Source organism: Chiloscyllium plagiosum, unplaced genomic scaffold (assembly GCF_037043375.1).
Source record: "Chiloscyllium plagiosum isolate Xiang-an unplaced genomic scaffold, Cpla_swu_hap1 HiC_scaffold_10, whole genome shotgun sequence".
In the NCBI taxonomy this organism is placed as follows: domain Eukaryota; kingdom Metazoa; phylum Chordata; class Chondrichthyes; order Orectolobiformes; family Hemiscylliidae; genus Chiloscyllium; species Chiloscyllium plagiosum.
The window spans coordinates 49,283,081-49,427,259 of NW_028270148.1; the positions used below are offsets into that span (position 1 = coordinate 49,283,081).

Genomic DNA, 144,179 nt, shown 5'->3' on the forward strand with positions numbered 1-144,179 from the left:
GACCTTCCTCCAGCACAGATATAATCACTGCTCTTTGTGCTGTAAGAACAGACCTTATTAAAGTTGCTTTTGAAAGGTGGTTGCTATCACATGGTCTGTACAGATCATTTTATTCACTATCAAATATTATTCCTTAAAGTGTGAAACCCACGCTATATTGTTCTTTCAGTGATTAAGTTGTTGATTTCTACATATTTATCTATCTTCAGGATATAGCAAGACATTGAGTCAACCTTAGGTTCGATCCTTGAAAACACAGACCAGGTTATCTGACCTGTGGGACTACCTTGTCAGAGCACACTATCCATTTTAAAAGCAGAGGCCAATTCAAAGACTTTGTCATGAATAAAGCTTGTATTTTAAAAGTTATGAAAAGGATATTCTTTTGTTGGGTATGATTCCCTCCAATACTTCCTTCATCTTTAGGAATCTTGAAGATTCATTCACCATCCTTTGGAACAAACCCAAAGCATAGCAAGCTGTTCGGAATTAATCCTGATTTCTCTTCAGTGTTCCGCAAGGTGAAAAGTTTCATGGGAATCCTTCCATTAGCTTGCAATGAAGTGACGCTCCAATTTTCTTTACCAATCCCACAAATCTGGATTCCACATTTCAAGCTCAAGCTACCTGTCATTCCTACACATTGGCTTAAAACATCAGACACCACCCTAGGTTTCCAAGGGCATGTTATTTTTGTTTCAAACTGCAACCAAGATGATTAATTCCAGAACTGCAATCGCAATAAAATGAAGTGCTTATCAGTTAGAAAATTAAGGTAGTTTTCTTCCTTTAATTTACAGCAAGATAAATCATGTATCCTCTTACAAACTTTGTCTTATTCTGAATGACAATTCCCAATTGGCAGCTGTGTCATGGACAATAAATTTTAACATTTATAGTGAATGTCTGATATTGTTGATAGACCTTTGAAATGATAAAAGTTATGTAAGACTTAAAGCTTACACATTCTCTTTGCTGTTTTCGAAATATTAACCAGTCTTGTCTGCTGGCTGTGTGCTAACTCATTTCACAGATTAACTCAAAGCAGAGAATCTCAAAAAAAGCTCCACCCTTCCAATCTTTCCTTAATTCTAGGAAAATGCATTAATGGCACATGATTTGCTAGAATAATCGCAGCTATCATGTGTCCAGTTCCTGAGCAAAGTAACATCTGCCATTTTTATGACTCACACCATCTTACTCTGACTTTATCCAGGAAACACAAATTACCTTTTGAGCTGTACTTGTCTTAAACCTGTGAAGTTTTCCAGCCTCTATATGTTTACTAATTAACCCCTCTTTCTCCCTCTAAACTGGCATTTCAACTTCTAAAATAAAAAGATTTCACTTTTAAAACATATGAATATGATATTAGGAATATAGTAATACAGGGGATCAAGTAGCTGGAGCCTGATTTGAAATGCAGTGATGTCAACAATATAGGCTCAGTTCCCACATTGATTGAGCTCACAGTAAAGGACTGTCCTTCTCAAACTTTCCCTTATCTGAGGTGTAGTGACCCTCAGATCAAACCAGCACCAGTTATTTCTCTCTAATGAGAGAGCAGCCTATGATCTAGTAGGGGTATGGTTACATATCAATATTTTTGTGGTAGTATCTTCTAGATGATTTGTCTTCAATCGATCTTGCCTGAGATTTATGACTTTAATGATTTTTCTTGAGCATTCAATCCCTGTACCTACCTGGTGGTCCTAGTGATTGATAAGGTAGGTTAAATTTCATGACGAGTCTTAGCAGCTGTCTCAAAAAGGGGCTGAGTAAGAATGAACAATCCTTAGTCTTTATTGAGCCTCAGAACTATCTGTACAAATAAAGATGTGTCTTCATTCCCCCTCCCCCCAAGTTTGAGTAACTATCTAGTTTTATCTTCAGGCAGTTGAAGTATGTATTCTAAATAAACAAAGATGACAGAATCCAAAAGAAAAAAAAGATGGCCAATGCTAATAGTATAACTTAGTTTAGCAAAGCTTACTTCTTCATAGTCAGTTCAAATGTATATAAATTTATGCATAAAGTAAACGGTCACTAGCTGTGTTTCATATGAAGAAGTGTACATGGTAAAACATGTTTTTGTGTCCGAATGCATAAAATATAACAACAAAAACTCTTAAGACAGTTGCAATTTTTATTATGCTAAAAAAGCTTTGTATAGTGAAGTGCTGTCTTTAATATGCATATATTTTTCTGCTTTTTGAATCTAATTATCATTTTAACAGCACCATTATGAAATTTGCATACAAGCAATTTAGCAGCAAAGGTCTTCGAATGTTTCTGACAGAACAGCATTCCTGGTGATCCCCAGGATTGGTTTGAGGAGAATTTTGAATCCATTCAGCATATGTTCTCTGCAGTTTTCTCTGCTCTAATTCTTCCACGCTTCTCGACAGCTCCAGATGGTGTGCTGCCTCCAAGGCTCTCATCTGCCACTTCGACCAGTCTTCAGGTTGCCTGGTCTACACCAGCTCGTAACAATGCTCCAGGCTTGCCCATTTACCAGCTTCAGACAAGGCTGCTACATTCCTTTGGTGAAATTTCAGAGTACATAGTGTGAAGACTGTTTTAACTATCAATTTTATTTAAACAATTGGAGTTACATTTTTGCTGTTTGACATTAAAACGAGGTTTGTTTTGTTTTCTACAAATTACATTAAATCTACAAGTTTGCAACAGGAGCAGGCCATTTAGCCCCTTTGAACCTGCTCCACCAGTCAATAAAACCATGGCTGATCTGATTACTCAGCATTCCTACCAAATTCCAATAACCTTTCATCCCCTTGCTTTACACAAATCTGAGAAAAAAATCTTCATCTGTGAGGACAATGCGTTTTTTAAAATATTGACCTCTTATTTCCTCTTGTCCCACAGAAGAAACTTTCTTTTCCTCATGGACACAGTCAAGACTTCTCAGCATCTCATATGTTCCAATCAAGTCATAGAGTCATACAGCACAGAAAAAGAATCTTCCATCCAACCAGTCCACATCAAACATAATCCCAAACTAAACTCGTCCCACTTGCCTGCTCCTATCCCATGCCCTCCACCCTTTCCTATTCATGTACTTATCCAGATGACTATTAAATATTGCAATTGTATCCACATCTACCACTTCTTCAAGAAGTTCATTCCACATGCAAACCACCGTCAGTGTAAGAAGGTTGTCCATCAGCTCTCTTTAAAATCTCTCTCCTCTCACCTTAAAAAGGTGCTCGCTAATCTTGAAATCCCACACCCTAGTGAAAAGACAAATATAATTAACTCTGTCGATAGCCCTCATTATTTGATAAACGTCTATAAGGTCACCTCTCAACCTCCTACACTTCAATGGCCTCTTGTTCTTCGAAACTCTAGTGGATATCTGCCCAGCCTGAACAACTTGTCTTCATAATATAACCTACTCATTTCAGACATTAATCTAGTTAACCTTTGCTGAACTGCTTCCAATGCATTTGCAAACTTCCTTAAATAAGAAGACCTCTATATAGTACTCCAAATGTGGTCTCACTAATGTCCTTTAAAAATGAGGGATAACTTCACTACTTTGATATTCAGTACCAGTTGGAATAAACAATAAGCTTCCATCAGCTTTCCTAATTACTTGCTGTACCTGCATAATATTATTTTTCAATCCAGCAACCCAGATCCCTCTGTACCTTTGAGTTTTATAATCTCTCACCACTTAGATAACATACCTTTTTAATCTTCTTGCCAAAATGAACAATTCATGTCTTGATAATATGATATATTATTTACCAAATCTTTTCCCTCTCATTTAACAGGAGAAAGTGAGGACTGCAGATGCTGGAGATCAGAGCTGAAAATGTGTTGCTGGAAAAGCACAGAGGAAGAGAGCTTCGTCAAGGAAGGCATCCTTGCAAGAGGATTCGCAGTAGGTTAAAATCTTCTGAAGAAGGGCTCATGCCCGAAACGTCGATTCTCCTGCTCCTTGGATGCTGCCTGACCTGCTGCGCTTTTCTAGCAACACATTTTCACCTCTCATTTAACAAATTTATATCTGCTTGTAGCCTCCTTTTATCCTCTTGACACTTTACTTTCCTACCTATCTTTGTGTCATCTGCAGGTTTAACAAGGATTCATTCAATTCTTTCACATGAACTATAAAAAGTTGAGGTCTCAGCACTGATCCCCGTGGCATATCACTTGTTATATCTTGCCAGCCAGAAAAATGATCTGATCATGACTACTATCTGTTTTCTGTTAAATATAAGAGATCACCTAATAATGAACAGATTGAGAAGAATTCCTTACCAAAGTTTGTGTGTCTTTGTAATTCTTTTTGATAACAGACGGTATAAGCAGAGTCTTTGAATATTTTTAAGACAGAGGCAAGTAGATTATTGTTAAACAAGGGGGAGAAAGATTATTGGAGCTGGATAGAAATGTAGAATAATCAGATTAGCCATGATGTTCTTGAATGATGGATAAAACTAGAGGGGTCTACTGGTCTACTTGTACTCTTATTTGCCTGCTTGTATATTTGTGAGTTATGTGGAATATTACTCACCACTCAGTTACATAAGATAGCTGAGTGCCAAATTAGGGATCTGAAAATGCTGGTCTGGCATAAATGGCTGGATGGCTGGTGAGTGATGGATGAATGAGCATGGATTCAATTCCCACAATGGCTGAGGTTACCATGAAGGACACTCCTCCTCAAGCTCTCCCTTCACCTTAGGTATGGTGGCCCTCAAGTTAAACCACCTCCAATCATCTGTCTCTAAAGATAGAGCAACCCTATGCTATGTTGGGACTATGGCAACTTCTTGCCTTTTAGTTATCAGCATTAATAGTGCTTATTCCAATCTTTATATATTGTAATTGAGAACTAATATGTGAATAGAAGTTCGTGATAAAGCAAAAAGAAATTGCAGTCTCTGCCAATGACATTAGCACTGTTGCTAAGAGGAGATTGAGACTGGGACAAATGGATCAGGAGCAGTTCTTGACTGAACTGACTGAGCAGTAGGTAATGGCAAGGGAAAACTGGATGGTAATGAATAGATAACAATAAAACTGAGAAATTGATCAATGAAATTGGGAAATCGATGGCATTGAAAGCAGGGAATAAATGGTGATGAAATGGGATAAATTAGGAAATGGGTGACAGTTAGAGGTATATCTCCAAATCCCAGATTGGGTGTAATTGGAGCAATGCTTTAGAAATGTGACACTACCCAAGACAGATAACTCATTTTATTGGTGCTATATCCATTAGCTTAAATGTCCACTCCCTCTGTTGTTTGTGTCTTGTGGTTTCAGAGGACATTGCTTAAGAATACACTGCAGAAAATTGTCAAGGCTTCTTTAGACGCTAATTCCAAATCTGCAACTTCTAGAAAATCAAAGGTACATGGAGTGCTTCAAGATCCCCTTCAGCTCCCACCACAATATGACTTAAATAGCAAATGGTGATATCTTCATTATCATTTGATTAAAATTCGACAACTGCCTACCTAGCTGCCTTTTGTTGGTAAATAACTTCACCGCATGCAATGCAGCAGTTCAAGAAGGTAACTCACCTCTACCTTCTTAAAAGAAACTAACTATGGGAAATATATTCAGGCTGCGTCAGTGACACACACAGTCAAAGATGGACTTTAAAAAACAAACGTAAGGAGGAAATGGATGCCACTGAAAGGAAAGTATGTACTGGCAGAGTCAGAGAATGAAGCACAAATCTTTCAATTTGTATTGGATAATGATCTCTCTGAACTGATTGGGCTAAATGCAGTTTCTTGTAAACTGAAGTGGAGAGTTTGGATATAAGATGGTGACTTTCTTGCTAACTTACAACTAACGATGCTATAATTTCTCTTGTGGATCAAAAATCCTAAATGGAAAATATCGTAGTACTTTAATTGTATAAAATGTATCACTTTTAATTTAATGATTAAAAATATGATTAAAGAGTGACCTAGTTTTAATCGGCCTGTTCTGATTGTTTAGCTTTAAACGATGTGTTTTATATCTGATTATGTCTAATTATATAGATTGTTTCATAGTGCACTGCTTTGTGCTCTTTATTGGTGCATACTGAATAGCACATTTTAAAGTATGAAATTGGTGAAAAAATGTAGACATGTAATATGAGATCAATTTTAGAAGGCATAATATTATCTAATTTCATAATTGGAAATAAATGTCAGATTTAAAAAAAACCTGTTTCATATTTACTTTGAAAAAAGGTAAATCATTATTGCAAATATGCACATTTTCTGCACATAAGGAATAGATAAATTATAAATCAATATATCCATTCATTTCAGCTTATTGCTCAATCCACCAACAGCCTTTAGCTATTTAGCAACTGGTCTTCATCTATATGCAGCCCATGAGTTCAGACTGGTTACTTCCAATGGACATGGTCATACCATCAGAGACAGGACACAGATGGCTACCTCAGAAGATAGTAAGTGTGCACTGTAGCGATATAAGCTAAACATTGAATAACTTAGTACCTGAAGATGACAACACGTCAATAATAGTGAGGTAGATCTGCTTGTGAAATACTCTGGAAATTGTATTAATATGTTAAAATGTGATTTTCTTTTAAATCATTGAAGATGCTTTTAGATACATTTTTAAGATCAAAGTGTGTGCATAATATTGAAAATAGAACCATGAACAACCATTGAACAGATCTGGTATACTTAAGCTTTTACCCTATTTTAGTGTCAATTACTTTTCATGTTTAACCCAATTATAACAATTACTTATTTATATTACTCTTGAAGCACAAACCTCAATTGTACATTTCTTCAGATAGCAGAAAACAATATTCTAATCCATTGGCAACTATCTATGTATAAGTATTGATGTCTTAGTACTTACATGTGGATCATCCAAGAAGAGAGTTGCTGCTGTATCCTGCACCACTCTCCCCACTTCCCACCCCCACTGTCCCCACAGTCATCTCTCCCCAACTCTTAAATATTTTTCTCTTGTCTTCCACAGAAGCCTTGTGAGGAAGCAAAACTGTCCAGTGAGAATAGGGGTTGAACTTGAGTTTCCTGTAGTCTAATTAATCACTTTTAGTATAGTCCCTGCAGGTCTGCCCAATATCACAGCACATCTTAAAAAACATATTAAAATAACAACTTGTCTTTCAGGGCTTCACTGTTATTAATTTTTAAGAGCAGAGTTGAAACACAATAATAAAAAGTGTAGCTCATATTAACTGCTGTTTCCCCTGATTGATTTGTCATTAAATAATATTTCTGCACTAAAAATCAATTATCTCTTTCACGTATTTATCCTTCAGAGATTTTTAAAAGCAGTATCCATTCGGAGAACATAATACTGGAACTCATTGCGTTCAGGGGGCAACATGAGTGGAACATTACATGGTGTCTGTTGATGAACATGGAGCTTACAGTTATGTTAGAAACAAACTCAATCAGATCAGAACTCAATGACTTTCTCCAATAAATCATGGGAATTTTGAGACTTGGAACTTTCTAATCTTGATCCCTGGTCTTGGCTGAGCTATCTAATCCCAATTGGATCATAATGGGAGGTAGTACAATTGGGTTAAATGCCCATGAGTTAGAAAAAGAATCAACTGGAGTTACTGGTCCTGATAACTATCAAGTGACCCCCGCGAGAAGTGCATAGGTAAGATGAGGATAAGATGAGTTGGGCTGTAGTGTCTCCATAGTGGAAGAGGTTGCCAGCCATTATTGTTAAGATTTACAGATAGATTCAGTACTAAAATGTAACTAGTAATTAAGGAATCATATTGAGCAACAACCTAAGGAAAGAGAAGGAGTGAAAATCATGGTGGAACAAAAAACATAGAACACATCTTGCCTTAGGGTTGTATTCGTTATGTATCTCAATATTTTACCTCATGGATCCCTCCTCCACTGTTATCACTCATATTACGGTATATTTCCCATTTGATGGCAGCTTCCCTTCACTTTATCGAAAGTTCACAAATCTGAATCTATTAAAGGAATATTAGAAAGAAACTTTACCATAACGAATATGGTTAAGCTATGTCAAGTTATTGGCCAACATCCACATGTGTATATTTCGTTTGATGTTATTAGATAGCAATCAAGAATGGGAACCATGATTGATTCTTTTTCCTTTCCTTGACCATAGGTATTGAACACAGCTTTAATGTCTCCACATTAAGCAGCTGATCACTCTGGCCTCCTTAAGTGCAGTTGTGTAGTTACACTGGCTATTATTAAATGAAGAATTTTTTGCACTGGGGTGCATTCGTGAAAAAAATAAGCCGAGGTTCGTAGCACTATTTTGTACCAAAATGTTAATACTACAATGACTGATATTTCTTGCTGTGATCAAAAAGGATGATTGTTGTTGAATCAAATTAAACATTTTACTGATTTTCACCTCAGCTTGGATTAACAAACTCATAGATCGGTAATAAATCAATCAAACTAAGAGGTTGACTTTGTGTAATGTAAAGAGAAAGGGACAACTTGTGCTTTCAGAACATTGGAATATAAGAATAGGGGCAACAGTAGGCTATATGGCTCATTGATCCAGTTCCATCAGTTGACAAGATCATGGCTGACCATCAACCTTTACTCCACTTTCTCGTCTGTTCAGTGTAGCCCTTAATTCCCTGAGAAGCTGAAACCCTGGCTAATCTCAGTCATACATATGTTAAATAATGACACCTCCACAAATCTAGAGAATCTGAAAGATTTGTGACCCTTGAGTGAAGAAATTTCTCCTCATCTCAGTCCTAATGTTTGGCCTCTTCTTCTGAGACTATGCTCCTATGCTCTAGGTTTCCAAGATGGGAAAAATACTCTGAGTCAAAAAATGTGGAATTCCTAATGAAGGGCTTATGCCCGAAACATCGACTGTCCTGTTCCAGGGATGCTGCCTGACCTGCTGTGCTTTTCCATTGTGACACTTTTCAACTCTGATCTCTGGCATATGCAGTCCTCACTTTCTCCTAGTGGAAAAAAAAAGACTCACACTGTCTACCCAATTAATCCCCTTCGGAATCTTATACACTTCAATTAAATAATTTCCCATACTTTTAAACACCAGGGAGTTTAGGCCAATTATCTCAGGCTCCTAAGACAACTCTGTCATCCCAGATTTTCAAACTCTGCTACAGAGCATTGAAAATGCAAATGCAAAGCATTATTCCATTAATGCACATAGTATGGCAGGTATAGTCTCACTAAGGACCTGTACAATTATAGCTCGAATTCCTTGTTCTTATACTCCAATCTACTTGCATTAAAGTTTAGTCTGTCATTTATCTTCCTCATTGTTTGTTTTACCTACTTGCTAACTTTGTATTCCTTGTACAAGTCTACACAAGCCTCTATAAATGTCATCATTTACATGTTTCATGACTTTCAAAAAATATTCTGTTTTCTACTCTTAAAGATTTTGGGCTACTTTATATTAATAAGTTTGAACATTTAATGATTGAATTCAGTGGAAAAGTAAATATGTTTAACTAGTCAAATTTAGTTCCTTAAGTTACCTTTAATATTCCACTTTAATTTTAATATTACATTTTGGTTTAATTTAGCATTATTCATAATCTAACAGTTCCCTTTCATGGGATCTTATCTGTAGAGAAAACAACGCTATAACTGGGAACAGCTCCTTACAGCTATATTGTCAGAGCCCCCAACATGGCGCCAGTTAAAGTTTGTAGAGCAGCAAGTAGAGTTGTAACATAAAATGATTTTCAAATAATTACACGTTAGTTACTCAATGTAAAACTTCTCATTGCCAAATCGGTGATCTTTCAATATAACTGTATCATTCACTTGAAACCTGCTTACACTCACCTTTAAAAATCTGAGGGGAAGAGTTTCAGTATCAATTATTCTTAGCAATATTGTGAACTATATGGAATGCATTTACCATTTTAAAATTAACAAAAAATGTCTTTGACTTGGTAAACTTGCATAAAGTTTTTAATAACAACATCAACATCCCTAAGGTCCAGACAAGTGTATAAAACATTAATTAAAATGAATCAGCAAGAGTCTCCTGTCTGAACTAGGATATAATTCTAGGATTACATTTATATGTGTAGGGGGTTGATTAGCTCATTACAGGTTCTGACTGAGGTTATCATGAAGGTCCTGCCTTCTCAATGTTGTCCCTTGTCTGAGGTATAGTGACCCTCAGGTTAAGTTCACCACCAGCTGCCTCTCTCTCTCTCTCTCTCTCACACACACACAAATATGAGAGAGCAAGACAATGGTAACTTCACCTTTACCTATTTATATGTCTATATATTTGGTTACCTGTATTTTTTTGTAATTTATTTATGAATAATGAGACTAAGACCTGAAGCAACAGTATTGTGCTTTCTTCACTCACTTTTGTTTCCTGTTCTTGACATCAAGATTAGTTGGCACTTGCAACTTGCAATTACTTGGGTTCAAAGTTTCTTCTGCACCTGTCTCTGACTTAAGCTGTTAAATCCAAAAGGACAATCAACAATGCTGTCTGGTTACTAAATAAAAACTGAAAGAACTGTGGGTGCTAAAAATTGGAACCAAAACAGAAGTTGCTGAGAAAGCTCAGCAGGTCTGGCAGCATCTGTGCAGGGAAATCAAAGTTAACGTTTCAGGTCCAGTGACCCTTCCTCAGAATACTTTTTTGTTCCAGTTCTGAGGAAGGGTCATCAGACCCAAAATGTCAATTTTGATTTCTCTTCACAGATGCTGCCAGACCTGCTAAGCTTTTCCAGCAACTTATGTTTATGTTTCTGCCTGGTTAATAAGTGGGAGCGCTTTTAAGACCATAAGACATAGGAGCGGACGTAAGGCCATTCGGCCCATCGAGTCCACTCCGCCATTCAATCATGGCTGATGGGCATTTCAACTCCACTTATCCGCATTCTCCCCATAGTCCTTAATTCCTTGTGACATCAAGAATTTATCAATTTCTGCCTTGAAGACATTTAGCGTCCCAGCCTCCACTGCACTCTGTGGCAATGAATTCCACAGGCCCACCACTCTCTGGCTGAAGAAATGTCTCCGCATTTCTGTTCTGAATTCACCCCCTCTAATTCTAAGGCTGTGTCCACGGGTCCTAGTCTCCTCGCCTAACGGAAACAATTTCCTAGCGTCCACCCTTTCCAAGCCATGTATTATCTTGTAAGTTTCTATTAGATCGCCCCTTAATCTTCTAAACTCCAATGAATACAATCCCAGGATCCTCAGCCATTCCTCATATGTTAGACCTACCATTCCAGGGATCATCGGTGTGAATCTCCGCTGGACACGCTCCAGTGCCAGTATGTCCTTCCTGAGGTGTGGGGACCAAAACTGGACACAGTACTTCAAATGGGGCCTAACCAGAGCTTTATAAAGTCTCAGTAGCACAACGGTGCTTTTATATTCCAACCCTCTTGAGATAATTGACAACATTGCATTCGCTTTCTTAATCATGGACTCAACCTGCATGTTTACCTTTAGAGAATCCTCAACTAGCACTCCCAGATCCCTCTATACTTTGGCTTTACGAATTTTCTCACCGTTTAGAAAGTAATCCATGCTTCTATTCTTTTTTCCAAAGTGCAAGACCTCACATTTGCTCACATTGAATTCCATCAACCATTCCATGGACCACTCCTCCAAACTGTCTAGATCCTTCTGCAGCCTCCCCACTTCCTCAGTACTTCCTGCCTGTCCACCTAACTTTGTATCATCAGCAAACTTTGCTAGAATGCCCCCAGTCCCTTCATCCAGATCATGAATATATAATGTGAACAGCTGCGGCCCCAACACTGAACCCTGCAGGACACTGCTTGTCACTGGCTGCCATTCCAGAAAAGAACCTTTTATCCCAACTCTCTGCCTTCTGTCAGACAGCCAATCCGCAATCCATACCAGTAGCTCACCTCGAACACCATGGGCCCTCACCTTGCTCAGCAGCCTCCCGTGTGGCACCTTATCAAAGGCCTTTTGGAAGTCTAGGTAGACCACATCCACTGGGTTTATCCGGTCTAACCTACTTGTCACCTCTTCAAAGAACTCCAACAGGTTTGTCAGGCACGACCTCCCCTTACTAAATCCATGTTGACTTGTTCTAATCTGAGTCTGCTCTTCCAAGAATTTAGAAACCTCATCCTTAATGATAGATTCTAGAATTTTACCAACAACCGAGGTTAGGCTAATTGGCCTATAATTTTCCATCTTTTGCCTTGATCCTTTCTTGAACAAGGGGGTTACAACAGCGATCTTCCAATCATCTGGGACTTTCCCTGACTCCAGTGACTTTTGAAAGATCTCAACCAATGCCTCCGCTATTTCCTCAGCCACCTCCCTCAGAACTCTAGGATGTAACCCATCAGGGCCAGAAGATTTATCAATTTTAAGACCTTTTAGCTTTTCTAGCACTTTCTCTTTTGTAATGGCAACCATACTCAACTCAGCCCCCTGACTCCCTTTAATTGTTGGGATATTACTCATGTCTTCCACTGTGAAGACTGACGCAAAGTACTTATTAAGTTCTCCTGCTATTTCCTTATCTCCCATCACTAGGCTTCCAGCATCAGTTTTGCCTCTAAGTCAGAAGATTGTGTGTTCAAGTTCTACACAAGGAACCTGAGAAAAAAATCTGAACAAAGCTCCACTGCAGTACCAAAAGTATTGTGGTGTTGGAAGAATGAGAGTTTAAACCAGCCACTTTCTGCCCTCTTACATGGACATAAAGCTTCCTTGGAATTATTTTTCACAGGAATTCTCCCTGGTGTATTGGCCAACAGTTGTACCACATAAAAATGGTCTACTCACTATCAATTGACAATTTGTAGCCTCCACTTCTACATTATAATAGTGATTATATTGGCAGTAAAGTATGATCATGCAGGATATGAAGTGCGCTACATAAATGCAAGCTTTTTTATTGTTTTGGCTCACCACTCACGAATGAAAGTAGGAGACTTTGTGGTGGAGTTGCAGTACTTCCACCTCTGGGACAGAAATTCCAGGTTTAATTCCCCTCTCTGGAATCAATGGCCACAGAAGATGTGTCATAATGTGGCCAAATAAGTTAATTGGTGACCTGTAAATTCTTCAGTTTTGCTTACAGACGTTACTAATATTGAGATGGCTCCCTTGTCAGTCAGAATTGTGGTAGCTGCAGCACAACAGTTGTTAATATTAAAAGACTCAGGGCATGGGTTCTTACCATGAACAAGTGTCTGAGGGGCTGCCACATCTATGTCAGTGTTAATTGCAGAACTTGCTCACCTGCACAGGTCCCATTTTAGTCTTTCTTGAAATTGGTGCTGCAAAGATGGCGCCTTTAAGGTCAATTTTACTGTACTATCTGAAATTAGACTCAGTGGTTGCTTCACTCAGTGTTGCATGAATGCATTTCTCAAAGATTGCTGTAACAGCATAACCAAATAACATGTTTTAATGTATTGTTGCTGAAATTGATTTTAAAAATATAGTTTTACTCCTCACATTTCAGCAGAAGCTGCCAAAAGGATTGCTGGAGATGAGCTCATGCTGTTTATAGCACTGACCTCTGTAATTAGAGAGCAGTGACAGCCAACAGGGAGTATTTTTGGCTGGTTGTCTCAGGTCTGGCACCTTGAGTTATGGACAAAGGTGCAGGGAAGCTTTGTGGATGCATATCAACTAATTGATCAGCTGATCTTATGAGCAGCAACAACTGAGAGGCTGATCACCGCCAATATGGCGGTTAATTGGGTTTCTGCTGTGAAGTCTTCATTCTGATTTCCCCTCCCTGCAGAGTACAAAATTATTTGCAATTCTTGACTTTTCCCATGTAAATTCATGTGACTTGGCTCGACTTTGCCTTTGGATGTCTTTTTTTCCAAAGTTCTTCAATAATGTAATGAAAATGATAAATGTGTTTCGTGTCCTGATTCTGAAAATTGTACAAAATAGAATGTGATACAAGTCCTTGGTATTTTCTGACAAGACAGAATCTAAACAGATACAGGATTAGCAGTCATCAGCAATTGCTCAAAGGTAATGTCTCAGTTGGATTTGCAGAACTGCAATCAGGCAAAAATGTGAAAACTAATCTCTGGGTCTTTCCCAAAATGGTCAAAGGACTGATGTTGTGGCCCACTCACTGCTCATTCCCAGCAATGTCACAAAATGGATTTCTTTTCTTCACAGTAACAATAGTTCAACACCCATGACAAAGAATTATATTTATGATTAAACTACTGAACTTTACCATTTTTAAAATAGGCTCCAGATTCCCCTTCGCAGATGAAATCTTGTCTGCCCAGCAATTTCAAAATAATACAAAAAGAACAGATATTCCAGAATTCTTTAAAACTAGCGCAACAATTTAATAACTTTGCATCAATTGAAAGAAGACAGTTGTTAATGGACACTGTGAATTCAAAATATTTCATCCTCTGGTTATATTTAAACAGGATTGGTTTTATAATTATAAGATTTATTAGCTTAGAAATGACTGTGATATCAGCATGTGTTAACACCTCTGTTAAATTACTGTGAATACAATGACTTTTGTTGAAATATGATTGCTCAGGTTTTGATAGCTCATCCAAGTAATCATTTTTCACAGGTCAAGCCAGATGTTGAATGTTGGCAAGCTATTTTACCATAGGGACATTATAGCTGAATCCAATTCCATTCTGGGTCAACAAAGCTATGCATATACATTCGAGCAGGAATCGCGAGATAGAATCATGGAATGGTTACAACACAGCTGGAAACTATTTGAACCATTGTGTCCCTGCCATATCTCTGCAAGAGCAACTCATCCTATCTCATTTCCCCCATATTTTGCCTGTATCCCTGCAAAAATATTTCTCTTCAGATAATTATTCAATTCTCTTTTGAAAGTTTCAAACAAATCTGGCTCCCCCACACTCTCAGGCAGTGCATTCCAGATACTAACTACTCACTGCAGAAAAAAACATTTTCTGTTGTTTCTTTTGTCAACCAACTTTAATTAGTCCCTCCACCAATGACAGAAATTTTTGCTGTTTGTTCCCACGCTGGTATATCTCAATTTCTCTCAGACTTTCTTGTGGGGCTCTTTACCTCTAAATGCCACAAATTCTATTTTATCCACATTTTTGGCCGTGCACAAGGTTATAAGTTCATTAACTCTATTTTTTTGAACTTGTGCTGATTTAATTTTCTCACAACATATTAATTTTAACTATTTCCTCATTTTCAAATCCCTACATAGCTTCACTCCATCCTACCTTGTAACATTCTTCAGCCCATAGCCTCTGTTCTTCAATTTTCAGTATACTATATAACCTTTCCTCTATTTCATTGCTGGTGGAAGACCTTTTGCCACCATGCTACTGCACTTGTGAAGTAATTTCAAAACACTCCGTAACTTCAAAAACACTTCAAAGCTTAGGCCTTTGACAGTTCTGTCTGTCAAATTCTCTTTGTTTGTTCTTTTTCTCGTTCTATGTTCGACATTCATCCTGTAAATTACTTGATGATGCTTTATTGTGTGAAAGGCCTGACATAATTTAATATATTTTAATGAGCATCAGTAGCGAATTATGACTATATTAATGATCCTTCTTTATTTACAAAAGAAAACAATGAGCCCCTTAACCAAAAGAACTGTTGAAAAATTTGTTAATTTAGCTGTGGTCATGTTGATTTGGATCAAACTCTTCAGATTAGATTAGATTAGATTAGATTACAGTGTGGAAACAGGCCCTTTGGCCCAACAAGTCCACACCGACCCGCCGAAGCGCAACCCACCCAAAACCCTACATTTACCCCTTATCTAACACTATGGGCAATTTAGCATGGCCAATTCACCTGACCTGCACATCTTTGGACTGTGGGAGGAAACCGGAGCACCCGGAGGAAACCCACACAGACACGGGGAGAATGTGCAAACTCCACACAGTCAGTCGCCTGAGGCGGGAATTGAACCCGGGTCTCAGGCGCTGTGAGGCAGCAGTGCTAACCACTGTGCCACCGTGCCGCCCACCAAAGAAGGCTACCTCAGCATACAATGAGACCTTGATCAGATGGGCCAATGGGCTGAGGAGTGGCTGATGGAGTTTAATCTAGATAAATGTGAGGTGTTACATTGTAATAGGGCAAATCAGGGCAGGACTTATACACTTAATGGTAAGGTCCTGGCAAGTGTTGCTGAACAAAGAGACCTTGGAGTGCAGGTTCATTGTTCCTTGAAGGTGGAGTTGCAGATAGACAGGGTAGTGAAAAAGGCATTTAGTATACTGGTCTTTATTGGTCAGGGCATTGAGTATAGGAATTGGGAGGTCATGTTGTTGCTGCATAAAGGGCATTGGTTAGGCCACATTTGGAATGCTGCATCCAATTCTAGTTTCCTTGCTATAGGAAAGACGTTGTGAAATTTTCAAAGATTCCAAAAGATTTACAAGGATGTTGCCAGAGTTTGAGGGTTTGAGCTATAGGGAAGCGCTGAATAGGCTGGGACTATTTTCCATGGAGCGTCAAACACTGAGAGGTGACCTTATAGAAATTTATGAAATCATGAGGGGCATGGATCAGGTAAATAGTCAAGGACTTTTTGCAGTGTAGGGAAGTCCAAAACTAGAGTGCATAAGTTTAAGGTGAGAGGCAAAAAGATTTAAAAGGGACCTAAAGATTTCATGTAGTGGGTGGTGTTTGTATGGAATGAACTGCCAGAGTAAGTGGTGGAGACTGGTACAATTGCAATATTTGAAAGGCATCTGAATGGTAATATGAATAGGAAGGATTCAGAGGGATTTGGGCCAAGTGCTGGCAAATGGGACTAGATTAATTTCGGATATCTAGTCGGCACGAACGAGTTGGACCAAATGATCTGTTTCCATGCTGTACATCTCCATGACTCAAAAACCAAGGCCCACTTTGTGTATGAACCATATTTCCTAGCCTCTCCAACTGTTGCACTCTGCCATTGTGCTATTCTGAACTGTGTTGCTTGTCAATGTTTGAGTTCCAGTCCTCAAAAAGACTGAAGTCCCTTAGATGTTAACCTTAAATGTGGCATGTGCTAAGTGTTAAAATTGACCCTAATCATGTGGTAGGATTGCCCCCAAATATAATTCAGATAGAAGAAAGCTTTGCAATATGTAACAGAATATAACTGGAGGAGTTAAAAAGAAAGCTGCTGGAAAAATTGAAGTATGTTTTGTGATTTAAAACAAATATAAACTACTTTATAGAGTGACTTGATTTGATTATTATAATAGTAAATAGTAAAAGTAATAGTAAAAGACACATTAAAAGTAATACTGTCCTGTCAGAGAGAAATGATACACTATAATCAAGTGAGGCATTCAAGAACGAATACCACAGAACAATGGGGTGGCTCAAGGAAAAAATAACAGACATGATCAAGCCAAACATAATTAAAAATGAAGAAATAATTGTGGACATTGGAAGAAAGATTTGCATAGGCCAATAGGAATTAGGCAAAGTAAACAACTGTTATGTCCTATCACACTCTGGCGGGTATAATCTGTTGGAAGTCAAGCCCCACTATTCTGCAATTGTCACAAATGTGGAATATGATCATTATATTGGGTGGCATGACGGTTCAGTGATTAACACTGATGCCTTACAGCATCATGGACCTGATTTTGATTCCCGCCTTGAGCGACTGGCTGTGTGAGTTTGCACATTCTCTCTGTATCTGTGTGGTTTCCTCCCACAATCCAAAAATGTGCAGATTAGATGGACTGGTCATGCTAAATTGCCCATAGTGTCCAGGCTAGGTGGATTAGCCATGGGAAATGCAGTGTTACAGGGATGCGGTGTGAAGTTCTTCAGCGGGTTGATGTGGGCCGAATGGCCTATTCCACAATAGGGATTCTCTGATTCTATTCTCCGATGGCCAATACCTGACATCTGACCATGATTTAAGAAAGAAGAAACTCATACCAGTTTTTAACAATGATCCAAAAAGCAAAAACATATTTACGATAATAAACCTATCTTCTAATATTGGGCAAAATCAGTTGTCAATTCTTAATTTCTACACCAAGATTCTACACCGCTCTCCCCTTGCACACACATATTCATTCACACATAGGCTGGGCAAGGCAAATGGGAAACTTTTTTTAATGATTAGTGTGGGTGCAAAGTGTAGGAAAATAGGGACAAAATTTGTGGATCAGGTTCCAATCCAAAAGGCAAAATAAGAATGTTTTCTCATAGTATTTATTTTGTTTGTTGGCAATGATATCAATGTTGACCATGGTAATACTCAACTTGGTAGCTGGTCAGATGGATCTATGCATTGGGTTGAAATTAAAAAAAACTTTTTCAAAGTCTTTGAGTGCTATTTCTTTTCCAATTAAAATGTGAGAAAGGGAACACGTTCATTTGCTGGCAGGCTTGAAGTTTGGAGTCCCAGCTGCTTTCTTCCCTCTCAGTTCTCTGATAAACTGCTAATATAAACCAACCCAAATCCTCAGCACTTAGTTTGCTTGAGTTGTGGATAAAAAGGACTAATAATCTAAACTTCCATTTTCCAATTTGTACTTCCAAATAAAGTATGTATAGTCCTTATCCTATAAACATCAGGAGAGTCGTTGGCACCATTTAGTCCAGAATTGGTGAGATTTTGGAGGAAGCTGTCATTTGGAGTGGAATTTATTTCCTTCAGATTTCCATCTTTTTCTATCACTATTCAAAATACTTTATTAAGTCTTGTGCATTCATTCATTCATTCATTGGCCATCCCTCACAGATGAGGATGACTCTCTTCCACTTTTAGGATGAATGCGTACAGTCTGATGCAGCTTACGCAGGCTCTGTTACACTTGGGCAGAAGGTGGTCTCAGGAAGGTGTGGGTGGGGCATCGGTGTAGCAGCACGCTCCTTCTGGAAAAATCTGGATTCCACTTTTTCCTGATGACAAGTCTCAAGGTGCTTGACACCTTCCTGGATGCTCTTCCTCCACTTTGGACGGTCTTGGATCAGTGATTCCCAGGTGTCTGTGGGACACCGCACTTTACCAGTAAGGCCTTGAGAGGATCACTGAAGTGCTTCCTCTGTCCACCTGGGGGTTCGCCTGCCATTTTAAAGCTGGGAATAGAACAGCTTGGGGAGTTACGCTATGGTTATGCAGACGGTGCCCAGCCCATCATGGCTGATCAAGGGTGGTCAGTGTATTGATGCTGGGGATGTTGGTCTGGTTGAGGATGCTGGTGTTGGTGTCTCTTCATTCCTAGCAGATTTTCAGAATCTTGCGCAGGTACTTTGAGGTGTCTGCTATATATATTCCATGTCCTATAGCCATATAGGAGAGCTGGACACACCATGGCTTGGTGTCGGATGTTGTTGTCCTTGAACACCCTTTACCTCAGGCAGCCGAAGGCTGCACTAGCACTCCGGAGGCAGTACTGGATCTCTTCATCAACAGCTACTTTGGTTGATAGGACACTCCTGACGTATTGGAAGTGGTATACCTTCTCTAAGGCCTCCTCGTGGACATTGATGATCGAGGGTTTGCTCCACAATGCCAGGTCAGGTTGGTAGAGAACCTTCGTCTTGTGGAAGTTCAGGATGGGACCTATGCTCTTCATAAGAGTGCTGACAATGGCCTAGATTACATCCTTGGAGATTGTCCATGCATAGCATTATCTGCATACTGCAGCTCAATGACACTGTTTGGGGTAGCTTTGGTTTTGGCTTGAAGGCAGTGGTGATTAAATAATTTCCTGTTGGTTCTATAAGCTAACTTAAGAGCCAGCAAGAAATTATTCAACCTCTGCCACCTTCAAGTCTTCTGTAGTGATGCACTTTTGAATAAACAGTAACAGATTTTATTGAACCTGCTAAAATTGGGCTCCAGTTCCATGTCATCTGATGTTACTATGATATAGCCTCTTTTGCCTAAGCTTAGCAATTATATCCAGAATAATGTGCAATTTCCTTTGCTCTACATCTCCCCCCACGTACTTTTACAGTATTGAAAACAACAAATGCTGGAGATCACAGCTGGTCAGACAAAATCCATGAAGAGAGAGCAAGCTAACATTTCGATTCTAGATGACTCTTCATCATAGCTGAAGTGAGGTGTGAAGGGGGCAGCATTTATGCGATAGTTTGGGAGTTTACAGTATCTCATTTTATCTTCAACATTAAATCATGCATACGTAAAAGTTTGAATTCACTCCTACCTCCCACCATGTCACTTGAGCTTGAAGAACTAAACTCCAAAAGGAACCTCAGTTCTGTAGCAGCCTCCTGGCAGCTAAAGCACAGATAGATAGCTAACTTGGCCAAACAGCAAGGGATGCTGGGTACATTGGGCAAGGGAAACTTTGAAATCACAAAACCCACACACCAGACACAATGCAAACACAGTAGCCAGGTGCTAATGACATTAGAATAATGCAAAAAGGCAAAAGTTATATTAGATAGACACCCTGAACAACTTATCCACCAACAAATGAGGGTGCAGGCAGAAAGGCACCGCAGCCTGCTACACAAAGAAATAAAGAGTAGCTGACCATCTCAATGATTGACAATGTTTCAAACTATTAAGCATGTCTCCCTGATTGGCCAAGCTTTAGAAATTTCTGGAAAACCATCCAAAAAGGTATAAAATAGTATTCGTTTGCAGACTACTCTCTTGTTAAATCTTCTGGATGCCTCCTGAGGAGATCAGCATGGCAAGAGGCAGAGACCAGCTGACCATCCAGAGACAGTGAGGAAGAGAAAAAGTAGTTTCATAGTCCCACAGAGATAGACAGAGAGATTGGCTCTGCAAATATACAAGAGACTTGGGAAGCATTGTAAATTTAAGAGGCTAAATAGGAAGAGAGATAATATTGTTTAGTGTAAAAGCTATTGTTTCCTAAGAAAGTTGGGACTGTTTTGTATTGGTACAAGCTCATGTTTGTAGTAATTGGATTGGTTTGATATGTGGGACATTTGGCCAAATTCATTCATAACATTTTGGACTGAGTTGTCCAACTTGTTTAAGGAGGAACTAGACATCAGTTCTCTTAGAGAAACATAGGGCATTTGTGCTCTTAAGTCAAGTATTTTCTTTGACACACAAACACATTGAAGACAGCTTCTGACAGCTGCTGAATAGACTGAAAAGACTCACTAGTGTTTTTACAATTTGTTGATGGTGCTGCTTTCAGATGCTAATGATACAGATCACCAGTTGCTGGCCATTGAATATGAAAATGATCCACTTTGGACTTATTCTTTCTGTCTGGATGACTTCTTACTAGCTACTTGAAGTAGTTTACTTCTTGGTGGGCCTTTGGTAATGATTGAAGTTTTTCTCTGAACATGTCCCGCTTGTGTCGATCTTTTCACTGCAAGATTTCAATGATCTGTTGTACACAATTAGTTACTGCCTGTGTGGTACTATACACTTTGACTGAAGCTCCAGTGTTCTTAAATTTGTTGTGAAGATCTGAAACCTTTTTATTATATGGCTGTACATCTCCATAAGTCATACTATCATAAATTCTGCAATCCCCTAACTTCATCGGTACTCCCTGTGCTTTCATTAGTGGTTGAATGAGTACAAGGTTCTGTTCTTGCTTGCTAACAAGGGACAAGATTTTTGGAAGGAACGTCATCTAACTGGGACTGTAATTGACAGTTCTGACTCTCCTTAGCAGTTTCTACACAATAATTAGACAACTTCACTTATTCCTTATCTTCTTCAAGAAAGGATTGACTCATCTTAAATGAAACTGCTTTTTTTTTAGAATTTAGAATCCCTACAGACCCTTCATCCCAACAGGTCCACACCAACCCTCTGAAGAATCTCCCACCCAAACCCATTACTCTATCTCTACCCCTGACTAATGCAGCTAGCCGACCCATCCCTGAACACTATGGGCAATTTAGCATGGCCAATAAACCTAACCTGCACATCTTTGGATTGTGGGAGGAAACTAGAGTACCCTGAGGAAACCTATGCTGACACGGGGAGAATGTGCAAACTCCACACAGACAGTTGCCCAAGGCTGGAATTGAACCTGGGTCCCTGTGAGACAGCAATGCTAACCACTGAGCCACCATGCCTTGCAGCAATATTCTGAGGAAGTGCGGTTGCTGAATTAAAAGCATTGTAAAGTCCAAGGTTTTGGATGAGAGTAAATGAATGACCTGTGTCCTGACTCATTCTCTGTGTCAATACTCTGAAAAAGCAAGCCACAGTTCAGAATCCCCTTTGGTGACTGACCACTGCCTCCTTTGGCCACTTCTTTTCCCACAGTAGCCAGTTTCTGCTTTGAAAGAAATGGAGGGACTGGCCCACCCTTTTGTAATGCTAGGACTGAAGTGTCTTTGGTGTCTGCTAATTCAAAGAATTGAGAGCTACTTTGGTAGGTCTGCTGTATCAAAGGTCATAATGATTAGAAAGCTAGTACAAAGTCTCTGTAATCTCTTTTCCATGTAGCAAAGTATATATCTGGCCTCTTACACTGATGCTTGAATTTCCCATGCTCCAAAGCGTGAAGGAAGGAAGTCTGAGGACCACATTCGTAACATGGCTTAGCATCCAAAAGATCCAATATATCCACCCCGAATCCAATTTGACATGAGTTTTTTCTATCAGTTACCATAATATCTGCTTACCAGAACTAATATTACAGGTCTATTAGTTCACCCAAGAAGAATATGTCTGTTCATTTCGATCCTCATGATCCATATTTATATGCCTCCACACACCAAAGTGGTCTATCTTTGAACTTTTGACTTGATTAAAATGTTCCTTTGGTGAGGCTATTGTATCTGGTCCTGTGCTGGCTCAGCTTTCCTGCACAGTTTGTGACATTTCCCCCAGTCATGGAAGATAATGTGAAATCAGCACACTATTTTATGGAGAGGGACCTGGAGGTCCTGGTGGTTGGGATGGTGCAGAGCAGGACTGTGCTCCTCCCCCAGGACTGGCGGAGGAAGACACAACACCAGACCGTACCGGACTGGCCTGAGGTTACCGTCCATGTCAGTATACTCTCAACCCTTTAGAAGCTACAGGAAATTCAATCACCTTCTCCACTTTACCAGGGTCAGTGCCAACATTTTCTCCCTGCTACCTCATACTTGCTCTGTCTCTGGTAGTGAACCTCCTTCCCACCAACGCTCATGCTTTACCATTATCTTCCCTCACTTGCCTTTACCCACTGCAAATCGTACACTTTGCATCGCCTCTGCAGCTCCTTTTCACTCACTCAGGGCATCTCACTATTTCCCGCACTTAACATCTGTGAAATCCACTTTCATCTCATTCAATCCTTCCCTTTCTCTCAAAACAGGAGCAAATAGCCTCAATAAGACAGAAAGAGCCAAGACATGTGGTGGCGTGCCTGACACAGCTTCTCATCCATTACAAGAGGAGGAACCTGATCCTAACTACCCCAAGTGTTTGACTAATAATGTCCAAGCCTGACAGACTGATAGCAGAAGATGCTCTTGACTTGCTGTGTCAAGGTCCTCTGACTCATGGCTGTCTCCCTTGACTTAAATGAGGACTGCTCCCCTTAGACTTTCAGACATGCGTGTCAGCTTGCAATTGTAGACAACAAGCTCATGATGCAGCTTGGAGATTGATGTAGCACTGTGCCATACAGCAATATATCCATTCCCTTTACTGATGACTAATGACCAAGATGACAAGCTGCCTGATTTTGGATCCGTGCTAAACTGCAAGGCAATATATAGATCCTACGAACCTTTGAAGAGCAGCTGAGGGGGCAAGTGCTGAAATGCAAGGCAAAGACGTTGTGAGCATTGATATAGTGCAAAGTGAGTAAGTGAGAAGAGAGCAAGCGAGGATCCCTGAGGTGCATCCCAGTCCAGTCCATGAGCTGGTGCCTGTCCTGCACACAAAGTGTTCTTGCAAGAGCTTAAGAATGAAATGAACTGGAGTGTATCGTTTATGTGCAGAAGCAAGTTGTACATGAATTGGAGATGTGTAGTGATGAATAGTGATGGTTTGGAGATGTCGGTTTTGGACTGGAGTGTACAAAGTTAAAAATCACACAACACCAGATTATAGTGTAACAGGTTTAATTGGAAGCACTGGCTTTCAGAGCGCTACTCCACAACTATCTGATGAAGGAGCAGCGCTCCAAAAGCTAGTGCTTCCAATTAAACCCATTGGACTACAACCTGGTGTTGTGTGATTTTTAATGATGAACAGTGAGGATGGCATGTTGTAAATGCCAACATCCTAGGAGGTGGGGTCTGAATGGCTGCTGCTCTTGCAGGTTATCCTGAGATGTTGGCGCTGGGTGTTCAAGATGGAGGCCTTAAGGAAAAAATGGTGAGCTGGGGTCGTCAGGTATCTGCTCAGAATTTCATGTTGGGAGTTCCCGGTGACTAGTTTCTATCCTGTTGAGGGAAGAACAGGTGCCTACATGTTAAAGATGCAAGGTGGATCGTAACGAGGATGATAAAGAGCAATCGCCTCCATTAATCTATATGCCTCTTGTCACTCACTTGTGAGGATCTGGCATTGATACCCAGGACTTGGTTGGAAAATGCGACTAGTCAGTCTCATGGTGAGAAAGTTCTCGCTCGAAACCTCATGTAATTCTCCCAATTTCCCACCTTGGGGTGGCATGGTCACTCAGTGATTAGCACTGCTGCCTCACAGTGCCAGGGACCCAGGTTTGATTCCAGCCTCGGGTGACTGTCTGTATGGAGTTTACATTCTCCCCGTGTCTGTGTGGGTTTCCTCCAGGTGCTCTGGTTTCCTTCCACAGTCCAAAGATGTGCAGGTCAGGTGAATTTGCCATGCTAAGTTGCCCATAGTGTTAGGTGCATTAGGCAGAGGGAAATAGGTCTGGGTGGGTTACTCTTTGGAGGGTTGGTGCGAACCTGTCAGGCCGAAGGGCCTGTTTCCACACTGTAGGGAATCTAATCTAATCTAAAAAAAGGCCAACATTGTTCAGAGCCCAGGAAGATTCTGCCCAATGTCTCCCTCCTCTTGCTAACAAATGTTTGTACTTTGAAATCCCAATTAATCTCAAGGGTGAGTGCCTGATGTTAATAATGCAAATGCCTCTCAGTAATGTTTGATTATATTCAAATCATCTCATTCTGAAGATTTGGATCAGAATCAGCACAGTGACAAATAAAGGGGATAATTCCTGCCCTCTGGTAATTTTCAACAGTGATGCAATGACTCCATTCTCTGAAATACACATACTCCACATATCAAATGCATAATAGAGCATGTAATGACAGGATCTCAAACAATAATTATACTTATGTTCTCTTAGATTCCACCTGCTTTCCTGAAAGAGCAAAGTGAATCTAATGGTCAATGAGGTGTTCCACTTGCCAAGCACCTATCTCACTATGTTGCATCACAGTACTGGTGAACATAATTAGAGAGAAGATCAGTGAAATAGAGGCAGATATTAGGTTAAGACACAAAAAATAATCTAGACCTATATTTGGGTTCAGACTGCAGAAGCAGTGTGTGCCCTGACCAGGAGGGTCAAGGATCAATAGAAATTGGTTACTGGCATACAGATGGCAGTCTGTCCCTGCAGGTTTCATTAGAACATATGACACATCTCAGTGATAGCCTCCCTGCTGAGCCTAAGGCTACGCATGCTGTTCGTCATGGCCAGACAGCTGACCCAATTGCAGCAGACCCACTGTATGGGGTAGTACTTGCTGTGAGTTGCATTCCCAGACTATTCTGTTCTCCGACTGTTACACCATTCAATATCTGTCATTAACTGAAGTACTCTTCCTCTCAAACAGCAAACTTCTGACACAAAATGGTGATTCTTCAAAATCTTCTATTCAGTAAGCTTATGTATGCCAGGCCTGACGTTTCAATCTCAAAATGTTCATTTTTTCTGTTATCCTCCGCAGCTGCTTCATTTCTAATGATTGGTATTTAACAAGGCCTTAACAAGCAGAAATAGGCTTTATTCTGACACTTCACTAATATTCCTGAAGACATTTTGGAATCGGAGGAATCTTCAAAGAAATGCTAAGTGTGACAAATAGTCAATTAGTACCTTCTGTCAGCATGACACTTTTTCAACTCACCTCCACTTTTTCCACAAATATTATTGAAGAGAGGATAATGTGGTTCTAAACGGTCAACGATGATAATGCTAGCTTATTTTTTTTAAAATAAACAATGGATTACTTCAACTTGTTAATATACTTCAGTATAATTATCAGTTCATTATCACTTGAAATGACAAAGTGTTATGCTTTGTCTGTATTTATACCACTAATTGCGATTTTCTGCTAAAATGGTTACTGCTTTATCATTTAACTAAGTGTGTTAATTATGTTATACATTTTTGTTCTGCTGAGATACTGAGTTAATTTCCAGTACAGTTTATATTCTAAAACACTTTTATTAATCATAGAAGCACAAATATTTTTGTTAAAAATTAGAAATGAGCAATTTGGCAATGTGCACCTAGATACGATAGCACTGCACTTGCAGTGTTCCAGCTCCCTCTACCTTCTGGCAAAGTGACAAATGCTAGTGTCTGTATTCATGAAGATGTGGCTTGTAATAATACTAAAATTATTACAGCTGTTTCCATAATTTTGTAGGTAATAGTTTCAGCAGATTAAATGACATTTAATGATTAATTGCACAAAATAAATGGGGAAAGATCAAGAAAACTAAGATTGTAGGCAGTGTTTCAAATATATAGCAAATAGATCAGTCAATAAACAATAAGAGTTTAAAAAATAAATAAATAAGAAGAGGAATTTAATATTTTTGACACAAGCCTTTTTCTCTACCCAAAATAATTAAGTATCTCTTTCAGCTACAAACCTGCTGACTGTGCATTTCGGATCGTTTCGGATAATAATAATTAACATAACTTCGGATTGTACATTTGGAAATGAAAACTTGGTAATCTGTGATAGCTGCAAGTTGCAAATATCATCACCCATACCTCCAGAATTATAATGTGGGAATTTACAAATTTCAAAACCAAATCCCCTTCTGAAATTAAATGGGTGCAACAGAAGTCATTCTACTTTTAAATACAATAGTTCAGAATCAAATAAGGTACTATTTAAATCAGATGACCTCCAATTCAACAGAAGTACAAGTATTTCACACCCAGTTTAAAAAAAACATACCAATTCAGTTCTGACAGAGGTCCATAAATTACTTATAACAGCATTTGAAAGATCACGAAGTAGTTGTGAGTAATCACAATGAGGTCTAATTACTGGGGCAATTAGCTGTGTAACTTCAGTGATTGATTGGAGCTTAAGTCGATCTTGAGGATCTTATTGAAGATGGCCAGGAAGCAATCTTTCAAAAGCTAGCAACCTGGTCTGGAACTGTACGTGAGCACCATGATGGTGATTGAAACCTAGAAGACAGACATTTTTTTTACCTTACCGTGCACAAGCTTGAGTTCCTTTCAAGCATTTTGTTTTAAATTCTATATGAAAGGACTGCTGTTAAAAAAGTTAATCTTTATGCTTCCATTGATTTTCATTTAGTAAAGAATGTGGTCATCAAAATGCTTAAATCTTCATAGAAAGCATGTTAAGTAAACAGCTTTCTTTTCAATTAGATTTGATCATAATTTAAAGTGATATGCAACTAATGTAAATATATTATTTTAAAAGGTAATGTCAATAAATGATAGCTTGAAAATATAATTAATAGTCCCCAGTCTTTCTTCTAAAAGAAACCACGAGGTAGATTTTTGCCTTTGTCACCTGGGCTTTAAGCATCACCAAGAAGGGTGCGGAAGAGAAAACTTGGCGGGAAGATCCACAGAACACTAACAGAATGTCAAGATCTTCCTTCCAGTCATTTTGGGGAAGGGAAACAAGACATGTCCTGCTACCAACATGCAAATATCTACACCACATTTTCTTTCTATACTCAATCCTAATGCTCAGATGGTAAAGAGAGAAAGTACCCTCTATGAAAGTTCTAACTTGCAACAAAAAAATGTCATGGGAAGAGATTGCATTTACTGAGGTCAATCAAAGATACCACAGTAGATGTAAGTTTAGTTGTCATAGAGTCATAGAATCATATAGCACAGAAACAGACCCATCGGTCCAACCAGTCCATGTCACCAAAAATCCCAAACTAAATTCATCCCACTTGTCTGCACTTGGCCTATATCTCTCCAAACATTTCTTATTTATGCACTTATCCAAATGCATTTTACATGTTGTAGTCACCACGTTTCAAATTTTCTAGCTGAATTTCTTTACAGGTTGTGAATCTTGAAGTAGTTAAAATATTATATATAGCCTTTTGAATCATTCACAGAATCTGTTTGAATAGCCTGAATTGACCACTAAATATATTTATGTATTTCAAAACAGCAGGTCTGAAGTTTCCAAAGACATCTATTTTAATGTTTTACACCAAAAATGTAAATATATTATTGAGAACTTTTAAAAAACAATTCCTAAAGAAAACAATTAGAAAGCGTTCATTATGGACCACGAGACTGTTTAACATCTTAAAATAGAAATGATTGGTTAATAATTTTGGTGTAGAAGGTCAGGGCAATTTTCTAATAAGTTATGATTATTTTTGCAATGGATGAAAGCAAAAATACTGTAAAACCTGGAAATCTGAAACAAAATGAAAAGTGCTGGAGTAACTCAGCATGTCTGGCAGCATCTATGAAGAAAGAAACAGGGTTAGTGTTTCGAGTCCAGTATAACTTCCCTTTAGAATTCCAGTTTGAATCTTAGCTCTTTAACTCTCTCCATGTTTGAGATGGTTTCAGTTATTTCCAAGTAATTGAGACTCAAATCTATTGGATTAGCAAAAATGTTAGTTATTTGAAGATTACATTTAAAATCATTGTCTAGATTGATAACCCCCCTATCCTTTGTGGCTGTTATTCATGGGGCAATGCAAGTACTTGTTTTCCGTATTCTAATTAATATTTATGTATGATGATCTTGCGATAAAGATTGCATATAGCGTAACTTGTTACATGTTTTTCAAATCCTATGTACTGGCCGAAGGGCCTGTTCTGCGCTGTACTGTTCTATGTTCTATGTAATCTGTTAAACAAATCATTATAAAATATGTCTCATTTTCATGTTTTATTAGTTAGTTTAAAACTGTGATGAAGAATTGTGGTATGTTCTGCCATTCAATTAGATCATGGTTGAACTGCATCTTGGAAAGGATTTGTAGCTCTTCCTGAGGCCAGCATTGGAGTTGTGGCATGGGAACCAAAATATAGCTTCATAGGTCAACACACCACTTTGCATGCTCCATCCTACTTCCAGCCATTTTTGTGGGAGTCGGATTGGTGGATGGTGAAGCACAGTGTTGACTCATTGAAAAACAATTACATTCAATTCAAGGAGGCAGTCTGGAATGTAACCAGTTCAATTTAACCTCCAAATTCCCACAGGTGGCAGGGGCTAATTTAGATGCCTGAAGGCAAAGTGTCATCAATAGTTGGGAGTGAGGGCAGGGCAAGTCTAAAGGCCTTCTCTGTCTGCCTGGGTGCAGGATCAGCTGCAGAATGCTCTGTAGAGGAGCTTTTGCTTCTCTCATGGTGATGCCTTGGTTCTAACAGCCATTATATTTCGGTTTTAAGAAGTTGCAATGAGTGTGCCTCAGTTTTTAAGAGTCTTCTTTCTTGCTTGCCTTCAAGCTGGAAGGCCTTTGATTAGGCTTTGGCACACCCATGTAGTATCCCTATGTCTCCTGTCTCCTTGTCAGTTAAGGGCGGGTCATGTAAAATTAACAATAAATGACTGCCCACCCAGGGTCATATTTGTCGCCCAGAAACATCTCCATCTCCACTGTGAAGAAAACGTTTCTGCCCATTTATTCACTGTAGTTCCAAAACACCTCTTCCTAACAAAAATCTATCAATCTTCGTCTTCAACTTTTCAACTGATCAAATATCAACAGCTTTTTGTAGGCAAGAGTTCCAGTTTTCCCTTATGTTTGTGTGAAGGAATTATGCTGACGTTATTCTTGAATGGTCTAGCTCTAATTTTAATTTAAAATGATGGCCCTTTGTTCTGAGCTCCACACTTGAGAGCTTCTGAAGGAAGGAAAGTTTTCTTTTTTCTTGTTTAATGCATTCTGACTTAATATGCCTGCTTGTCTTACCAATTTAATTACACAACATTAAAATCCCTACTTGTTTTTGAACATCATTGTACAAACTCAGACCAATCTGTAAGCCTGACATTTTAATCAAACACACATCCAAAACAACTAATCATCTTTACAATCAAATAAGCTTCCCTGCTGCCTTTAGTTACCTGGGAATTCAGATTTCAGTTTCTATTCTGAAATTCTCAGCGGTGTCTTCATTGCTGTCATATATCTGATTGGAAGCTGTGGCAAACCTGTTTTGTATTCATTCAGAATCCACATTTATCAAGAAAAAATAAAGTTATAGTTTATATGCTAGTAAATAGAAAAAAAATGGTTTCCTATAGCATTAACACTGGAATTTGGATGTTAAAGACAAATAGTGAATTCTATAAACTTTAGCAATCTCCTGTTTGTTTTTACAAATTCCAATGCAGTTGTAATATTAATTACTTTACAACAAGCTCTGCTTTATGTATTTGTTTTCTATTTCTTGTTTCTCAGAAACTTTACAACAAATATCACTTCTTGAACTTTGTCAATCTGTCAAGTGCTTCCTATGGGTAATAAGAGATGAGGGCATAAAAAAATCATCCATTGTGGGTTGGGATTGCTTTTCCTGCCTTAGCCTCAAATACCACCAAAGCACAAGAGAATGTTGAATTCAGACAGAGATGATAAATGAAATAAAAAGATATCTGTTATTAGACTACTGCCATGTCATGAGTTCACCTGTAAAAAGAAGAATCCTGGAAATTCGAAATTAAGTATTAAGTGCTGAAATAAAGCATCACTTTCTGTTTTTTTTTAGCAAGGCTTGAATATTTTTCAGCTTTGCAGTAATTAATTCATCTGGGATTACATAATAATAAAAAAAAAGGTATTTAGTAAAATATGTTTGTAACTTTTTTATTGCTGTTCTATTATTTTAGGGAATGATAAATCAAGTCCTATTGATTTCTTTTTTGATATTTCAGTAAGGGGACTTTTTCAATGTTAACTGCATTCACCATGTTATCTTTTCCATTGATTTTGCAGCTAGTGGAGCATTTTTGATGTATAGTGATTTTTTAAATTGAACTAAATGGTTGGTTTTTGCTTTTACAATTCCATTAATACTTTATGACCATCGTGTAATGCTATTTCATACCTGAATTCTTACTTCTTGAGTTGTAATAGCTTCTACTTTGAGCATGATTTTTGCATGGAAAAGTCTACAATACGATTTCTCATTCAAAGATATGTTAATTCACAATAAAATTATTACTATCCATGAAATGATTCTTGAATGATAAATATTTTCAATGTACCAGTTTTCCTAGAATGCTCAAAAGAGATTGTACTCTTTTAATTTTAAGTTATTTATAAGTAAGAGTTTTGCAGCCCAAATAGATTTGAAAGTGGTATGCCAACAGTCAAAATTGATCAAATTGTTTAAAAAGGATTTACATAATCAAGCTGCTAACTCTGTGTCACCAAGTTGATCAGTTTTCTCTTTAAACTGTGAGTGTGGTATACTCCCAGTATGCTTTGGGAATAATTTTGGCTCATCCCAGTTCTTTCCCTAAAGACCACTGAAGCACGGAGCATGGGCCAAGAGGATTTATAAATCTCCAGTCCTTAATGCTGTGCCTATCTTTCCCAATGGAGTTTAGCTTTGCACTTAGACAGGATTTGTTTAGTTTTATACCATCATTATCTTTACATTAGTGTGGGGAAGCTTACCTCATTTCCAGTTGTCAATGGGCTATGCTTGTAACAAGTAGAATCTGAGGATCTTACAATTCTCTAGTTTCAGGAATCCTTTGTGAAGTAATTGCTTGCTTTGGCCAAAGCAGTGCTTTATTCTTGAGGGACTCTGTGCTATAAACTTTGAGTTAAATGCTCCCACTGCAACTAGAATGTGGGTGAGTGTTTAGATTCTAGCTAGTTAGAGACTCCTTTGGAATTCCCCATTAACTGGAGCTGGGAAATGGTAGATTTCCCCAGTTAGTGTAGTCAGAGATGAAACTGTTGATTGACATACTGATATTCAGACTCTTGGTTAGAAATGTATCCAGTTTTCTGCTGTGTATTCTAAGGGGTAGTCAAGCTGTCCTCAAAATCTGAACCTTTCTGCTTTATTGATTGTTTAAAGGTTCATTTAAGTCAAATGGCCCATAGCAGCTTTTTTTTCCAGTTTATGGAAAGCATTTAGATAGTTTCTTTATCTGAGCAAATACATCAGTAAGTGATAAATGAACAAACATAAAGAGCCTTTGGAGGAAAAAGGCCCAAGAAGTTCAATGATTACATTGGCATACAAATTTTACTCACAGAAATGAAATTTCATCATGGGTTTCTTCTTTACATTTGTTTAAGAACAAATTTTTTAAAAAGTGTGCTTGGATCACAATTGGCATGATTTGTATTGGTATTTCTTCTTCTTATAAAATATTGCTATTAAAACTACATTTAATTAAAGAATATTGAATGTAATAAATAAGCAAGTTTATGTTAATGTCAGAAAAATAAATGGGAATCCTCCAATTAATTCTATGTAGGAGCAAACTATCCTCTCAAAGCATTTTTTTTTGGTCATTCAATCATTGATAAATAGGAACTGCAAACAAATTACAGAGTGCTGTGCAATAGACCATTCATATCAGGGTAGTATTTATTTCAAATGTTCAAGCAGAAGAAGGGTCATTGTGCTATTTCCCCCTTGATGTAGCCTTTATGAAGCGTATTTTCTATGCGTCAGACAGGCGAGACATACATACAATGATATTTTAGGTTCCTAAACCTCATACACACTAATAGACCATATCATTGCATCTACGTGGTAACATCCTTCATTTTTTACAACACCAGTCACCGTAGAAAACTCAGGTCAGTTAAAAAAAAAAATCAGAGTCCTGTAAATGATAACGTTTCATATTTATTTTCTTTTTTTTACCAAGTCTAATACAAATAATGAACAGATGTCTCAAAATCCCCTTGTTAAAAGAACATTTTCAAATTTGACCAGGTATCACTCTGGCACAAATGTCATAAACTACAATATGTAGAAATAGAGCTCTGTAATAATTACTGAGTGGATAGATGGCAATTTATAGATTGCAACATCTACTTTATAAGTATATTGAATGTCTTGAAATTATGGCAGTTACTGATCACTGATTGAGCTGGGCTTGTGTTATTGCACCATGTTCTTGCTTGTACCTTGAGAGCAGTAAAGCATCAATAAAATAAAAAGTACTGCATTTTAAATGAAATTTCAATTGAAAAACTTAACAGCCCTTCAAATTGCAGAATTTAACACAGACCAGTAAAGCTTAAATAACACATTTCTCAGCAGACCATGGTTTGCACTCAAGGTGACTTGATTGTCTCATGTGGTAAAATTATTTACAATTATGGAATTTCTCATGAGAGTTGCATCAAATTTTCTGTTCCATAACACCTATGCAGACATACGGTGGAATCTTTCAGTATTCATGAAGGCACTTGAACCTTTCTGATAATTGAATCAGTAACAGTGTTGAGTGGAGCAAGCATAAAAACCTGTTAACCTAAAGGTCAGATGTGTGCAATGTTTATTTATCAGTGAGCAAGGGGCTAAATCGGCAGCCCCTGTCACAATCCCAGCAAAATCATCTGTAATATTAACACAGAGTCGATGAATTCCAAAACCAGGATTAGCATGATAAACACAGAAGTGCTAAGAAATGTTGGCATTCCTTCTTGGCAGTTTGAACTTGAACAATGAGGTGTATTCTATATTAACCCAATAAGTAGAATATTGAGTGATGAAATGTCTCAAGGTTGCCCACTATTCAACACAATAAAATCTGGAAATAATGATCAAATGCTATGATATATATTTTGAATTTCATAATCTCATCCCTGTGACAGAATGCACTTTGTTATTATTAATATTTTTGCTCCTTAGTTGCACCTCTTTTCCACCCACCACCTCCTTTATATATCACATCTCCCTTCAGTCAGAGACGCGGTCGAAGCTGTCAGCTTCTCTGTGTCTGTTGCCACATGTTACTATGCATTTGGTCAATAGGAGGTATGAATTAAGGTGGACAGTTATGCCTCCTCCTCAGGTTTGAATGCCCTCCTGTCACAAGGTGATTCACCTACTGGCCCAACCAAAGTAATCTGCATATATGTAATATTAACTGTTTTAGAAATGAATGTCATCTTCAAAACTATATTTTGCTGGCTGGTGTACATTAACCCTTTACCAAATATTCATTGAATTGCCAAATTTAATTATGATTTCTTTGCATAGAGAAAGCTAAAGGTTATGATTATGATTAGTATTGTTGGAATAAACTGGGGACAATGCAAATCCTGTAAAAAATTAATTGTATAAATTATTAATCAGTGATACATTCCATGAAATCATGCTGTGCAATATTAACACATAACTGCATTGTGTTTGTCCAAATTTACTCTCTCCATTGTTTTAATTAAGGGGAAAAAAAGTGTTTAAAACCGTATTACTGCTTAAATTCATGCTAGCATAGCATCACGCAATTTCACATAATATTTGTTTCTTTTCTTCTCTCTCCACAGCAGATTCTGTGTGTCAGATTATGCAGACAGAGAAAATAAATGTCAAGCAATTAAATGTAGAAGGCAAAATAGGGGTTCAAACAATTTGATGTTATATAACACCTTAGGGAAGGCAGATCAGACAGAGCAACAATTCAACCACCTTGTAGACCAGAACAGCACAAATTCGCTGTAATTGAGCCATATAACCAAACTTTGTCTTAGTTGTGTAATGTGACATGCATTGCATTGAGAGGACATGAATCCAGTGTGGTTATGTTATCCTTATGAATTTTATTTAAATAAACTCATAACTATAGAATGACAAGTTGTTTGGCAGTTCTGGTCATTTCCCTAATGGCAAAGCAGACAAAGCACCCAATCCCTGATCTACATTGAGTTAACAAATTTTGGTTAGTCAAGATTCTATCTGCTACAGTTGGTCTTTGCTGTCTGATGATAGTCTTTTTTAAAAAATTTCTAATACCTATCCAGTTGTCACTGTTTGAAAGGTTAGGAATGGTGATATCACACCAATAAACAATTTCATTTCGGTCCATATTTCAGGATTAGCCGCTCATGCGAGGAACAAAGGTGACTTAGGTTTTTACGAATTGATTGGCTTTGCTACTCCTCCTGAAAGTGCAGGTGAAATTGTTGCTTATAGGGACCTGCGTTTAATCCAATATTTATTATCAGCATAGCAAAACCAAGTCTGATTTAGGAAGAAGAACACTGTGTGGCTAATGCTTGTGCATATATTTTGGCAAATCTAGAACAGTTCACCAAACCCAAAGATGCAGCTATATATCTGAAGGACCTGCGGATTCGTTTTGTGGATTTAGTTTGGTCAGAGCCTGCTTTGGAGAAAGTGAGGACTGCAGATGCTGGAGATCAGAGTCAAGAGTGGAGTGCTGGGAAAGCGCAGCAGGTCAGGCAATATCCAAGGAGCAGGAGAATTGATGTTTTGGGCATAAGCCCTATATCAGGAAAATGCCCTACATCAGAACCTGTGTTCCAAACTACAATAAAGGGAACAATTATTATAGCAACAGAAATTATTGGAGAAAACTCAGGAGGTCTGGCTGCATTTGTGGAGAGAAAGCAGAATTAATATGTTGAGACTGTGACCCTTTTTCAGATCTTTTTGTTTCTGCATCCGCAGTACTTTGTTTTATCATCTAAGATCATTCTTTAGATTCCTGGATATACCAGTGGAGAAAGTATTTGAGTTTGTTAATACACAATATCATCGAATTATATGAAATAAGTCTACATCTAGTCTTTCCAAGACACAGATGTCACGCCAATACTATCAGGAGAACCTGCAAACATTTATTAGCAATTACTTGAGAGACAATGATTTACTCACCGGCTTAATCACCAGTTATAGAGCCGGTCATGTATTGGCTCTCTTTATAGAAGATTGGAATATAGGAATGTAGAGGAATAGCCAAACATATAATGAAATTCAGCCTTTTGTTTTGCTTTCAAAATAGTCTTGTATCATTTTGTCTTCTTTTGAACTTCCAGAACAAAGTGGATCCACCTCTTCTGCTGAATATCAGATCTCAAAACCTGTTATTGGTATGGGAACAGTGTAATGGTTACATTACTCAGTACCAAATTTATTAGGATGGTTTCAGGCTGGCCACATTACCAAGCTGCATTACAGCTATTCTCTGAACTATCTACATGCATACTCTGTGCATGTTTTCCAAGTGGAAAGTTGTACAACAGCAGGGACATAAATTTAAGGTGAAGGGTGGAAGGTATAGGGGAGATGTCAGGGGTGGGTTCTTTACCCAGAGAGTGGTGGGGGCATGGAATGCGCTGCCTGTGGGAGTGGTAGAGTCAGAATCTTTGGTGACATTTAAGCGGCAATTGGATAGGTACATGGATGGGTGCTTAAGCTAGGACAAATGTTCGGCACAACATCGTGGGCCGAAGGGCCTGTTCTGTGCTGTATTGTTCTATGTTCTATGTTCTATGATGTTCTCTGTCACCAGAGTCGCACCTGGTTCAAAGAATTCAGAGAGCTCCTGAGAATATTTCTGATCCAGAACTTTATTCAGGCACTCCAATTTCTGTGCTTATATCATGGAATCCCTCAGCCTTTCCCAATGGTATTATTGATAGCATATTAATGGAGATGAAAGTTAAGCAGGCACTCCAATTTCTGTGCTTATTTCATGGAATCCCTCAGCCTTTCCCAATGGTATTATTGATAGCATATTAATGGAGATGAAAGTTAAGGGGACAGAAGAGATTTTTACCTTCATAATTGAAATTTTGGACAGCCACTGAGATATGTCGATAATTCTGTGAGCCTAAACCCTTGGATTGCATATAAAAATAGGATTCTGGATCAATGGTGCTGGAAGAGCACAGCAGTTCAGGCAGCATCGAGGAGCTTCAGCAAAATCGACGTTTCAGGCAAAAGCCCTTCATCAGAAATAAAGGCAGAGAGCCTGAAGCGTGGAGAGATAAGCTAGGGGAGGGTGGGGGTGGGGAGAGAGTAGCATAGAGTACAATGGGTGAGTGGGGGAGGAGATGAAGGTGATAGGTCAGGGAGGAGAGGGTGGAGTGGATAGGTGGAAAAGGAGCTAGGCAGATCGGACAAGTCCGGACAAGTCAAGGGGACTGGAAGTTTGAAACTAGGATGAGGTGGGGGAAGGGGAAATGAGGAAGCTGTTGAAGTCCACATTGATGCCCTGGGGTTGTAAGCACTGTCAGTGGTGGAACAAATAGCAATGCTTGCAATGAAGGACCACAGGCCTTCAAGACCAGCTGCAGTGCAGCCACCACGAATCCAGGTTCTGAGTCCAAATTCAGTTGACGTAGTTAATTCAAATTTATTTCAGCACATTTATTTTAACCACAGGAAGAGTTGCGCACAGCTTGCTTATGTCTTTTGGTTTAAAATTTTTAGATGTTTATTTGAGGAAAATGGTATGAAGAAATGCTAAATATTTTACAATTAAGTATCCATTTATGTCGAATTATTATTTACTGAGGCAAATATCCACAGTAAACGATGCTAATTATTTCAGATAACATGAATGTGCTGTGTATTCAGAGCAGATTTTGCTGACACTGTTCATCAGGAACAAACTTCACGCAGAGGAGGGTTGGACACAGAACGTAAAGTCTCAACATAGTCTTAGTTTTTATAGGGATTTTCTGAGAGGCAGAAGTGAACTTGTTTCTTCATCATGCACAGATTAGAGAAAGCATTTGTAATAAAGTGGGCTGTCATGTTAAATCATAAGATGTGTGAGCAAAAGTAGGCCCCATTGAGTCCGCTCCACCATTCACTGCGATCATGGCCGAACTGACAACTCTCAGATTCCATAACTCTCCTTTCCTGTCTTATTGCCACAACCCCTGATTCTCTTACTGATAACAAATGTACTTCTCCTAGCCTTGAGAATACTGAACAGCCCAGTCTCCAGTGCCTTCCATGGTAAAGAATTCCACAGATTGATGACCCTCTGGGAGGAAAAATATCTCCTAATCTTTGCCTTAAATGGGTGACCCTTATTCTGCGATTACCCCCTCTAGTCCAAGATCAACCCACAACTACTCCACATCTACCCTGTCAAGTCCCCTAGGAGTCTTATATGATTTCATAAGATCTCCTTTCATTTTTTTTAAACTCCACTGAGTGCAGACCCAACCCATTCAACCTGTCCTCGAAAGAAAATCTCCCCATATCCAGAATCAGCCTAGTGAAACTTCTCTGCACTGGCTCAAAGGCATTATATCTTTTCTCCAATAAAGGCATTCAAGATACGTACAGTGTCTTTTCAAACATCTTTTTCAATTTCAAATACATCACACCTCCTGGTTCCCCTTTATCTATCCTGCTTTGTTACCTCCTCAAATGCTGTAATGAATTTGTCAGGTATGATTTACCCTTTATGAAACCAATGCTGAATATCTGCAGGATAGATGGTCAGTTAGAGTCAGTTTTGGTGATAAGTTCCACTTCCTCTAATCTGGAATGTTCAGATGGGATTGTAACCTTGTGGCTGCCAATCACCATCAGTTATCAAATCAATTCAGTTACCAAAACCAAAAGGTACAATCTTATAGGGGTCCAAGCAATGTGTGCTAAGGCAAGATGTGGGGCAGAATCGGGCAACAAGTGTGGCAATGCCTATTTCAATGGTGAGAGCAATTTGGGTGGCACAGTGGCTTATACTGCTGCCTCACAGCGCCAGGGTTCTGGGTTCGATTCCAGTACTCCGGTGGCTGTCTGCATGGAGTTTGCACAATCCCCCCTCGTATCTGCCTGAATACCCTCCAAGTGCTCAGTTTCCTCCCACAGTCCAAAGATGTGCAGGCTAGGTAGATTGGCCATGCTAAATTGCCCATAGTGTCAGGTTATGTAAATTGGGTGGATTGGCCATGGGAAGTATGGGGTGGTTCTGGGTGGGATGTTCTTTGGAGGGTTGGTGTGCACTTGGTGAACTGAATGGTTTGCTTCCACATTGTAGAGATTCTATGATTTCCAATTACACAATCATTTATGCTTTGCATATGTCATGCCAAGATTCTCACTAGGCAGCAGTGAGATGTCAATTGATGGAGATTGTTGTTTATTAAGTGCCTTTTTAATGCCACAACTCACTTCATTAATATTCAGCTTCCCATCTTACCACACTGGCTATACAATCTAAAAGGTGGGAAAACTTGACATGTGATCGAGTGCAAGCACTTGGTGGATATAGCTCTCCACTTTCTCCAAATGACTTTTGTGCTGCAAACTGAGCAGCAACATCTCGGGGTATGCTCAATGGACACTGGTCACATGCACCTCACATCCACAAACATTGACATCCAACATATGCCAGTCTCTAACGACCACCATGGTACATCTCTGGTCCATTTACAGGAATCTTCTGCACTTCACTACTGCACATCAGGCTATATTGGCAACTATTATTGTAAAGCTGCAGCAGAGACACCGTGTGCTCAGGAACATGCACCCAGCTCATTGACTGGACCAGGCTGGATCTCTGGGCTCCTTGCTGGCTATCATAGCACTCAATCATTCTGAAGGTGCTCACAGCATTCTTGCATTGCATTGGCTTGCCTTGCCTTTTTGCACTTTGACACCTTAGCCAGCGATGCATATCATATTATTCTCTTTTGTCTTGCCAGTTAGTGCAGACACAAAGCCATGAAGCATGTCAGACTTGTCAGTAAACCTCTTTAGTTCAAGTGGGATAGCTTTCACTTGAGTTCCTGGCACTATAAGTGGTCAGGGTCTGATTGCAATTCAGGCCCTCTTTGCAGGAAAGGAGCAGAGCCAGATGATGGGCAGCGCAGCACCAGGCATGACTCTTTCTAATTCTCATAGGCTGTTTATCATCTGGTGTGGGTGACACAGCAATTACTTTTGCTGTTGATGGCAAGGTCTTCTCAGCGAGTGAGTAGGCAATGCAGAGGGCACGAAAGATTCATAGTATTGGGGTCTGGGGTTGGTGAATGCAAACGAAGAAGATATTGCTGGTAGTAGTAAGAATAGTAGATCATGAGTCATGTTTGGAGGTGAGTGCAGTAGCAGAGATGGAATGAGTATGATACATTGGAGAAAAGATGGTGGCACTTACGCTTGTGGAGTGGAGAAGGGTATTGACCTTCTTTCTTCAATCCTGGGCAGTCAGCTATATGACTGAGACTGCTTTAACTTGGATAGACATTTCAGACCAGGTTGCATGGTCTAGTTTCCAATCCTCCAGTGCAGGTCCTGCAGGAAAAGGAAGTAATGGCTGTAGATTATCTCATTCAGCATGACCTCTGGTACCTCACTGACAGAGTGAGCCATCGGTGTCTCCCTGTTCGCTATGTACAGGATAAAGGTCAGCAACCATGTGTAGCAGCTCCAGACTGACAGGGATTATCTGGGTGCACAGCAGCCTTTAATAGATGGTGCAAGGTCAATAGACGCCAGTGAACTTTGGGATATCCACTGAATGGCGTGTTGTTCCACAAATAGCGTGTGGCATTTGGATTTGAGAGATGCCAAAGGACAGGGTAAGTAATTAGTGGGGCCAGTTTGGTAAGACAGGGTGAGAAAACTCTCGAAGCCTTGCGATGAAAGCCCAACAGAACTCAGACTTTGTCAAAATAAAAATTAAGATTTAGCCCAGAGGTACAGCTATAACTATCAGAGGCTTCCAAAAATTCATAATGTTTTCCCTAGTTATGAAGATCAGACAGAAAATGATCCCTTGATTATTAAATGACCCACAGAAAGACATCCTACTAATCTCAGTCTTGACAGGAACGGTGTTTATTTCTTCTGTCTCATGGTGCAGAGGGAGAGAGGATATCTGCCCTACAATGTGTCGGATCAAGTTTTGATAGAATGTCGAGTTGTACCTGTAATTCCCATGCCAGAGTAAGAGAGCAACCTCAGCTGTGAATGCAACAGTGAATTGTGAAGTAGAGGCTAGCTATTTCTTTACAGGGATTGAGGGAAAAAGAAACTTGAGTTGAATTACTCAAAACTTTGTTATAACTTTTATTATTTTCGTTTTGTTCTGCATCTTTGCAGGCAAGGCCAACATTTGATGCCCACCTTTAATTGCCTTTGGAAAAGCAGTGAGCCATGTTCTTGTATTGCCACATTTCAGACAGTGCTGGTATTTCGGCAGTGCTGTCAGGAAGGAGGTTTCAGGATTTTCACCCACAGGCATTCTGAAAAGCAATGAGTTAGCCCCAAGTCAGAATGGTGAGTGGCTTGGAGGGACACCTGCAAGTGGTGGTGTTCCCATGCACAGGTTTGGAAAGTGCTGTCATTTTTTACAGGGCACACATTGCTGCCACCGTGTGCCAGTGATGAAGGGAGTGAATGCTTATGGTGGTGGATGGTCTGCCATTTTAATGGGCTGCTTTGTCCTGTATGATGCTGAGATTTTTTTTGTTGGAGCTGCATTCATTCAGGCAAATGGGAAATATTCCATCATACTGTTGATTTCTGCCTTGAATATGTGTGGACTGCTTGGGAGGATGAGATGTAATTTACTTTCACAGAACTTGCAGCCTCTAACCAACTCGTAAAGCCACAATATTCAAACGACAGATGAAATGGTTTTTTAAAAAAATAACTTGTCGAGCAAAATTTAACAGCACATGTTCTTTCTGTTCAATGTTAATCCCCATGATGTTGATGATGGGGCTTTAGTGATAGTATGCCACTGCATATCAAGGGGAGAGGATTAAATTCACTGTTGTTGGAGGTGATTATTGTGTGGCTTTTGTGTGTCATTGATGTTATTTGCTTCATACCCTTCCTGTTATTTCTATTGTTTAAATACAGAATGTGCCAATAACAGATGTCTGAAAGATTTTGGACAAGATATTGGTTATGAACACCTAGATAATTGTACTGGAGTCTGGAGGTTTAGTTGAGTGAATATGCAATTGTTATTCTGGAAAGCCCTTGGATAAGAAGAAAAATGGGCACACTTAATATTGCCTTAATGAGAGGACTCCACTTTTTTTTCATCAAGCTTGCAAGTTAAGGTAGTCTCTAGTAGATTCTAACCTACAGAAAAGGAATAATCAGTAAGTTACTTCACTTAGTCATAATAGCATGACAGTAGAAATAGAGCCTGATTGCCTTATCTCTGATAGTATATTTGCTTTGGTCAGGAAAAACAATTAAAGAAAATCAATTCACAGAAAACAATGGAAATACAGAGCAGATCCATCAGCATCAGTAAAGAGAAAAGCGAGATTAACATTTTGTGTGTTGACCTTCATCAGAACTGCAAACAGATATGCATCTGATGCTTATTTACACATTTCAGCTTTAGTTTCAGATTTCCAATTAAGTATTCCAATCCCATTCTCCTACTTTATTCCCATTCTCCTCAATATTCCTCCTTTGCAATCAAATATTTCATTTCTCGTTTAAAGGAATTTAGGAGTGTGACATCAAGAATGATCTCTGACAGCGAAGTCCACATTTCAATCATTATACCTCTCCCTCCAATCTCCCTTTTGTGCGTGATGATCAAATTTTTGTATACCCTTCCATTGACTAGTTAAAATAATCTATCATGATTTAACCTGCTATATCCTATTCCCTACTACATCCTCCTTCTGTAAGCCTTTCCTTCCCTTTGATACTGTCTTGTATATTATTTACTCTATGTTTTTATCTCTTTACTTATGTCCACCACTGTTGGTCTCTTAAACTATTTTCAGTCTTTTCTTGTATGTCTCTGCCTGTCTCTTTTTTTCCCCTCCAACCTATAAATTATTTTGGTACTATTGACATGTCAGTAAATACAGTGAAGAATTACATAATTTTATGTTGTTGCTGGTAAACTGCTCATGATGCAATGAAACTTCAAAAGCTGTTAAGTCTTATTGCAGCATGACAGTGCAAAGCTGCCTGTTATGTAGCAGACAGTTTGCTACAAGGAACATCAGACACAAACAAAGTGGCCAGTTGTGAGCAAGGTAAGAATCTACTTATTTCCCTTTATCACTGGTCTCACCATCTGTGCCTATACAAAATGGGTGCTCAGTTCAGCTCAGATATTCCAAAATATTATAGATACTAGCTATAGTATGTTAAAGTCCAGAGTAAGAGTGTGCAAGTTATTATGCTCATCATCTGGACCAGGATGCACTTGATATCCTAAATCAGGCCACTGCTGTGGAGAAACAAGTACTTGATACACTGAAGCTGTCATATAATCAGCTGATGGTGTCCCGCATTATGCTAATATTAAAAAATGAAGGCTGATGGCCCTATTTCAGAGCATAAGTGTATTAAATGCTGATATATTGCTGTCACACTGTATAATTCCTGGGATCCTGAATATCATTTTAAATGTAAACTCTGGGTGGAATCTTACAGGAAGCTGATTGACGTCAACCATGATGAGATATCTGACAGAGTCAGACAAGATGCCTCGCAAGGTTTATCTCAATAAAACAAGCAACTTGAACCATCTTTTATGGTTTACCCAAGTGGCATTGCAAGATTGTTGCCAGGCAGTGGTCAGTTGCCATTTGATGGTGATTATTGCTTGTTAAAGACATTGTCAATGGCATAACTCTTACCAAACCTGCATAACAAGCTCACCATTGGGAAAATCCAACATAGAAAGCAACTACGATAACTCAGCTTGTTGCTTGCTCTGGACAATCTCTATGTTGCCTGCAACCAAACTGCAGTTCCAGGCATGATCCAAGGGCACCTTTCACCCACAGATATTGGCATGTGGCATCTGACAACTCCTCATGACTATCTTGGCACCTTTCCAGTGCACTGCCAGTATGCTCTAGAAGTACAGATGTGCACTGTAGGTGCAGCAGCCACCAGCATTAAAAGGATGCAACTTGGATACTGTGCACACAAGAGCAGGCACCCAGCTCATGGACTGGATCAGGCGACATCTTAGGGCTTGCACTCTTAGTGCCTACTAGCATGCCTGCAACATGCATGCCTTCCCTTACTTTACCAATTAGCTCTGTTACACAGTAGGCAGCTTGCCTTGCTGCTCATCTGTCTTCAGAGTAGAGGGTGCACATGTGCAGCACCATGCTACTTCAAGTTCACACCCGAACCAAGTGTCTGCAGTTTCTTTTAAAACCACACAGCATGTGTAGCAAACAAACAGGCACATCTCAAAGTCTTAGGGGAGTAATCCTTACTGAAGTCCATGGAGACACCTGCCAGTCAGAGGGTGTTTCAGTGGATACTCACATCCCTTACACTAATTACCCCAAGTCAGTGAATGGTCAGGGGACAGGAAGGTGTGACTACGAGTGAGGCAGATAGAGGGATCCAGGAGGTGGTGGTGAAGGAGTCCCAGCCCTTAACCCTGCCTAACAAGTTTGAGATTCTTGCTCCCTGCATGGATAAGAGTGGGGGTGCAGGGAGGATGAGCAAGCTGACCATGGCACTGTGTTACAGCGAGCCATTCAAGAGGCGGTAGAAAAGACAAATGTAGTTGTAATTGGGGATAGCATAGTCTGGCAAATAGACACTGTTCTCTGTAGCCAGGATTGAGAGTCTCAAAGGCTGTGTTGCCTGCCTAGTGCCTGGGTTCAGGAAATCTCATCTGGGTTGCAGAGGAACTTGGAGTGGAAGGGGAAAGATCCCAGTTGTCATGGTCCACGTAGGTTACAATGACATAGATAAGAAGTTTTGCTCAGGGACTATGAGCAGCTAGGGCGGAAAATATAAAGCAGAACCAGAAAGGTAATGATCTCTGGATTACTAACTGAGCCACAAGTAAATTGGCATAGGGTCAACAAGATTAGAGATAAACAAGTGTCTCAAAGATTGTTGTGGGAGAAACAGGCTTGAATTCGTGGGGAACAGGCAGCAGTTCTGTGGATGGAGGGAACTGTTCCAATGGGGCAGGTTGCACTTGAATCAGGCTAGGTTCAGAGTCCTGGTGAATCACAAAACTAGGGCTGTGGATAGGGCTTTCAACTAAAGAGTGTGTGTATGGGTGGGGAGTCCAGGGTTCAGTTGCCTGGAAAATTATGGAAAAAGCCAGAGGGAGGAGGGCTCAGCAGAAGTTATGAAAGTTTTCAGATTAAATAATAGGACAGAGAGGATGGAAAAGGCTTGGAATCTAACTTCAGGAACAGTAAATGAGGAGACAACAATGAGAAGAGGCCAGTCCCTGCAGGATTAGAGGTATTGTACTTAAATGCACACAATATATGAAACAAGGTAAATGAGCTCATAGCACAGATTGAAACTGGTAGGTACGATGCCACAGAGATGTGCCTGCAAGTTGATGAGGGCTGGGAACTAAACTTCCAAGGATACAGGTCTATACAAAGGACAGGTATGTGGGCAGAGACAATAGAGCTGCCTTATTAGTAAGAAATGAAATTAAATCAATAGCAAAAAGTGATGTATAGTTGTAAGGCATAGAATCTGTGTGGATAGAGTTAAGAAACTTCAAAGGACAAATGACCCCAGTGGGAGTTATGTACAGGCCTCCTAACAATAATCAGGATGTCGGGAAGAATATCAATCAAGAGATAGAAAAGACATGTAGGAAAGGCACTATTCCAATAATCATGGGGAACTTCAAAAAACATGTGGACTGGGACAGTTAGGTTGGTCACGGATCTGAAGAAAAGGAATTCTTGGAATGGATATGAGATGAGCAGCTTGTGGTAGAGCCCACTAAAAATTCTGGATTTGGTGATGTGTAATGAGGCAGACTTGATAAGGGAGTTTATGGTGAAGGAAACCTGCAGTTTGAGAGGGGGAAGCTGGAATCAGATGTAACAATATTACAAGTGGGATGTAAAGCAGGGTAAAGAGCTATGGCTGGTAGGCAGGATAGTGGAGTAGAGACAGGATAAGATCAGCCATAATCATGTTAAATTATGGAGTGGTCTCAAAGGGCTGAATTGCCTACTCCCACTCTTAATTCTTATGTTCCTATGTTTGTACAAAGACATGAGGGAGGAGCTGGCCAGAGCTGATTGGGAGGGGAGCTGGACAGAGAAGACAGTCGAGCAGCAATGACAGGAGTTTCTGGGGGTAATTCAGGAGGCACAGCAGAAATTCATCCTAAAGAATAAGAAACATAGTAAGGGAGGACAAGGCAACCATGGCTGACAGGGGAAGGCAAGGACAGCGTAAAATCAAAAGAAAAAGCATACAATGTGTTGAAGATTAGTGGGAAGCTAGAGGATTGGGAAGTCTTTAAAAACCAGCAGAGGAAACTTAAAAAAACAATAAGGGGGTGGAGGGGAGAAGATGAAATATGAGAGTAAACTAGTTAGTTACACAAAAGAAGATTGCAAGAGTTGTTTCCAAATGGCCATTGACATGGTGCCTCACAGGAGACTCCTAAATAATACTCAAGCCCATGGCATTCAGGGCGTGGTACTGACATGGAGAGAGGATTGGCTGACTGTCAGAAGGCAGGAAGTAGGCATTAAGGGATTTTTCAGGATGGCAGCCAGTGGCTAGTGGAGTTCTGCAAGGGCCCATGTTGAGACCACAACTATTCACATTATACATTACCAATGTGGATGAAGAAACTGACAGCATTGTTGCTAAGGAGACAGTGAGGTCTGCTGATACTGGAGATCAGAGTTGAGAGTGTGTTGCTGGAAAAGCACAGCAGTTCAGGTAGCATCAGGAATGATGAAGGGCTCTGGTCCGAAACATCAATTTTCTTGCTCCTCGGATGCTGCCTGACCTGCTGTGCTTTTCCAGCAACACGCTCTCAGCATTATTGCTAAGTTTGAAGATGATGCAAAGGTAAGTGGAGGGGTAGGTAGTGTTGAGGAAGCGGGGAGGCTGCAGAAAGACTTGGACAGGCTCAAGAGTGGACAAAGAAGTGGCAGTAGGAATATAATGTGGGAAAGTGTTAGATTGTGTACTTTGGTAGGATTATTTTCTAAATGGGAAAAGGCTTCAAAATCTGAAGCACAAAGGGACTTGGGATTCCTAGTTCAGGATTGTCTTAATGCTAGCACACAGTTTCAGTTAATGTTTAGGAAGGCAAATGCAGTGTTACCATTCATTGCAAGAGGACTAGAATATAAGAGCAGGGATGTACTGCTGAGGCTAAGGGTCTAGTCAGACCACATTCGAAATATTATGACCAGTTTAGGGCCCTGTATCTAAGTGAGGGTGCCAGGAGGAGGTTTACAAGGGCGAAGGGAGAAGACAGGTGATTGGGGTTGAGAAACATATTAACCATAATTGATTAACTTAAAGGCCTTATTCTGCTCCTTTGTTCTGTGCATTTATGGTCTTATGGTCTTGGCGCAGTAAATCAAGGGCAGCTACTGATACCAGTCCAGGTGATTGACCACTCAGGCAACCAATCAGTATTTTATTGGTCAAAGGGCCATGCCTCCACAGTCTGGAGACCAGGTCATAGTCAGTGGTTTGGCTCCTTAGCAACCAGTAGTCAGGTAGATGTATAAGCACCCGCTAGAGGTTTGGGCAGGTCTTGACCAGGGCTAACTGATTGTAGTGGTCACATGAGTGGTCCATGATCAATCCATTAGGTCCATCCACAGAAAATAAGAGGAAGAGGAAGTTATGTGCAGGGGGTGGGTTTGTGCAGCCACAGCTGTGAAACTGAGCGTCAGCAGGTTACTTTTTAACACTAGGGCCTTCAGGCTCTGGGACAGGGAGGAGTACAATTGTGAAGGGGGTGTCAGCAGGATATGTAAGGGGGGAATTACAGTAAAGCATGGCTGGGATGAGCGTCAGGATATCAGCCACTGTCAGGAGCACCTTGGCTTCTATTGGGGGGAAGCATGGCAAGCAGTGAATGACCACACCTAGTGTGGTCACTTCATAGGCCAGGGGCTGAGTGGGAAAGGTAGACAGGTGTTGGCACATATACACAGATTAGATAGGGACTAGGCGAAGGGTTTAGCTAGTGGAGTTTATGGTATGGGCTCCTAGCAAGGGGATGTGGATGTTTGTGAGGTCTCTGGTTTACTCAGTTCTCCAGTGAATAGGATACTTCTCCGCTGGACCACCTCATCCACCAGCACCAACAAGTCCCTTTGAAAGAATAACGGTGCCATCTTCCCCTTGTTCGTTATATTCCAAATATGTCTGTTAGTAAGCAGGTTAGCTTTGGAATTTCAGTGGTCTGCCAGGTGCTGGCACAAATACAAGGAATACTGGCCTTTTGGTGGCTATCTACTGTTGTTTAGGGAACAGTACATGGTGAGATGATGTGGAAATCGGATATGAGATGTGGCTTAGGGTGTAGTAGGTAATTAATGCGGTGAGTTTGATAAGATATGGCAAGAAAATCCATTAGACTTCCTGGTAAAATCCTCTGTAAGGAACCCAATACAACACGGACTGAGTCAAAAAAAAACATGGGACTTGTTTCTGACACTCTGTGGCGTGGTGATTTGCAGAAACATCTTTGGAGCCCAGTTGTACATTTTTGAAATTTTTCTGCTGTTGTCACATAATTTCAATTTCTTTAAAATTTTACAGTCTTGAAACTTTGCTTTTTCCCTCTCATAATTTAACAAAGATTTATTTATTTATAAGGACCAGTTATTTGAACTGATTAATTTCATTGCTAAAATAGAGTTGAGAGAAATTGCCGCTGAATGCACCGAACATTTGTACGGTCATATTCTGCAATGCAATTTCAGGGCCATCAGGTTTCAAATTATATTGGCCAAATATCACGATCTGATTTAATGGAATTGCATTCCCAGTGGAAAGCTGAGTCTGCTGGAGTTCATTTTATAAATCACGGGCATGGTCCCCACAACGTTCTGTAAATTATGTTAAAATCACACTCTGAAAAAAAATTTGTCATGACATTTTATCTGCTAATTTAATTGATGTGTTATTTGCAGTATGACATCTCTATTCAAGTAACTGATAAAGGAATTTCATATGATATAGTAAGCAAAAATATTCGACATCACTAATACACTGTAATATTAAACATTTTTAATTTTTTGTCATTCTCTTCTGGATGTGAGCATTGCTGGATGGCCAGCATTTATTGACTGACCCTAGCTGCTCTTGAGAAGGTGGTGCTACTGAACTGCCTCCTTGAATCACTGCAGACCTTGTAGGTATATCCAGAATGCTGTTAGGGAGGGAACTCCAGTAATTAGCCCACCAACAGTAAAGAAACAGTAATGTATTTCCAAGTCAAGACAGTGAGGGGAACTTCCTGAAACTGGTGTTCCTATGTATTTGTTGTCTCTCTCCTTCAGATCAAAGTGGTTATGGGTTTGGAAGGTGCTGAAAAATGTGTTGCTGGAAAAGCGCAGCAGGTCAGGCAGCATCCAAAGAGCAGGAGAATCGACGTTTCGGGCATAAACCCTTCTTCATGCCCGAAACATTGATTCTCCTGCTCCTTGGATGCTGCCTGACCTGCTGCGCTTTTCCAGCAACACATCTTTCAGCTCTGATCTCCAGCATCTGCAGTCCTCACTTTCTCCCAGTTTGGAAGGTGCTGTCTAGAATCTTTGGTGTATTTCTGCTGTGCATCTTGTAAATATACACTGCTACTGCAGAGCATTGGTGATTGAGGTGTTTGTGAATGTGATATCAATGAAGAAGTCTGCTTTGCTTAGATGGTGTCAAGTTTCTTGAGTGTTGTTGGAGCTGCACTCAACCAGGCATGTGGGGAGTGTTCTATTATACTCCTAACGTTTGCCTAGTAGATGGTAGATAGATTCTGGGGAGTCAGGAGATGAGTTACTCGGTATGTACTCCTGGTTTCTGACCTGCTCTTGTAGCCACTGTTTTCATATGGTGAGTCCAGTTGAGTTTTAGGTCAATGGTAACTCTTAAGGACATTTCTGTTGCGGGATTCAGTGCTGATCAAGCTATTGAATGTCAAGGGACATTGGTTAGATTGTTTCTTATTGAAGATTGTCATTGTTTGGCTTTTTTGTGGCCTTCATATTATTTGCCACTTGTCAGCCCTCGATATTGTCTAGATCATTTTGCATTGGAATATGGACTGCTTCAATGTCTGAGGAGTGTAATCATTAGCAAACATCCTCACTTTTAATCTTATGATGGAGAGAAAGATATTGATGAAGCAGCTGAAGATGGTTGTGCCTAGAACACTACCCTGAGGAAGCAGAGCCATCCTCAACCTGAGATGACTGATCTCCAACAACTACAACCATCCTAGTTTGTGTCAGGTATGACCATTGACCAGTCTTGTAGGGGTTCCTTGATACCACACTTATTTTGAAATTACAACTTGCATTTATGTAATGCCTTCAATGTATAAAATGTTGCATAATTCTTTAAAGCAACATAATCAGACATAATTGGATGCTGATATTGTACAAATCAGGAGATACTGGCTGGCATGGTCAAAAACATGATCAAGTAGGGCTTTTGTCAAGGAGAGAAGAGTTGGGAAGCAGAAGGATTCAGGGAGGGATTCATGGCAGAATTTCATATAAGGGATCACAGCTAGTTTTGGGTCCAATAGTTGAACCAAGAAAGTGAAGCTATACAAAACTGCCAGACTCTGAGGAATGGAAAGTTTGTGGCAGAATATGGGCAGTTGGTGAGGTCGTGAGGGCCAGGGCCATGAATGGCTTTAAGCATGACAAGGATAATCTTAATTCAGATGAAATGTAGGGGTTTGCCCTCCCATATTCCCTAACCTAAGCTCAATTGCAGGGTCTCTGAAAGGCTGCAGTGTCTTTTTCCGCACAGTCCCAACTAATCACAGAGGTGTGTCAGCTCTAAATTCACCTGCGAGACAAGCCAAAAGAAATAACAAAATGTGTAGAATCTCCTCGAAGGCCTGCATATGAGAGCAATTACTGAAAACTCCCAGGGTGCTTTATTTGCCCTTTGCATGATCAGTCTTGAGAATGGGCTGGCTTCTAGCATGACACATCTTTAGACTTGTGCAAAGAATTATGGAACTTCAGCTGCACTGGACATAATTTTCCCTTAAAATCCAACTATCTTTTGGATGGTTTATGCCATTTTGGGCCCATTACGCCATTAATCTACAAAACCAAGCAGAAATCCTGTCACAAAATCTCCAGACATGCCAATTTGATTTTAACTTTTATTTTATTTTAATGACAGCTTTCTCTACAAAACATTGTCAGCCGTGATTGACTTGTATGTAAACTTGAATCAAGGAAATGTACATATTCAAACAGCAGATGCTTCTTTATAATTTGACTTGTACTAGTGCCAGATTTAGGGGTATACGATTCCCCTGAGGATATCACTGAATACATTTACATATTTAATTAATACATTTGAAAATTATACACAATATCATCCTAAAATGTACTGCACTATATTTATCAGTAATATATTTAAATTGTAATGAAGATTTCAGTATTGTCTAATTCTTTCTTGGATTGAGGGAAGCAGTTAAAACCTTTCAAAGGGAAAATTGATTTTTCCGCTTAATGTTAAATACATTTAAATGTGACACTGATCAAAACAATGTATTCAGAGGGTCAAGCCATGAGGAAATTGAATGACTTATTTGAGTTTCTATAAAATTGGCCATTAGTACTGAAGTAAACAAAGATTTGAGATTGTATTTGTTTCTTTCTTATATTGCATAAGTTAATACATTCATATAGAATTCTGATGTGTACTATCTTCATTCGGTTTTGACAATTTCAAACAATCTTGCTGATGACTATTTATTCAGGGGATTTTGACCATCCTGATCAAAATAGTATCCAGTGGAATTTTTTAATCAGTATAAAAAATATGTTTTTATACACAATTATAACCTATTATTTAAATCGACAGTAATGAATCAAAAACGTTATATCCCAGTTCAAATTCCCTTAAAAAGGCAATAGTCTGTGCTTCAGGCAGTCTTTCTGACACACCATTCAAGGTTACACCTAGGAATTACCTCTTACCTTCTTTCCTTACTCCCTTTACAGCAATTTGAAATTGATGTAACTTCATTAGTGAATTTTCCTCCTGAGAAATAGACTCAGAATTTCATAGCCTGTCTGCTTCCATTGCTGTAACTTCAGCAGAGTTGGAATACAGGTCTCTTTTATGTATAATCAAGTTTGCTGTGATATATTAGGAAAATCAACAGCAAGGAATTGGGAGCTTCACGTGGAAATTATCAGCCAAAGGTTTTCATTTTAGCCTGGAAGGAATTTTGTGAAGGCTGGGCATGGATTTAATGTAAACTGCACTTACTAGTCCATACAGCAATTTAACATTCCCTCCCAATTGGGTTTGGGTTGGAGGAGTTCAAGGGACAATAAAAAAATCCAAGGGACAATCTGCCAGCTGCCCACATGCCTGTGCCTCCCTCTGGCAGTATTATACCAGTGGTGTGGTCAAAGTCAGACAGCCTGCTCACAACCAGGCCAATTTAAGCTTTAAGCTTGCAACTACTTGCCATTTAAATATCTCCATCCTGCTGTCACTGGAATTTAACTAGTGGTAGGAGAAATCCCGAATGAAAAACCGAGCAGGTTTATTATTGCAGGGCTGCAGGTAGCGTACAGACCATCACTAGCAAGTCCCAAAAGCCAATTGGAAAGAACCCAAAAATTTAACCCCTAACCATCATTGACCTTTCCTGTAATGGCCTCTCAAACCCCAGTGCCCACACTGCCATGTTGGCACCTGACAAGATCCCAAAACACTGACCAAATTCCTGATCCAAAGCTGAACACTGGATTGCAGCACTGCCCTTCTGATGCACCCCCCTGCCCCCCCATCCCCTTAAGGTTTAGCCATGACAGATGGCTGTGGGACAGAGAATCCAGCCCCTTGAAGAATTCAGCCTCATATTTAACATTCAATGTTTCTGCTGGCCAGTAGCTGCTGGCTGCTGGACTGGGGAGAAGGTTTAAGCCAGCAGAGGATGCCAATTAGCCAGTAATAAGGGAAGGCTTGTAAATTAACAGTGGATCATGGGGAGGGTACTCACTGAACATCTTACAAGAGGAAAGGTGAGGGGGTATTTGTGACTTTCCTTATTGGTCCCAGTGCAGCATGCCTGTTCCTCTCGCTCTCATGAAGGAAATGCTTACCTTGAAGATTGTCTCTCTTGTTCATACACCCATTACATTCACAGTCAAACTATGTCACCTCCTTATCCAAGCCTGCTTTAAAATGCAATGTGGGTTCCTTTGATGAGAAGACACCCAATTTGCATGAATTCATGTCCTCATCTGCTTTAGATGGACATTTCAGCTATCTGCTAATGAAAGTAGGAAACGTTCTAGCAGCTAACTAACCTGCACATACTTAATTCCATTTTCAACACTTTACAGATATGGCATGGTCAAAATAAAGTGCATAAAACCTTTCCTGACTCAACCCATGAAACACCATCAACACCTCAAACCTTACATTTCATCCATATTTTGCTTCTGACATGTCTCAATTAACCTATATCTCGAATCTGTCATTTGGCTTGAATTTTCTTTTTGGCAGAGACATAGCAACAAAATGGGAGAGGCCTCAAGAATTCCCAGGCCCGTGTCTTTCTAGCATGTGTATAATTCTGCCCATTAACCCACTACTTTTTCAACTTGAACAACTTTTTGGATTTGTGCTCCTCAGCTGTGAACAGTATTGACTGCTTGGAAGCATTTCTAAAAACCTTCACTGATCTGTGCAGTAACCAGTTATTAAAATTCTTAGAAAGGACATTTCTCATTCCAAACAGGATAGAAAGGAGGCAGGACAACAAAGCAGTGGTTAAAAAAAACCTTCTTGCCTTATCCACCTTTTGTGATTTTACACAGCATCAAACCCATGCCTATGAAGTACCTAACTCAACTCACCTGGGCCATTATAAAACTCTGCATCTAAATTAAGCAAGTTTTTTTATATTTTTCCAATACATTTCTAATGTAACAGTTCATCAAACATCTACATAGACTATTCCTAACATTATCTATTCAATTAATAAATTTCTCAAAAATGTTGTTATTTTTAGACAGAGGATATCTCGAGCTATTTTATTTTATCTCCAGCTATTACCTTGAGTCAAAAGATATAAATAAAGATAACAAAAAGGTATTTGTACATGTAGGGATATAACTTCTCACATGCTCTTGACACAAAATGTAGGTAAGATTGCTTGCACATGCACTGAACGTAACTGTTGAACCATATAAGCCAATTGCCAACACCAATAGTGTGTGAAGAAAGAAGGGAGAATCAGATTGTCCTTCAATTGAGACTTGTTTACATAGTACTATGGAGACTGAGTTTCAAATATTGAGTTCCACAATGGATAGCAAGAGGTCATATTTACTCCCCTCGAGATGCTATTACTGTATTTGTAAAGGGTGCATGAATAAATATTTACATTTTTGCCTGTGTTGCTTTTTGGGAATTATTGCCATCAAAATAAATAAATTCTGTCAGGAATCTAACCTACATGACCCACCCGCTTAACGTCTCTTATGGCAATTCTATTATTCTGTCAACCATAATAATTTTATTTGCCTGTCTTTTCAAAATTTGTTGAGAGACCCAACTGGTAGTAACTATAACAGAAAGATTAATATTATCATGATATATATGTTTCATCTTATAGTGTACCAACCATTTTCTACAGAATGTGTATGTTTCACAATTTCCCTATAATAGGATAGATTTTCTGATGAGGTAAACACTTTGTAGAATCAGGTCTCTGACCTTGTGTGCTGTGTTTTTCTTTTGCTAGATTTTCTGATGACCTTTTCTCATGGAAATGGTGGGCCTTGACTTGCATGTGCTCAACCTGCTTCACAAGTAAAAATTATGCAAAGTATGCCCATGCTACGAACACTAACTTTGGCATCCCATTTGAACCATAACATACAGCCACAGTCATTTCACAGCTTAAAAAAATCGCTTTGAAGATTCATTTTAAAGGTGTCTTGGTACAGTTTGCAGCGTAGCTACTTCATATTGATGTCTGTGATTGATCAGTTCATGAGCAACTTATATTGGTTTTTGGTCATTCTTTCAAAAAAGTCTGTGGTTTTGTCTCCAACAGGGTTCAATTATATTTGTGAAGCAACTCAGTTTTTTTTTTGTTGCAGTAAATATGCTACATCAATGGAATTTGTGTTTTGTTATTGTTAGATCTCTTATCTAGAGAGATCACCATAACTGGAAGAACGAAATTTTGCAAATTACATTTGGTTTCTGAATATTGTGGTCAACTTGATAGGAGGATGTGCATTCTTTTGGTTAGCCTATTGAATTTAAATAATGGATGTAAAGTGCTAATTTATTAGGTCAAACCATTTGCAAGATGTGAAAAATTTGTTATTTGGCTTGACCAGTTCATTTTCATTGTGGATTGCAGCCTCTCTATATCTCCATTAGCCACCAGAATGGTATGAGGGACCTCCACTTCCTCGTTAGCTTGCACTTTCATCCCTTTGCTCACTTAATCATTCACATCTTCCACCCCAGATGAGACCTTCTCCCATTCTTTCTTCTTCACTTTTCCATGCTTTAATACCTGCTTTAAGTCTTGTATACCCTTCATGATCACCAGCTGTGATATAAAGTCATCAACCTGAAATGACTCTTTCTCCAAAAATGCCGCTTGACATGTTGAAAATGTTTGTATCCGAATCCCAATTGAATATTCAACTAAACTTGAATTTTGAGCTTCAGCTTTAGATACAGTTGAGAAGTTGTTTTTAAAATGCAGATGGAATTGTACTCATTAGTTTGAGTTTAAAAGTTTCACTAAATAATTTGCATAATCACAAGTGTAATATCTTCATGAACCAACACAACTGGCAAATTAATTGAAGTTTAATGTTTCTTTTTCTTCTATTAACACATTTAAGTGTGCAAAGTTGCCGCACTTTTATTAATACAGTTAAAAAGAGGTTTACCAGCAAACATAAGTGGCGCAGTGGGTCAGTGGTTAGTGACTGCTACCTCACAGCACAAGGGTCCCAGATTCAATTCCAGCCTTGGGCAACTGTCTGTGTGGAGTTTGCACATTCTCCCCGTGGTCTGTGTGGGTTTCCTTTGGGTGCTCCGGTTTCCTCCCACAATCCAAAGATGGTGAATTAGCCATGCTAAATTGCCCATAGTGTTAGGTGCATTAGTCAGAAGGAAATGGGTCTGGGTGGGTTACTCTTCGGAGGGACATTGTGGACTGGTTGGGCCACACTGTAGGAAATCTAATCTAAGTAAAGCCACCAGTAAGTAAAATCATCTAAAATAAGAGAAAATGAATTTTAAACAAACTATATTGAAGTGTCTGATAGTTTCATTGGTGTATATTAATACATTCCTTAACATATTGAATGAGGTTTGATAGGAAGAAGCTATTACAATATGTTTCCTTCTGTGTGTTCATCTAAGAAAGTCGATTTAATTTGAAGAACCAGCACAATTGATGTATTCTTCCAATTTTCATCTGGGGAAGTGATCATTTGTATGGACAGGACATGATCTGAGTAAATTAAATTGTCAACCAGAGTAAAAGCAGAAAATTAGAGTAAGTAATTTTAGGTGTAACTTTCATACTTAAAATTTCTCACTCTTCTGTGTCTATTTAGTTGATTCCACCCAGATTGCACTGATATAACTAACAGAAACAATCAGAGATGTAGTTCCATTAAGTGGTCATTTATGTCACGTTCTTTGTGACAGCTTCTTATGTACAATTTGATCATTGCATCTCCTTATAATACAACAAGTTACCATATTCCAAATAAATTATTTGGATGAGAAGGGTTTGGGAATGTCATCAAAATTGTTATAGAATTGTGCTTTTTTTTTCCAACCATGTTCCCAAACTAAACTAGTCCCACCTGTCTACACTTGGTCCACATCCCTACAAACCTTCCTATTCATGAATTTATCCAAATGTCCTTTAACTATTGTAACTGTATCTGCATCCACCACTTTCTCTGGCAATTCATCCCACACACGAACCTCGCTTTGTATAAAAAATTTGAACTCATGTCCTTTTTATATCTTTCTCCTCTCAATGTGGAAATATGCCCCCTAGTTTTGATCTTTGCCACCCTAGGGAAAAGACCATTGTTGATCATCTCATTTATGCTCCTTTTGATTTTAAAAATCTCTATGAAACCCTTTTGTAAAACCTTCAATCTCCTATGCTCCAGTGAAAAAGGTCTTAGCCTACCAAGCCTGTCCTTATAACCCAAACCCTCCAGTGCTGGCAACATTCTGATTCATTCAGTTTTTTTCTCAGATTCCATCCAAGTTTGTGACAAAATAACCAATGTTGTACTGCCAAGTCCAGTTACATCTACTGCTTTGATATTTCCTATCCTACTGAGCAAATAAATCTCGCAGTGGTTGTTTGACTGAAAATATCACAGCTGAAATTCATAACAAAATAGAACATATTCACTATCAACTCATTGCTAATATTCCATCCTTGAGACGCCTACCCTAGCATTCTGGTCAAAAACTGATCATACTCATCTCATTTGTGCTAGGGAGGTCTAAGCATCTGATAGATTTAGGATCTGAACCTGCAGTGTCAGGTTTGTTAAGCGAGCATTCCCATAACTCATATTTGCAGTTATATTTATTTACTTTGTGTTTTGTGTATAATAATGTGTACTACTGCCACAATGATTTAGGTTTTCTCAGCATTTAAAATAGTGGAGTGAAATAAATATAAATGTTTTGATAAAGATATTGCTTCTTTGAGAACAATCTGGCATTAAAACTGACAGTTGCTGCACTGTAAAATAAGTTTATATTTCACTGACGTGTATGAAAGACTTTATCAATGTGAGTTGGTGTAACTTCTTTGCAGGTTACTTGGCAAGCTCCTTTGATGATAAATTGTGAAATCCTTCTTTTTGAAATTTCACATGCCTGATCCACACATCAGAATTGTGAATACCTCATAGTATGCTGCAATACATTGGGCTGGATCTATTCCCTTTTACCAATTATTCAGTAATGATTGTTATTTGCACCAGTGGTGGAGATTTGTAGGTGGTTGCACTGAAAGTTTGCCAACTGGAGTGATTACTCACCCCACAGTTCCTCAGGGTATTAGCTCTTTGGTTGTAAACCCTGTTAATGAGTCATTCATTAGTGTTTCATGGCAGCATCTCACAGGGCCAAATGGACCTAATATAAGGCATTATTTTACCACCCATTCATGCGGGTTCTTGAGAATTGTCCGATTAATATTTCAAAGCAATATTTTCAGAGCCATATTTGAATGATTCTGCTTTTTCTAAAAAAAACCTCAAATGTCATCAATCATAAGAGATGACCAATAGATCAAGAGATACAATGGAGAAAATTTTAATCTGAATGGTCTTATAACAGGCAAACTGCACTTGCCACTTGGCTATCATCATCCTCATGAGGCTTTACTTATTTTGAAGCCTGAACCTCAAACAAGAGTGGCCTCGAGCACTGTACATGTCACTCCTGTTGCTTTTGCTGAGTGCTGTGAGTCAAATGTTTGTACTGAGCTGGGTTTTCATCCTACAGGCAAGTTGTGACAATTGGAAGTTTCCAGCCTTAGTCTATCAGCCTCAGGAGAAAGCTCCTGCAAAGTGGGGTTGTCATTCTGTGGATATGGAGGTATATTGGGATCAGTTCCTGAATAGAATTCACTTGACAGCCATAGGGGCTATTAGGTGCAGAGGCTCTGCTCAAAATTGGTTTGAGACTTTGTCCCGTCAGACTTTGTCATCCATTACACAGTTCCTATGACCCTTTATGATGACCAGTGTTCCTCCCATGGCTCCTCATTCTCTTGATGCCAATCACTGTAAGATGAATCCTCACCACAGCTCACCATGTTGTATGAACATTCTGGTAGATTTGCTGTCACCATGCGTCTTTTTTGGCATGGATTGACATGGCTTGTTTGTTCCAACGTGGTAGAGAAAAATTATTTAGTATTCTGACAAGAGTTTCTGTCATAACTACATGTAGCTTATTACATGATATTTGTAATGTGCAATTTAATTTAATATGATAGATCATCTTTACATGGAGTATGAGGTAGACCCAGATAGCAGGTCTTTTTCCTTTGAGAACCTAAGTTATTTTCCCAATAAGTCCATATGACATTATCATTTTAAAGGAACCCTTTGGCATTAACCCTTTCAGAGGCCTATGGCACTCTTCAACATTAATTCTTTCAGACTTCTAACCCTTATACAATGTTAACAAATGATATTTCCATATCCATCCAGCCAGTATACATTCTGTACAGAAACTTCTGGTAACAATGTCTTGTGTGCTAAAGCATTATGAAAAATCATTCATTCATAACTTTCTGGGAAAAAGAAAACTGCTTTTACGACAGCCCTGTAAAAAATTGTCAATCCAGCAGACCCTTAAAATATTTATAGCAGACACTGCAAACACTTGACACCCTTATCTTGTGTAAGCAACCACTGAGCAATGCAGAAATAGATCAAAGAGAAAAATCTATCAAATAAGCAATGATTTTCCTTGTTTTCTCAATCGGCTAATAAAAGTCTAGGCTGTGAGTTAAGAATGCATAACTAGCCTTTAATTAATTTAGAGATGTTTTGCATTATCCATAAATGTTCCAAATGTGCACCAGTAAGAACTTTGGTACAAACTGAAGTGCAAATTCAGATACAATTTATTTCAACATCAGGATTACAGTGATAGAAAGATGAGAAACTCAGATTAACCTCAGTTTAACCAGTAAAAAATATTTTACTGGTCCTTGTCTAGTTATCCAGGATTGTCAGGCTTATATTGATGGGTTCAGTCCTTCAAGCAGTCAGATAAGTGCTCTAGCAAGTTCATTAAACAAACATGACTGAGGGTTGAAATAAAGCTCTCTGGGTTTCAAACCTTTGACTGCAATGGTAGAATATAAGGCTTTTAGCTTGGGATCATCCAGCTGTGCTTTAAGAATGTTCATTGCTTTATGGAGTTCATATTTGCATTTTTAACATTATAGTTTTATGTAATATCAATAAAAATAACCTATGTAATATAACATATGCATAATTAAAAGCATAATTAAAACCTAAATATTTTGTTAATACTATTCTGATACATAAAATTAAAGTTACAATTTAAAAAGAAAACAAAAATAAAATGTGTTAAATTTATATTTTTCTAACAATTATCAGTTGTTAGGAGCATTGGGTTTAATAATCATATTGTACAACCTGTGGTTTTTCAGATATGAGTTGCTAAGGCACAAATCCGAACAACCACTTGCATCAAATCCCCCTGAAGATTTAAATCTTTAGCTGAATATTTACTCAGGGACACAATTGTACTATGAAGATAAAGGTCTTAACAGGTTAGATTAAACTACATCAGCTTCAAACAAATTATGATTTGATTAGCAAATTAGTTAATAAGTACTGGGTTTCTGCTTTTCAGCATTTGTAATGTTTTGAACAACTACTTGTTGTATAAATGTATTTGGATTAAAATTAAACTGATCGACGTTTGTTTGCTGTTCTTAGAAGCTATCCTCACCTTACAATGATTTTGTTTTCCAGCCATATTCCATTATGAAACAATTTATTTGTATATAAGCAAAGTATGTTGTATTTTGAAACTAACAAACATCAAATATATGCAACGTGTCTTTTTGTTCCACATCATCACATTAAAATATAATTTAAATGCAACACACTCATGTTTTATGGATCTGTTAACACGATATGGGATGAATACTTGCAATGCTAGGCAACAGTCATTGAATACAACTTACTTCAAATTAATTTATGTTACAAGAAGAGTGGAAAATGTAAAGTCCTTTTCCCCTTCGTTGGCTTTAAATCAAACTGATGTATAATGTTTCTTAAACAATGGTAGCACGGATAGTTAAAAAGGGAAGAACTCCTGAAAAATAGAGATCTGACAATTCCAAATAGCCCTTTAGAAAATGAGTGCATGGAAATCCTTTTTGTTGAATTATTATTTCTGTTACTAGGACATTACTAGGAGAATGTTGCTGACTGTGGTTAACAGAAGATGAACTAGAATTCCATCAATCAATGTGTTGTGGCCAGAAATGTGACAAATTTCTGATAATTGTTGAGATTCAGCTCTGATTTCATATAACCAAACTTCCCCTGTTGCTCCAATTAAAGTTATTCTTAGAAATGAAGCTTATCATCCACATTGTTAATGAGGTGTGTCATTGTAAACTGCTTTTCATTATTTGGGTAAGCATTTGCAATCTATTTTCACTTTACAAGTTGATGATTATTAAAGGATAGAACTGCAGAAGTTAATCATCTAATAAAAAGGACTTTGGTAAAAGGAATATGTTTTCATTGCAGTCATTCATATATTATAAATCCTACATCCCAATTATGAATTAGATCATGATTCTATTTTGTTTTTGTGCTATATGGAGATTCCTACAAGTTAGAATGGAAGAATTTAACTATAAGTTTTCAAAATTTGATTGTCAGTATTTCCTTCAAATTCCAAATAGTTATACAGAATTATCATTTTCTTTAGCATCTGTTTATTTATTTCTCTTTTTTTCATGTATCTTTTCCAATATATATGCTGTAACGCAATTTAGGTTTGTCAGTCAGGCTTATAGTATAGCACACTTGTGCATATTGGGAGCTACATATCTTAATATGCAGAGGCTTATTCTTTGTAGACAGAAAGAACATGCAATTACATTGTGCCTGTTTCAATGTAACCACAGAGGCAACAGCCATTCTTCCGTTTATTCCTCAAGACAATGTTTTAGCCAATTAGTGTCAACTTGATTTTTAAAGAAATCTTGGAAATTAACTGCCAATTATCATATAAATGGTACATTCTCCATTGGCTGTACCAATGAGAGTCACTTCACATCCAATAGCACCCTGTTCTCATACAACATAACAAAATGATTTCCCTCTTTATATTAGTATCCTTGTAAACTATCCAGATCAGCATAAGACGAAAACTATAATCAAGCTCTGTGCTACTAAACAACTACTTGTTTCAGCAAATTTTAAAAATGTTACAATTGGCATTTGTAAATTTGTTTTTTTTTGCTCTTCTTTCAATCATCTTTCTGCCCTCTTCATTTCTCTTTTTGGTGTCATTGGCTGGACCAGAATTTATTGCCCTTGCAAATGTGGTGGAGACCTGCCTGTTGAACCACTGCATTCCATGTGCTGAGGTATACCCACTGTCACTGGGGAGGGAATTTCAGGATTTTAACCCAAATATGTTATGCAATTGCGATTGCACTTTTCCCTGTTAAAATTATCTCCCTAATTTTGGACTTATTTTCTCTACCTTTGCCTTTTTAGCTATTTAGTCTATCAAACTTCAGTCTTAGCATTTAGAAAATACATTTGCCCTTCATAGGACTTGCACATTTGCTAGGGCAATAACATTCTTAAGTTCCTTTTGAAATAATAGTTAACCTATTTGTTTCTTCCTCTGCAAGTTTAGGTATATTTACATGCTGATTTTGCTAATCAATCAGCTTTGACATTCTTTTTAATATTATTAATTTCTTACATACTTTTTCTTAGCTACATAAGTTTTCATTGGAAATTTTTCATTGAAAAATTAATTGGGCCAGTAAGCTGTCAGAATAACTTTCTGTCATAAAAGACAGGGGGAAAGTATTATTATCCCCACTAACTGAGGCAATATTATTCTGACTCAGAAGTGATTTATCCGCTGAGATGCCACAATCAGTAAAGCCTGTTATTACTCAATAGACAGTGGCTTATTAATTTCTTTAAGTAAATAAGTTTATTATATATATCTGACCAGAAGAAGAGAAAAAATATCACTCTTTAAAAAGAATTCTGATATTGGGTACCCTTGCTTTTCATGAGATTTAATACATTGGGCTCTTATGCTATTTGATTTAATGATCATAATTAAAGCAAATATTTATTTATCTGTCAAACGATAACTAAGCAAATATTAATGGGGATTGCCTATTGTTGTTTTCATAGTAGGATATTTAATTTTGATTTTTTAATTTGAACGATCACTGAAAAGCAGTTCATTATTAAGGTACTTTATAATTATAATGTGTTTAAAACATTCACAATTATTTTACTTTCTGCATTATTTATGAACTAAAAATTGTCAGTTGTAAGTTAATTTATTTACTTTAACACTAATATTCCTCTTTTCTGAGTTTGAACTGAATTCCAGTTCTACAGATAATAGGCATTCTCATCCAAGTGGATCACCTTCAAATTTGAACCTATTTCAGAAGGCTAGTCGATAAGAAGACCATTCTGTCATAGACCATGTATTCCGAGTCCAAACTTTAGCTGCCCCAACTGGAATTAGCTAACTGAAATTGACCAGGGTTGGTTTCCTGATGCTGCTGTTCTTCACATCCCAAGTCCTCAGTATGAAAATTTGCCTTTGGAGCACAAGTATCCATTTTGTACAGAACAATTAATCTAAAGACTGAGTTACAAGGGAGTCAGTAGCACATCCAATGGCGCCGATGATGATATAAATTGCTAGACTGAAGCTTAAGCAGCTTAATGCCAAGCTTGACATATCGGAACATGAGCAGTTCATTGAGTCTGCTTCATCATTCATTGCCCAATATCTCTTAATGCCTTTGAATAGAAACATTCCCAGATTTAACATTCACAAGTGATTGAACATCCAAACTTATGCCAACTTTTCTGGGTAGAAATGTTTCCTAATTTGAGTCCTGCATGGTCTACCTGAAATGCTTGAACAAAACCACTTATTCTAGCATCGACAACTGGTGGAAATAATTTAGCTCTATCTATCATATCGCTTTTCTTTAATAGCTTGAAACTTTCAATCAAATAAGACCATAAAATCTTAAAATGTGGGAGCAGAATTCAGGCATTTGGCCCATTGAGTCTGCTCCACTATGTAATCATGGCTGATAAGTTTCTCAGTCGAGTTGTACTGCTGGAAAAGCAGGTCAAGCAGCATCCAGGGAGCTGGAGAATCGACCTTTCAGGTATAAGCCCTTCATCAGGAATGAAGCTTGTGGACCGGGGGACTGAGAGATAAATAGGAGGGGGGTGAGGCTGGGGGGGAAGGTAGCTGGGAATGTGATAGGTAGGTGAAGTTGTCGGGAAAAGGTGATATGTCGGAGAGGAGGGTGGAGTAGATAGGTAGGAAGGAAGATGGACAGGAGGACAAGTCAAGAGGATGATGCTGAGTTGGAAGGTTGGGACTGGGATAAGGTGGGGACAGGGAAATGAGGAAACTGGTGAAATCCATATTCATCCTGGTGTGGTCGCAGGGTCCCAAGGCGGATGATGAGATGTTCTTCCTCCAGGCGTCGGATGATTAGGGTTTGGCAATGGAGGAGGCCCAGATCTGCAGTGTCCTTGGTGGAGTGGGAGGGGGAATTACAGTGTTGGGTCACTGGTGGAGTTTGTTGGTGCGGGTGTCCCAGAGATGTTCTTTGAAATAATCCACAAGTTGGCGTCCTGTCTCACCGATGTAGAGGAGACCCCATCGGGAGTAATGGATATAGTAGATGACGTGTGTGGAAGTACAGATAAATTTCTGTCGGATGTGGCAGGATCCTTTGGGGCCTTGGACAGAGGTGAGGGGGGAGGTGTGGGTACAGATTTTGCACTTCTTGCGGTTGCAGTGGAAGGTGCCGGGAGTGGGGTATGAGCTGGTGGAGGCGCGTGGATCTGACAAGGGAGAGAATGGTCACTCTAAAATGCAGATAGGGGTGGGGAGGGAAACATATCTCTCCCCACATATGGTGGGGTCTGTTTGTAGGTGGCAGAAGTGACTTTGATGGTCAGCAGGGTTTTGTGCAGGGAGGTCTTGTGGAAAAATGTGAGTTTTTGCAGCTTGACAGGAATAACAGATTAACTGAACATTGGTTCAATGGGAAGAGACAGCAAAAAGCAGCAACACAGAGGGATTTTGGGGTTCTTCATGGATGGATCACAAAAATCTATAATCTAAATTCAAGGGATTATAAATGGACTCTTGGCCTTTATTTCAAAGGGAATGTAGTATGAAAGCAGGGAAGTGTTTCTCAAACAAGGCACATGACACAACACAGTTGAAATATCATGATCAGTTTTGGTCCCCTTATCTAAGGAAAGGTATTATTTCCATTGAAGGCAGTCCAAAGATTAAGCACGTTGAACCTGCTGATAGAGAGATCTTCTTATGAGGTTGGGTCTGCACTCACTAAAGTTTAGGAGAGTGGAGATAAGGGTTGTATGATTCTTAGAAAATTTCACAGAGTAAATGCAAAGATGTTGTTTACTTTTGTGGGTCTCTAGGACCAGAGGATATAACCTAAGAGTAAGGGGTCAGCCAGTTAAGTCAGAGATGAGGAGGATTTTTTTTTCTCTCAGTATATAGTCAATCTGTGAAATTCTTTACCACAGAGGGTTGACCTGGCAGTAACTCTGTAGTTACTGTTCCTGTCACCTACCAGCTCACCCTGTAGCCTGGCTATAATACAATGGGCTGCAGGCCAGACTCAAGCACCCTGCCTAACTTTGAACCAATGGAAGCCCTTTACTGGCCAATTAATGCCCACTGTCCACCTGACTGCTGTTTCTCAGCATATTAAAGGCTGAGATAGATATTTAATCAGTATGAGAATCAATGGTTATGGGAATAAGCAGGAAAGTGGACTTGAGGATTGTCAGACCAGCCATGATCACATCAAAAGGTGTAGCAGACTCAGTGAGCTGTATGACCTACTTCTGTTTCTCTGCCTTATAGCCTTATGGTTTGAGTGATGTGGAGTAAAAGATTAACTATACCTTTTTGTCTAATAATTGCTACTGACCATGTGCCTAAGGAGTTATGTCATAATGATATTAACTTACTTGGAACTGGGACCCAAGACTGTAGTGCTCATGAGATATCCTCAGTTATCACCCCACATGTACGTCAGTGCATAATAAACCCTACTCATGTCTACTTGCCTGAATGCAGTCTTGATCTTACTGGAGCCTTGGACTCAGCAAATAATAGTGGCCTGAGCAAAGCATACTATATATCAGCAAGCTACCTTGACCGTTCTCCTCCACCTCTTCCTCTCCCCACCTACCAACCTCAAAATTCTGGAATTTGTTCATATTTAGTAACTTGCATGTAACACTGCAGCTAGAGTTTCCCAATTTCTGTTCCATACGGATCTATTTATTTGGTAGTTTACAAGCTTCCAGAAGAGGGCATATTTAAATTAAAGTACTTTCCCCTAATTACTCTGTATCCATGAAGGATATTGCTGATGCAAAGGCCAGTTTATGTTCATATGTGCATATAATGTAAAACAGTGTAACAAATATTTTAGAGTAGCTTGTAATCCTTTTTAAATTAAATAATTAATCCAATATTTAATTTAGAACCAAAGGGGATAGAAATAATGGATAAAATATAAGATGAAAGAACCTCCTTAATAATCTGGCAAAGCTCCATGGAGTCATAATCCTCGAACACAATCTCCAAAGAGCCATAAGTTATATAATTCTATGAATATGGTTTGACTTAGCTTGAAATAAAATGATGTTGTATTTGATAGATACAAAGCATTGGACAGAATTTCTGGTCCCCTGGTATGCCAGTAGAAAGGGCCTATAAAACTCTGTGGTTACAGTTCCTGTCACCTACCAGCTCACCCCCTAGCCTGGCTATAATACAATGGGCTGCAGGTCAGACTCAAGCACCCTGCCTAACTTTGCACCAATGGAAGCCCTTTACTGGCCAATTAATGCCCACTGTCTACCTGGCTGCTGTTTCTCAGCCTGATGTTTGAGGTCAACAATGGAATGCAATTCTGGAAAGTAGGTCAGCTCGGGCCTTGAGTACGAAAGGGAGGAGTGTTTCCTTCAAGTGTTATTTGCCATTCAGATGCCTACTGGCCTCTCCCCTCCCCCCAACTGTTCCCACATCCACGTCTTTTCTCTCCCAGGTGTGGTCTCCACATCAGACCTGTTTATCCTGATTCCTGCTCCCCATCCTTCAGTGCTCAAAGCAAGAAACCCCAGCCCCTGTCAAATCCTGCCCATTGTTTAACTTAGATGCTTACAGTTAAAATTTTATGAACAAAATACAATCTTCTTTGCTATTTTTAGTAAATGTTAATTACTCTATGAGGGCTAGTCAGCCTTGATCGTTTATCAAATGTCATTTTTTGCTCTTTTTAAATTAAAGCTTTGTGAGAATTGGAAGGAAATGTGGAATATTACATCCTGTATATCAATTCAACTTCCTATCGAGACTTTGTGTTATCCAGCTGATGTGAACCATCCTTTGATCGATGATTTGCATTCAAATGCAGATATTTTTCACTGAGGTCTTCAATGGAATCCATAGTGCTATGAGCAAGGTGGTGCAGGGGACAATGTCTGATGGGGGTTAGTAAAATCACTGATGTTCAAAACTGTTTAAAATCTGAGAATAAATGTGATTGATTTTTGTGGAGGTTGAAATCAGTCATCCATCCATAATAAAATTTCCTGTTATTGAAGGAAAATAGCTAAAACGCTAAAATCCTTAAGTGCTGTTGTCATCAAGTGATGGATCAATAAGGGTCCCAGTGAGACAGTTGCAGATAGCTCTAATAGAGTATATTAGCACAGTTTGTTCAGATCTTCCCTTGTGTGCCAGTGTATATCCACACTGCTGTTCGGAAAATACAATATGCTCTGTCAATAAATGGGAGAATATAAAAACGATTAATATTTTAAGTGATTTCTTCTACAGCTTTTAGGCAGGCGAATGTGGAGAGTTGATGTTTGAACATTTCTACAAAATAAATCTTCTTCTGAGGTTTTCAACCTGCCTCCACGTGCCTGTGGAGAGGGAAAGGCTCGGGTGAGCATCTGCATTAAAAAGCCTTGTCTTGCCAACTTGAGAATGTAAGAAGTAAAGCAGAATGATGGACTTTGTGGCTAGGAATGAACCAGATAGCTTTGTACCTATCCCATTATACAAGTTTGCAGATAGTCATTTGCAGAAGTCTCTGCTCTGGCTGGTGGTGAGTTTGGAGGTAGGAATCTGTATTTAGACTGGTGGTGGTTGACCTAAACCTCACCACCCTCCCACATCTACCAGAATTAAGTTCTGGATGGGATAATCCATGACAATTGTCTTACCCACTGTCAATAAATGATCAAGTAATGGTCACATGCATGTCTTATTCCACTGCTGCAGGAATTACCACAGCTACAGTTGGCCCTGTCACTTTGTGGTTGCAAGGCAGCTATGCCAGAGACAAAAAAACCTGCAAATGCTGGAATCCAACGTAGACAAGCAGAAGGCTGCAAGAACACAGCAATCCAGGCAGCATCAGAAGGTGGAGCGGTCAACATTTCGGGTGTAACCCTTCTTCAGGGCAGGTGTAACTGAACATGGGTTGCACCCGAAACGTTGACTTCTCCACCTCCTGATGCTGCCTGGCTGAAACTATGAAGCCAGCCTGTGACAATTGATGGAGATCCCTTGATCAAAGTCACAATGGAGAGACAGGATATTGGGAGAGGGAAGTGCTGCTAAATGAGAGGTGATCTCATTGAAACATAGAAAATTGTTAGAGGGCTTAAAATGCTAGATATTGTTTGCATTTTTTAAAGAGTTTAGAACTGGAGGTCTTTTGAAAGGTGATGTCACACTAATAATATCAATATTAATCCAGAGGCCAGGCTTGCATCCTGGGATGCAGTGTTCAAATCCCCTATGGCAGCTGGTGGAATTTAACTTCAATTAATTAATTCAATAAAAACTTAGTCATGATAATTTGGTGTAATGGTACCATGGAACTGTCGTCAATTGGTGCTAAATCCAATCTGGTTCACTGATAGCCTTCAATGAAGATACCTGCCATCTTTACCTGGATGTGATACTAGGCCCACTGTACGGTAGCACATTCTTAAATGCTTCCTGAAATGACCTCACAAGCCAACAAGTTATACCAAACCATTACACAGTGTAATTGTAAAAAGGTGAATTGCAGTGGCCCAAAAAGGCTCACCAGCACCTTCTTAAAGACAAATAGGGATATGCAACAAAAGCTAGCCTTTTCAGTTATGCCCAAACCCCATGAAAATGTTATGATTGTAACGAGGTCAGCCAGCTGGATCTCATAGAATATGAGTTACCTGATTAGTGCTGTTAATCTGGTCCAATCAGGAAGCCCTGATTGATAAAAAGAGGAGTGCCCATAAACAAGTCCAGGCAGCGGGCTGTAGAAGGGGTCGTTAGGGCTGATTGCCTGCCCCTCTTCCGTGGTTATGTTAGAGCCTGGTTGTCTCTGGAGAAGGAGCACGCGGTGTCTACCAACACCCTGTTCAGGGAAAGGTGGGCACCGCAGGGAGTGGAGTGTTTTATTTCCCTCTCCAACTCTATTTTGATTTAATCCCTGCCCTCTCCTTCACTGTTTGACCATGCAGCATTGCCTTTTGATGAGAAGGGCACTGCTTGTCACAGGCCACTCGGGTGTTTCCTTTCTTCTTGGTGGTGGAAAATTGAATAATGATTTGCACACTTTGTACCACACCTGCACACACACATTAAAAAAAACCAGAAGTGTCAAACATCCTGTTCACACTGAAAATAAAGAAAATAAAGAAAAAGCAAGAAAAGAGGAGAGCCAGCCAAACTGGCCATAACCAGGTCCAGGCAGCGGGCCATGGAGGAGGTCATTAGGGATGATTGCCTACCCCTTTTCTGCGGTTATGTCAGAGCCCGGGTGTCTCTGGAGAAGGACCATGCTGTGTCTACCAACACCCTCAAGATTTTTAGGGAAAGGTAGGCACCGCAGGGAGTGGAGTGTATTATTTCCCCCTCCAACTGTATTTTGATTTAATCCCTGCCCTCCCCTTCACTGTTTGATCACGTAGCATTGCCCTTTGAGAAGGGCACTGCTTGTCACTGGCCACTTGGGTGTTTCCTTTCTTCCTGGTGGTGGAATATAAATAAAGATTTACACACTTGTTGTCCTTCACTGTGTCCAACATCTGCACACACATGACATGGGTGCTGGGGAAAAATAAGCAAACTGGAATGAAGAGTTTTTTTTTCCTTTACTGAGTTGCTCCTAATCTGTTTCCAGTTTATGATGCTTTATCCAGCTTTAATGCTATTTTCTGTGCACTGTAAACCAAAAACAAATGAGCAATGGTCTTCCCCTTTGAGTACATTATTGGCATTTCTTATTGTCCAAAGTTCAGCGCAACTGAATGTCTTGCTAGGCCACATCCGAGAAAAGTGAGGACTGCAGCCAAAATGTCGATTCTCCTGCTCCTCGGATGCTGCCTGACCTGCTGTGATTTTCCAGCACCACACTCTCGACTCACATCAGAGAACAGTTAAGAGAGATTAGGAGTTTATCTTTTCCGAAAGATATTTGTGAACCAGTTGAGATCTAACCACAATCTGACTCTTTATGCTCATTTTCACTGATGGCAACTTTTTAGTTCTAAATTGTGATAGTGAATTCTATAGTTTCTAGCTGCCATCTGGATCACTCATGCTGATACAGATTCTCTGTAGCACTGCATTACAATGCCACCACCATTAGCCAGACCCAAGCATCACCACTGCACTCCCACCCAGAAACTCATTGCTTATAGTTCCATTTAATCTGTTTTGGAATCTCGGGACATTATTTGTGACCTCCTCCTAAAAATGCATTATTTTATGCAAAAAGACCTTTGATGACAACATGTTTTGACTAAGTAGAATTTAACACATTAATCAATTTGAATATTTATAAACACTAAAGACCAAAGTATTCTGATGGTTGGCTGTTGAATCATAGAATCCCTACACTGAAGAAGCAGGCCATTCAGCACACTGACCCTCCAAAGAGCATCATATCCAGACCCACCCCAAAACCTTGCATTTCCCATGGCTAATCCACCTAATGTGCACTTGTTTGGACTGTGGGACAAAACCAGAGGACCCAGAGGAAACCCATGCAGGCACAAGGGAGAATGTGTAAACTCCACACAGACATTTGCCTGAGGGTAGAATCAAATCCAGGTCCCTGGCACTGTAAGGCAGCAGTGCTAACCACTGTTAATTATAGAGTATAATTTCATTTTTCTCTGGGAACTAAAAGCATACCAAAGGATTCCAAAATAGAATAAATTCCTTCCATAAAAATAGCTGTGGCAAAAAAAGAAAGGCAGTTTAATGCTACATTAATTGGACAGTTTAGAACAAGTTAAAAATTTTAGAAGCTTAGCATATATGCTAGTTAGAATCTCATTGTATGTGAATAATGAGGTGTTAACTGACCCATGTAGATGAACGATTAATAGATCAGCGTTTGCAAGAATGGGAAAGGGGATCATTAATCTGTTGTTTAAGTGCGCAATTTGTGTATAGACTGCAAAACTATACACTTAAATGAAAATTGCTATTATTATGTACACTTGACAGAGCAGATTCCTAGAAAAACAGATGGGAGGAGGTATGTTAGTTTAAAATAAACTTAAATAGGTTACATAATTAAGAGAACCAAGCTACCTAAATTTAAGTGTCTGCTCTTTATCAACTTATTCTATTTTATAAGAGCTTTTTTCTACCTTTTAACTAAATTTTCTCCCTCTGTGCCTATACAGAGAGAAAATTGACCTTTTTGTGAAACTAGTTGGTCAGACATACACAAGAGCTGTCAGACCTAACTCTAACATTTTCCATTGAAAAAACATTTGAAGTCTGGAAAGTCCACCATTCCCACATTCATAATGTAAAGACTGGCATGGTCGGACAGTGGAAGAAATACAACCCAAAAACATATCTTTATCAAGGTGCTCCAATGCAATTTACTATGCCAGTGCACCTAACAATTATTCATTTTTGTGCAATTAACATAATTAGATTAATAACAATAATAGGCCATCATTTAGGTTGAACATAAACTCCAAAATGCTTCCGTAAACTATATTTTTTCATATGCACTGTGGCTAAAGAACAGCTCAGAATATTTAGAGTATGGGTAATAGTAAGGTAGAAATTTTGATAAAATGAGATAAAAGCAGAAAATGTTGCAAATACACAGGTGCATCAACACCTAAAAAGAGAATTGGTAAATTAAAACCTCAGTTTAAAGATGTCTTATCAGAGAGGAAAGAGGATGGAAATTAATTGGTTGGACTAAAAACATAAGTCTTATCCAAAAATACATGAAAATGCCAGAGGAAGTACGTAGATTAACTTCACTGGGGCTATCAAAGACACTATTGAGTGTCCTTGATAAGTATGTACCCGTCAGGCAGGGAGGAAAGGGTCGTGTGAGGGAGCTGTGGTTTAATAAGGAATTGGAATCCCTTGTTAAATGGAAGAGGGCGGCCTATGTAAATTTGAGGCGTGAAGATTCAATTGGGGCGATTGAGAGTTATAAGGTAGCCAGGAAGGACCTGAAGAGAGAGCTAAGAACAGCAAGGAGGGGACATGAAAGGTCCTTAGTTGGTAGGATTAGGGAAAACCCTAAGGCTTTCTATAGGTATGTCCGGAATAAAAGAATGACTAGGGTAGGAATAGGTCCAGTCAAGGATAGTAGTGGGAAATTGCGTGTGGAGGCTGAAGAGATTGGGGAGACACTGAATGAATACTTTTCGTCAGTATTCAATCAGGAACAGGACATTGTTGTCAATGTGAATACTGAGTCACAATTAAGTAGAATGGATGGCTTTGAGGTATGTAGGGAAGAGGTGTTGGAAATTCTGGAAAGGGTGAAAATAGATAAGTCCCCTGGGCCTGATGGCATTTATCCTAGGATTCTCTGGGAAGCAAGGGAGGAGATTGCAGAGCCATTGGCCTTGATTTTTATCTCCTCGTTGTCTACAGGAGTAGTGCCCGAAGACTGGAGGCTAGCAAATGTGGTTCCCTTGTTCAAGAAGGGGAGTAGGGATAACCCTAGTAACTATAGGCCGGTGAGTCTCACTTCTGTTGTGGGCAAAATCTTAGAGAGAATTGTAAGGGATAGGATTTATGAACATCTGGATAGGAATAATGTGATCAAGGATAGTCAGCATGGTTTTGTGAAGGGCAGGTCATGCCTCACAAACCTTATTGAATTCTTTGAGAAGGTGACTAAGGAGGTGGACGAGGGGAAAGTGGTAGATGTGGTGTATATGGATTTTAGTAAGGCGTTTGATAAGGTTCCCCATGGTAGACTACTGCAAAAAATACGGAGGTATGGCATTGAGGGTGAGTTGGAGGTTTGGATTAGGAGTTGGCTGGCTGGAAGAAGACAGAGGGTAGTAGTTGATGGCAAAGGTTCATCTTGGAGTGCCGTCACTAGCGGTGTTCCGCAAGGATCTGTTTTGGGACCATTGCTGTTTGTCATTTTTATAAATGACCTGGAGGAGGGGTTAGAAGGTTGGGTGAGCAAGTTTGTGGATGATACGAAAGTCGGAGGAGTTGTAGACAGTGAGGAGGGATGTGGCAGGTTACAGCGGGATATAGATAAGCTGCAGAACTGGGCAGAAAGGTGGCAAATGGAGTTCAATGTAGCTAAGTGTGAGGTGATTCACTTTGGTAAGAGTAACAAAAAGATGGGGTACTGGGCTAATGGTCAGATACTTGGTAGTGTGGATGAGCAGAGGGATCTTGGTGTCCATGTACACAGAACTTTGAAAGTTGCCACCCAGGTAAATAGTGCGGTGAAGAAGGCATATGGTGTACTGGCTTTTATTGGTAGAGGAATTGAGTTCCGGAGTACTGAGGTCATGTTGCCGTTGTATAAGACTCTGGTGCGGTCGCATCTGGAGTATTGTGCGCAGTTTTGGTCGCCATACTATAGGAAGGATGTGGAGGCACTGGAACGGGTGCAGAGGAGGTTTACCAGGATGTTGCCTGGTATGGTAGAAAGATCGTATGAGGAAAGGCTGAGGCACTTGGTGTTGTTTTCATTGGAGAAAAGAAGGTTTAGGGGTGACTTGATAGAGGTGTACAAGATGATTAGGGGTTTAGATAGGGTCGACAGTGAGAATCTTTTTCCACGTATGGAGTCAGCTATTACAAGGGGGCATAGCTTTAAATTAAGGGGGGGGTAGGTATAGGACAGATGTTAGGGGTAGGTTCTTTACTCAGCGAGTCGTGAGTTCATGGAATGCCCTGCCAGTAGCAGTGGTGGACTCTCCCTCATTCTGGGCATTTAAGCAGGCATTGGATAGGCATATGGAGGATAGTGGGCTAGTGTAGGTTAGGTGGGCTTGGATCGACGCAACATCGAGGGCCGAATGGCCTGTACTGCGCTGTATTCTTCTATGTTCTATGTTCTATGTTCTATGATATGGCATCTGCTACTTCTCACTTTTTTTCTCTTTATTAACACTGCATCACAGACTAACAAACACATTGATTGATTATTTATCCCAGTATTTGATATGTTTGAGCTGCTGACGTCATTTGTGGTTTCACCTTCCCTCCTTATTTTGGATAATCATGGATAATCCAGCAGAAAAGGTGTTAGCATGGCCCATTAGGGATATAACAATGCTCATTCATCAGCTGAACTTTCATCCACTATACTGTCACAAACAGAAGGTAGAAAATGCAGGAAGGTTGAGGAGAGATGTGTGCCATCACATCCCACACTGGATTTCATTTGTACTCAAGATCCAACCAGAAAGGCCAGCAGCTGCACCTTCACCAGTCCATCACATGTAAGTGATGGCCATGAGCCTAAACTAAATGTCTCACTTCCCACTGTTGGCCTTGCCAACTTCAATGAACACCAGGAGAAAAGTGGGTTGCAGAACCTGAGGTGGCAATTTGAAGCTCCCAATTTTGCCTTCAATAAGATTCCCCCCAATTACTTCACATAGTTGAGAATCATAATTTGACAATACAGGAAGACATTCAGTCCATCATGCCTGTCCCAACTCCTTGAAAGATCTGCCCAGTTGAACCTGCTCTCCTGTCCTTTCCCAGTGTCCTAAAAAAAATTGTCTTTCAAAGATATATCAATTTCCCTTTTGAAAGTTATTATGGAATCTGCTCCATGTAAGGCAGAATGTTCCAGTTAATATCTTCCATGTTAAAACAAAAATCACTTCATTTTTTTTCTGTTTTTTCTGTCCATGACTTTAAATTTATTGTCTCCTGTCAGTTCAAACAAAGAAAAGAATGCAAACTATCAAAATCCCTCATAATTCTGAACTTGTCTATTTACTCTTCCCTTAATATCCTCAATTCTAAGGAAAACAACTCCAGTTTCTCCAACCTCAGCGTACAGTCAAGCCCCTCATCCTTGTTAAGGTAATGGTTATGACATGGATTGCTGCATTTGTGAAAAATATACTGCACTCTTTGCAGCTCTGCATTTCACTTTAAATGGGGCTCCTGTTTTTCTGGCACTGTTATATATCCCATTCTAGCACTGATGATTCTGTCAGAGATAATACTGAGAGCCCGCACTGTATAAGTAATACAATGTGAGATGAAAGCTCAACAAGGGTCATGAAAGGATCAATGTACCAGAGGTGATGGGATTAGGAAAATCCAGTATCTTTATAATCGTCCCTTTATGATACTCCCATACCCATTTCTGTTAATTTTAACAAATAATTGTCCATTTCTTTTAGATAGCACCATAGTCAATGCCTTAATAGTTGCTTGTCGTCAAATATTTTATGATCGCATATGGAAAAAGAATTCTGGCTGCCCGCTTTCATTTTCAATTATTTATCCAAATTTGATATCTTCCTGTTGCCAATTTGACAACTAATGAAACCAAATTTTCTTTTCATGTCCTCATAAAGCCTTGAATAGGGCAGCATTATGGTTCAGTGGTTAGCACTGCTACCTCACAGCCCGGGGACCAGGTTCAATTCCAGCCTCAAGTGTGGAGCTTGCATTTTCTCCCCATGTCTGTGTGTGTTTCCTCCAGGTGTTCCGGTTTCCTCCCACAATCCAAAGATGGGCAGGTCAGGTGAATTGGCCATGATGAATTGCCCATAGTGTTCAGGGATGTGTGAGTTAGGGGCATTAGTTACGAGTGAATGTAGAGTAATAGGGTTGGGGAATGGGTCTGGGTGGGTTACTCTTCGGAGGGTCAGTGTGGATTTGTTGGGCCAAAATGGCCTGTTTTCATACTGTAGGGATTCTATAAATAACTTAGGAAACATTTGTTAGGTCCTTTAGATTCTCATTCCAATAAGGAAAGACTAAATTTGTCAAATATTTCTTCATGACAATAGATAGACTGAGTTTTCCCAGCTGCTGAGAGTTGTGGGCTATGATGAGTCCATTGGAAATATATGGTGAAATTATAAAAAAAAGATCCTTGATGTCAACGAAAGAAGTCCAATTTTCCACCCAAGATTTGAGGTGAGAATTTCACTAGATAGCATTTGCATCTTAATGATACTTTATCTCATCTCATATATACGTAGTTTATTACTTTCTCATGCAGTGGACAGAAATTAGATGGTGAAAATGGTGAACAGCAAAGTCAGAGCATATACCTGGAAGATCAGGTCTGCCACATGCTCCTCTGAACCCTCATCTTATGCTGCAGTCACCAATATCTCAAGGCATGCTTAATGGGCCACGATAGCCTGCAGACCCAGTTGACAGATGTCAGCATTGGGCGTTCACAAGCATCACCCACATTTTCATATTTCTAACTAACCTAAAAATGGCCTTCCAGTTAAGGCTGTACTGTGGACACTATGGATTGTAATGTTTAATACTGCTGCCAGGCTATTTTGACCACAGGGGCAAACATCCATCTCATGCATTGGAGTTGTGTGCTTTTCAAAGCCTTTCGCTTGCTCATTTTAGCTCTCAGTCATTTCTGGGCTACTGGATGTTCACATCATCCCTGTCTTGCCTTGCCCTTTTGTGCTTTGCTGCTTCATTCAGAACTCAGAACTTTCAGAATAGCGACACTGTTAACTATTGTAAAAATTGATCTGGTCCACTCAGAAGGAAATCTGCCAGCCTTTCCTGGCCTTGCCTATATTGGACTCCAGACCCACAGAAATACAGTTGATTCTAAAACATGTTTTGAAATGGCCTAGCAAGCCATGCAGCTCAAGGGCAATATAAGAAAAAGCAATAACTGCTGGCTAAAGAAAGTCTGTCAACAGTCAGGGGCATTCCCAGAGTTAATTAACAGCAGTAGTGAGACCAGCTTGGACTTGACCAGTTAGCATGTTCAGTATCAGAGATTTATATCACTGTGCTCCAAGGAAAACTCAACTGTTAGTCCAACAGATCCTGTCTACTCAGTCTAGGGCTAGCATTAAGGCAGAAGTGGCCAGGTGCCAACTCAAAGACACCTTCTCCTACCACCCCCTTGACCATGACCTCACCCCAACCCCCCCACCCCCATCACCAAACCATCATACCCCAGGCCATACACAACCTCATCACCTCAGGGGACCTCCCATCCACAGCTTCCAACTTCATAGTTCAGGAACACTACACCACCCAATTCTACCTCCTACCTAAGATCCACAAGCCTGACTACCACGGCCGACTCATTGTCTCAGCCTGCTCCTGCCCCACCGAATTCATCTCCACCTACCTCGATACTGTCCTATCCCCCCTGGTCCAGGAACTCCCCATGTGTTCCAAGAGCTGCCTGCTTTACATGGATTGGGCCTGGAAGACAACTCCTTGGCAACTCCTGACCTTCTTATAAACCATTGACTGAAGCTGTGTGTAGATATAATGTAGCTCATTTTTCTACCAGAGCCACGGCACAGCAGATTATAGGTGTATATATTATAGATGGGTCCTCAAGGGCTGCAAAGTCAGAGTCTTGGTTTGGGGGGCTGCAATTGAGATAAGTATATGGTCAATTTAATTGTTACACAGGAGTTATACTATCTTTTAAAAGTCTAAATTTTCCTGCGTAATTATTTTACTTAATTTCACCATAACCATCCAAAGTCTTTGATTTTAATGGAAACTTTTGAAGGGTTACAAACATTGTGGAATTATCCAGCGGTAAATTCAGTTTCCTGGGTAATTCCTTCAGCGAATACTACGGTGGGGATTGTGCAGTGTTCCCATATGTAAATTCATCCATATCTGCATGACAATCACCTGACAAGGGGAAAATCTACCACATTTCTTAATGAATTCTTAGTATAATGAATGTGCTCTGAACATTTCAAATCATATTATAAACTAATCATTACATTTCCTTAAAAGAGTAGAATTTTATATCTCTTAATATGTTTTTTTATTGGCATTTAAGTTGTTTACACATGAGACGGGTGGAGGAAATCAAGTTTACTGAAAAAATATCTTGGTTCTGATTAATTTTGTTCATATTTGCAACAGTGAAGGTGCTAAAATGTTTTAACACCAAATAATAAACTGCAAATGCAGTGTAGCAAACTTGTTTTAGAAGTGTTAATTTATATAACAGAATTGTTTTGAGATTGTAGAGTGCTGGACCAATGCAGCATCAGCTTTGTCATCTTTTACAGCAATCATTAATTGCGTAATGGGTGGAAAAACTACAAAAGCTTAAGTAGCACTTATCTATCATGCATGAGCAGTCTGATTACACACAGCAAGCTTTTGGGGAGATCTGGGGACCAACATGCATATGTTTAAAAGAGACTCATTGTCTTTGGGTAGATATCTTTACCTCCTACTCCACCAAGCAGATAAACATTTCATGAAGTCAGATCCTGGCAGCTCCAGCACCTAGTGACCTAAGCATTTTCCACTGTCCACCGGTTCAGTTCCCACTAGATAGACAATGTTAACATTTCCCTGCATAAATGAAGTCAGTGAGGATGAGCCAACACTTTCTAGAGTCATTATGATATCAACAATATTCAAATGCACTAATCAAGTGACTTTACCCTCTGCCCAATTTCTTAAGTATGAGATAATAGGAATTATTTCCTCAGCCAAGTGAACCAAGACAATCTACTGAACATATAATCTATATGAATTCATTCATTTCCTAAAGCACTCTAAAGTAAATTGCATTGAGGTGGCTGTTACATTAAATATATCAGTCCGAACAAAATGGGTTTTGCAGTTGAATCTAATGAAATGAATTTAGGGACACACTTGTAATACTGGACCTATGCATTATTTTATCAGAAAAATGACTTAAACTAGTTAGCTTTATTAACCGTTTTTTCAATAAGTTGCCTTCACAACATAATCCAGGATTTTTCTGTGATAGATTTAAAATACCTTCCATAATTATTCAAGTTATCCACTCCTCTTTCTTCTAGTATTTCAGGTTTGTGAGAACTGGCTTTAATTCTCATTAACGTCATAAACAATCAAAACAATATTGTAAATATATATATTTAAATTATCATATTTTATGAGCATGAGTACTTGATAATTAAAACTTTACCTTAATATAAGCACATTTTCTTAGGACAATGCAAGACTTCCTTATTCATCAAAAGTTACTTCTAAATTATCAATTTTTCTTCAATATTACAAATATTATTTTCTAAAACCTTCTTGAAATTGATTTTAAAAATCTTAAAATTATGTTTTATCAGGGAATTATCAATTATCTTAAATCATCTTGACAACTGATATTATGACACCTGGAACTACCTGGTGCAGAATTCAGACATCATTTGTAGGTCACTACTAATTACTGAATATAATAAATTCTTGTCCTTGATACTCTCCTGAAAATGTTAAATAAGTAACTCAATTTTGCCTTCTCATGTACTTAACAGCCTTTATGGGACCAACTAATGAAGACACTATAAATATTCCCCAACATAATATTGGTCCAGAAATTCTGATGGCCAGATAGTCAGTTCTTCAAGGTGGATTGGAGTTGCCCAGCAGAACCATGCAGAAATTGTCTCAGGCAATTGCATGGCACCTGGAACTCTCAAAAAAAAATGTCTTTGAGTCAGGGAGATTACAAATTGGTTCCTGACCTACTTAAGTTCAATAGTATTCAGGAGAAGTTAATAGGAATAAAAACCTACTGGAAAACAATAAGCTGAAACCTCAAATTGTTACTGATCCCTCAACAACTGCAACATCTGACCCAGAAACCCCTGAACCCAAGAAACTCAATTCCCTGACCTAACCATACCTTCCTGACCAAGTCCCACCAGACTTAACACTCACCTCTCAATCTATCTTGAGCTCTCATCCCCTATCTGACACCTGCATGCTCAGTGACCAGGCACCCTAGCCCCTGTCACATACCTGACAATGATAACCATCTAATCCATTTACAAACTTAACCCCTCACCCACACAGCTCCTTATCCAACTCCTCATCCAATAGTAGCCTAAACCCACCCTTGCCTTACCTTCTCCCAGCTGCTGTCATTTAAACTACACAATGCAGCACTTTTACTGCTGAAAGGGTGGGAGAAAGGGAAATGGTTTCCACGCTGATCCACTCAGTGTCTGGGTATAATGTTTCCTGGATTGCTCTCCCTGCTCTTTCATAACAGGATGCCTCTTGTCCAAAACATTCCAAGGCAGAACTGATTGAAAGAGATGTGTGTAGGATTTTTGGTAATGATTTTGAATTTCTGGGCTAATATTGGCCAGTTCTATCTTGCCTGGGCCAATCTACTATGGGGGTTGCAATAGATGTCAAGGATGTTGATTGAACAAAACCTTTCCTATAAATTTGCGCAAAATGTTCCAACGAATAAAAAAAAATTAAATAGGGACCAGATTACTATGTCTGGAAGTAACTCAGTACCTTGAGCACATTTCCGTGTTTAAGCATAGAGCATAGAACTTTACAGCACAGTACAGGTCCTTCGGCCCTCGACGTTGCACTGATCTGCAAAATTAATCTGATGCCCATCTAACCTACACTGTTCCGTTATTGTCTACATGCCTATCCAATGGCCATTGAAATGCCCTTAACGTCAGCAAGTCTACTACTCTTACAGGCAGGCCGTTCTATGCCCCTACTACTCTCTGAGTAAAGAAACTACCCCTAATATCTGTCCTAAATCTATCACCCCTCAAGTTAAAGCTATGTCCCTTCATGGTAATCTTCACCATCCAAGGAAAAAGGCTCACACTGTCCACCCTATCTAACCCTCTGATTATCTTAAATGTCTCGATTAAGTCACCTCTCAACCTTCTTCTCTCCAATGAAAACAGTCTTCATTCCAGTTTTCATCCAAGTCCTATTCTAATTAATTGCACCTGAATGTCAATTGGCTAATTCCCAGCTATGATGGACAAGTCGGTGGTGCACACTCATTTTCCAAGTTCACATTTGGGGAGGTGCTACCACAATGAAACTGTCCCCCAGTGTGATCAAAATCTTCCAAAGAGATGGGAAGTAGACGTGGGGAAAATATACTTTAAAAATATTTAGGTTATTTTTCATCTACACTGAAGTTCTGAAAACAGTTCAGAAATGATGATGGCAATTTACTTTGTCATTTATAATCACCACGAACGTGAGTTCCAAGTTATCACACCAATGTATGCACAAAACAATGCTGACCAGTGAGGTAACTCACAAGATATTTCAAATCAGTAAGGGCTGCATAGACTAATGGAGAAATTATAACACAGAAAGTGTGTTCGGCATATCAAGTTAAACTTGAGGTATCCTTTGTACTCTTCCCATATGCCTGCTGGGTTTCCACATCCCCTATCTCCCCTTCCCACCAATGGTCTAACTAACCTATCCTAAAATGTTGTTAAAGGCCAGGACTGTGTCATCATTCTACGAATGGAGTGTTAACTGAGTCAGCTCCATAGAGTAGGCCCGACAAATTCAAGTTCTTATCCCGGCCCTTATAAGTGGCCACCTTTGTGCCTTCCCCATAATTGCAACCACCAGTGACTGACGGTCCACCCTCTGAGAACTACCAAACAATTAGTCGTTCCACAAGGTCCCACACTTGTGAACTGCCAAAGGGATAGGAAACACATCTTGCCCTGATTTAATCCATGAGCTGTGACTAAATTGTGGTGGGCTTATGGAAAACTGGTATAATTGGGCCATTAATGAGCCTAACTGACACCACACCATTGGAGACTAGGTACCCACTGTCAGCTCCTTCTGCACTCTAACTTAATCAGGAGTAGCTATATCACTGACATAGGGCCTCTCCTATGATTAATTGACCACGCCGCCAATTATCCCCCACAATAAGCTGCATCAAATCCAGAGCTTAACCTTCACCTGAATTATTAGAGTTGACAAGGGATAACAGATCTTGAATGATTCATAACTATCCTCAAATGAATATAATTGACTACTGCTTTGTACTGCAATAATAGGACATTTGGTGGTGGCAGAAAAGAAGAAGTGATAGAGGAGCCGCCTGTTACATATTTTTCTGAATATTCCTTTCCATTTGAAGTTGACCGAGCAAGATGTTTGATAGGCAGCCCATCCATAACCACTTGTTTTCCACTATTGCCAATAATTAAAATTAACACTAATGTTTCTTCAGAGATCTTTTCTGATATATTAATGAAAATCAATTCTACATGTTTGAAGCAAAATTGGGAGAAATGTGGAACTCATTTTTTAGTCGCTGCAACAAAGAAATAAAGTGTAACTTTTTTGTTTCCCACACTCTATTCACAGCAAGGCGAGATTTGCATGTAACATTATTTGGAGATATAAGGTTACATATTTTCATCTGATGGTGAGCATTATTGGTGAAATTCTGGATTGGATTTTACAGTCAGCTACTGGTAGATTCAATTGATTGGAAGGAGCCAAATTACAAAATGCACAGTGCTGCCTGCACATACCTTCTTGCCCTGTCTCTCGCTCTCAATCTATTTTCTAATTTCCTTCCAACAGGGGGCAGTGGAGGTGTCAGGCTCTCCTGGGTTTGTCGACACCCTTCCACATGACCAATAAAGTGGGTCATCATACTACTGCCACTGTGTGACTCACAGCAATGTAGACCCGCACTAAATGGGGAGCCTGGCAGCTTTCACTGGGAAGGCTGAGGAATATTCTTTCGGGATCTCTTGTGCCCGTCAGAGGCCCCTCCATCCACAGTCATACCTGCAACCCACTGAACCCTCCACCCTGGTTTGTCTCTCAAACCCAGTCCCCATCCTGATACACCCCCTCAATGGGATCTGTCAGCCAGGTCCTGCCAATATCCTGGACATCCCTTAGGCCCAGCCTCCATGATTTCTTCTTAGAGTCATAGAGACATATAGCATGGAAACAGACCCTCTGGTCCAATTTGTCCACGCTGACTAGATATCCCAATCCATATAGTCCCACTTGCCAGCACCTGGCCCATCTCCCTTCAAACCCTTCCTGTTCATATAACCATCCAGATGCCTTTAAAAATGTTGCAATTGTACTAGCCACCACCAAAAGGATAGACCAGATCTAAAAGTTGAAGTTCTAAATTGGAGAAAGGACAATTTTGACGGTGTTAGGCAAGAACTTTCAAAAGCTGATTGGAGGCAGATGTTCGCAGGTAGAGGGACGGCTGGAAAATGGGAAGCGTTCATAAATGAGATAAGGAAAATCCAGAGAAAGTATATTCCTGTTAGGGTGAAATGAAAGGCTGGTAGGTATAGGGAATGCTGGTTGGGTAAAGAAATTGAAGTTTTGGTTAAGAAAAAGAAGGAAGCATATGTCAGGGATATACAGGAGAAATCAAGTGAAGCCTTAGAAGAGTATAAAGGCAGTAGGAGTATACTTAAGAGGGAAATCAGGAGGGCAAAAAGGGGGCATGAGATAGCTTTGGTAAAGAGAATTAAGGAGAATCCAAAGGGTTTTTACAAATACATTAAGAACAAAAGGGTAACTAGGGAGAAAAAAGGGCCCATCAAAGATCAGCAAGGCGGCCTTTGTGTGGAGCCACAGAAAATGGGGGAGATACTAAATGAGTATTTTGCATCAGTATTTACTGTGGAAAAGGACATGGAAGATATAGAATGTAGGGAAATAGATGGTGACATGTTGAAAAATGTCCATATTACAGAGGGGGAAGTGCTGGGTGTCTTGAAACGCATAAAGGTGGATAAATTCCCCAGGACCTGATCAGGTGTACCCTAGAACTCTGTGGGAAGCTAGGGAAGTGATTGCTGAGCCTCTTGCTGAGATATTTGTATCATTAATAATCATAGGTGAGGTGCCAGATGACTGGAGGTTGGCTAACATGGTGTCACTGTTTACAAAGGGTGGTAAGAACAAGCCAGGGAACTATAGACCAGTGAGCCTGACATCGGTGGTGGGCAATTTGTTGGAGGGAATCCTGAGGGACAGGGTGTACATGTATTTGGAAAGGCAAGGACTGATTAGGGATAGTCAACATGGCTTTGTGCATGGGAAATCATGTCTCACAAATTTGATTGAGTTTTTTGCAGAAGTAACAAAGAGGATTGATGAGGGCAGAGCAGTAAATGTGATCTATATGGACTTCGGTAAGGCGTTCGACAAGGTTCCCCATGGGAGACTGGTTAGCGAGGTTAGATCTCATGGAATACAGGGAGAACTAGCCAGAACTGGATACAGAACTGGCTCATAGGTAGAAGACAGAAGGTGGTGGTGGAGGATATCTACCTGCGACTGGATTCTCGTTATCTCAGAGCAGGCTCAACAAGTCCACACTGACCCTCTGAAGAGCAACCCACCCAGATCCATTCCCCTACATCTAGCCCTTCACCTAACACTATGGGCAAGTTAGCATGGCCAATTCACCTAACCTGTACAGCCAACAACGGCCTAACCAATGTCCTATGTAGCTGCAACATGACCTCCTTACTCCTGTGCTCAACACTCTGACCAATAAAGGAAAGCAAACCAAATACCTTCTTCACTATCCTAACTACCTGTGACTCCACTTTCATGGAGCTATGAACCTGCACTCCAAGGTCTCTTTGTTCAACAACACTCCCCAGAACCTTACCATTAAATGTACAAGTCCTGCTAAAATTTGTTTTCACAAAATGCAGCACCTCGCATTTATCTGAATTATATACCATCTGACACTTCTCAGCCCATTGGCCCATCTGATCAAGATTCCGTTGTAACCTAAGGTAACCCCTCCTCTCTTGCCTCCCTTTCTATCCTTCCTGATAGCATTTGTATCCTGGAACATTAAGCTGCCAGTCCTGTCCATCCCTGAGCCATGTTTCCGTAATTGCTATGATATCCCAGTCCCATGTTCGTAACCATGCCCTGAGTTCATCTGCCTTCCCTGTCAGGTCCCTTGCATTGAAATAAATGTAGTTTAATTTATCACACCTACCTTGTTCTCTGCTTTATCCCTGCCTGCCCTGACTGTTTGACTTGCTTCTATTGTCAACTGTACCAGTCTCAGGTTGATCTCTTTCCTCACTATCTCCTTAAGTCCCACCCTTCCCCCCACCTTACTAGTTTAAATCATCCTGAGAAGCTCTAGCAAATCTCCCTGCCGGTATATTAGTCCCCTTCCAATTTAGGTGCAATCCGTCCTTCTTGTACAGGTCACTTCTACCCCAAAAGAGATTCCAGTGATCCAAAAATGTGAATCCTTCTCCCATACATCAGCTCCTCAGCCATGCATTCATCTGCTCTATCCTCCTATTCCTGCCCTCAGTAGCTCGTAGTACCTGGAGAAATCCAGATATTACTACTCTCGAGGACCTCCTTTTTAAATTCCTGCCTAACTCTCTGTAATCCCCCTTCAGAATCTTAACCTTTTCCCTCCCTATGTCGTTGGTTCCAATGTGGACAATGACTTCCTGCTGGCCCCCCTCCACCTTGAGAACATTCTGCATCCTCTCTGAGACATCCTTGTTCCTGACACCAGCAAAACACCATTCTGGTTTTTCATTGCTGGCCACAGAAACGTCTGTCTATACCTCAGGCTAGAGAATCCCCTAACACAATCAATCTCTTGGAACCCAATGTACCTCTCATTGTATTAGAGCCAGTCTCAGTACCAGAAGCTTGGCTTTTCGTGTTACGTTCCCCTGAGAATCCATCACCCCTTACATTTTCTAAAACAGCATACCTGTTTGAAATAGGGATAGCCACAGAAGACTTCTGCATTAACTGCCTACCTCTATGACCGTTCTGGGAGTTAACCCATCTATGTGACTGTATCTGCGATGTTTCCCCCTTCCTATAACTGCTATCCACCACATCCCCTTGCTCTTGTAAATTCTTCATTGCCTCTAACTGTCTCTTGTTCAGTGACTGATTGAAGTTCCAGTAGAAACCACCATTCAAAGCTAGTACTGCTGAGGCTCCAGAATGGCTGGACAGACAAATAAGGTCAACTCAGAAAAAAACAAGTTAAAATACCGGAGGCTCTCAGTTTAAAACATTGTAGACATGGTAGCCATGGAAGCTGTGTGAGTATTCTGTCAAATGCATTAAGTATAAACTTCGAAATCCTTCTATCATATGCCAGTGACAGGCAATAATGGAAGCAGAGATTCCTTATCAGCCTTGTGTTGGAAAGAAATTGGAGTTTTTACTGTCACTATCCATAGCTGCAGGCCACAATATTCATGTTAAATTCAATGCTTCCACAGCAACTCAGAATCCTTGAAGGGCCAATTGGTTCAGTTGACTGGATAGTTGGTGAGGAACAGATTGATGACAGTTGTGGGGGGAGAGGGTTGATTTTTGTTCCAGCTGGAATGGACTTGGGCTCTGCCCCTTCATCCTACTTGTAGTAGACTCTGTGGACTTGTGGGTCAGACCTATCTTCAGTGACAGAACTCAAATCTCAAACAAGCAGCATCAGTAAGAATAATGGGCTAGTGGAACGCATTCACATTTCTTATAAAGATGCACAAAATATTGCAACATAAGGGGTTAAGTATTTGATGAACCAATATCCAAACACATCCTTTTGTGTTTTCTTTGAATGTTTAGACTAATCAGATTCTTTTTAAATGCAGGCTGAAGTACAATCTCCCAATTAACTTGAGAGTGGTTGGAAGTAGTGGTAGTGAACAGGTATTGATGTACATTAGAAGAATACATGAATACATATTCTAAAATTCATCAGGAAATTTGTAAAATTAAACTTAGTGACTTAAGTTTAGTGCAGATGGACTGCAGCGGTTCAAGAAGGCAGCTAATCACCACCTTCTTAGGGAACTAAGGATGGGCAGTAAATACTGGCCAACCAGCGATGCCCACTTCTCAGAAATGAATAAAAATATTGACTGTTGTAAAGTAGGCATAGAGCAAGTTGCAAATAGCTTACTAAAATAATATTCTTTAAAATATCCATATTGATGCCTGATTCACATGAATCCAATGAAAGGATTTGAAAACCCAATAACTGAAAAGTGCGAACATAGTTGTAGTTTATTTGATTTAGTTGATAAATATTTGATTTAGTTGAGAAATATTTCTCTCAGAGAAATATTGTCTTATTAAGATTGACTTTACTAATTTAGGCTACTAATGTGTCTTCTCTGACTCTGACTTGAACATTCTCTTTTTGGTTTCATACATATTTCAGTAAAATAACCAGATATGCATTGAACCATTTTTAAGTTTAAATGCTCACTCATATTTCATTAACTAACTGGTTTTGGTGACAGCTGGAATTTAGACTGTTTTTCCTCTTCATTTATAGAGCCTGAAGGCATACTACCTCCAGAGGTCAATGTGATCAATAGTACAGCTGTTCATGTCATCTGGACATCACCATCAAAACCAAACAGTCTTGTCACCGAATATTCTATTCATGTGAATAAAAAGCAGCATAATACAGATATGCATTTACCCAGGCCTTTTATATTGACAGACCTTTATCCATTTACTGTATATAAGATAAAGGTAGGAGTGATTCTTTTAATATATCAAACAATATTACAGATCAGGTATTTCATGCTTTCCAGGTCTTCTCCATGTGCATTTTAATATTTTACCTTTTTTTCTATTTCAGGATTTTAGACTTGTCATACCATGCATTTTGCATTGATATAAAGCACTTTGAATTTTGACTTAGTTTTCACAGTGTAGTACAACTCTGACATGCAGTCACCAATATCTAATGCAGGCAGACAAAGTTAGACTACCACATGGTAGTGCACTCATACCAGCTTGATTCTACATCAGATACAATATTAGTCCAACTGATGTGATGCAAAATTTTAAAAGCTGTACAATAGTCTAATAGATTGCCCAAAAAGTTTAAAAGTTCATTTTAACCTGTTTGTCTGAAGGTTAGCGATCTTATTTGTGTGAAGAATTACAGTTTCCTTAAATGGATAGCAAACAGCATCCAGCAGGATAAGTCGAACCTTCCCTTCCAGTCATTACCAGCTTCAACTACATCATTCTAAACATCAATTATATGTGTATTTTAACCAGATTTTCATTTCTCAGTACTTATTTTTGCCTTCTGGTTTGTTATATTACTTTTGGATCTTTTTAAATATCTCTTTACAGAAGAATGACTCATCAAAATAAATAGTTTACCGTGGATGTAGGTTTGCTCGCTGAGCTGGAAGGTTGATTTTCAGATGTTTCATCACCATACTAGGGAACATCTTCAGTGAACCTCTGGACAGTGAGCAAACCTACATCCAGAACCTCAACCTGAGCTACAAATCTTCTTAAAGCTTATTAATAGTTTACCGTGTTTACTGAACTTACTTTGTTCAGTCCAAGCAGCCATTAATTCTGCCCAGTAATTAAAAATAAGTATTCCTGGCACAAGTTGTTGTTTCCTACATCTCTGATACAAAATCCAATACATTGTTGCCTTTAGCGACTGGCTCAGTTGGTACACATTTCTGAATGAAAAAAACTTTATCAGAATTTGAGCATAGAATTCTGAGGACCACTTCAGTGTATCAGTGACAAAGTGTTGTATAGTCAGAATTTGTCTTTCAACCTGCCTATTTGAATGGATATAAAATGTGACCCTGTTCAGAGAACAGAAGAATACCAGACATCATACACATCTGTGCAAACATACTACAGAGTGTATGTTTGCTTCTCCAAAAGACAGGAAGTATTTTGTTCGGTTAATCAAATTCCGGATAATTGAATGCTGGATAACATAATTTAACTGAGCATTGGGACTTTGCGATCTTGCCAGATAATCCAATATTCAGATAATCAAATGCTGGATAATCGAGGTTCCTCTGTAGTTAGAAGCAGGCGTACACTATTTGGCCCTCAAGCACACTTCACCATTTAATAACACCTTAGTGATTAATAGTAATAGTGATCTGATTGTGGCCTCAACTCCATTTTACTATCGCCTTTGACTCCTTTGATGGTCAAGAGTCCATCTACCCTTGGTAATGGCTCTGCCACCACCATACTCTGGGGAAAATAATTCTTCAGACTCATGGTTCACTGAAAGAAAAGAGACACTCCTCATCTCCAACTTAAATGGAATTCCCTTATGTCTCCGAGTTCTAGTCTCCCCACAATGGGAAACATCCTTTCAACATCAACCCTGTCAAATCCCCTCAGATCTTAAAAATCTTATCTGTTTCAGTAAGATCATCTCTCAACCTCCTAACTCCAAATGATATGCACTCAAGCTGTCTAACCTTTCCTCAAAGGATAATCCCCTCATCGCAAGAATCAGTTGAGTGAATCTTCTCTGAACAGCTTTGAATAAAATTATATCCTTTCTGAAACAAAGAGACCAAATCTGTAGTACTCTGGGTGTGCTATCCTTGCTAAATTTTAAACTAAATGTTTGCACATATTTATACTCAATGTTTTGGCATATTGTTTTTGCAACTTGCAGTCCTTTGTTTATGTATCAGCACAAGGAAAAGACTGAATCTATCCTGTTCTACAATATTCCACATCCCGTTAGGCAAATAGGCAATAGTACTTGTGTCATCAATAGATCTGCCTGCAGACAGTGGCACCTGCTTTCTGCTTGAAGTTGTACATGTTGAACCAGGACGCAGTGGGCAATCCCACAATGAATAATTGCAAAGAAATCTACAAATCACTAAAGGATATAAAACTGGTGATTATTATGAATGACTGCTATCTGTTATGTACTATTTTATATTTTCCAGTCATTCATTTTTTGAAAAGGCAGTTTTTCATGTTTAATCATGAATCCTCCATGACTCAAAGAAAGTAGAAAGAATAAGACATTATGAATTTCCTTGGTTGTATATCAACGGCTGGAATGTATAATTTGCATGCTTTCCATTTGCTTCTGAAAGTAAGAATAAGATGCATGCTTGTTGGGTTTGATTTAACGCAAACAAATTCAAATTTTATTCAGGAATTTTTGAAAAGGTAATGCATTTTTTGTGATCTTTTATACATAATTAGATTGAGGTATGCATACAATATGGCTACACTAAAAGCAACAATACCCAAGTCACCACCCTTGAACATAAACCATTTAATATAGCTGCACCTCATATACATGTCATGAAGTCAAGGTAAGTAAAATTTCCTATATTCAAAAAAAATTGCCATAACAATGATTTGGATTTAAACTGCAGTTTACCTTTTACGGAATGTAAGTGCTGTCCCCTTAGCTGTATTTGTTGCCATTACCAAATTTGAGGGCCAAATCCTCAAACAACAGATTGTGTAAAAACCTTCTCAAGAGTAATTGGAGAAAGGCACCAAATGCTGGCCTTTCCAGCAATACTCACATTCCATGAGAGAATACATTAACCTTCCAGATAGGCAGCTATCGTAACTTGTAGACATGATTTCAGAGATGTGTTGCACTTTAGTGGCTGGGCAGAATGACATAGATGCATCAAGTTCCCCTCCAAACGGAAAAACCTGCTCTGTGATTTATGTGTGGGTCATAGTCTGAAGGGAAAACCTACATTTTCTTATAACTGCTTCCGTTGGCCTGCAGAAATAGTTCTGACATTTCTTTGTAAGAGATTATCCTTATTACCCACTGCATTTAACTGATCAGAGCATTCAGAGTATCCCTGCAAGTGATGTGTCTTTCATGCTGCCACAAACTACACCCAAAGGCACTTACAGCAATGATTATAGCAAGCTAGCCAGTACAGTTCATACAATTACATTTTTCCAAACACTCACTTGTCATAAAATAACAAAAAATGTATTTGCTATTATTTACAGTTACAAATAATGCAGTGTACCCAGCACCTTATCCTAAGATATTGGAGCAGAACTAGACAATTCAGCCCATCAGGTCCTCTTTGCCTTTCAATGAGATTATGGCTGATCTAATACTTTTCAACTCCACTTTCCTGTCTTATACCTAAAATACTTGATTCCCTCACTAATTACAAAACAGTCTACTTCAGCCTTGAATAATGACTTAGTGACATTGCCTCGACAGCCCTTTGCAGTAAGGAATTTCACAGACTGACTACTGTCTGAGAGAAAAAAATCTCTCCTCATCTTAAGTAGGCAAACCTTTACTGTGAGATTATGCCATTTTGTCTCAAATCTCCCCACAAGGGGAATAAGACATGTCTGCATCTACCTTGTCAAGTCCTCTAAGAATCTGATATGTTTCAAAAAGATTTCCTCTCATACTTCTAAACTCCAATGAATAGAACCTAAATCTGCTCAACCTATTGTTTTAGGAAAAATCTTCCATTCGTGGGATCAACCTAGTGAAACTTTTCTGAACTACCTCTCAGACCTGTATATCTTTCCTTAGATAAGGGGACCAAAATTGTTCACAGTACTCTAGATCATGGTCACGAGCACACATTTAATTAAGAAAAAGCTACCAATTAATTAGTTACATTGACACTTTCCTTTCACTTTATATTCTATTTAATTACACCTAAGCTGAGTTATTCCCATTTGATGTGTCATTTTCTTGTCTCTTAGTGGGCCACCCAATTAGTTTCCACACTATCTGATTCAGGAGCTCAGGAGGAACCTTGCTGTACAGTTTCTAAACTAAAATTGTGATATCCTTAAAACAGAAATTAAGTATTACCACTTCAGTGGCCTGCCAAGTCACGTGTCTAAGTCTCAATACCCCTATTGCTGCCTCCATTGTCTCTTGACATGTTTGACTAGGGCAGGAGCCAGCTGCACAGGAGAAAAAGAAGGAACATAGCAGCACTTTCTCTTCTTGTCAGGCTTTACCCCATCCTATTTATTCCAGCAATCTTGGATATGGTGACCAAGACAGTTGCAGTGGAACTAGAAAATTTGGGTATGTTTTCTTGACAAAGGGTTCTTATGTGGCCCAAATATCTGACAGGCAAGGGCTCTTAGCAGTCTTTCCTGAACACTTGTAAAGGCTATTAGGGATGTGACCCAGGTTGTAATAACACAATGTCTCAATTCATCACAGTGCATTATTATATTGTTGTAAACTCTCAATGCGCTATGGACTAATAATGTGTTCCCGTAAGCTGTACAGCTTTGCGTGTGCAGCTATTCCAATGTTCCAGCAGCCAATCTGCATGTCAACATGAATTGCATCATTGACTTCCAGTTCCAGAAGTTACTGCCACGCCAGAAGTCCATGTGGAAGAAAAACAAATTAGAGGAAACACTGCACTGATATCTGGAGCCCTTTCAGAAAGTAGTTCTTGAAATGTGGAGAGTCACAGTATTCAACTCAATCCAGGTTTTCTCTCTACATTGACCAGGTCTTCCAATAACAGCCATGAAGCCTCTCTGCAAATACTTGGGGAATTATTTGGTACTGACTAATCCCTGGTGGAAATCGATTGTTCTTTCTCTAGTTCATCCTCCAGAGCAGAACTTTGGTATAGTGTTCCAGTTCACTTCCAGTTCTCCAAAGAGGATCTGTTTAAAATCATCTCTCTCCAAATCTGGATGTGAGATTCTGAGCATTTCCCATTTTGGCAACAGGAGGAGGATGTTGCAACTTATATCTAATGTAATATCCAGTTCTTCTCTCAAGGCCCTAAGACATAGGTAACAAGGGTCTATTTGTGCTTGAGGACTCTTTTCCCTGCTCACTTCTAAACATAAGTCGCTTGCACTGCCAGCCTAGTTGACTAGTGCCATTCTACTCGAAAGAACGGCAATGTTGGACATGAAGCTTATAACAAAGACCACAAATTTTATGCCCAGAATGACATTTGATGCAGGAAAGCTAAAGAGCTGATGATTAGCATGAAAAGATAATGATATTTTGGAGGGAAAGAAAGGGCTTAGTTCTCCAGACAGCAAGTAACCTGGACTTTTCTTACAGGGCTGAGGCTGCAAAGCATTCATCACCAATTTGATCTTGGTGGCAAGAGCTTTAATTCTCTTGACATTTAATTGATGGTAGCTTTATTTATTCCTAATGTCAAATTGAAGTAATTGTTATCAAGCTGCCCAGTAGTCAATCATATGAGAGAATTTTCATGCACAGCCAACCAGGAAATAAAGAAGCTGCTGTTTATAAAGTTTTACTGACACCATCATAAATAATGCATTGGACAGATGGGGTTAAAATAGAAGCTGAAATATTAAGAACAAACTTAGAAGAGAATTGTTTAGAAATCCAGTTTAAAATACACAAATTGGAGACATTGAAAAACATCCCACCCTATAACATGATATTTCAGTGACCAATCAGCTGTTTATATACAGATTATCACTAAAATACCAGTTATGTAGAATAAGACACTTTTTGTAGGTCTTGTTACAGTGATACTAAAGCAGAAAAGGGGCTGTTCTTACTAAACCTGTTGATTTTATTGAAAGGTGCTTTTTAAATTTGTTCATGTGACGTGGACATTGCTGGCTAGGCCAGTATACATTTTCGATACCTAATTCCTCTTGAGGAGGTAGTAGTGAGGTGCCTACTGTACTACTGTAACATTACAATCCACACACGATGCTGTTAGGAGGGGAGCTCCAGGATTTTGACACCATGATATTGAACAAACGGCAACATAGTTCCAAGCCAGGATAGTTTGTAGCTTGAATGGAAATTTTGAGGTGGTCATGCTCCAATGGATCTGCTGCCTTTGCCCTTCAAGAGGATCAAATTTGTGGGAAGTGTTCCTGCCAATTTTTTGTTTTGCTTCTGAACTTCTGAGTTTTATGCACAGCAGCAATTTCCAGAACTATCAATGCTGTGTTCAACGTTGACATGCTGAAAGTCATGCATGGAATGTTGGAGTGACTGTCTATGTATGCAGTTGCACAGCTTAAGGGGAACATTGGTTTGGGTCGACATGGTGTACCCTGTGGTGGCAAAGTAAATGACAGGCCACACTTCAGAGTTTCTATGTTGATCTACACTGGGGCTAAGTTGTGAGGTTGAGGTTAGATTCAGTGGGTAGTTGAGAACTAGCTTGATGTAATTGAGAAACAGACTGAGACCACAGACAGGATGAATAGAACGGTCACCATTATAAAACTCAAAAAGACTAACATATGAATCTGATCCCCAAAACTTAAATAAAGCAATCAAGAGAAAATACTACCCTTTAAGCACATTGAAGATGTGATAGAGGAGATGTCTAATGAAAAGTCTTCTCAGTGTTGGATGCAAACCTAAGACTTTGGAAATTCAACTTTATGATGAAAGCTGCAAACCTTTGAACCATGAGAACACTATTTGGAAGATTTAGATCCAAAAGCCTACCAAGGGAGCTGCATCCAACAACTCCAGAAGTGTTCCAGAAGTGCATCACTTAAAGGCTGGAAGGTCAGGAAGCAGTTGTAAACATGATAGATGTGATGCTCATTTGGGGAGAAAACACAGAGCATGATAACAAGAGACTGAAGAACTTCTCAACAGAATCAGAAAATGTGATTTGAAATTGAACAGGACAAATGCAAGATTGGGATGAAAGAGATCAGTTACATCAGATACATGTTAACTGCAGAAGTCCTGAAACCAGACAAAGACAAAGAAAAGTACTGGGAAAGGAAACCATTCTCCTCACTTGGCCTGGCCAATATATGCCTCCAGACCCCCAGCTACTGCCCTGACTTGCACACAATGTCCCAGATCAACACCATTACATCCAACACAACTTGCAACCTCACAATCTGGGAAATTCCCTTTTACGTTTAAAGAAGCATCAGGAACAACAAAGGCAGCAGATACATGGGAACACCACCATCTGCAAATTCCCATCCCAAGCCACTGGCCATCCTCTTTTGGAAGTTTATCACCTTCACTGTTGCTAGTTCAAAATTGTGGAAATCCCCCCCCAAAGGGCATTGTGGGCCAACCTACAACACGAGAATTGCAGTGGCTCAAGAAGGCAGCTCACCACCATGTTCCCAAGGGCAACTAACGACAGGCAATAAATGCTGGACAGCCAGCAACGCCCACACATAGAATTGAATAAAAAGAATCACAGCAAACCTCAAGCATCATCATTTAAAAACACTCACAGTCAGGGCTCTTATTTCATAGTTGGGAGACATTTTGTTCTTTTTTCTTTACTTTATGCTTTTCTTAATTGTCATATTATTATCTTTTCCTGCAGTTTCCTAATAGATCACTAAAGATTGATCAATTGCCCCAACATTTCTGGCCATGGCCTACATGTGCCCTGAGTAGTTCATTTATTTGCCATGGTAGATTTGTTAGAGTGGAATTTAATCAATAGATAATTCATTATTTTAAGCACAGAGACCCAGTTCAAAACTCTTATCATGGTTACAGTTTTGACTGAAATATGCCTTAGCTGATCAGTTTAGCTAGGCTTGCAGTGAATATGAAATTATCTAATTTTTATGAATGATTCAGTGGAAAATTGATTCAACATAAAATAATGTAATTAAGCAACAGTTTAATAGTTGAACTGTTACTGCTGGCGAAAATTGATTCAGTAAAAATATCCAAATTAAAAACGATGAGATGAATCATCTCTGTGTAATCAAAGCAAACTCTTGTTTTATGGAGATTATGAGTATTTGCTGGATTTATATCACAGTCATAGGTTCTTTGGCAGAATGGTGATCTTCAGTGAATCTAGACTCTATATATACACAAGGCATGACTTCTTTCTCACTGGTATTGATGAGAAGTGCAAATAATTGGGAAAATTGGTCATGGAGAGATGCTCTTCCCCTTCTCACCACCTCAGTAATTTATCCTGTCACTATAGATCTTCATCAGTGGGATTTCTTTCTTTTCACTCAGTTTGTCCCATTGATTAGTCTCTTTTGGCTCTGCCAGAATGAACAGAATCTGTGGATGGACATGGGATGTATCTTTCAGCAGAAGATAGTTTCCCTATTGCATTCAACTATGGAGGTTTGCCAAACAAAGCAGCTTCTTTTCTATGCTGACCATATGGAATTGTTAACTTACTGCAATATTCCTTGATCTGTAGGCCAGCCTGTAACCTTATCTGAAAATGGGTCCCACTCCACTCTTCTTCATGGCAATGTGAAATGTATTAACCTTGCATCCTGGTAGAAATGATTTGTGATTCTTGACCCCAAACTGTAGCATACAATAAAATAGACAGTTAACAACAAACCCAATGTTTCTCAATACCTTTCTGTGACTATGAGAGACTCTGGGCTGAACTTTACAGGAGAACTTAATGCTCATCACACCTATCAGAAGAAACATGGATTGCAAACTGACCAAGTTTAGAAAAGGTTTCCCTATTGCAGTAATAGTCAGGGAAAAGTAATGATGAGGAGATGATAGGGCTTCCATGTCTCAGAGAAAGGATATCCTGCCCATGAATGCAGTTGAGCAATTTGATCGGACAGTAGCTGGGTAATCCTAGCATGTCCCTGGGAATATAGAACATAGAACATAGAAGAATACAGCACAGTACAGGCCCTTTGGCCCTCGATGTTGCATCGATCCAAGCCCACCTAACGTACACTAGCCCACTATCCAATGCCCGCTTAAAGGCCCATAAAGAGAGAGTCCACCACTGCTACTGGCAGGCATTCCATGAACTCACGACTCGCTGAGTAAAGAACCTACCCCTAACATCTGTCCTATACCTACCACCCCTTAATTTAAAGCTATGCCCCCTCATAATAGCTGACTCCATACGTGGAAAAAGGTTCTTACGGTCAACCCTATCTAAACCCCTAATCATCTTGTACACTTCTATCAAGTCACCCTAAACCTTCTTTTCTCCAATGAAAACAACCCCAAGTGCCTCAGCCTTTCCTCATACGATCTTCCTACCATACCAGGCAACATCCTGGTAAATCTCCTCTGCACCTGTTCCAGTGCCTCCACATCCTTCCTATAGTATGACGACCAAAACTGCACACAATACTCCAGATGCGGCCGCACCTGAGTCTTATACAACTGCAATATGATCTCAGGACTCTGGAACTCAATTCCTCTACCAATAAAAGCCAGTACGCCATATGCCTTCTTCACCGCACTATTTACCTGGGTGGCAACTTTCAAAGATCTGTGTACGTGGACACCAAGATCCCTCTGCTCATCCACACTACCAAGTATCCGACCATTAGCCCAGTACCCCATATTTTTGTTACTCTTACCAAAGTGAATCACTTCACACTTAGTTCCATTGAACTCCATTTGCCACCTTTCTGCCCAGTTCTGCAGAAAATATGAACTGTCCCAAAGAGAAGGAAAGTGGATGCCCAATTGAAAGGTGGGATCTTGGAGTTTTTGGATGGTGGTGGATGGGAGCAATGGTAAAGTCAGGCATTGGAGGCCAACAGGAGGACTCAACAAAGGGGAGAGGTGTTTGTTGGTGGTGATGGACATAGGTCATATCCTCAAAAGCAAGTGTCAGGTCCTTCCTGTCTTTTTTCCTGATCCTCTCATGCTACCAACTAAAGTTCCACATATACTGTTGCAAAACAGATCTTTATTGGCCTTCAACTAGCTACTAATTGGCAATTAAAAGCCTCAGTAGGAGACAGCGTGGTTGGACAGAGTGAAGCCTTACCTACCTCATGTGTTTTGAGCAACAGCTTATGGGAATATGCAGAAATGCTGTGTCTAGCCACCATGCTGTATTCTGTATTGTTTTAACTACATTCCACCTACTCACTTTATAATGTGCATTCAAGTTTAGCTCTCATGATTTTGTTACTTAAAACAGAGTAGTGGCAAGCAAATAAAACTCTGGATTGCGATATTAACTTTAAATATTTTTTAAAAATTTATACTTTAGTGGGATGTGCAGGCTAGGCCACCATTTGTTGCCCATTCCTACTTAGCCTTGAGATAATTTTGGTAGAGAGCCATTTCCTTGAATCACTGCAGTCCATGTGGTGCAGGTATACCCACAGTGCTGTTAGAAAGGAAATTCCAGGATTTTTATTCAGCAATAGTGAAGACATTGTGAAACATCTCCAAGCTGGGATAGTATGTGCTTTGCAGGAGAAGAAATCCATAAGACACAGAACAAAATAAAGATTTTCAAGATTCTAAAGTTAGCACTTAAAGATTATTATCCTTTCCGAAGACGTAGACAGTCAGTCAGTCACTAGCTGAAACACAATGACTAAAAGCAAGAGAAAGAAACAATCGTAGAAGGGGCCAAAAGGCAAACACGATGAGTACGAAATGCAACTGCACAGCTCAGTGAAACGGCGGCACGGTGGCACAGTGGTTAGCACTGCTGCCTCACAGCGCCAGAGACCCGGGTTCAATTCCCCCCTCAGGCGACTGACTGTGTGGAGTTTGCACGTTCTCTCCGTGTCTGCGTGGGTTTCCTCCGGGTGCTCCGGTTTCCTCCCACAGTCCAAAGATGTGCAGGTCAGGTGAGTTGGCCACGCTAAATTGCCCGTAGTGTTAGGTAAGGGGTAAATGGAGGTGTATGGGTGGGTTGCGCTTCGGCGGGGCGGTGTGGACTTGTTGGGCCGAAGGGCCTGTTTCCACACTGTAAGTAATCTAATCTAATCTAATCTAAATCACAAAAGACATTTAGATCATGTCTACAGAATTAGCAAGGTCTGAACATCTATATAAACAGATATAAGTAAATTTAAGGGAATCTAATGAAAGAGTCTAGCAGAAGAAGAAAAGTCAGAAAAAGTTGGAGATTTTAAAGAACTGGGAATCAGTAATTAAGTACAATTTTGTTGGGCAGATTTAGCAGCCAGAGAACATTATTTGATGATTCGTGTCGAAAAGTGCACTGGGAAAACTGAAAAATGTTCATAATATCTGAGAAGAAGTGGGAAAACTCAATTTTCACAGGGGAAGGTGGTCAACAGCTAAAGAAACTGGTAGTCACAATTTTGATAATTAGAAATTGCAGGAAATATTTTAAAAAAGTGGGAAAACTCAGTATAGAGTACAGAGATACAACATTACAAAAAAATTATGAGCTTTATATGCATTAATTTACCAGAGAATAGTCAGTGACATAATTTAAAGGTCTATTGATGAATTCAATACAATTTTTAAAAATGTATTCATGGGAAATGAGTGTCGCTGGCTGGGCCAGCATTTATTGCCCATTCCTAGTTGCCCTCGAGAAGGCAGAGCTAGCTGACAGGGAGGCAGTTCCAGGACTTTGATCACACTGAAGGAATGATGATATATTTCCATGTCACGATTGGGAGTGGCTTGCAGGGGAAGGTGTTCTCATCCTGCTCTTTTGCTTCATAATGCGTGTGGTCATGAGTTTAGAAGGTGTCCTCTAATGAGCCTTGGTGAATTTCTGCATTGCATCTTGATATTGTATACATTACTGCTATTTACTGTCGTTGATCGAGGGAATAAATAATGGCAAATGTGCTGCCCATCAAGCAGAAAGCTTTATACTGGATACTGTCAAACCTTTTGAGTGTTGCTGGGATTGCACTAATCCAGGTAAGTGGGAGTATTCCATCACACACATGACCTGTGCCCCTTAGATCAGGTGTAGCCTTTAGGGAGTCAGGGGGCAAGTTACTCACTCAAGGATGCTTAACTTCTGACCTCCTCTCATAGTTGCAGTATTTATATGGCTCGGCCAGTCATTTTCTGGTCAATAGTAATCCCCATCTAGACAGGTTATTGATGGGGGTTTCAGTGATAGAATGTCATAGAATCATAGCATCGCTGCAGCGTGAAAGTAGGACATTCAGCCCATTGAGTCCACACCGACCCTCTGAAGACCATCCCACTAGGCTCCTCCTCCTACCCCATCCCTGTAACCCTGCATTTCCCATAGATAATCCACCGAGCCTGCACATCACTAAACACTTGGGCAATTTAGCATGGCCAATCCATCTAATCTGCACATTGTGGACTGTGGGAGGAAACTAGAGCACCTAAAGGAAATCCATGCAGACACAGGGAGAATGTGCAAACTTCACACAGCCAGTTGTCCGAGAATGGAATCGAATGTGGGTCCCTGGCACTCTGAGACAGCAGTGCTGACCACTGAACCATTATACCACCCTATGATTCTATGTCGAGGGGCATTGGTTAGATTCTCCCGTATTGGATATGATCATTACTTGGTACTTGTATTGGATGAATGTTATTTGTCATGTATCAGCCCAATACTGAATGTTTTCTAGGCCTTGCTGCATAGGACATGGATTGCTTCAGTATCTGAAAAGTCATGAAGGATGCTAAACATTGTACAATCATCAGTGAACATCCCCAATTCTGATTTTATGATGGAGGAAGGACGTTCATAAAGCAGCTAAAGCTGTTCGGAGGACATTATCCTGAGGAACTTCTACAGAAATGTCATGGGGCTGAGCTGATAAATCACCAACAAACAAAACCATCCTCCTTTTTGAAAGCTGTTACTTCAAAGGTTGTCCCATTAACTCCTGCTTCGCTAGAGCTTCTTGATGTCATATATGTTTGCATGCTTCCTTCATGTCAAGGGCTTCCACTCTTTGCCCGAGTATTACAGGGTTCCAGTTTGTGTTTGAAATCACTGTAATTGCAGGTCATTTCACGTTCACCCATGGTTTCTGTGATAGTCAGACAGCTAACCATGTCAGCCACTTTGTTGAGTGTCCCTGCAATGTAATCAACCTCGAAGTTGAACTGATGGAGACAGTAAAACCATTTGTACATGCAACAGAGTCAATGATGCTGATATGGCTAACAATGCAGTCAGTGCCTGGTGATCAGTCCAGAAAGCAGACTTTCTGCCATAAAGGCACATCGGCTAATATTCATTCGCATGGATAAAATCTAGTTCTTCCCACTCAGTTTCCTACAATGGTTTGTCAGTGATTTGTTGTCTGTTTCCTTCAATACACTGAGAGAGTATTGTTTAAGTCATATTTCCTAACGTATCAGTTGTGACATGCACTTCCACATGTGAGTTGAAAATATACTGGAAATGCTATCTTTGCCTTTAATTTGTCAAATGCTGTTTGCTGTGTGATTGCCCATTTCCAGTGTGCCTCCTTGCACTGCAGCTTCTGAAAAGTTCCACAATATCTACATTTTAGGAATAGGTTTGTAACAAAATTTAGTAGCAGTAAGGGACATTGCCAATTCCTACCCGTTACATGGGTTCAGAAGCAAATGAATGGCTTTGATGTAGTTATGTGTAAGCTTCAATTCTGCCAATTCTATGCCCCAGAAAGGCAATCATTATTGTCATGAATGTGAAATTTCCTTGTTGAGTTTAAAATTGTGTTATTCAAGTCACATGAGCATTGCTGATAACTATTGATCATACTCTGCTTTCTTCTTTTCAAGGGAAACAACCTTGTCAAGTAGGTTAAATGTCTCCTGAAAATCTGACAAGACTAAAGAAATTATCTTGTAGAATTTGTTAGCTGCTGAACTTAGTCCATAGGGCATTCTGTAATACTGACACACACCTTTATGACTAATAAAGGCTTTGCTCCATTAATGGTTTTGAAAGTATTTCTGTCACGTGTACACCTCATGAAGACTGTAGATTCTTAGGCAGAGTCAGAAGTCAGAAGTCACATGACACTGCATTCTAGCCCAACAGGTTTATTTAAAATCACAAGCTTTCAGAGCACTGCTCCTTCGTCAGGGGAAGTGGAGAGAGGCACATAGGCAAAGAATATATAGGCGGAGAGATAATGGCAAGGTAGCTCCAGGTAATTAAGAGCATCAACAGATAAATACTAGTAGTGTGAATAGCATGTCAACAGTCTGAATAACAAGTCTTTGTGAGTGGTTCCACATTAAGGATGAGTCAAACAAGGGGCAAGGCATTATGAGTCATATTATAGATTAGATAGATTATTTACAGTGTGGAAACAGGCCTTTCGGCCCAACAAGTCCACACCGACCCGTTGAAGCGCAACCCACCCAGACCCATTCCCCTACATTTACCCCTTCACCTAACACTACGGGCAATTTAGCATGGCCAATTCACCTAACCTGCACATTTTTTTTGGATTGTGGGAGGAAACCAGAGCACCCGGAGGAAACCCACGCAGACACGGGGAGAATGTGCAAACTCCACACAGTCAATTGCCTGAGGCGGGAATTGAACCCGGGTCTCTGGCGCTGTGAGGCAACACTGCTAACCACTGTGCCACCGTTCCACCCACTAGACAGTGGTGAATTCTGGAATAATGTTCCCCTTTTTTCAACTTTCAATTGACCATATCAGCATGTAATTTAGACATTGAGTATTTTTGTCCTTTGAGCACTGAGACTTTCCAGAATAGGCACACATCAGGCATTCTCATAAGTCTAAATACTTGCCCAGAAGCTGTACAGAACCTAAGCATTTTAAAAAAGGATATGAATTCGAAGCTTTTCATCTTGTACTCATCGGGATTAGGATGCAATATACTGGATTTGGAAAACAGAACACCAATTTCTATAACACAAGAAGAGGGTGCTGATTGGTTGTGCTACCATTGGCATAGAGAAACAGCAGAAATGATTGACTGATAATCTTGAGTGTCAGTGCAGCCAGATAGACTCTGATTGGCCAAGGAGTTGCTATGTGGATTACAGCAGAGTTTGGCTGTATTCAGCACCCTTATCCCAATGAAAGAAAGTCTAATATATGTTTGAAGTACTTTTATCAACATAAACAGGATTCTTTGTGTTCACATATGTAAATTTTAGCAATCAAAAATGTATCACACTGCAAACCTAATCTTAAATTAGCTTCTGGTGTAATTTTTTGCGCAGTCTTGTTTGTTTAGTAAGTGTTGTCCAACAGTAGAATTACATTTAATTTTGGACTTGGTGACTTGCAAAAGACTTGCAAGCATGATCTAGCTGAGCATGATTGGTGCACTGCCCATTGCAAATTATGAAACAAATGTATTGTTTGATACAATCTGTCAATCATTGGGATGTGCATCTTTTTACCTGGTGTCACACACGCACAAACATTCATATTCACAAACATTCACAAACATTGTGGGCGGCACGGTGGCACAGTGGTTAGCACTGCTGCCTCACAGTGCCAGGGACCCGGGTTCAATTCCCGCCTCAGGTGACTGTGTGGAGTTTGCACGTTTTCCCCGTGTCTGCATGGGTTTCCTTTGGGTGCTCCGGTTTCCTTCCACAGTCCAAAGATGTGCAGGTGGCCATGCTAAATTGCCTGTAGTGTTAGGTAAGGGGTAACTGTAGGGGTATGGGTGGGTTGTGCTTTGGCAGGGCGGTGTGGACTTGTTGGGTCGAAGGGCCTGTTTCCACACTGTAAGTAATCTAATCTAATCTAAATATGTGCGGTGCATAGAACCTCTCCTTGGTTTGATGGCAGAATCCTATTCGGAAAGAAAAGCATTTCTGCATTGCCTGCAATGAGCAGTATGAGACAGTTGACTTCACCTGTTCTTCAAACTTTGTGGCATCTTCCCCTTCCAGGGTAACATGACACTGACTAAGCAACATTAAAGCCAAAAGTAGTCTCTGTAGGCCTTTCATGTGTTGATTTGATACACAATGTAAGTAATCTAATCTAATCATACAATGTCCTAGTCCTCGTCAGTTCAAATGAGAAAAAAATGTTTATATTCTCTACACCCAAAATGCGAATGCAAAAACACTCATATTTACATAGGTCTTATACAAATGGAAAATTATGACACTTAAATATGTTTCATGTACTTCAATTTTATAAAGAATTGAAAAAGTCACTTCTATTGTCAGTCCTCACGACCATAGTTGAAAATGTTTTTAGCCTGAGTTTATCTCTTTGTTTGTTGATAACCTGGGTGGTTGAAAGTTTCTGGTCATAAACTCACAGTGATGTACACAAAGCAGTTACCAGCTTCTGCTTATGTCCCCAGTCAAAATTATGATTCAGTCCCTTTAGTAAAAGTAGGTGAAACAAATTCACTCCACTTCTCTGTCTGTGGCAGAGTTTCTCGGGCAGTTTGTTTCTTTTTGCTAGAAGAGACAGTTTCTATGCATGGCCTTTGACTTCCCAGAAGTATATAATGAACATGAAAAAGATGCCCTGACTCTCCTGGAGTCTATCATATCAAGAACATTTGTCCATATTCCATGTTACTTTTAAAAGTAAAATATCCTGTTCATGGGTTCACAGGCTTAGTCATCAATGAGCACTTACACTATTTGGGCACATGGATGAGCCCAAATCTGACCATGTTGATGAGATTGCTGAGGTCTACTTGTCCATTATCTTTGCACTTCGGCTGTTGAAAAAACCGTGTCTCCAAATTTGTGCTGAAGGGTCCATCCCTTTATAACCTTTTGAATATAACATGACTGATTCAATGTGAATTGCCAAGGTCATGGCTTTTTCTAAAGATGAATCATTATCCTCAATGAAGAGGCTTTCCTGAATTTATGGAATTGAAGTATATTCAATTAATTGGTAATGAATTAGTTATTTAGTTTGTCACTTACATGAGAAAATGAGAGTGTTGTGCTGGAAAAGCACAGCAGCACAGGCAGCATCCGAGAAGCAGGAAAATCAGGAAGGGCTTTTGCCTGAAACATCGATTTTCCTGCTCCTTGGATGCTGCTTGCCCTGCTGTGCATTTCCACAATCTCGACTCTAATCTCCAGCATCAACAGTACTCACTGTCGCCTACTTATATGAGGAAGCCATTTGTTGCAACACTGTCACATAATTTTTAAAGGTTTCGCCATTTTCCTAACACGTCTGATGGAAAATACATATGTGTGTGTGCGTGTGTGTATAAGTTGCATTATTACATGCCTTATTATGCATGTCTATTTGGCAGCTCACTGGAGGATTGTTCACACTGCTGGAAAACACTGTTGACTTTGCTGAAGTTACATCTTTATATGGTCATATTGTTATTATTTTCTGTGGTCACTTCTGTCAACATCTCAACTTCTTGCAAAAGATTAAGAGTTGTGAAGTGCTTAAAACCTATGTACTAATAAATTGAAGGTCTGTTTAATTGATTGCTTCTGTAGGGTTTATAAGCACCTGCTTTTCTCTCAAATGATTATGAATGGATTTTCTTTTTCCTCTAGCAACTTGATACATGCCAGTGTTACTATAGGGTTCACCATATCTATATAAGGTGTAAATGAGCACAGAGGTACCATTAATTGGCATGCAGTGTATAAGGGGTAATTTGGTCTGGGTGTGGTATGAGTTGGCATTGAGCTGGTATGGGAGATTTAAGGTACAGTTAGAGTAATAGGGTGGAAGGTGTGTGATGGACTGATATTGGGAGTGCTAGAGGGACTTAAATGTGAGCAAAAGACCAGATCAAAGTCCCCTGTGGCTACTTCCAACTGCTTCTGAAATGCACTGACCCCTCCAATCCAAGGATCCCAAGATTTGGTATAACAGTGAGGAATTACTTCCAGCATTTCCACTGATCTTTCAGAAAGATTATTGGAGGAGAATGGGAGAATATTGCAGTCATTCAAAGCCAGAGATATGTTGCTACAAAATGAATGCATAGTTCTAAAATCCAAGCTTACTGTTTGCATAATATGATGGAAATCAAATTATCCCTATAATCCATACTAACTTTGAACTAAAAGACTAACTAAATTCTTTCTTTTTTATGTATGTTCCTTCATTGTATCAACTTTAGACTCACCTTTAAATGTGTTTATGATATTTGCAAGAAATATTGTTTCAAGTGAAAGAAATTTTAAATTCAACCAAAATTTACCCTGAGAACAATAGCATATGATTTACACATTACAACATTTTTTTAAGATATCTATGTGTGTCATTTAGACTAAAACATAGAACATAGAACAGTACAGCACAGAACAGGCCCTTCAGCCCATGATGTTGCGCCGACCATTGATCCTCATGTCAGGTAAACCTAATGTACGAACCCTCAAATTTCTGTGACCATATGCATATCCAGCAGTCTCTTAAATGTCCCCAATGACCTCGCTTCCACAACTGCTGCTGGCAACGCATTCCATGCTCTCACAACTCTCTGTGTAAAGAACCCGCCTCTGACATCCCCTCTATACTTTCCGCCAAACCGCTTAAAACTATGACTCCTCGTGTTAACAATTTCTGCCCTGGGAAAAAGTCTCTGGCTATCAACTCTATCTATGACTCTCATTAGCTTGTTCACCTCAATTAGGTCCCCTCTCTTCCTTCTTTATTCTAATGAAAAAAGTCCGAGCTCAGTCAATCTCTCTTCGTAAAATAAGCCCTCCATTCCAGGCAGCATCCTGGTAAACCTCCTCTGAACTCTCTCCAAAGCATCCACATCTTTCCTATTAGTTAGTTTACAATAGATAACAGCCAATCTATTTAAAGCATCAGCATTAGGCATGCCCTAAAAGTAGTTTTTTTTTGAATATCAGGTAATAATTATAATGCATTTTCAGCCATCAGTTGGTTGAGCAAAGCCCATGTGTGCAGTTTCAACCATATTGGGAATCAATTGTCACTTGAGAACATAACCCATTCTGGCATAAGCAGAGTCTATAAAGTAGTGGTTTATTTCTCCCAAAAGCCACTGTTGGAATTATTTACTCGTTCTACTAAAAAAGTGAAGTAGAAATAGGATAAATGACTTGTCAGCAGTGGTTTACTAAAAAATAAGTCATGTGGCATTGTGATTATATCACACTCTTACCCTTTGATCTTTTGGATTGTGGTGTTTGGTATTGATGGCTACTCTCTATTAACAGCGTGTTTGAGAGTATTATGATTTCTAATTAAACAACCAATAATATTTTTATTGTTGTGGCACAATTCTCCTGCTGATTCTTTACATATGCAGTCAGAAGTTTGCAATAATTCAATACACTTCTAGCTTGAATCTCATAACTGCCATATTTAAACAACATATCACCAATCCCCCTGTATGCAATCTCTTTGTTTCAGGCACAATTTGAGCAGAAGGATTTCTAGAAGGCTTGAAAATCCATCGGGGATGATTAGCTTCCCTGTTATTTTTTCTTATAATGTTTTATGCTGGAGATGCCCTTCTGTTGCTAACATGTTGCAATAGGACATTTTAGTTTCTTTTGCCATCGCCATTATCTCAGTCTTGGCTCTGTCACTACCACTCTCCCATCTGACACAAATGTTGCAGATTAGTGACCCACTTTAGGTCTTCAGTGCAGAAGTCTAGGTTGATACTCTGGTGCAGCTGTGTCAAAGTTACCATCTTTTGTTTGAGGCATTAAAGCAATGCTCTATCCTCAAATCATTTCTATAAAAACAAAAACAGAAATTGCAGGAAAAGCTCATCAGATCTTGAAGTATTCATGGAGAGGAAGCAGAGTCAACATTTTGGGTCAGTGATCTTTCTACAGAAGGGTTCTGCAGTTCTGAGAAAGGGTTACTGGAACTGAAACATTAACTCTGCTTTCTATCCATAGATGCGGTCAGACTGCTGAGTTTCTGCAGCAATGCCATTTTTATTTTTGATTTCCAGCATCTGCGGTTCCTTGTTTTGCTTCCATAAAATAAACAGGTTATTTGATTATTTATCTTATTGCTGTTTCTAGGACATTGCTGTTTTAGAATAATGACTACACTAAAAAAAGACAATTGAAGTGCTCTCAAGTGTTTTGGGACATTCTACAGTTATGAAAGGTATATATAAATGTGAGTAATTTCTCTGTGCATATAGACACTGAGAACTGATACAGATATTGTACTAATGATAAGGTTGTAAAGCAGCTATTATCTGTGTTGGTTCTCTATTGTGCCTTATAATCATGCCAATTAAAACTGTAAAAGCACTAAAATATCTTTCAAGCAGTTTATTAAGTCTAATAAAAACCCAGTTATGTATGTTACCATTGTATAGATTATTTAATAATAGATGCTTGTGTCAAAATAAATAATCTCATGATATAAAACATTGGGGTAAATATCCCATACAATTGGATAGTATTATATATAAAATGATCACTTTGTTTATTATCTATAGTTTATGATATTTACCACAATTAATGTGGTTCATTTGCTTATATGTCAGAAAATTTTACAGACTAAGAAATTCTGGACTTTAGATTCGGTGCATCTCTGAATAATTTACATCCATTAAGACATTAGATGCTCCATTCTTGAAAGATATAATGAGATTACTATATAACATCTCTCTCTATTTTATATTTTACTATTTTAGCAAGAACTCTTAGAATTGATTGGATATCCCTAGACGACCAAATAATATCATCCAAGGATATGAAATTAGGAGAAGAACATCGCATCAATGTCTCATGTCATGAATTCAAAAGGCAGATCAAAACAGTCAATAGTGTGTTTATATTCAATAAAAAATAAATGAAAGTATCTGTGGTCAGGGATATCCTCTTATCTGCAAGGGAGTCAAGTACTGAAATATATTAATTGTTTTGCAAATGCCATAAACTTTCTATAAATAGAAGACTGGAGGGAATTGTTTTGATACTTGAGGCAGAATCTTGAGATTATAATCCCTAGTGGAAAAGCAGGGTCATTTTTGGATCAGGATACCAATTTACTGGTCTGGGCAATACCAATGCTCTTTCCCAGACTAATACAAGCATCATCTGGTTTCTGGGTTTGCCAAACTCGCCATATTGGATGTTGAATGGATTTTTTTCCTGTTCTCTGAGAACAGCAGGAGGCGGCCTGCCAACACCACCAACATTTTTGTGCACAACTCTCCTCTGACCATCAAATCTTGGTGTCCTCTCCAACTTGCTTCTTAAATATCCATTTCATCAGATAACACTCACGTACATCTCTTGCTCTATTGACCTTTTGCGCTCTTTTGCTCACAGTTACTTCCTACAAATATTGACCCCTTATCTTCAGCAATAATTTGACCTCTCACTAACTGTTTAAATTTTCTGATTGTAGGAGATTGTCCACCTCTCCAAGGGAGAAATTGAGTACTGTTGGTGCACCCATGGAAATCGTGATGTGGAGGTTCCATTGTTGGATGGGGATGGACAAGGTCAGAAGTTGCACGAGACCAAGTTATAATCCAACAGGTTTATTTTCGGAACGTTGTTCTTTTGTCAGGTGAAGTGTGGCCACCATTGAGAAGGAAACCCTGGAGATAACATCGTGTAGCAGCTCAGGCTGTTGTTGATGGGGAGACGAGTGATCCATAGGCTTGATGACAGCATTCAATATCCATAGGCTTGATGACAGCATTCAATAGCACTTGGCACTTAAATTGTGCCTTTGTTAAATCAGTGTCACCGTACATTAGATGTCATGATCTGCATTATACTAATTTTGAATCCAATTTCACCTGCCTCATGACTGACTTGTGCCTCCCAGAATTCCAGTGACAGAGAAGATATGGGAGGAGTCTAGGAAGTCCCCTCACGAGTCCCAGTACTGTGATTCCTGCACAACCTCCATTAGCACAGATACATACACCTTGTGAGTCTAACACCAACAAAAGAAAAAGTGGCATACAGTAAAAAGCACATTATACATGAGCATGTGTGGGCAATGGGCACAGAGGCAGCAGTGGAAAGTTCTTGTTCTAGGGCACAGGATGGTTTAAGCTCTGCTCAGCTGAATATGGTCATTAAGCCTTGGGGGCCATACACTGATGTGATACCTGTGGAGTGGCGACAAAAGCTGTGTCAGCATTTCTGAAAAAAATGTGTACCCTTCACCATTAAATAGAGGAGTCCATTTATAGCACAAGTGTCTTGGTGTCTCAAACATTTGCATTGACGATCACCTCCACAGAATGAGTGCCCAATCTCATGGACAATTAGATGCACAGGGCACAAGTACACAGTAGTCCACATCAATTGTCTGGCTGCCAGTTTACGTAAGATTAATCAAAATATGGTGGGTGAATGGCCTGCTGCCATGCAATTGAGTGCTCTCACATTCTTGGCTGAGAGGGAAGCCCAGCTGAGCCCTGAGAAGGAAGACAGAGAAAGATCTCATCATGCTAGTGGCTGTCCTTAGGCACTCAAACCTTTCAGCTCTATTCTTCCCTTCCTCCTGACAAAGCCGTGTGAGATGTCTCCAATCCAATGAGCATGATGGCTCATTGGTTAGTACAGTAGCCTCATAGCGCCAGGGACGCAGGTTCAATTCCAGCCTTGGGCGACTCTCTGTGTGGAGCTTGCACATTCTCCCTGTGTCTGCATGGGTTTCCTCCTCCAGTCCAAAGATGCGCAGATCAGGTGAATTGGCCATGCTAAATTGCCCATTGTATTAGGTGTATTAGTCAGAAGGAAACGGGTCTGGGTGGGTTACTCTTTGGAGGGCCTATGTGGAATTGTTGGGCCGAAGGGCCTGTTTCTACACTGTAGGGAATTTAATCTAATCTAAAACCCCAATGACAGAGTCAGACCTGCACAGATGTAAATGGGATAGTCTTTGACAGGGCTCTCATAGGCTTCAGAGCTCAGATGGTCTTTGCCACTGCCATTTTGTGGCTCAACAAAGGATTAAAACTCTGCCGTTAGTGTATTTCATGTAGCACCATTTGCCAATCAGAAGAGTCATTGAACTCAATAACTCCACTTTATGTCCACAGGTGTTGCCAGACCTGCTGACTTTCTCCAGTACCTGCTGTTTTGTTTTAGCCCGACTTTGATTGTTAGCAAATATTGCGAGGCTTGCTTTAGAGCAAATCATATGACCCTCCCCCCCCTTTTTTTCTTTAATTTAAAGACTGCCTCAAAAAATAATAATCTTGTAAATCATATAATTTTAAAGTCACCATCATCTGAACAGACCATAGGAAAGTTCCCTGATTAGAGAGGGACAACTGGTTGTGGGGGTTACCACAATTCAGGCGGGTGGAGTGGTAAAGGAGGAGAATCCATCATGATAACCTCAGCCAGTGCAGGAATTAAACCCACATTGTTGGCATCATTCTGGATCTCAAACCAGTCTTCCAGCCAAGTGAGCTAAACCAACCCCCACATAATTATAACAGTGCATCATAGAAATAGAAATCTCTAAGAGGGAAATCTATCCCTGAAGACACATCATGATACTCCCCATTTTGCTGATCTTCTTCCAATGATGTAGTATGATCTCCACTTTCTTCTTGCCTCTTATGACAGATCTAGTCCTCTATAATCCTGGACATTCTTGTTGGATCATATTGAAGGGCATCACCAGATATGACCATGCAGCAGAACCTTTTCTTAAGTAATCCAATTATTTGGCATTTGGGCTTCAAGGGATGTCTTTTGGCCCCAAGAAGCCAAGTATGGAAGTGATCTGGAGGAAGGAAAACCTGCTGTATATGGAACGGCCAAAAGATAAACAACTAGAGAAGCTCTCTGGATATCCAAGGACAGACTTGCATTATGGTCCTCTGATGAGAGCACAAGCCAGTTGCACGTTAAAGGGAATGGAAGTCATTCCTATGAACCAAAGCACCTGGCTGATACAATGTTGCCTTAATTACCATGTGAGTTCAGTTTCTGACCCCCTGGAGATGTGGATAGCTGATAACTGAAGCAACCCCAAAAGCTCTCTGGATTTGACTGGAAGCAACTATAGTTGAGTTCTCTAATGCAAAGCAATCCTGTCGTGAGATGGAGATTGTGAGATCCAACAGATGTCACCCACCAATGACACAAAACACACAGATGAAGATGATTTGAGAGTTACGCTCACCTTGACAGCCATGGGCAACACATGAGAGCCACTGATCTTGTTGGAGGCTTGCTTCCACAAGGTTGTAAATGCCTGCAATGGCCTGCTGCAAGAACCTCAGCCTTCTGAAACCCTACTTGTGAATGAAAAGAACACAATGGCCATTTCAAGCATCGCTTTCAATGCCCGTACATAAGTATTTGCCAACACAATGAGAAGCTTACATCAAATACAGGATGTTCACGCACACAAACCCTAGAAAGTCCAGTGAGTAGCCACAAACTTCAAATCGTTTCCATGAGGTAACATCTTCTAAATATTACCAACATGCCTTTTTGAACAGGTTGTTCAGCCACCTTAAAATTCACTGTGCACATTCACGGCAAGTTGGGGTCACATTTCACCCCTTTTCAATTTCAGCCGACTGCCCAATCTTTCAGCAGGGGAGGATGGGGGCTGGAGAAACAGGATGGGGTTACAGGGCTAAAATTTCACCTTGCTTGGATGATTTCTTCCCTGAAGATGTTGTATGTTAAAAGATGTGGCTTCTGTTCAGCTTTTTGACAAAAAAGACTTATTTTACTGAAAAATAAATCACTTTGAAAGTAAAATGCAAGACAGAATCCACAATGAAAGTGTATTGTGTGTTTTCGAATTATTGAGCAGTATTCTAAAATGACTTCACTTAAACTAAGATGCTGGAGAAACTGAGGGAGGACTATGTTTGAGAAGCAGCTACAGCTCACCGACTAAGTCCCAAAATACTGATTTATAATCAATTCTGTGTGCAGCTTAAATATTTTATTTATTTCACAGGAATGCCAATAGTAAATATCTCTTTGTTTCAACAAAGGCTTTCCAAATATATGCTATTTTCTGATTGCTGCAAGAAAGTAATAGATTGTTTACATTTATGTTAAAAGGATTTCTCCTTTAAATCTTTTCATCAACACAAGATTGAGCATTCATTAAAAATAGCTTCAGAGACAAATCTATGATTGTACTTGTATCATTCTTGGTAGTGAGTGTAGTGCTACGAAACACGGGTATGAGGGCTGCATTGCAGATATTCTGATAGCAGCAGCAGCAGAGTAAACTAAGAAACTTGAGATGGAATTTGAATCGGACCACACATTGACATTCAGACTTCCTGTGGAGGATGAGTTATGCCAGGGAGAGTAGAAAAGTGATTGCGCAAAAACCAAAATGTTGATGAATTATGCCTTAACAAACGAATAATACCACTGATATTTTCTTTGGAGACAAAGCAAGTTAGATTACTTGAACTAAGGAAGATAATGTTTCTATTGAAGGTTGGGGGATAATAGACATAAACAAATGGAAGACACTAAAATTGTAACAAAGCTTATTCTACAGTATTAATCATCAGAATTAATGGGAAAATGATGTATATACCAAATTTATGTTTTTAATGCTTCTGAACTGAATTTAAGTCTTATTTTTTCTTTTGTACAGAACTGAACAATACGCTTTGACAGATCCCAGCCACCATTTTGCTTATATGGATATTCTTTATGTATGAGACTAGGCTGTGAATGTCAGTGGTGTTATTGTGACAAGAGGAATGTGCTGATAATCATTCCCCACTACTCACACCATTAGTACAAATATTTTAACTTAATCACCAAAATGGCCAATTGTTTCCCTTTTGCTATCCAGATTTTTAAACAAAATTCACCAAGTTCCTTTAATAAACTCAAGGCTAATCCTTTTATCATATGACAACACTCCTAAACACAAGAGGCAAAACCGGAGAAAAGAAATTGTAACTTGGAATAAGACCTAATCCTCTTTTGATCCCAAAACAAATATGATCACTTAATATAAAGGACAGCAAAGACTCTACAGGGATGATATTCTGAAAGAATAGAAAGAAATAAAACACCCTTATTAGCTAATGACTGTGTAACAAACATTAGAATATGATGAATTTTGTCAGTTCACTGGGTATCTTCTGGACAAAATGGAATGGCTGACAGCCGTAAACTGATGAAAGATCTTCCAAGCATGCCCAATAGATGGAAATCAGGCTGATTCCAACTCTTTGGGAAGCGATCACAGTTCAGTTTCTCAGGGTTGACAGGGTGTCAAAATATTGAGATGTGGAAACTTTATCAGGTTCCCAATAACATTAATTTCCTTCCATTTCCATTGCTCCCTCTGTCTCCTTGATTGAACCCCTCTTTGCTGATCAGTCACAGTTCCCTCTCTTCCAATCATTCCTCTATCTATCGAACTGTCTCTGTCTCTCCCTCTCTTGCAGAACTGGAAAAGAAATACAGCAACTCAAAATGTACATCCACTTCACTGGTGAGCAACTTGGAGACAGTGTGTCTACAACTCACCAACCAAATTTAATCAGGCCCAAGTTTCAAACAGGTCTTGGCATTTTGTTCTCATCCTGTCGGGCAGCAATGTCCAAATTCATTCCTATTGACTTTAATTTGATCACTGTCTATGATACGTGAGTTTTTCTTTAGTAGCCTCATCACGTACCATTAATGTTTTCTGTGAACTGCATACAGTTCAACAGGGTTTTTGATGTGGCAAAATTAAAAAGCTATTGTAGTGGTCTGCTTTTGTTGAAAAACATACATGTGTAAGTGTAGATGGAGTCATTTATCATAATTAACAATGCAAAGGTTAGTTTGTTGAGCAGCTTTGAACCATTTCAAACTCTTTCTTGATTCACTGAGTCCCAACTTTATAGTTGAGCAGCTTCATTACCACTGAAGTTTTACTCAGTTGTTACAGTGGGAAAACTGATTATGTGTTTTGCATGAAATGCTCCATAATATTCTTAATAGGTTTGCTGTGATGGAGTGCTGTACAGCAGTCTGCCAGGCTATGCTTGCTGTGAAGACAGATACATTGTGTCAAGTTTGAATTCCTTCGTAGTTTGTTGTGGTGGGTTTCTCCACACTTTACAATCTGGATTTCACTGCTCTGGGACTTACTACATCAGAGCTCTGCCAGGTAGGCAAGACTAATTTTTTGTGAGCTCTGTTGTTTGATTATGCACTGACATTCAGTATTTGACATTTTTAGTATGATTAAATGAGTTGTGCTCATTTACTCCTCAAATGAATCTCACGATCTTAAGTGTATCATGCACTAGAGACATACTTACTGGGAGTAAAAGAAAACTGACCTCTGTATAGTGATAGTATTCTACAAAGCTAAACTCTGTCAATATATGTCATCACAAATCATATCCATGTTAAAATCTAGTTTGCAAAATTACCCATGTGTTTCCAGTCGTCCAGAGCTATTAAAGATCTTTGAATAGAAAAGAATAGAATATCCTTTATTGTCATGTATACCCCAGTACAAAAGTACAGGAGTACAGTGAAAAGTATTTATAGAGGCTGCCTTTGATCACACCATCTTAGCTACAAATACCTAGGTATAAATTTAGATACACAAGAGGATTAAAAGGAAAAGTAGTAGCATTACTTATAGTGTGTAGAAATTAAGTTAAAGATATGATAGTTGTAACAGAGTTAAAGGTTTACATTACAGTCCAGTAAAGAATTTCAGATCGCAGCAGCTCAGCATATGATCTGACCACAAGCACCAGGCACAAGCCCAACAACTGCCCCGCTGCTTTCCAGCCTCCAGATCCCTCCTCACTGGCACTCAGCTGGCACTCAGCTGCAACTAGGTAAGGCACATGGTACCAGGACTCATTTCACTTCGCACTGCACCAGATCTCGGGTATTCCCCCTCACCCCGCTCCAATACTCGGATAATCCCCCCTCACAACGCCGCAATACTCCGGTATTAACCCCTCACCCCGCTCCAATACTCCGGTATTCCCCTTCACACTGCTCCGATACTCGGGTATTCCCCCTCACATCGCTCCGATACTTGGGTATTCCCCCTCACCCCACTCCAGTACTCAGGTATTCTCCCTCACATCGCTCCAATACTCCGGTATTCCCCCTCAGCCCGCTCCAATAATCAGGTATTCCCCCTCACATCGCTCCGATATTCGGGTATTCCCCCTCAGCCCGCTCCAATACTCGGGTATTCCCCCTCACACCGCTTCACTACGCGGGTTACCCCTCACATCGCACCAATACTCGGGTATTCCCCCTCACACCGCTTCACTACTCGGGTTACCCCCTCACATCGCACCAATACTCGGGTATTCCCCCTCACATCGCTCCAGTACTCAGGTATTCCCCCTCACATCGCTTCAATACTCAGGTATTCCCCCTCACACTGCTCCAATACTCGGTATTCCCCCTCACACCACTCCAATACTCGGGTATTCCCCCTCACACTGCTCCAATACTCGGTATTCCCCCTCACACCACTCCAATACTCGGGTATTCCCCCTCACATCGCATCAATACTCGGGTCTCCCCCTCACTCCGCTCCAATACTCGGGTATTCCCCCTCACATCGCTCCATTACTCCGGTTTCCCCCTCACACTGTCCCAAAACTCGGGTATTCTTACTCGCATCGCTCCAATACTCGGGTATTCCCCCTCAGCCCGCTCCAATACTCGGGTTACCCCCTCACATCGCACCAATACTTGGGTATTCCCCCGCACATCGCTCCAGTACTCAGGCATTCCCCCTCACATCGCTTCAATACTCGGGTTTCCCCCTCACACCGCTCCAATACTCGGGTTTCCCCCCATACCCTCCAACACTCGGGTTTCCCCCTCAAACCACCCCAATACTCAGGTTTCCCCCTCACACTGCCCCAAAACTCGGGTATTCTCACTCGCATCGCTCCAATACTCGGGTTTTCTCCCTCACATTGCACCGATACTCAGGTTTCCCCCTCCCACTGCTCCAATACTCGGTATTCTCCCTCACATCGCTCCAATACTCGGGTATTCCCCCTCACATCGCACCAATACTTGGGTGTTTCCCCCCCAGCCCGCTCCAATACTCGGGTATTCCCCCGCACACCGCTCCAATACTCGGGCATTCTCCCTCACATCGCTCCAATAAACGGGTTTCCCCCTCATACCAATCCAATACTCGAGTCTCCCCCTCACTCCACTCCAATACGCGGGATTCCCCCTCACTCCATTCCAATACTCGGGAATTCCCCCTCACTCCGCTCCAATACTCGGGTATTCCCCCTCACATTGCTCCAATATTCGGGTATTCCCCCTCACTCTGCTCCAATACTCAGGTATTCCCCCTCAAACCGCTACAATACTTGGGTTACCCCCTCACATCGCACCAATACTCAGGTATTCCCCCTCACATCGCTCCAGTACTCAGGCATTCCCCCTCACTCCGCTCCAATACTCGGGTATTCCCCCTCAGCCCACTCCAATACTCGGTATTCTTCCTCACATCACTTCAATACTCGGGTTTACCCCTCACATCGCACCAATACTCGGGTATTCCCCCTCACACTGCTCCAATACTCGGGTATTCCCCCTCAAACCGCCCCAATACTCAGGTTTCCCCTCACACTGCCCCAACACTCATGTATTCTCACTCACATCGCTCCAATAAATGGGTTTCCCCCTCACACCACTCCAATGCTCAGGTATTCCCCCTCACACCACTCCAATACTCAGGTTTCCCCCTCACACCGCTCCAATACTCAGGTATTCCCCATCAGTCTGCTCCAATACTCGGGTATTCCCCCTCACACCGCTTCAATACTTGGGTAACCCCCTCACACCGCTCCAATACTCGGGTCTCCCTCTCACACCGCTCCAATACTCGGGTTTCCCACTCACATCGCACCAATACTCGGGTTTCCCCCTCACATCGCTTCAAAACTCAGGTATTCCCCATCAGTCCGCTCCAATACTCGGGTATTCCCCCTCACACCGCTTCAATACTCGGGTAACCCCCTCACACCGCTCCAATACTCGGGTTTCCCACTCACATCGCACCAATACTCGGGTTTCCCCCTCACATCGCTTCAAAACTCAGGTATTCCCCATCAGTCCGCTCCAATACTCGGGTATTCCCCCTCACACCGCTTCAATACTCGGGTTTCCCACTCACATCGCACCAATACTCGGGTTTCCCACTCACATCGCTCCATTACTCGGTTTTGCCGCACACATCGCTCCAATACTCGGGGTATTCCCCCTCCCATCGCTCCAATACTCGGGTTTACCCCTCCCATTGCTCCAATACTCGGTATTCCCCCTCACATCGCTCCAATACTCAGGTATTCTCCCTCAGCCCACTTCAATACTCAGGTTTCCCCCTCACACTGCCCCAAAACTCAGGTATTCTCACTCACATCGCTCCAATACATGTGTTTCCCCCTCACACCACTCCAATGCTCAGGTATTCCCCCTCACACCACTCCAATACTCAGGTTTCCCCCTCACACCGCTCCAATACTCAGGTATTCCCCATCAGTCTGCTCCAATACTCGGGTATTCCCCCTCACACCGCTTCAATACTTGGGTAACCCCCTCACACCGCTCCAATACTCGGGTCTCCCTCTCACACCGCTCCAATACTCGGGTTTCCCACTCACATCGCACCAATACTCGGGTTTCCCACTCACATCGCACCAATACTCGGGTTTCCCACTCACATCGCTCCAATACTCGGTTTTGCCGCTCACACCGCTCCAATATTCGGGGTATTCCCCCTCCCATCCCTCCAATACTCGGGTTTACTCCTACCACTGCTCCAATACTCAGGTTTCCCCCTCACACTGCCCCAATACTCGGGTATTCTCCCTCACAACGCTCCAATACACAGGTCTCCCCCTCACACCACTCCAATATGCGGGTTTCCCCCTCACACTGCTCCAATACTCGGGTTTTCCCCTCACACCGCTTCAATACTCAGGTATTTCCCCTCAGCCCGCTCCAATACTCAGGTATTCCCCCTCACATCGCACCAATACTCAAGTATTCCCCATCAGTCCGCTCCAATACTCGGGTATTCCCCCTCACACCGGAGCAATACTAAGCTTTCCCCCTCACACCGCTCCAGTACTCCGGATTCCCCCTCACATCACTCCAATACATGGGTTTCCCCCTCATACCCCTCCAATACACGGGTTTGCCCCATATACTGCCCCAAAAATCGGGTATTCTCAGTCGCATCACTCCAATACTCGGGTATTCTCCCCCACATTGCTCCAGTACTCGGGTTTCCCCCTCACATCGCTCCAATACTCGGGTTTCCCCTCACACCGCTTCAATACTCGGGTTTTCCCCTCACAACGCTCCAGTACTCAAGTTTCCCCCTCACATCGCTTCAATACTCAGGTATTTCCCCTCAGCCCACTCCAATACTCAGGTATTCCCCCTCACATTGCACCAATACTCAGGTATTCCCCATCAGTCCGCTCCAATACTCGGGTATTCCCCCTCACACCGCTTCAATTCTCGGGTAACCCCCTCACACCACTCCAATACTCGGGTTTCCCCCTCACCCCGCTCCAATACGCGGGTATTCCCCCTCACACTGCTCCAATACTCGGGTTTCCCTCTCACATCGCTTCAATACTCAGGTATTCCCCCTCAGCCCATTCCAATACTCAGGTATTCCCCCTCATATCGCACCAATGCTCGGGTATTCCCCATCCGTCCGCTCAATACTCGAGTATTCCCACTCACACCGCTTCAATACTCAGGTAACCCCATCATGTCGCTTCAATACTCGGACTTTCCTCTCACACTGCTCCAATACTCGGTTTCCCCCTCACATTGCTCCAATACTCAGGTTTCCCCCTCACACTGCCGCAATACTTGGGTAGTCTCCCTCACATCGCTCCAATACATGGGTCTCACCCTCACACCTATCCAATACTCGGGTTTCCCCCTCACACCGCTCCATACTCGGGTATTCCCCCTCACATCGCTCCAATACCCGGGTCTCCCCCTCCCACTGCTCCAATACTCGATATACCCCCTCACATTGCTCCAATACTTGGGTTTCCCCCTCACACCGCCCCAATACTCAGGTTTCCCCCTCACACTGCCCCAATATTCGAGTATTCCCCCTCAGCCCGCTCCAATACTCGGGTATTCCCCCTCACACCACTCCAATACTCGGGTATTCCCCCTCACACCACTCCAATACGCGGGTTTCCCCCTCACACCGCTCCAATAATCGGGTTTCGCCCTCACACCGCTCCGATACTCAGTTATTCCCCACACAATGCTCCAATACGTGGGTTTCCCCCTCAGACCGCTCCAATACTTGGGTTACCCCCTTACACCGCTCCAAGACTTCGTTATTCCCCTCACAATGCTCCAATACTCAGGTTTCCCCCTCACACCACCCCGATACTCGGGTTTCGCCCTCACGCGGCTCCGATACTCGATTATTCTCATCACACCGCTCCAAAATTCAGTATTCCCCCTCACACCGCTCTAATACTCAGTATTCCCCCTCACACGGCTCCAATACTCAGTATTCCCCCTCACACCGCAGCAATACTAAGCTTTCCCCCTCACACCACTCCAGTACTCTGGATTCCCCCTTACATCGCTCCAATATTCGGGTTTCCCCCTCATACCCCTCCAATACATGGGTTTCCCCCTCGAACCGCCCCAATACTCAGGTTTGCCCCTTATACTGCCCTAAAAATCGGGTATTCTCAGTCGCAACACTCCATTACTCGGGTATTCTCCCCCACATTGCTCCAGTACTCGGGTTTCCCCCTCACATCGCTCCAATACTCGGGTTTCCCCTCACATCGCACCAATACTTGGGTTTCCCCCTCACATCGCACCAATACTTGGGTTTCCCCCTCACATCGCTCCAATACTCGGGTTTCCCCCTCACATCGCACCGATACTCAGGTTTCCCCCTCCCACTGCTCCAATACTCGGTATTCCCCCTCCCACCGCTCCAATACTCGGGTATTCCCTCTCACACCGCTTCAATACTCGGGTTTCCCCCTCACATCGCATCATACTCGGGTATTCCACTCAGCCCGCTCCAATATTTGGGGATGCCCCCTCACACATCTTCAATACTCGGGTTACCCCCTCACATCGCACCAAAACTCGGGTGTTCCCCCTCAGCCCGCACCAAAACTCGGGTATTCCCCCTCACACCAATCCAATACTTGGGTATTCCCCCTCACTCCGCTCCAATATTTGGGTTACCCCCTTACACCGCTCCAAGACTTGGTTATTCCCCTCACAATGCTCCAGTACTCAGGTTTCCCCCCTTACACCACCCCGATACCCAGGTTTCGCCCTCACACCGCTCCAATACTCGGTTATTCCCATCACACCGCTCCAATACTCAGTATCCCCCCTCACACCACTCCAATACTCAGTTTTCCCCCTCACACTGCTCCAATACTCAGTATTCCCCCTCAAACTGCTCCAATACTCGGTTATTCCCATCACACCACTCCAATACTCAGTATCCCCTCTCACACTGCTCCAATACTCAGTATTCCACCTCACACCGCTCCAATACTCGGTTATTCCCATCACACCGCTCCAATACTCAGTATCCCCCCTCACATCGCTCCAATACTCAGTTTTCCCCCTCACACCGCTCCAATACTCAGTATCCCCTCTCACACTGCTCCAATACTCAGTATTCCGCCTCACACCGCTCCAATACTCGGTTATTCCCATTACACCGCTCCAATACTCAGTATCCCCCCTCACACCGCTCCAATACTCAGTTTTCCCCCTCACACTGCTCCAATACTCAGTATCCCCTCTCACACTGCTCCAATACTCAGTTTTCCCCCTCACACTGCTCCAATACTCAGTATCCCCTCTCACACTGCTCCAATACTCGGGTATTCCCCCTCACTCCGCTCCAATATTTGGGTTTCCCCCTCACATCGCTTCTATACTTGGTCATTCACCTCACAATGCTCCAATACGCGTGTTTCCCCCCTTCACACCACTCCAATATGCGGGTTTCCCCCTCACACCGCTCCAATAATCCGGTTTCGCTCTCACACCGCTCCGATACTCAGTTATTCCCCTCACAATGCTCCAATACGTGGGTTTCCCCTTTAGACCACTCCAATACTTGGGTTACCCCCTTACACCACTCCAAGATTTAGTTATTCCCCTCACAATGCTCCAATACTCAGGTTTCCCCCCTCACACCACCCCGATACTCGGGTTTCACCCTCACACCGCTCCGATATTCGGTTATTCCCATCACACCGCTCCAATACTCAGTATTCCCCTTCACACTGCTCCAATACTCAGTATTCCCCTTCACACTGCTCCAATACTCAGTATTCCCCCTCACACTTCAGCAATACTCAGGTTTCCCCCTCACATCGTTCCAATACACGGGTATTCCCCCACAAACCGCTCCAGTACTCTGTTATTCCCCTCACAATGCTCCAATACACGGGTTTGCCCCTCACATCGCACCAATACTCGTGTATTCACCCTCAACCCGCTCCAACACTCGGGTATTCCCCCTCACATCGCTTCAATACTCGGGTAACCCCCTCACACCGCTCCAGTATTCGGGTTTCCCACTCACATCGCTCCAATACACGGGTTTCCCCCTCATACCACTCCAATACTCAGGTTTCCCCCTCACATCACACCGATACTCAGGTTACACCCACCCACTGCTCCAATACTCGGTATTCTCCCTCACATTACTCCAATATTCGGATTTCCCCCTCACATCGCTCCAATACTCCGTATTCCCCCTCACACCGCTCCAATACTTGGGTTACCCCCTCACATCGCACCAATACTCGGGTATCCCCCCTCAGCCCGCTCCAATACTCGGGTTTCCCACTCACATCGCTCCAATACTCGGGTTTCCCCCTCACATCGCTCCAATACTCGGGTTTCCCCCTCACACTGTCCCAAAACTCGGGTATTCTCACTCGCATCGCTCCAATACTCGGGTATTCTCCCTCACACCGCCCCAATACTCAGGTTTCCCCCTCACACTGTCCCAAAACTTGGGTATTCTCCCTCACATCGCTCCAATACTCGGGTTTCCCCCCATACCCTCCAACACTCGGGTTTCCCCCTCAAACCACCCCAATACTCAGGTTTCCCCCTCACACTGTCCCAAAACTCAGGTATTCTCACTCGCATCGCTCCAATACTCCGGTTTCCCCCTCCCACTGCTCCAATGCTCGGGTATTCCCCCTCACACCGCTCCAATACTCGGGTATTCCACCTCACACCGCTTCAATACCTGGGTTTCCCCCTCACACCGCACCAATACTTGGGTGTTTCCCCCCCAGCCCACTCCAATACTCGGGTATTCCGCTCCAATACTCGGGCATTCTCCCTCACATCGCTCCAATACACGGGTTTCCCCCTCATACCAATCCAATACTCGAGTTTCCCCGTCACTCCGCTCCATACGTGGGTTTTCCCCTCACATCACTCCAATACTCGCGTATTCCCCCTCACACCGCTTCAATATTCGGGTTTCCCCCTCACACTGCTCCAATACTCGGGTTTCCCCCTCACATCGCTTCAATACTCGGGTTTCCACGTCACATCGCTCCAATACTCGGGTATTCCCCCTCGCATCGCTTCAATACTCGGGTTTCCCCCTCACACTGCCACAATACTCGGCTTTCCCCCCGACACTGCCCCAATACTCGGTATTCTCCCTCACCTTATTCCAATATTCGGGTTTCCCCCTCACATCGCTCCAATACTCGGGTTTTACCCTCCCACTGCTCCAATACTCAGGTATTCCCCCTCACATCGCCCCAATACTCGGGTTTCCCCCCCACATCGCTCTAATACTCGAGTTTCCCCCTCACATCGCACCGATAATCAGGTTTACCCTTCCCACTGCTCCAATACTCGGTATTCTCTCTCATATCGCTCCAATACTTGGGTATTCTCCCTCACATCGCTCCAATACACGGGTTTCCCCCTCACACTGCTCCAATACTCGGTATTCTCCCTCACATTACTCCAATATTCGGGTTTCCTCCTCACATCGCTCCAATACTCACGTATTCTCCCTCACATTACTCCAATATTCGAGTTTCCCCCTCACATCACTCAAATACTCAGGTTTTCCCCTCCCACTGCTCCAATACTCAGGTATTCCCCCTCACATCGCTCCAATACTTGGGTTTCCCCTCACATCACTCCAATACTCGAGTTTCACCCTCAAATCGCACCGATACTCAGGTTTACCCCTCCCACTGCTCCAATACTCGGTATTCTCCCTCACATCACTCCAATACTCGGGTTTCCCCATCTCATCACTCCAATACTCAGGTTTCCCCCTCCCACTGCTCCAATACTCGATATTCCCCCTCACACCGCTCCAATACTCGGGTATTCCTCCTCACACCGCTTCAATATTCGGGTTTCCCCCTCACATCGCACCAATACTCGGGTGTTCCCCCTCAGCCCGCTCCAATACTCGGGTGTTCCCCCTCACACCGCTCCAATACTCCGGTGTTCCCCCTCACTCCACTCCAATATTCGGGTTTCCCCCTCACACCGCTTCTATACTTGGTTATTCACCTCACAATGCTCCAATACGCGTGTTTCCCACCCTCATACCGCTCCAATATGCGGGTTTCCCCCTCACACCGCTCCAATAATCGGGTATTCCCCCTCACACCGCTCCAATACTCTGTTCTTCTCCTCACAATGCTGCAATACTCGGGTTTCCCCCTCATATCGCACCAATACTTGGGTATTCACCCTCAGCCCGCTCCAACACTCGGGTATTCCCCCTCACCCCGCTCCAGTACTCGGGTTTCCCACTCACACCGCTCCAATACTCGGGTTTCCCCCTCACACTGCTCCAGTACTTGGGTTTCCCACTCACACCGCTCCAACACTCGGGTATTCCCCCTTACTCCGCTCCAATACTCAGGTTTCCCCCTCACATCGCTCCAGCACTCGGGTTTCCACCTCACATCGATCCAATACTCTGGTTTCCCTACCACACCGCTCCAATACCCGGAGTTCCCCCTCACTCCACTCCAGTACTCAGTTATCCTCCTCACACCGCTCCAATACTGCGGTTTCCCAATCATACCGCTTCAATACTCTGTTATTCCCCTCACAATGCTCCAATACTCGGGTTTCCCCCTCACAGCGCTCCAATACTCGGGTTTCCCCCTCACATCGCACCAATACTTGGGTATTCACCCTCAGCCCGCTCCAACACTCGGGTATTCCCCCTCACATCGCTTCAATACTCAGGTTTCCCCCTCACCCCGCTCCAGTACTCGAGATTCCCACTCACACCGCTCCAATACTCGGGTTTCCCCCTCACACTGCTTCAGTACTCGGGTATTCCCCCTCACACTGCTCCAGTACTCGGGTATTCCCCCTCACATCGCTTCAATACTCAGCTTTCCCCCTCACCCCACTCCAATACTCGGGTTTCCCCCTCACAGCGCTCCAATACTCGGGTTTCCCCCTCACATCGCTCCAATACTCGGGTTTCCCTCTCACATCGCTCCAATACTCGGGTTTCCCACTCACACCACTCCAATACTCGGTACTGACCCTCACACCACTCCAGTACTCGGTATTCCGCCTCACACCGCTTCAATACTTGGGTATTCCCCCTCAATCCGCTCCAATATTCGGGTTTCCCCCTCACACTGCTTCTATACTTGGTTATTCACCTCACAATACTCCAATACATGTGTTCCCCCCCTCACACCACTCCAATATGCGGGTTTCCCCCTCACACCGCTCCAATAATCGGGTTTCATCCTCACACCGCTCCGATACTCAGTTATTCCCCTCACAATGCTCCAATACGTGAGTTTCCCCCTCAGACCACTCCAATACTTGGGTTACCCCCTTACACCACTCCAAGACTTAGTTTTTCCCCTCACAATGCTCCCCCTCGCATTGCACCGATACTCAGGTTTCCCCCTCCCACTGCTCCAATACTCGGTATTCCCCCACCCACAGCTCCAATACTCGATATTCCCCCTCACACCACTCCAATACTCGGGTATTCCCTCTCACACCGCTTCAATACTCGGGTTTCCCCCTCACATTGCTCCAATACTCGGGTTTCCCCCTCACATTGCACCGATACTCAGGTTTCCCCCTCCCACTGCTCCAATACTCGGTATTCCCCCTCCCACCGCTCCAATACTCGGGTATTCCCTCTCACACCGCTTCAATACTCGGGTTTCCCCCTCACATCGCATCAATACTCAGGTATTCCCACTCAGCCCGCTCCAATATTCGGGTATTCCCCCACATGCTGCTTCAATACTCTGGTTACCCCTTCACATCGCACCAATACTCGGGTGTTCCCCCTCACACCGCTCCAACACTCTGGTATTCCCCCTCACTCCACTCCAATATTCGGGTTTCCCCCTCACACCGCTTCCATACTTGGTTATTCGCCTCACAATGCTCCAGTGTACGCGTGTTTCCCACCCTCATACCGCTCCAATATGCGGGTTTCCCCCTCACACCGCTCCAATAATCGGGTATTCCCCCTCACACCGCTCCAATACTCTGTTCTTCCCCTCACAATGCTGCAATACTCGGGTTTCCCCCTCATATCGCACCAATACTTGGGTATTCACCCTCAGCCCGCTCCAACACTCGGGTATTCCCCCTCACCCCGCTCCAGTACTCGGGTTTCCCACTCACACCGCTCCAATACTCGGGTTTCCCCCTCACACTGCTCCAGTACTTGGGTTTCCCACTCACACCGCTCCAACACTCGGGTATTCCCCCTTACTCCGCTCCAATACTCAGGTTTCCCCCTCACATCGCTCCAGCACTCGGGTTTCCACCTCACATCGATCCAATACTCGGGTTTCCCTACCACACCGCTCCAATACCCGGAGTTCCCCCTCACTCCACTCCAGTACTCAGTTATCCTCCTCACACCGCTCCAATACTGCGGTTTCCCAATCATACCGCTTCAATACTCTGTTATTCCCCTCACAATGCTCCAATACTCGGGTTTCCCCCTCACAGCGCTCCAATACTCGGGTTTCCCCCTCACATCGCACCAATACTTGGGTATTCACCCTCAGCCCGCTCCAACACTCGGGTATTCCCCCTCACATCGCTTCAATACTCAGGTTTCCCCCTCACCCCGCTCCAGTACTCGGGATTCCCACTCACACCGCTCCAATACTCGGGTTTCCCCCTCACACTGCTTCAGTACTCGGGTATTCCCCCTCACACTGCTTCAGTACTCGGGTATTCCCCCTCACATCGATCCAATACTCGGGTTTCCCCCTCACACTGCTCCAGTACTCGGGTATTCCCCCTCACATCGCTTCAATACTCAGCTTTCCCCCTCACCCCACTCCAATACTCGGGTTTCCCCCTCACAGCGCTCCAATACTCGGGTTTCCCCCTCACATCGCTCCAATACTCGGGTTTCCCTCTCACATCGCTCCAATACTCGGGTTTCCCACTCACACCACTCCAATACTCGGTACTGACCCTCACACCACTCCAGTACTCGGTATTCCGCCTCACACCGCTTCAATACTTGGGTATTCCCCCTCACTCCGCTCCAATATTCGGGTTTCCCCCTCACACTGCTTCTATACTTGGTTATTCACCTCACAATACTCCAATACATGTGTTCCCCCCCTCACACCACTCCAATATGCGGGTTTCCCCCTCACACCGCTCCAATAATTGGGTTTCATCCTCACACCGCTCCGATACTCAGTTATTCCCCTCACAATGCTCCAATACGTGAGTTTCCCCCTCAGACCACTCCAATACTTGGGTTACCCCCTTACACCACTCCAAGACTTAGTTTTTCCCCTCACAATGCTCCCCCTCGCATTGCACCGATACTCAGGTTTCCCCCTCCCACTGCTCCAATACTCGGTATTCCCCCACCCACAGCTCCAATACTCGATATTCCCCCTCACACCACTCCAATACTCGGGTATTCCCTCTCACACCGCTTCAATACTCGGGTTTCCCCCTCACATTGCTCCAATACTCGGGTTTCCCCCTCACATTGCACCGATACTCAGGTTTCCCCTTCCCACTGCTCCAATACTCGGTATTCCCCCTCACACCACTCCAATACTCGGGTATTCCCTCTCACACAGCTTCAATACTCGGGTTTCCCCCTCACATCGCATCAATACTCAGGTATTCCCACTCAGCCCGCTCCAATATTCGGGTATTCCCCCTCATGCTGCTTCAATACTCTGGTTACCCCTTCACATCGCACCAATACTCGGGTGTTCCCCCTCACACCGCTCCAACACTCCGGTATTCCCCCTCATTCAGCTCCAATATGCGGGTTTCCCCCTCACACAGCTCCAATACTCTGTTCTTCCCCTCACAATGCTGCAATACTCAGGGTTCTTCCTCACATCGTACCAATACTTGGGTATTCACCCTCAGCCCGCTCCAACACTCGGGTATTCCCCCTCACATCGCTTCAATACTCGGGTTTCCCCCTCACCCCACTCCAGTACTCGGGTTTCCCACTCACACCGCTCCAATACTCGGGTTTCCCCCTCACACTGCTCCAGTACTCGGGTTTCCCACTCACACCGCTCCAACACTCGGGTATTCCCCCTCACACTGCTCCAGTACTCGGGTTTCCCACTCACACCGCTCCAACACTCGGGTATTCCCCCTCCCATCGATCCAATACTCGGGTTTCCCCCTCACCCCACTCCAATACTCGTGTTTCCCCCTCACCCCGCTCCAATACTCAGGTTTCCCCCTCACATCGCTCCAGTACTTGGGTTTCCACCTCACATCGATCCAATACTCGGGTTTCCCTACCACACCGCTCCAATATTCGAGTTTTCCCCCTCACACCGCCTCTATACGTGGTTATTCACCTCACAATACTCCAATACACGTGATCCCCCCCTCACACCACTCCAATATGCGGGTTTCCCCCTCACACCGCTCCAATAATCGGATTTCCCCCTCACACCGCTCCAATAATCGGGTTTCATCCTCACACCGCTCCGATACTCAGTTATTCCCCTCACAATGCTCCAATACGTGAGTTTCCCCCTCAGACCACTCCAATACTTGGGTTACCCCCTTACACCACTCCAAGACTTAGTTTTTCCCCTCACAATGCTCCCCCTCGCATTGCACCGATACTCAGGTTTCCCCCTCCCACTGCTCCAATACTCGGTATTCCCCCACCCACAGCTCCAATACTCGATATTCCCCCTCACACCACTCCAATACTCGGGTATTCCCTCTCACACCGCTTCAATACTCGGGTTTCCCCCTCACATTGCTCCAATACTCGGGTTTCCCCTTCACATTGCACCGAAACTCAGGTTTCCCCTTCCCACTGCTCCACTACTCGGTATTCCCCCTCACACCACTCCAATACTCGGGTATTCCCTCTCACACAGCTTCAATACTCGGGTTTCCCCCTCACATCGCATCAATACTCAGGTATTCCCACTCAGCCCGCTCCAATATTCGGGTATTCCCCCTCATGCTGCTTCAATACTCTGGTTACCCCTTCACATCGCACCAATACTCGGGTGTTCCCCCTCACACCGCTCCAACACTCCGGTATTCCCCCTCACTCCACTCCAATATTCGGGTTTCCCCCTCACACCGCTTCCATACTTGGTTATTCACCTCACAATGCTCTATTACGCGTGTTTCCCGCCCTCATTCAGCTCCAATATGCGGGTTTCCCCCTCACACCGCTCCAATACTCTGTTCTTCCCCTCACAATGCTGCAATACTCGGGGTTCTTCCTCACATCGCACCAATACTTGGGTATTCACCCTCAGCCCGCTCCAACACTCGGGTATTCCCCCTCACATCGCTTCAATACTCGGGTTTCCCCCTCACCCCACTCCAGTACTCGGGTTTCCCACTCACACCGCTCCAATACTCGGGTTTCCCCCTCACACTGCTCCAGTACTCGGGTTTCCCACTCACACCGGTCCAACACTCGGGTATTCCCCCTCCCATCGATCCAATACTCGGGTTTCCCCCTCACCCCACTCCAATACTCGTGTTTCCCCCTCACCCCGCTCCAATACTCAGGTTTCCCCCTCACATCGCTCCAGTACTTGGGTTTCCACCTCACATCGATCCAATACTCGGGTTTCCCTACCACACCGCTCCAATATTCGAGTTTTTCCCCTCACACCGCCTCTATACGTGGTTATTCACCTCACAATACTCCAATACACGTGATCCCCCCCTCACACCACTCCAATATGCGGGTTTCCCCCTCACACCGCTCGAATAATCGGGTTTCATCCTCACACCGCTCCGATACTCAGTTATTCCCCTCACAATGCTCCAATACGTGAGTTTCCCCCTCAGACCACTCCAATACTTGGGTTACCCCCTTACACCACTCCAAGACTTAGTTATTCCCCTCACAGTGCTCCAATACTCGGTATTCCCCCTCACACCGCTCTAATACTCAGGAATTCCCTCTCACACCGCTTCAATACTCAGGTATTCCCACTCATCCCGCTTCAATACTCGGGTTACCCCCTCACTTCGCACCAATACTCGGTTGTTCCCCCTCAGCCCGCTCCAATACTCGGGTGTTCCCCCTCAGCCTGCTCCAATACTCCGGTATTCCCCCTCACTCTGCTCCAATATTCGGGTTTCGCCCTCACGCCGCTTCTATACTTGGTTATTCACCTCACAATGCTCCAATACGCGTGTTTCCCACCCTCATACTGCTCCAATATGCGGGTTTCCCCCTCACACCGCTCCAATAATCGGGTATTCCCCCTCACACCGCTCCAATACTCTGTTCTTCCCCTGACAATGCTCCAATACTCGGGTTTCCCCCTCACATCGCACCAATACTTGGGTATTCACCCTCAGCCCACTCCAACACTCGGGTATTCCCCCTCACATCGCTTCAATACTCAGGTTTCCCCCTCACCCCGCTCCAGTACTCGGGTTTCCCACTCACACCGCTCCAACACTCGGGTATTCCCTCTCACATCGATCCAATACTCGGGTTTCCCCCTCACCCCACTCCAATACTCGTGTTTCCCCCTCACCCCGCTCCAATACTCAGGTTTCCCCCTCACATCAATCCAATACTCAATTTTCCCTACCACACCGCTCCAATACCCGGAGGTCTCCCTCACTCCACTCCAGTACTCAGTTATTCCACTCACACCGCTCCAATACTGCGATTTCCCAATCATACCGCTCCAATACTCTGTTATTCCCCTCACAATGCTCCAATACTCGGGTTTCCCCCTCACAGCGCTCCAATACTCGAGTTTCCCCCTCACATCGCTCCAATACTCGGGTTTCCCACTCACACCACTCCAATACTCGGTACTGACCCTCACACCGCTCCAGTACTCGGTATTCCGCCTCACACCGCTTCAATACTCGGGTATTCCCCCTCACTCCGCTCCAATATTCGGGTTTCCCCCTCACACCGCTCCAATAATCGGGTTTCTTCCTCACACTGCTCTGATACTCAGTTATTCCCCTCACAATGCTCCAATATGCGGGTTTCCCCCTCACACCGCTCCAATAATCGGGTTTCTTCCTCACACTGCTCTGATACTCAGTTATTCCCCTCACAATGCTCCAATATGTGGGTTTCCCCCTCAGACCGCTCCAATACTCGGGTTACAATCTTACACCGCTCCAAGACTTGGTTATTCCCTTCACAATGCTCCAATACTCAGGTTTTCCCCTCACACCACTCCGATACTTGGGTTTTGCCCTCACACCGCTCCAATACTCGGTTCTTCCCATCACACCGCTCGAATACTCAGTATACACCTCACACCGTTCCAATACTCAGTATACCCCTCACACCGCTCCAATACTCAGTATTCCCCCTCACACCGCAGAAATACTCGGATATCCCCCTCACACTGCTCTAACACTTGGGTTTCCCCCTCACACCGCTCCAGTACTCAGTTATTCCCCTCACTGTTCACTCAGATTGCTCCAGTACTCTTGTTTCCTCCTCACTCCGCTCCAATACTCGCTATTCCCCCTCACACCGCTCCGATACTCAGGTTTCCCCCTTCACATCGCTCCGATACTCAGTATCCACCTCGCACCACTCCAATACTTGGGTTTCCCCCTCACACCGCTCCAATACTCGGGTTTCCGTCTCACATCGCTCCAATACTCAGGTTTCTCCCTCACATCGCTCCAATACTCGGGTATTCCCCCTCACACCGCTCCAATATTCGGGTTACCCCCTTACACCGCTCCAATACGCGGGTTTCCCCCTCACACTGCTCCAATACTCAGGTTTCCTCCTTACACTGCTCCGATACTCGGTATTCCCCCTCACACCGATCCGATACTCGGGTCTCCTCCTTCACACCGCTCCGATACTCGGTATCCACCGCGCACCACTCCGATACTTGGATTTCGCCTTCACACCGCTCCAATACTCAGGTTTCCCTCCCACACTGCTCCATACTCGAGTTTCCCCCTCGCACCGCTGCAATACTTAGGGTTGCCTCTCACTCTGCTCCGACACTTGGGATCCCCCTCACACCGTTTGTCCCCTTCACATTGCTCCAGTACTCAGGTTTCTGCCTCATGGTGCTCCAATACTCAGGTTTCCCCCTCCCATTGCTCCAATGCTCAGATTTTACCCTCATGGCACTCCATCACTTGGATTTCCCCTCACACTTTTCTGGTATTCCGGTTTCCTCTCACACAGCTCCATCACTCGTGTTTCCCTCTCACACCATTCCAGTATTCGGGTTTCCCCCTCACTGCGCTCCAATACTCGGGTTTCCTTTCAGACAGCTCCGGAGCACTCTGATTTCCCTCTCACGCCACTCCGGTATTCGGGTTTTCTCTCATGCCGCCCCAGGATTGTTGAGAGAAAAATTAGAAGAGGTAGAAAAAGAACAGGTGGAGCAGAGGAGCGCCAGCTGAAGCATCCTACTCTGCTGCTATCTTTGGCCAAGTGAATAATCCTCTCTGACAAAACAAATGGCACAATGAGGCAGCTGAATTAGTTTTACGTTTTTATATTACATTGTTGTGCTTATTTGATGTTTGGAAGGATGAGACATTAATAGCATGAAAATGTTTTATGTTTTTTCTCAAGAGGCTAATAAACTTGAATTTCAGCCAATGGAAGTTTAATATTCAGTGACTGTTCTTCATACTTAACTCAGCATTTTGAATTTGAGATTGTAAAATTAGATTCAACTTTCCCCTCTCAAAACCTCCACACAAAATAGTGTGATCAGAAACTGTTTTTCTTAATTTCTGAACTTATGCTTTTTTTTTTCTTCTATTAAGAACATTCTCAATGTAAGATTATCAATAACATTTGCCATTTGAATTTGATGTCAGGTAAAATTCCTTGAGAAATATATCATGTGATACGATAGCTCTAAGAATATTTGCACGATTTTATAACACTCTTCCAGTGTGGTAGGGGTTACTGCATGAATATGCAACAAAATCAAACTTCCATTTGAATTGGAGATTTGTGTTACAGGAGATAACTACACTTTAAAGGAGGTGACCAGATCTGTAGTGGAAATTCCCTTCATGATGACTTTAATCAACAGTGTTTTGGCAAGCAACTAGTTCACACAGATTTTTTGTGCTGCAGCATTGAAGAGAAAGGGAACATGTACATGTACCATTCCGTGTGTGTGTGTGTGTGTATTTTATTTGTCATTTCTACCATATACAACTGACACAGTAAAAACGAGACAGCGTTCCTCCAGTACTGAGGGTGCTGTATGGACAGCACAAACTACACAATCATACACGACATAAAGTGCATAAGAAGTGCAAAACACACAAATTACAGTGTAATAGCAAAATGAGAAATAATAGTCATTTTTCTAAGAGCAGTACAAAAGAATTTCAGATGGGATAGAGTTCAAATATGCTGTGTTAAGGAGCTTGATGGCTTGGGGAAGAAGCTGTTGCACAGTCTGGCCGTGAGAGACTGAATGCGCCGTTATCTTCTGCCAGATGGCAGGAGGGAGAAGAGTTCAAGTGAGAGGTGTGTGGGGTCTTCCACAATGCTCTTAGCCTTTCGGATCCAGCGTGTGGTGTAAATGTCTGTAATGGAGGAGAGAGAGACCCCGATGATCTTCGAGGCTATCCTCACTATCTGTTGTAGGGTCTAACTATCAGGGATGCAGCTGCTCAGGGTACTCTCAATGACACCGCTGTAGAATCTGGTGAGGATGCGGGGTGGGAGCTGGGCTTTCCTCGGCATGTGCTGCTGGGCTTTCTTGGCAACAGAGCTGGTGTTGAGGGAGCAGGTGAGATTCTCTGTCCAGTGGACACAAAGAAATTTGGTGCTCTTCAATATCTCCATGGGGGAGCCATCGATGTCCAGCGGAGAATGGTTGCTCCGTGCCCTCCTGAAGTCACCAACTATCATGTCCATGTTCAGAGACAGGTTGTTGGCTCTGCATCAGTCTGTTAACTGCTGCACCTCCTGTACGCTGACTCATTGTTCATGCTGATGAGACCTACCATAGCCGTGTCGTCAGCGAACTTGATGATGAAATTCAACTTGTGGATTGCTACACAGTCGTGTCAGCAGGGTGAACAGCAGTGGATTGAGCACAGAGCCCTGCCCCCACATCCCCTTACTATGGTGCAGCTCAGGGAGATGTTGAAGATGTCTGTGAGAACATCCGCCAGTACGTCAGAGCATCCTTTGAGCACCCTGCCAGGGATGTTATCTGCTCCAGCAGCCTTACATGGGTTGATTCGGCATAGAGTTCTCCTCATGTCAGCTGTGGTAAGACACAGCACCTGGTCATTGGGAGGGGGTGTGGACTTCCTCGCTGACACATCATTTCGTGCCACAAACTGTACATAAAAGTTGTTCAACTCATCCGGGAAGGAGACATCACCAGCACAAGCAGGCAATGCTGTTCTGTGGTTGGTGATGGCCTGGATGCCCTTCCACATGCTCCGCCACTGACCTGAAAGGGGCTGTGTTTTCTCTGTGCGTGTGCACGCTTTGCCTCTGATGGCCTGGGTCAGGTTGGCCCTCGCTGTTGTTAGAGCCGCCTTGTCATCTGCTCTGAAGGTGGAATCCCGGATCCTCAGTAACACACACACCTTTGCAGGCATCCACAGCTTCTGGGTGGGGCGAGAAGTGATGGTCTTGGACACAGTGACGTCGTCGATGCACTTGCTAACGTAGCAAATCACTGACACCGTGTACTCCTCTAAGTTGCTGGAATTGCCATCCAGCCTCCCTGAACATGTGCCAGTCAGTGCACTCAAAACAGGCTTGAAGAGCAGAAATGGCTCCTGCCGGCTAGGGTTTTCACCTACTTCAGAACTGGTTTGACACATCTGACAAGTGGTCTATATGCTGGGATTAGCATAACAGAGATGTGATCTGAGGTGGAGCTGGGGCTCTGTCCTGTATGTGTTGGGATGTTTGTATAAACCAGATCCAGTGTGTTCTCCCCTCTTGTCGCAAAGTCCACATGCTGATAGAATTTAGGGAGCACAGTCTTGAGATTTGCATGGTTGAAATCTCCAGCAACAATAAGCAGACCATCAGGATGTGCATTCTGCAGTTCACTAATAGCCACATACAGTTCACAAAATGCTTCCTTAGCATTAGCACTAGGAGGAATATACATCCCGACTATAAGGACAGCAGTGAATTCCCGTGGCAAATAAAATGGTCTGCATCTAACAGTCACACTCCACCAGTGATGAGCAGTAACTGGAGACTAGCACAGCGAAGATACAAAGGAAGCTGACTCAGGATTTGACAAAGGATAAAAATTGAGTCATTTCTGGTGAATTCAGAGATTCCTGTGTTGCTAATTATAGTGGAAATTTGAATGCAAGTAACAATATTTGATCAACATTCAAATCAACTATAAGTAAAATTCACTGAAAACAGGAGTTTCACTACATAGCAAAAAAATCTTCAAAATAGACTTGTTACAAAAATTAGGCTGTTCACTTAGCCTAAAAATGTCATGACAATTCTTTTTTGCTAAATGCAAAACATTGTTGAAAGGAACATTTAATTATCTACAATTTAATTTTAAAGATACTTCTGTAAGTTCAAATGACAAATTTGGGGATTCCAACTTCAAAGCATGGGAATCTTGGTTTAAAAAATTGTTTTATCAAAGTTTGTTAAGTCGTGAAATAATTAAATCAAAATAAGGCTTTTTGAAAAAACATGGTTCTCAGTTACTAAAAATAATTTGTGGTATTTTTGCATTTGTCCTGTAATTGCTATCATTACTCTGCAGGTTCACCTGTTCTGGTTTGTTTGACTTTTTGTTTATGCTTCTGCAAAGCTTATAATTAATTGGTACTGAGAGGTGCGGACTACTTTGTCTCTTTAATTGGTCAGACGTTTGATAATCTTTCTCTGTCTGACAGGACCAAAAAAAAACATGCATGTGCTCTGTATAAATGTATTTACAATTTTCTTCGGTATAGAATTGAGGAGAAAATTTTCACCTTTTCAACTTAATTGCTCCAGATATCCTGAAGGTCAGATAGTTGTCGGAGCACTATAGTTCTACACTGGGACTGTGCAGCATCCTTGATGTGGCTGAGTCCCATTGCCTGGGAAATTGAACTTTCCAATGGGCAATTCTCCTGCATTTGAAACCCCTGGAAAAAAATCCTTTGAAGTTGGCAAATTCAGACCGTTGTGACTCAATGAAGTATAGTAGTTACCTCGGAAAGATTGGAGGTTTAGCTTCTCAATCTGAGCACTGATGTCAGTATCAGCCTCAGCAGCAACTACTTCCCTATTTGCATATTGGAATCTTGGACAAATGAGATAAGTTCACATTTCCAAATTTCTAGCAGTTTTGATTCCAATCCTAGGAATGATATAAAATGTGTTAACCTGCATCATCAATGTAGATGTTACAGACATCAAAGCCCAATGCTACGGAGCATGCTCACTTATTACCACAGAATTAATCTGATCAGGAATTTTTTCAAAGACATATCCATTTTGAAACCTCATTAGAGACCAAAAAACTACAGAGGCTGGAATCCAATGTAGGCAAGCAATAAGCTAGAAGAACACAGCAAGCTAGGCAGCATCAGGAGGTGGAGAAGTCACCATTTCAAGTGTAGATTTCGACTTCTCCACCTCTTGAAGCTGCTTGGCTTGCTGTGTTCTTCCAGACTCCTGCCTGTCCGTTTTGTAACCTCGGCAATGTCAAACAAAAGACCAATAGAAGCAGTGACCTTCTTTCCATTTCTCAACTTCATGTTTCCTTCACCCCATTTTTCACAAATCCACTTTCTCCCAGATCTCGTACATGGACAATAAAAATCTTTAGTTCCGTACCATGATGCCATGATGAAAACTAATTAGAACATGTCAAACTAAAAGACTCTTTTATAGATGAGATGGGTGAAAATCCACAGAAAGATCTTCCCCTCTGTCCTTTAGATATCTTCCTGAGTCATTCAAAGTCAGAGATTGGGACACTTACAATCATATCACATTTTGTAACCCAATATCTATAAGGCGGTTGGAGTCAATTTTATCGCAATTACATTCATCAACAATTCATGATAAGAATGCATTTTTTTCTATATGTGTATGGGACAAAATTGTGATATTGTTCTTTACAATACCATTGCACAATTCATGAATCAAGACATTTGATAATGTTCCCCATGGTAGGCTCATTCAGCAGGTCAGGAGGAATGGGATACAGGGGAACTTAGCTCTCTGGATACAGAATTGGCTGGCCAACAGAAGACAGCGAGTGGTAGTAGAAGGAGAACATTCTGCCTGGACATCTGTGGTGAGTGGTGTTCCACAGGACTCTGTCCTTGGGCCTCTACTGTTTGTAATTTTTATTAATGACTTGGATGAGAGGATTGAAGGATGGGCCAGCAAGTTTGCAGATGACACAAAGGTTGGAGGTGTCGTTGACAGTATAGAGGGCTGTTGTAGGCTGCAGCAGAACATTGACAGGATGCAGAGATGGGCTGAGAGGTGGCAGATGGAGTTCAACCTGGATAAATGCGAGGGAGATGCATTTTGGAAGGTCGAATTTGAAAGCTGAGTACAGGATTAAGGATAGGATTCTTGGCAGTGTGGAGGAACAGAGGGATCTTGGTGTGCAGGTACATAGCTCCCTTAAAATGGCCACCCAAGTGGACAGGGTTGTTAAGAAAACATATGGTGTTTTGGCTTTCATTAACAGGGGGGTTGAATTTAAGAGTCACGAGATCTTGTTGCAGCTCTATAAAACTTTGGTTAAACCGCACTTGGAATACTGCATCCAGTTCTGGTCGGCCTATTATAGGAAAGATGTGGATGCTTTGGAGAGGGTTCAGAGGAGGTTTACCAGGATGTTGCCTGGACTGGAGGGCTTATGTTATGAAGAGAGGTTGACTGAGCTCGGACCTTTTTCATTGGAGAAAAGGAGGAGGAGAGGGGACCTAATTGAGGTATACAAGATAATGAGAGGCATAGATAGAGTCGATAGCCAGAGATTATTTCCCAGGGCAGAAATGACTAACACGAGGGGTCATAGTTTTAAGCTGGTTGGAGGAAAGTATAGAGGGGATGTCAGAGGCAGATTCTTTACAGAGAGTTGTGAGAGCATGGAATGCATTGCCAGCAGCAGTTGTGGAAGCAAGGTCATTGGAGACATTTAAGAGACTACTGGACATGCATATGGTCACAGAATTTTGAGGGTGCATACATGAGGATCAGTGGTCGGCACAACATCGTGGGCTGAAGGGCCTGTTCTTTGCTGTACTGTTCTATGTTCTAAGGGTTACAATCTTTTCAGACAAATCAGCTCAATAGTTATCTTCTCATTCTTTATTTGGATATGAAAACTGCTGTGCAAACCAAGATAACATTTGAGTTTGAGTTTGAGTCTGATTTTTTGTTGTCAAATATACCAAGATACATTTATAAGTGTTGTTTTGTGAGATTGTACTATACATGTAGCAGAACAGGGTGCAAAATACCATGTTACAGCTACAGAGAATGTGCAGAGAGAGACATCAACCTTAACATTTGAGAGGTCCATTCAAAGTCTGATAACAACTGGGAAGAAGCTGTTCTTGAATTTGTTTGTATGTGTATGCAAACTTTTATATACACATAATTGTATGTGTAAGAGCATAATTGACATAATTGAGTGTAAGATCGTATAACTAGGACAAAAAGGGGTCTTTGATTATGGAATCAATGGATGGAAGGCTGGTTTGTGTGATGGACTGGGCTGTTTTCACAACTCTCTGTAATTTCTTGCGGGCTTGGGAAGAGCAGTTGCCATACCACGCTGTGATGCATCCGGGGAGGCTGCTTTCTATGATACATCTACAAAAATTGGTAAGAGTCTTTGTGGATATGTCAAATTTCCTTAGCCTCCTGAGGAAGTAGAGGCATTGGTGTGCTTTCTTCACCGTTGCATCAATGTGGGTGGACCAGGACAATTGTCGGTGATCAATTGTTGGGGCGGTACGATGGCTCAGTGGTTAGCACTGCTGTCTCACAGTGCCAGGGACCTGTGTTCAATTCCCACCTCGGGCAATTGTCTGTGTGGTGTTTGCACATTCTCCCCGTGTCTGCGTGGGTTTCCTCCGGGTGCTCCGGTTTCCTCCCACAATCCAAAGATGTGCAGGTCAGGTGAATTGGCCATGCTAAATTGCCCATAGTGTTAGGTGTATTAGCCAAGGGTGAATGTAGGGGAATGGGTCTGGGTGGATTGCTCTTCGGAGGGTCGGTGTGGACTTGTTGGGCTGAAGGGCTTGTTTCCACACTGTAGGGAATCTAACCTAATCTAAAAAAAAATCACTCAAAAAGCCCTCTCAACCATCTCTACATCAGCACCATTGATGCAGACAGAGGTCTGCCCTCTACTCCGCTTCCTGAATTCAATGACTAGCTTCTTCGTTTTGGTGACATTGATGGGGAGATTGTTGGCTTTACTCCATGCCACTAAGTACTCAATCTTTTTCCTCTATTCTGTCTTGTAAATGTTTGTGATCCAACCTACTATGGTGTTATCATCAGCACACTTGTAAATGGAATTGGGGTGGAATTTGGCCACACCTTCATGAGTGTATAATGAGTATAGTAGGTTCTGAGTAGACAGCATTATGGGGCATCAGTTTTGAGGATTATGGTGGAGGATATGTTGCCACCTATTCTTATTCTGATTATGGCCTATGAGTCAGGAAGTTGAAGATCCAGTTACAGAGAGATGAGCCAAAACCTAGTCTCAGAGCTTAGAGATGACTTTGGAACTATGGCATTGAAGGCGAAGCTGTAGTCAATAAGTAGGAGCCTGACGTAGGATAACTAGGGCCAGGGAGTTGGCATTTGCTGGAAACCTGTTGTACCAGTAGGTGAGTTGCAAAGGATCAAGGCAATTTGGAAGGCTGGAGTTGATGTGAGTCAAGACTAATCCACCCAAAATTCTTCATAAATTTCGAAGTGAGAGCCACTGCGTTGTAGTTATTGAGGCATGCTGCATGACTTTTCTTTGGCACCAGGATGATGGTGGTGGTCTTGAAGCAGGTGAGGATTTCAGATCGTAGTAAGGGGAGGTTAAAAATACTTTTGCCTGGTCTGTGCAGTTTTATCCTAATGCAGATGGATCCCTCCAAGGCATCTTGTATTGTTTTGAGTTGGTTAACAATACAGTAGAAAACTAAGTACAGATTTTGAAATATCTTCTTAGACAGGGTGCTTGGCAAATTAGTTGCTGACAAAAGTCTGGAGAAATCTCTTTAGATATGATTAATGAGAATGGAGGAAATAATTTAGGTTTATTTAGTGTAATTGCAAGTCCCCATGGATGAATGCAGCCCAGTGATCTTACTTCATCTTCATAATGACTTTCTTAGCCTGTTATAATATCATAATTTTCCTTTACTTAGACTTTTGATTACTCCAAAGAGACTACTTTGAAGGTTCTAAATTTTTGTCTAAATTCTTGCCTTCCCTTTGCACATAATTTGGACCTCACTGTGCTGATGAGCATTTCTAGCTTCCGATTGTTTCTGACATTGGTCATGGACACAAGGAACCTTTTGGTCACATTATCAATCAATAATCAGTACATCCGTTGGTAGTAAAGAGCTTTATTGCTGAAAGGAGAGATATTTTGCCAAAGCTTTTCATCTGCACTGTTCAGGACTAAATAAGCCATTCTGAATTCATCCTGATGATTGAAAGATAAAATAAGCTTCAGCAACATGCCTCACTTTTCATCAATGATCACACGTAAACAATCCTATTTTCCCTGCAGCTGACTTCTAGGTTAAGTTGTTTTTGAAACAATTGTTTGTCTTCCAGGCAGCTAGGTTGCTGGAAGTAAATTGTCTTTGACAGTGAATCATCTTCCAGAGAAGCTTAAAGCCGAATCTTATCAAAAATCAGGAAAGTTTCAGTTTCGGAAAAGTTCATTGAGGGTTTCCGTCCATGCGCTCTGTCAACTTACCTCACGCAATTCTCTACTGCTCACCTCAATACATGTGCAACACACCACTCCCAAGTTATCTTGTGGTCACTAGTGGCAAAAGTCCTCACCACTGCTAGGACTTTCTTAAAAGCTTTCAAATGGGTAAAAACATTAACATTTTACTGAAAACAGGATCAGAAAAAAAAACAAAGAAATAAACTGTATTTGCTTCTGGGAATAAACAGCTCTGTTTGACTCTCAAGCAACAAAAAACTTAGACTCAACAAATGAACACTTCACCCAAATCTGTTGGAAGCTCTGTAAATTAAATCTAGTTTGGCTGTTGCCTCTGACAATGCCTCATCCTCCTCCTGTAAAGACTCCTGCAACTCTCCCAGTTCATCAACATCCTTCACATTCCCATTTTGCCTGTTCTAGTTTTCACCAGGGCCATCCACTGACTCTATGATGACTTTGGTGGAAGAACAGTCTGTATTGAATCTACACTTGGTTTTAGTCAGGTACTGTGTAATGGAGTGATCAGTCATGGTTGCAGTGAATATCTCGCAGTAATAAGTTTGTGAGGCATAGTGCATGAAAGTTCTCAAGGATATTAGCATCATGGCAGCTCCCAGGGTATCTGTCACAGACTTCCAAGATGGAGTTCCAATGATCACAGATGGCTTGTACATGGATGGAATGGAACACTTTTCTATTGATAAAGTTATTTGTGTAACATTATAGCACTCTCAACACCAATGTGTGTGCAGGTTGTAGCATTCTGAGAGAAGCCAGCCATGTTGGCAAGTTCTATTGCCCAGGCTGCTGCAGCACTGACCTGAAATTTATGAGTTGCTCATGAACATAAATATCTGCCTACCAAAATATTTGGTCAGGGTCACTGATTTCTCCTGGGAAAACATTTAGTTTATATTCTTCTGTTCCAGGGCATTTTCTGTCAGGTTTGAAATGTTTTCTGTGTTATTCGTTGAAGTATATTTTCTGTGTTCAATGTTACTGTGAGGTTTGTGGATTTTGCTGTCATCACCATTCAGCAATATCTGCATGTCATGAAGTCTTCTGGATCACCGGTATGATTATTTCCCATTTCTCCTTGAAGGCCTGAGGATTAATTTCTCTTAGTTGGTACCATTTAGAAACTGAGCTGGTAACCAATGGTCACTAAGTTGCAGCAGTTGCCCACTGTTGTCACTAGACTGCTGCTCACCAAACCACTGTTCATGACAGCACTGATCGCCTCCATTGCTCCACACTACGTCACTGCTCACCGAACCACTGCTCACCAAATGGATGCTCAACACAGCACTGTTCAACAGCCTGTTGCTCACTGCATCACTGTTCACTATATTGTTGCTCACCACAGCACTGCTCACCACATTGCTGCACACTCCATCACTGCTCACCACGTGGGTGCTCACCATATGGGTGCTCAATACACGGGTGCTCACTACACTGCTGCTCCCCCTATCACTTCTCACTGGATTGCTGCTCACCTACTCAAAAAAATGTAGTTAACATTAGAGTTTGCATATAGCAAGTTGGAAACCAGCAAGTTAAACACATGGCATTTTAATGGCCCAATCTTCTTCAAGCCAACAGATTAGATTGTTGCACTGAAATATCTCTCCACACAACCCCTCACCAAGTTTCCCTGACCACAGTTCTCACACATTTCTATCCCATTGATGATTCCTCCCTCTGAAATACATTTGCACCCCAGCAAAGTCAAATTCTAACTCCTCCACTGCCACCTTCAATCATTGAGCTATTTCTGCTGCTCTTTCCTCTCTGCTCCTTTTCATCACCCTTAAACCCCACTCAGACGCATTCCCCTCTCATTTCCTCCCCCTCTCCACTTATCGCCTGTCTATCTTATATTTTTCATAGATATTGCCCATTTCAACTTTCCTTTTTGTTCTTCCTTATCCCCTCACTCGCCTAACATCTCTCCAATCACTGCCTTTCTCCTCTCTTGTTTTCTTTAGTTTAAGTTATTCTCTCCCACCCCTCAGGGCAGTAGTTGGTCTTGCCCACACACATGCAATGCAAGGATACTTAACCAGCGTGATTTAAAAAGCTCCATAAATGCAATTTGCACTCTTCTGATCTACACATTTCAAGTTTTTAAAGCTACTGGTGGAAAGTTTATTTTCAAGTTACCATTTATCTTGCTCTGTTTCACTTTCACAAGACAATAATGAACTACAAATCCATAGGATTTCAAAGACCCAATTAACAATCTCAACAGTAGTCAGAGAACCACTAAGAAACATAGCACTTTGCAAAATCTATTAATGAGAGAGGACAGAATCACTCCCAATCAAATTGCTTAAATCCCCCTGATGTTGGATATTTTCTAACAAACTTGTTGAGAGATATTATTGCATGCCTTGAGAGCAGGTGGACCTTGAACCTAGACCTCCTGGCACAAAAACAGGGACACTACCATTGTGGCTCAAGAGTCTTAATTCTGCTGCTTTGTAGAAAAGTCCTCAAATTGAAACATCTGTTTCCCTCTTTATTGATGCTAACAGCTTTGTTGAGTCTTTGCGTTATTTTTAAATTTCATTTTCAGCAAATAGTTTTGACAACCTTTTCATTTCCTGTTTTTCTGTTTAGTCCCCAGTCTATGAACTCAAAATAAGGTTTCTAACATAGTACATATTTTACAAGTTAGCTCAGAGAGAATCTGTAGCTTTCTTTAGCACTTGTGCTTTATGCAATTCAGAGTGAAAATTAAAGAAAAGAATGCTTGTTTGCATAAAGATTTACATCTGCAGCTGCAGAGGAGAAGGGAAATTAATTATTTACTGTTCACAAATTAAAAATTACTTGCTTCATATTTCTGAGCAGAAGTCTTCGAAATGGCTTTTCGGTGTTGTTAATTGGACAAGTGCAGCATTTCCACAGTTTTACAGCCAACACTATAACAGCATAACCTTTGGTTCATTTAAAAAATGGTATAGGAATCTATAATCGTAAACTCAAATTTTTCAATTTTATTTCTTTTTTAGAACATATATAATATACTGTATCTTTGATGAAGAAGCTATTTACTTAAATATGTGCAACTTCACATTTATCCTTTTTTTTCTAGTTTACTTCTTCAGTTGCTTCA

At 41.3% G+C, this 144,179-nt stretch overlaps 1 pseudogene; it reads left to right on the forward strand.

Moving 5' to 3' along the window:
• Nucleotides 1-24,207: 24,207 nt before the first annotated feature.
• Nucleotides 24,208-113,293, forward strand: LOC148148955 (usherin-like; annotated as a pseudogene).
• Nucleotides 113,294-144,179: the final 30,886 nt, after the last annotated feature.